This window comes from Schistocerca cancellata, chromosome 2 (genome assembly GCF_023864275.1).
Source record: "Schistocerca cancellata isolate TAMUIC-IGC-003103 chromosome 2, iqSchCanc2.1, whole genome shotgun sequence".
In the NCBI taxonomy this organism is placed as follows: Eukaryota; Metazoa; Arthropoda; class Insecta; order Orthoptera; family Acrididae; genus Schistocerca; species Schistocerca cancellata.
In genome coordinates this window covers 1,082,741,925-1,082,886,103 of record NC_064627.1, presented here as the reverse complement: position 1 = coordinate 1,082,886,103, position 144,179 = coordinate 1,082,741,925, and the positions used below count along the sequence as shown (strand labels likewise).

General features: G+C 43.8%; 1 protein-coding gene across 1 annotated transcript; it reads right to left on the bottom strand.

The window, feature by feature from the left end:
- Positions 1-59,616: 59,616 nt before the first annotated feature.
- Positions 59,617-130,465, bottom strand: LOC126149809 (uncharacterized). Its single transcript, XM_049915835.1, has 8 exons — positions 130,330-130,465; positions 114,268-114,393; positions 106,225-106,363; positions 92,681-92,805; positions 78,217-78,345; positions 70,046-70,177; positions 69,772-69,825; positions 59,617-60,114 (listed from the first exon to the last, which is right to left on the bottom strand). Exons 1-8 carry the CDS (start codon positions 130,409-130,411, stop codon positions 59,963-59,965), a joined length of 939 nt encoding a protein of 312 aa, XP_049771792.1. The 5' UTR covers positions 130,412-130,465; the 3' UTR covers positions 59,617-59,962.
- Between the last annotated feature and the right edge of the window lie 13,714 nt (positions 130,466-144,179).

The following is a 144,179-nucleotide window of genomic DNA, read 5'->3' as shown; positions in this document are numbered from 1 at the left end:
CACTCTTCTGCGGTTAAACACTTCCGCTGGCCACCAAACTCTCAAGACGTGAACAATTTTTAGAATGTATGGGATGCCTTGCAACTTGCTGTTTGGAAGAGATCTTCACCACCTCTGATTTATGGACAGCCGTGCAGGATTCTTGGTGTCAATTCCCTCCACCACTACTTCAGACGTTAGACGAGTCTATGCGACATCGTGTTGCGGGGGCTCTACACGATACTAGGCAGGTGTACCAGTTTCTTTTGCTCTGTAGTGTAGTTCTCTGTGGTGAAACCTTATGAAAGTCATTATATTATCTCGCTAGATGTCGTTAATCACATAAGAACGTGAATTTTCTAAGAAGCTGTTCTGAATCGCAAGATCAACATTTTGGTTTATGTGAGAAAACGACTTAATTGATTTATAGAATGTAATTCATTTCATTCTGAATTAAGATAAGCAGAAAAATGTAATTTTTTCTTAACGTAATCTTCTCAGTATAGAGATCGCGTCATTTCCTATAAAGTACTAGAGCTTTTTCCAGGTGTATCGTCCATAATCAGGTGTAAAAACTACTGACTGCTGTGACTGGCACGATGTTCCGGCTATATAGGCGCAGAAGCAGCATCTAGAAGTTTCCAGAGCAGGACTGGAAAGCGCAGTCACGGAAGACGAGTCAGGCAACTGCTGGCAGCACAATGCCCCGGAATATTTTAATAAATGTAAAAGTGAGACTTCTGTCAACCTTGAACAAACACAGGCACAAATTTCGTTAACTCTCTCTGCAGATAGTTTTGTTTACCCTTTCCCGATCTAACAGTATTAATGTTGAACACTGCATGTAAGTATATGTCTGAAAAGGCCTGTCATTAAAACAACTTACGGAGGCAATAACCTGTCATACAAGTAGAGGGAAATGCAAAATATAATGGTTGCTTTTCAAGAAACGGTAAATATCAGTGAAATAACATAACATTTTCAAAAATGAATACAGTTGTAGCACCAACAGACAAGGATATATTGCTGATTCAAATAGAATGTCACTTACAGTACTGCAGTAAAGCATTGCATGCCTGTGATTGTAATAATGTTCTTTTGTTCATTAAAATCTTCATGCAGAAATACAAATGCGTTTCTTTGTTGGCTTGCGACGATGCCTAGCAATAATTTGTTTTCATATTGCCGACTTTTACCGCAGAAAGCACTCTATGTTAACTGAGGTTTGGCTTCCACGAACTTGGTCTGAAAATACTGCTGGTTTCTTTAAATTTTCTTCCTACTGTGCGTGCGTGTGTATTTACTGTTATGATGAAAATTCATGAATTAAATCCTAAAAAGAAAAAGTGCATCAGAGTTGTACAGAACGAAGGCCTAAGTAACATTGAAATTGTGAAGAGATTAAGCTGCCCGAGGTCAGCTCAAAGTCGAAATCTGCAGAAGCTGATGGACAAATCAAATATGGAAAATTTACCAAGAAGCGGGCGTCCACGCATTTCTTCGCCAGTGGAAGGACAGAAAACTTCGTCCATTACACTGGAAAAACAAGAATACTACGTCAATTGAACTGGCAAAAGCAACAGCTCATCACTTGTTCTTTGTGCAATTGGAATGAAGGCTTGAATTGCCAAGAAGAAGCCATTTGTAACTGCTGCAGTGAGGAAAAAGAGGCCGATATGGGCCAGACTGCACGTAAACTGGAGGAAAGAGCATTGGAGAACTGTGATATTTTCATACGAAAGCCTATTTTCCACCATGAGCGACAGACAACACCTCGTCAGATGTGAACGCAATGAAAGGATGGATTCTGACTGCCTTGTGCGAAGCGTGAAACACGCTCCATGGGTAATCTTGTGGGGAGCAATGAGATATCAAAGTGTTGGAACGCTGCACTTTGTTCAGGGAATAATGAACAGTGACCAATAGGAAGCTGTGATTCAGCAACCTCTGATGTTCACTGCACGCGATGCTTTCCTGCATGTAGGCATACAATGGATTTTCCAACGGGATCCGGATCCACTCCACACACAAAAAAGAGTTTTGGTTATTTTATCTTTTTAATACAATTACAAGTTCTGCTGAATTTGGTATCAGAGAACTTTCGTGGCCGATAAATTCACCAGATCTTAATCCAGTTGATAATTTGTGGCAACTGGTTGGGAAAGGGGTCCAGAAGAAGAATTCTGGTTTGTTGAAGCTGATCTTGAAAGTGTGGAACTGTGAAATTGACATCGGTACCATTAGAGAACTTAAAGGTGCAATAAAATACTGAGATCATTTAAAGTATGGGTATTGAATAATGCACTAATGATACACAATATTTTACACTATGACCGAAAGAAACGGAAATTTCATGAAAATATCAAATGGTTCAAATGGCTCTGAGCACTATGGGACTTAACATCTGAGGTCATCAGTCTCCTAGGACTTAGAACTACTTAAACCTAACTAACCTAAGGACATCACGCACATCCATGCCCGAGGCAGGATTCGAACCTGCGACCGTAGCGGTCTCGCGGTTCCAGACTGGAGCGCCTAGAACCGTACGGCCACACCGGACGGCATGAAAATATCCATCAGCGACATGGCATTTTATTGTTCAGATATGTACCTACTGTTGACATGTTTCCTTGAATTAAAATATCAGAAACAATATTGTCCTTCATTATAATGTTTCTTCTCGCTTGCAGACTATTGTTCTTTAATAAATATTTGATATTTCAAAAAAAGAATGCGTTTTCAGGAGTTCTGTACAAAATTCTCAAAGTCGTATAGGGGTGTGCTTTAGCCCTGGAAACGAAACAGACTTAATTACTTTGGCAATTACAATAATAGTATGGAGGTATGGACTAAATACGTTGAGGATTGGTTGGGTTGGGTTGTTTAGGGTAGGAGACCAGACAGCGAGGTCATGGGTCTCATCGGATTAAGGGAGGATGGGGAAAGAAGTCGGCCGTGCCCTTTCAAAGGAACCATCCCGGCATTTGCCTGGAGCGATTTAGGGAAATAACGGGAAACCTAAATCAGGGTGGCCGGACGCGGGATTGAACCGTCGTCCTCCCGAATGCGAGTCCAGTGTGCTAGCCACTGCGCCACCTCTTTCGGTGAGGATTGAATAAGCATGTTATTCACTACGTTGAATTATGTTATGTAGAACATATCAAGCACTTTTTTTTTCTTTATTGTGATTTTGATCACCTTACACAAGGCGGACTGTCAGCAGCAGAGTACGCCGCTCTTCAGTCTTGAGTTTTACAATAAGTAATACATATAGGGGGCACAGAGAATACAATCAAAACAGCGGGCAAAAAAATGTAGACACTAAGAAACAAAAAACATGGAGCCGTTCACGCTGGACGAGAAACATCATTGACACTAGTTGACACGGCACACATAACATGGATGATGGCGACGGTACACGTGAAAAGTGGCGGTGTGACGGCGAACAAACACTAAACACAAACGAAGGCACACACACGAGACACCGATGGCGATGACCTCCGGCGCGCGAATGTTCACTGTGCGTGTGCGAGTCCGGGGACCTGCCAAGAGAGGAGGAGGAGGAAGGGGAGTGGGAGAGCGAGAGGGGAGAGCAGAGATGCCACGGGCAGGGGAGATAGGGGGAGGGAGGAGGGGAAGCCCGGGGGAAGAGGGGTGGAGGGAGGGGACGGGGGAAAAGGAAAGAAAATGGTTCAAATGGCTGTGAGCTCTATGGGACTTAACATCTATGGTCATCAGTTCAAATGGTTCAAATGGCTCTGAGCACTATGGGACTCAACATCTTAGGTCCCCCAGAACTTAGAACTACTTAAACCTAACTAACCTAAGGACATCACACACACCCATGCCCGGGGCAGGATTCGAACCTGCGACCGTAGCAGTCCCGCGGTTCCGGACTGCAGCGCCAGAACCGCTAGACCACTGCGGCCGGCTATGGTCATCAGTCCCCTAGAACTTAGAACTACTGAACCCTAACTAACCTAAGGACATCACACAATACCCAGTCATCACGAGGCAGAGAAAATCGCTGACCCCGCCGGGAATCGAACCCGGGAACCCGGGCGCGGGAAGCGAGAACGCTACCGCATGACCACGAGCTGCGGACAAGAGGAAAGAGAAGGGAAGGGAAGAGAAGGGAGGGAGGGTGCCTAAAGGAAAGGACACTGGAAATGAGGGGTGGGGCAGGGTCAAAGTTGATAGGAGGGGTAGATGGAGGGGAGGAGGACATCATCAGGGAGGGGGAACTGACGGAAGCCACCTTGGGAGAGGGTAAGGAGGGTGGAGAGATGGAGACCGGGTGGGACGTGGGAATACAGGCGCGGCAGTGGGCGGGGATGGGAGAGGATAGGTGAGACAAGCGGATGAGGAGGATCGAGTTTGCGGGAGGTGTACAGGATCCGTATCCTTTCAAGGAAAAGGAGGAGGTGGGGGAAGGGGATGAGATCATACAGGAACCGCGTGGGGGAGGGGAGACAAATGCGATAGGTGAGATGGAGAGCATGGCGTTCAAGGATTTGTAGGGATTTATGAAAGGTAGGGGAGGGGGCGGAGATCCAGGCCGGATGGGCGTAACAAAGGATAGGGCAGATGAGTTATTTATAGGTGTGGAGGATGGTGAATGGGTCCAGACCCCACGTACGGCCGGAAAGGAGCTTGAGGAGACGGAGTCGGGAGCGTGCCTTGGCTTGGATTGTCTGGAGATGGGGAATCCAGGAGAGGCGACGGTCGAGGGCGACGCCAAGGTACTTAAGGGTGGGAGTGAGGGCGATAGGACGGCCATAGATGGGGAGATAGAAATCAAGGAGGCGGAAGGAAGGGGTGGTTTTTCCCACAATGATCGCCTGGGTTATGGAGGTATTGACCTTGAGCAACCACAGGTTGCACCAAGCGGTGAACTGGTGAATGGGATTGGAGAAGGTGTTGGGAGCGCTGCGGGGTGGGGGCAAGGGCAAGGAAGGTGGTGTCATCGGCAAACTGGAGAAGGTGGATGGGGGGTGACGGCGGCGGCATGTCCGCCGTATACAAAAGGTACAGAAGGGGGAAGAGGACGGAGCCTTGGGGCACACCAAGGGGAAAAAGGTGTAGGAATCTGTGTTATGGATGGTGACGTAGGAAGGACGGCGGGAGAGAAAGGAGCCGATCAGACGGACGTAGTTAATGGGAAGAGCGAAGGTTTGGAGCTTGAAGAGGAGACCGGAATGCCATACGCGGTCATAAGCTCGTTCGAGGTCCAAGGAGAGGAAGATTGCGTAGTGACGGGAATTAAGCTGGTCGGAAAGGAGATGAGTGAGGTGAAGGAGAAGGTCATCGGAAGAGAAGGACTGTCGAAAGCCACACTGGGTAACGGGAAGGAGGCGGTGCTGGCAGAGATGCTGGTGGATGCATCAGATGAAGATAGATTCAAGGACCTTGCTGAAGACCGAGGTGAGGCTGATGGGACGGTAGGAGGAGACGTCGGACGGCAGTTTGCCAGGTTTATGGAACATCAGGATATGGGAGGTTTTCGACAGGTCGGGGTAGTAACCGGTGGACAGGACTACATTGTAGAGCCTGGCCAGGGTGGAGAGGAAAGAGACAGGAGCTTCACGAAGGTGACATTAGGTGACACGATCATGACCAGGAGCGGTGTTGCGTTTTGTGCGGAGCGTAGCAATGAGATCCTGTGTAGTGATAGGGGCATTGAGTTCCGTGTGTACAATGTTGTCCAAGTACTGGAAACCAGGTGTGAGGGGAGGGACAGGAGCGGTGTTGCGTTTTGTGCGGAGCGTAGCAATGAGATCCTGTGTAGTGATAGGAGCATTGAGTTCCATGTGTACAATGTTGTCCAAGTACTGGAAACCAGGTGCGAGGGGAGGGACAGAGGTGTCAGTTCGATCGCAGACATCCGGGAAGAGGGAGTAATCGAACTGGGGATCATCGGGGATGGAGAAAACATTGGAGAGGTAGGAGGCAAAGTGATTGGCCTTACTAAGGGAGTCAGGGAAGAGGTGATCATCATGGAGAAGTGGATAGTAGGGGGAGGGTTTAGTTCCGGTAAGGCGATGGAATGCAGACCAGAACTTGGACGAGTTGATAGGTAGGGTAGCATTTAAATGGGTGCAGGTCTGTCGCCAGTCCCGGCGTTTCTTAGCCACGAGCAAATTACGAATGTGTTGCTGGAGTTGCCAGTGGCATCGTAGTGTGTCCGGGTCACACGTGTGGAGGAAGGCATGGTAGAGACGGCGGGATTCATGGAGGAGCAGGACAGCCTGTGAGGGTAAGGTAGAACGGTGGACGTGGACAGCGACAGTAGGGACGTGGGCCTCCATGGCCTCAGACAAGGTCTGCTGGAGATAGGAGGCGGCAATGGTTACATCGTCAGGGTGGCGATAGGTGAAGGGGTGGCTATCGACCTGGGTGGAAAGGGTATCCCAGTAGGCATTCTAGTTGGCACAGGAATAGTCATGGATGTACTTAGGGGGAGGGTCATTACGAGGGTTGGGGTGGGGGCGACGACCGTCTGAAATGGTGAGGAGGACAGGGAGATGGTCGCTGCCAATAGGCTCCAGGACATCCACCGTAATACGGCCAAGGAGGTTGGGGGAGGAGAGGATAACATCGGAAGTGGAGTTGGATTCGGGACAGGTGTGCTGTGGAATGGGGATGAGGTCGCCTTGAAGGGAGGAGAGGAACCGATGCCACAGCCGAAACTGGGCGGCAGAACGACTATGGATGTTGAGGTCAGCGGCGATCATGTAGGAGGAGAAGGTACGGTCAATGTGGGAGAGGAAGTCGAAGGGAATAGGGGCGTTAGGGCGTACATAGATGGTGGCGCAGGTAACAATAAGGCCGGGGAAGAAGAGTCTGAGGATCAGGTGTTCGGTGGGGCTGGGAAGGAGAGGTTGGAGCCAAATGGGGATCTGGCGGTGGTGACCAATGGCAACTCCGCCACGCGCAATCAGGAGGGGATTATCGGAGCGGTGAAGGAGGTAGGACGAAGTGTGGACAGTGTGGTGGGGTTGGAGGAAGGTTTCATTGAGGAGGAAGGATTCCACGCGGTGGGTGGCAAGGGTGTGCAGAAAGAGGTTCATGTTGGTGGGAAGGGAGCGGATGTTGTTGAAAAGGATATGGTGCTGTCATGCCATGACAGGGATTTAAACGAGGGTGTCAAGATGGGAGAAGGTGAAATGGGCCTGGTTGTTGGAGTAGGTGGCGTACATTTTTAGTTGGAAAACAGAACGGGTGGCGAGGGATATCTGTTGGAGGGTGTGCGGGTGCTGAAAAGGATGAACATCCTGAAGGACGATGGTGAGGAGTCTGATGATGTCCTCAGCGGTAGGGGGCGGGCGAAGGGAATTGCCGGGAGGCGTGGGGGCGTCCGAGGGTGGACGATAACGATGAAGGTGAAGGGGAGAGTGGAACGTGGGCCGTAGCCTGTCGGGCGACCACCCTGGCGGGGTCCGCAGAAACGGAAGGAGCAGAGGGAGGGAGTGGAGGGAAGGGATCAGAGGAGGCGCGGGAGGGAGGAGCCAGGGATGGGGCGACAAATAGGGAGGGAGATGAGAGAGTGAGGAGTGGGGGGGATGGACTGAGGGGGGAGTGAAGTGGCACACCACGTGATAGTGGTGGCAGCAGCGGCAGGGGAGGTGTATATGATGGCAGTGGTGGTGGCTGTAGAAGAGGGGTTGACATTATGATAAGGGGGAAAAAAACACAGTACTAGACAAAGGAGCAAACGAGAGACGGGCAGGGCGACGAGAGACACTGGAGAAAGGGACAGAGAATGACGAAGGAGAATGGGGCCGAAGCCCCACTCTGCTGCCGCTGGCGGGGGGTATCCGGCTGGCTGGCTGGCCGGCCGGTGGGGACGCCTCTGCTGCTGCTGGCGGGTGGTGGGGGCAACTAGGACCACTACTGGCCGCTGGCTGCGACCGCTGGTGGCTGCGACCGCTGGCGAGGATCGCTGCTGGCCGCTGGCCGCTGGCTGCTGGCCGCTGGCTGCTGGCGGGGGCCGGTGCTGGCGAGGACCGCTGCGTGCTGCTGGCGGGGACCGCTGCTGGCTGGACTGCTGCACGCCGATGGGCTGGCTGGCTGGCTGGCTGGCTAGAACCTGCAACACCTATCGCTTCGATTGGTACCGGAATAGCACAATCGCAGGGCGGTATTCAACTGAATTACCGCCGGAGATACATATCAAGCACTTCCACAAATAAGTTTTAAAGTCAAAGATTAAATATCTTATTCTGAGAGTAAATATTTTTCCACCATTCGCGTAATATTTTTCAAATCAATAAATGTTTCGTACTACACGCGTTCTAAAGTAGCCTTTGTTCTTCCTCAGTAATAGTATTGATCCATAACTTACCTCTGGAGCAGTGTGTCGGCTCTCGCTCGTGTTCGATCGCCTATTTAGGCGTCCGCGCAACGACTCAAAGCAGGGGTCTGGACCCCACCACCATCCTCCACACCTATAAGTCCCTCATCCGCCCTATCCTCTGTTACGCCCATCCCGCCTGGATCTCCGCCCCCCCTTCCTTTTATAAATCCCTCCAAATCCTTGAACGCCATGCTCTCCGCCTTGCCTATCGCATCCGTCTCCCTTCCCCCACGCGGATCCTGTATGACCTTATCCCCTTCCCCCACCTCCTCCTCTTCCTCGAAAGGATACGAATCCTATACACCTCCCGTAAACTCGATCCTCCTCACCCGCTCGTCTCCCCGATCCTCTCCCACCCCCGCCCGCTGCCGCGCCTGTACTCCCATGTCCCACCTGGTCTCCATCTCTCCACCCTCCATACCCTCTCCCAAGGTGGCTTCCGCCAGCTCCCCCTCCCTGATGATGTCCTCCTCCCCTGCATCTACCCCTCCTATCAACTTTGATCCTTCCCCCCCCTCCTGTGTCCTTTCCTTTAGGCACTCTCCCTCCCCCCCTTTCCCTTCCCTTTTCTTTCCTTTCCCCCTCCCTCCTACCCTCTCCTCCGGGCTTCCCCTCCCCCTTCCTCCCTCCCCCTCTCTCCTTTGCCCGTGGCATCTCTGCTCTCCCCTCTCCCATCTCCCCTTCCTCCTCCTCCACCCCCCTCTAGGCAGGTCCCCGGACTCGTACACGCTCAGTGAACATTCGCGCGCCGGAGACCATCGCCACCAGTGTTCAGTGTGTGTGCATCGTTTTGTGTTTCGTGCAGTTCCGACTCAACTGTTCACTTGTGCCGTTGCCGTTCTCCGTGCTTTGTGCGCCATGTTTCCAAGTGTTCGTGTTTTTTTTCGTCCAACGTGAACGGCTTCTTGTTTTCTTGTATTTTTTGTATCTCCGTTTTTTTGCCCGCCGTTTTTTTGTATTGTATCTCTCACCTCTTTATCATGTTGTTTGTTCCACTTAAGGCTGAAGAGCGGCGAACCATGCTGCTGCCAGCCCACCTGTATAGGTGTTTAAAATTACAATAAAGAAAAAAAAAAAAAGACTCAAAGCAGGTCTGTTTCCAGCGAGGTTGGAGGGAGTTAGGAGCTCGTCTGGCAGAGGGCACTACTGTCGTATACTGAGCGTGGTACGGATACAGAGATCGCAGTGAGCAGTCAGCCCTGGAGCAGCGCGGGCCCGCTGTCGGTTCGAGGTCATGCAGAGGAGCGATGCAGCCGAGTGGGTCGGTGCGGCAAGGCGAGGCGGAACTGAGGTTAGCTGTATCTTCAGTGGAGGACGTTGCTGCCCGTTACCGATTGCCGTTGCTGTGTTCTGTCCTGTGGCATTACGCAGTATTTTCAACCTCGCTCTGCTCTTAACGACGGCTTCGTTTCTAGCTGGTGAGCGGTCATATCAAGTTGTTGGCGGTTATTTTTCTGGTGGAAACCCTACTGTGTTGTGACTGCACTACTTTGCTTTTTGGTTCAGCAGTGGCCGATATATGCTCCTTCCATACTGCTATTCAGTTTGTTGTAAATGTTCATGTGGACTGTGTTAACGGCTGTGCCTTAAAAATGAGTTTCTGTGATTGCACTAAGCACGTACCACTTAAAGTGTTTTAATGGGATGCTAGTGAAAAACGCTAAGCACCTGTAGTTCTGTTAGTGATCCTTAAACTATCTGCAAAGTATCATTATAAACACCGAAATTTAAAATCTTTTTGCTGAACATTACTGGTATTCGGTGGTACATGGGTTAGTTAAGCCTCTTAACAGCCCAGTGCTTCTTTAACTTGTGTTGCGTAATTAAATAATAATATGCTATCAGTTTGCACTGTGGTTATCTAAGAGGAATTCCAAACTCCTATTAGTCATAAATTTTCACCTCCCTGTCTGAAAGCTGGTCTATATGAGCCACAATACGAGCTGTGTGGTATTTATCGAAATAATTGATTCCTATGGTAGGGTAATTTAGTGTTTGCTATCTTAAATTAGTGCTGCGTGAAAGGCTCACGGATTGACGAGTTACAAGGCTTGGCTATGAAGGTATTGGTTTTTCAATATGTTGTAGAGTGCAAGCTGTTTGTCAGTGTCGTGTCCGAGGTTGCCTCAGGTGCTGGCACCGTCGGGAGCAGTCATCGAGGCATACGCTCTCTCAAGGGTGACGTAGTGCAGCAACACAATGTTGATGAAAAAGTGCTGTCTTATAAAAAAAAATTTAAAGTTGTAAATCATGTTATTTTAAGTAACAGGTAGTAGAGGATACTGATTCTACTGGGCTCATCTGGCTGCAGAACAGACAAACTAAAATTGCTGTCTGAAGGATATGTTTTTTTTCTATTTTTCTCTAAAGTAACTCTATTTAAGTGGCGTAAAATGGCTTAAAGTTCCCTTGACAAGGAATTGGTTGTATCCTTGTGATGATTAATTTTTTATGGAATTGCGATATTTGATCTGAAGTTCAAATTCAGTCGAGATATAATTTCACTAACCATGTCTAAGATTGTTTTTGTTGTGGCGTTGCAAGACAGCCACGCCACTCGGAAGTAGCCGAATTGCACGCGTTAACTCACGCCGGCTTGCGTGAGTCTGAAACAGGATACTTAATGAATGCTATAAAGAAAAGCACGGAGCTTCTGTTTACTTAACTTTAATTCATCCTTGTGGTACATCGCTCTTGATAATACAAGTGAGACTCTCTCCAGATATGGTTAATGGCGCCTTGCTAGGTCGTAGCCATGGACTTAGCTGAAGGCTATTCTAACTGTCTCTCGGCAAAAGAGAGAAAGGCTTCGCCAGTGTAGTCGCTAGCAAAGTCGTCGTACAACTGGGCCGAGTGCTCGTACGTCTCTCTAAACCTGCCGTGTGGTGGCGCTCGGTTTGCAATTACTGACAGTGGCGACAGGCGGGTCCGACATGTATTAATGGACCGCGGCCGATTTAAAGCTACCACCTAGCAAGTGTGGTGTCTGGCGGTGACATCACAGTTTTATTTTACATTGAGACATTCTTAGACAAACATTCAATTTTTTCATAAGAATTCGCGTTTTTAACTACTGTGTGTGTTATATTTCACGGGCTAATCGCCGGTGGCTCCAGTCTATGATGGTTCAAATGGCTCTGAGCACTATGGAAACTAACATTTGTGGTCATCAGTCCCCTAGAACTTGGAACTACTTAAACCTAACTAACCTAAGGACATCACACACATCCAAGCCCGAGGCAGGATTCGAACCTGCGACCGCAGCGGTCGTGCGGTTCCAGACTGAAGCGCCTAGAACCGCTCGGTCACTGCGGCCGGCTCCAGTCTATGAATTCAATATATTGTCTGTTTTAGTTTTTCATTTCATTGCTACATTTTATTTAAATAAAGTTTACCGGCTAAGAACAGGTTATTGTAGTCTGAATGTCTATGCTGATACATTAAAGAGCCAAAGAAACTGATACTCATGCCTCATGTCGCGTAGGGCCCCCGGGAGCACGCGGAAGTGCTGCAACACGACTAACGTCTGAAACAGACCTGGAGGGAATTGAAACCATGAACCCTGCAGCGCTGCCCATAAATCCGTAACAGTACAAGACGGTGGAGATCTCTTCTGAAAAGCACGTTTCCATGCATCACAGATATGCTCAATAATGTTGATGTCTGGGAGGTCTGGCGGCTGTGGAAGTCTTTAAACCCCTGAAGAGTGTTCCTGGAGCCACTCTGTAGCAGTTCTGGACCTGTGGGGTGTCGCATTGTCTTGCGGGAATTGCCCAAGTTCGTCAGAATGCACAATGGACATAAATGGATGCAGGTGATCAGACAGAATGATTACATACGTGTCACCTGTCAGAGTCGTATGTAGACGTACCAGGCGTCCCATATCACTCCAACCTCACACGACCCACACCATTACAGAGTCGCGACAAGCTTGAAAAGTCCACTGCTGACAAGAAGGTTCATGGATTCATGAGGTTGTCTCCATACCCGTACACGTCCATCCAACTCGATACAATTTGAAACGAGACTCGTCCGACCAGGCAAGTGTTTCCAGTAATCAACAGTCCAATGTCGGTGTTGATGGGCCCAGGTGAAGCACAAAGCTTAGTATCGTGCAGTCATCAAGGGTACACGAGTGGACCTTCGGCTCGAAAGCCCACATCCATGATGTTTCGTTGAATGGTTCGCACGCTGACACTTGTTGATGGCCCAACATTGAAATCTGCAGCAATTTGCGGAAGTGTTGCACTTCTGTCACATTGAACGATTCTCTTCAGTCGTTGATAGACCCGTTCTTGCAGGATCTTTTTCCGGCTGCAGCCATGTGAGAGATTTGATGTTTTACCGGATTCCTGATGTTCATGATACACTCGTGATATGGTCGTATGGGAAAACCCCCACTGCATCGCTACCTCGGTGACGCTGTGTCCCATCGCTCGTGCGCCGGCTGTAATACCAAGTTCAAAGTCGTTTAAATCTAGATAACCTTCGACTTTAGCAGCACCTAACCGGTCTAACAACTGCGCCAGGCACTTCTTGTCTTATAAAGGCGTTGCCGACCGCAGCGCCATATTCTGCCTGTTTACATAGCTCTTTATTTGAATACGCATGCCTATACCAGTTTCTTTGGCGCTTCAGTGTGTCAGTGTGCAGTGCTATTATCCTATTACGTTGTGGTATGTGAAGTATGTTGTTGCGAATCCTCTATGGACATGTCCTTTCACTCCCCGAAGTCTTGAGACCTGTTGACAACATATCAAATATGTGAGTGGCCTGCTGTGTTAATAACTACTCTACTGAGGTAAGTAGTTACCCAATAACCAGTTTTGTAACGCAGACTATCACATTAGGTCATACTCACAATTAAAAAAAAAAACAGCACGAGTGATGATTGGCAGGCGTAGGTTGTACAATGGAACAACGACCAGTACGAAGGTCAGTCGTAAAATGCAACCAAACTTACAAGGTGCACATGTGGTCAACTAAAGGCCAAAAGCAGCGCAAAGGTACGTTCCCCAGGCTTGTAATCACAATACCTGAATCTGAAAACAGTTGATTACTGTTAATACCTCTACAGAGCAATTGCAGAATGACGTGGTTCGAAAGAGGAACCTCAGTGTACCGGTACTGCTAACGACTGCAGATGGCTTTAATACCATGCTTTGTCCAAGTTATTTCGTGGAGATTTTTACACACATATATTACAAAAAATCTGTAATAGCAACACAGCAATCTGAAATCAGCGACAAAACTTACCTTTCACAGCCTGCGAACTGGGCATTCAAAATAACGGAATACTTATCAGAAATATTTTGCGAATATTTTACATTAACTGAGCTGTTTCATTTCCTGTATAACTGGCAATCATTCGTTACACAAAAGCCACTGCGCAAACCAGGCGTGGACAAGACGACGCCACACGAAGAATATGGTCCCACACAAAGAATATCACAATTACGTACGAAAAGTGATTTAGGGAAGCAGAAATGAGTAACGGAAAATTTGAATTGACGTTGTTGTTGTAGTCTTCAGTCCAGAGACTGGTTTGATGCACCTCTCCATGCTACTCTATCCTGTGCAAGGTGCTTCATCTCCCAGTACCTACTGAAACCTACATCCTTATGAATCTGCTTAGTGTATTCATCTCTTTGTCTCCCTCTACGATTTTTACCCTCCACGCTGCCCTCCAATACTAAATTGGTGATCCCTTGATGCCTCAGAACATGTCCTACCAACCGATCCCTTCTTCTAGCCAAGCCGTGCCACAAATCTCTCTTCTCACCGATTCTATTCAGTACCTCCTCATTAGTTATGTGATCTACCCATCTAATCTTCAGCATTCTTCTGTAGCACCACATTTCGAAAGCTTCCATTCTCTCCTTTTCCAAACTATTCATCGTCAATGTTTCACTTCCATACATGGCTACACTCCATACAAATACTTTCAGAAACGACTTCTTGATACCTAAATCTGTACTTGATGTTAACAAATTTCTCTTTTTTAGAAACGCTTTCCTTGCCATTGCCAGTCTACATTTTATATCCTCTCTACTTCGTCTATCATCAGTTATTTTGCTCCACAAATAGCAAAACACATCTACAAGTTAAAGGGTCTCATTTCCTAATCTAATTCCATAAGTATCACCCGATTTAATTCGACTACATTCCATTATCCTGGTTTTGCTTTTGTTGATGTTCATCTTATATCCTCCTTTCAAGACATTGGCAATTCCGTTCATCTGTTCTTCCATGTCCTTTATTGTCTCTGACAGAATTACAATGCCATCAGCAAAGCTCAAAGTTTTTATTTCTTCTCCATGGATTTTAATATTTACTCCGATTTTTTTGTTTCCTTTATTGGTTGCTCAATATACAGATTGAATAACATCTGGTATAGGCTGCAACACTGTCTCACTCCCTTCCCAACCACTGCTTCCCGTTCATGCCCCTCGACTCTTATAACTGGCATCTGGTTTCTGTACAAATTGTGTATAGCCTTTCGCTCCCTCTGTTTTACTCCTACCACCTTCAGAATTTGAAAGAGAGTATTCGAATCAACATTTTCAAAAGCTTTCTCTAAGTCTACAAACGCTACAAACGTAGGTTTGCCTTTCCTTAACGTATCTCCTAAGATAAATCGTAGGGTCAGTATTGCCTCACTTGTTCCAATATTTCTACGGGATCCAAATTGATCTTCCCCGAGGTTGGCTTCTACCAGTTTTTCCATTCGTCTGTAAAGAAGACGTGTTAGTATTTTGCAGCCGTGACTTACTAAACTGGTAGTTCGGTAATTTTCACATCTGTCAACACCTGCTTTCTTTGGGATTGGAATTATTATATTCTTCTTGAAGTCTGAGGGTATTTAGCCTGTCTCTTACGTCTTGCTCACCAGAAGGCAGAGTTTTGCCAAGGATTGCTCTCCAAAGGCTAGTAGTTCTAATGGAATGTTGTCCACTCCCAGGGCCTTGTTTCGACTTAGGTCTTTCACTGCCCTGTCAAACTCTTCACGCAATATCATATCTCCCATTTCATCTAAGTCCTCTTCCATATCCATAATATTGTCCTCAAGTACATCGCCCTTGTATGGACCCTCTATAGGCTCCTTTCACCTTTCTGCTTTCCCTTCTTTGCTTGGAACTGGGTTTCCATCAAAGCTCTTGATATTCATGCAAGTGGTTCTGTTTTCGCCAAAGGTCTCTTTAATTTTTCTGTAGGCAGTATCTATCTTACCCCTAGTGATATATGCTTCTACGTCCTTACAATTGTCCTCTAGCCATCCCTGCTTAGCCGTTTTGCACTTCCTGTTGATCTCATTTTTGTGACGTTTGTATTCTTTTTTGCCTGCTTCAGTTACTGCACTTTTATATTTTCTCCTTTCATCAATTAAATTCAATATTTCTTCTGTTATCGAAGGATTTCTACTAGCCCTCGTCTTTTTACTTACTTGATCCTCTGCTGCCTCCACTATTTGATCTCTCAAAGCTACCCATTCTTCTTTTACTGTATTCCTTTGTCAGTCGTTGCCTAATGCTCTCTCTGAAACTCCCTTCAGCGTTTGGTTCTTTCAGTTTATCCAGGTCCCATCTCCTTAAATTCCCACGTTTTTGCAGTTTATTCAGTTTTAATCTACAGTTCGTAACCAGTAGATTGTGGACAGAGTCCATATCTGCCCCTGGAAATGTCTTGCAATTTAAAACCTGGTTCCTAAATCTCTGTCTTACCATTATATAATCTATCTGAAACCTTCCAGTGTCTCCAGATCTCTTCCATGTACACAACCTTCTTTCATGATTCTTGAATCAAGTGTTAGAAAACTTTAGGCCCTCGTACTGGCACGTAATGTCGAAACTGATATCAAATAACAATTAACTCACAGCGGTGTAATTGACACTTTCAGTAGCGTGCACTGAAGTTATTGTTAGCAGCCGGCCGCGGTGGTCTAGCGGTTCTGGTGCTGCAGTCCGGAACCGCGGGACTGCTACGGTCGCAGGTTCGAATCCTGCCTCGGGCATGGGTGTGTGTGATGTCCTTAGGTTAGTTAGGTTTAAGTAGTTCTAAGTTCTAGGGGACTTATGACCTAAGATGTTGAGTCCCATAGTGCTCAGAGCCATTTGAACCATTTTTTTTATTGTTAGCATGATTTATTCTTTCCTTCCGCACTTGTTGCATTTAATAGCACAGGCTTTAAATAAAACAAATATTTAACTTCGCTATTCCCCATAAACTTATAAAATTTCTACGAATCCTGGAAATAACCATTTTGTATTTACTCAATCAGGCATTGTGGATGCTAAATTTACGTAGCGAATAACATTGTATTTCTCTACGTTGTACTGTTGCTCACACGCGAAGTTTCCTAATTTCGAATTTTATAAATTTCTGCCATAATTCTTAGCGAGTACTTGTAATTTATTTCAAACAGTAGAATGCATTATTATTTTAATAGCACTACGATATAGGCTATGTATACTTCTTTACGTTTTCCGTTTTCCTTGTGTTATTTTTCTGCGAATACTCGCCAACGTTACGTATCCTTATGTGGCACTTTCAAACAGTATTTAGTGGTATGTAGGAGTGTTAAGGGTATAAGTGCAGATTTTTTTTTGTTGGTGACTGAGAACAGGGTACTGACCAACACTACATCGATATTTACTTTATTTGCAGAATAATAATTGTTGCTATTAGGACTAGTATGTTTTTATGTTGGTTAGTACTCCAAGCTCATGTGGCAAGGGCAAGCCGTTAATTGTTATTTTCTCCTGGGCAGCAGGTCAAGTGTTGAAGTGTGGATGCGTGGATGCACAGCAGTTAGTTTATACTGACAGGCTTAGGCCACTTACAAGGAACTCCTTGCGTGGGAGATCACAAGTTCGATCTTCAGTAATGCTCATTTGGAAGTGTTGTGTTAACAATCATGACAGGACAAATACACACATCAAAAAAAGTTTTGCATCAACTCGGTTCCGAGAGTTCCGGAACATGTACAGAAAACTGGGATAGAGATCAACATAAACATCATTTCCATCATTTTTATTGTTCATGAAAACCATCCATTGCATGTTGTACCATCATACAGCGAGACCTTCAGAGGTGGTGGTCTTGATTGCTGTACACACCGGTACTTCTAATACTGTCCTCTTGCATTAATGCATACCTGATTTAGTCGTGGCATATTATCCACATGTTCATCAAGGTACTGTTGGTCCAGATTGTCCCACTCGTCCATGGCGATTCAGCGTAGATCCCTCAGAGTAGTTGGTGGGTCACGTCGCCCATAAACGGCCCTTTTCAATCTATCCCAGACATGTTTGATAGGGTTCATGTCTGGAGAACATACTGGCTACTTTACTCGAGCGATGTCGTTAACTTGAAGAAATTCATTCACAAGATGTGCACGGTAGGGGCGCGAATTGTCGTCCATGAAGACGAATGCCTCGCCAATATGCTGTCGATACGGTTGCACTATCGGTAGGAGGATGGCATTCACGTATCGTACAGGCGTTTACGGCGCCTTCCATGACCACCAGCGCCTTACGTTGGCCCTACATAATGCCACCCCAAAACAGCAGGGTACATCCATCTTGCTGCACTCGCTAGGCGGTGTGTCTAAGGCGTTCTGCCTGACCGGGTTGCCTCCAAACACGTCTCGGATGATTGTCTGGTTGAAGGCATATGCGAGACTCATCGGTGAAGAGAACGTGATGACAATTCTGAGCGGTCCATTCGGCATGTTGTTGGGCCCATCTGTACCGCGATGCATGGTGTCATGGTTGCAAATATGGACCTCGAGATGGACGTCTCAAGTTGCGCATCATGCAGCCTATTACGCACAGCTTGAGTAGTAACACGACGCCCTGTGGCTGCACGAAAAGCAACATGGTGATGTTGCTGTCAGGGTTCCTCCGAGCCATAATCCGTAGGTAGCTGTCATTCACTGCAGTAGTAGCTCTTGGACAGCCAGAGCGAGGCATGTCGTCGACAGTTCATGTCTCTCTGTATCTCCTCCATGTCCGAACAACATCGTTTTGGTTCACGTCGAGGTGCTTGGACACTTCCCTTGTTGAGAGCTCTTCCTGGCAAAAAGTAACGATGCGGACACGATCGAACCGCTCTATTGACCGTCTACGCATGGCTGAAGTACAGAAAACACTAGTCGTGTACCTCCTGCCTGGTGGAATGACTGGAACTGATCGGCTGTCGGGTCCCCTTCTGTCTAATAGGCGCTGCTCATGCACGGCTGTCGGGTCCCCTTCAGTCTAATAGGCGCTGCTCATGCACGGCTGTTTACATCTTTGGGCGGGTTTAGTGACATCTTCGAACGTCTATCTTCAGGAGTTCTGGGAACCTGGGTGATGCAAAACATTTTTTGATGTGTGTATAACTGCTAATGATCACGTACATCGGGAGACCGACAGAAATTGAATGTGTGGGACATGCAGAGATCAAAATTCTATGGGATGTGTTTATGAAACACAAAATAGACATAGTCGGCACTCAAGAAACGTACAAAACAAACCATCAACTTGCGCCACGAACACCGGATTAAACATGGACCGCCACAGTGACCTAAAGGTTCTCAACATCAAGATCGAAGGTGAATTCCTTGGAAATTATAAACCGTGCTGGACGTTCAGGTGGGTAAATGGAAATGAACACATGGCACCGTTGGTCGGGAGGCCCCGGCCGGGGAAGTTCGGCCGCCAAGTGCAAGTCTTACTGCAGTCGACGCCACATTGGACGACTGGCGCGCCGTTGATGAGGATGAAATGATAATGAGGACAACACAACACCCAGTCTCCGAGTGGAGAATATCTCCAGCCGACGGGAAATCGAACGCGGGATCGTTTGCACGGGAGGCGAGCACGTTACCAGCCTGCTAAGCAAGCGGACGTTCAGGTAGGTATCCACTCTTAAAGAATGCTTATTGAATCGCATGGTGTAACGGGGTGATGGGAAATGATGGAATGTGATGGCATGCACCCGAATGCGAAACAATCTGTCGTGGAGCTTATCATTATACTGGCTATCCTTTAAGGCGTAGTTTTATAGACACGGAAAAAACATACATAGAGAGACTGAATTAGTCCAGTGGCGTGAGTGAGCTGTACTGTCACACACTATCCAGGAAGGATAATTTGCTCTAAAGGAGTTTCATTTTTATATGCAGACCAGTAGCCGAACAAAAGAAAGTTATCTTGACTTTTTATTGGCCAAAAGCAGTGCTCGTACCACTTTTTCTGTTCTCTTTCTCCCAATTTCCAACTCTTGCTTGCTGTGACGTAAATATTCCATAGTGCCATTGCAAGATCACCTGTATGAGAAAGAATCGTATGGGGCAGAGCACCTACAACTTCTCACACCACACTAAATAACTTTCTAGCACATTTACTATCCAGATTAACAGTCGGCATAATTGAATACGAATGCGATAAGGTACTGATGTTCTTTGATCTTGATGCAACCCTCTTGGTATTATTGCCATGGTTCCTTTCTTATGCATTTCCTCTCCAAGTCCCTAGTTGGTTGCAAATTGCTACAGATTTCAGTGCTGGGCCATCAACAAATGTCAGCGTACGAACCGACCAAGGTTACATACAGATGATGCAGCGAGACCTTAGCTCCGATGTCGACCCATAGGCTGGCCCACACACCTTCACATTAATGTGGCGTAAGTCCGTCGCGCTGAACTATTATGAACAAAAACAGAGTTCAGTAGGCAAAATATCAGGGAATAATATGAGGTGTAGCCATCGTGAATAAAACTAACCTCGGCTGAGAAAAAAGTTTTGCATTACTTATTCAACACTTTTCGTAGTATTCAGCAAGCTACACAGTTCTATAGGAAGTAGTCAGTTTCAAAACACTGGTCCTCGATCCAGTGTATAAGCTCGTAAGAAAAGTAAGAAAATACGGGGCATCAATCTCTGTCAAGTATTTCGGTACTCATCCTAGACCCTAGTACCGCCTTTTTTTTAGCAAGCCAAGAGAAGACGTGTTAGCGTTCGTAGACAAACTTTTTACGTCCATAAAGCAGAGATGTTGATCAGAGAACAGCTTTTACATAACGTACATTTACGTACGCTGGGACACAGAAGGCATACACAACGTATCATGAGTAGTTAAGGAATGCATAGCCATTTGTAATGTTAGATACTGTCATCTTCTTCTTAATTGTAGCTTTGGCCTGGGAGACAGTATGCGTTCTCTATATTCCTTCACCAATCACTTCTGTCGCTGACTTTCGTGGTCCATTCTTCTTTTCTCAGGTCTCTTTTGTACCACATATTAGAATACCGTCGTCCGTGTATGCAAGCCGATTTATCGTGTTATTACTCAGTATTATTCCAAAAGGGTTTAATTTTTGCTGTTCTCTGGCTATCTTTTCTAAAATTAAATTAAAAAAAAATATTGGTGGCAATGTGTCTCCTTGTCTTTCAAGTGTTCATACTTGAAAATACACTGACATTCTTGTGGTGATTTTTATTCTGCAGAAAGGTTACCTCTAAATACATCGTACTAGATATATTAACTTTTGGGGAAACTAAAAATTTTTAAAAACATTAGTGATTGTGGCCGTATGTATGTTGCCATTAGCTTTCTTTGCAGTCAACAGGAACCATGCGAATTCCACGTCATATTTCCAATCAATATCGGTTACCTCTCTGACAATGAGCGTAAAAAGCTGATCTGTAGTTAGTAGTTCCTTCTGATAATGTAGTTGACAGTCGCTACAATCCTTCTGCAACTGGGATCATTCTCTTCAGTAGACACTGTGATAGAATTTTGTAGCTTGCATTAAGGAGTGCAATCCCTCTGTAATTATCACATACCAGAGGGTAGTTTTTAGTATAGTGTGTATTACAGCCATTTTCCAGTCTTCATGTGATCTCTCATACTACCAAACTTCCTTTGCGGTTTCGTAATTATTTGAACGAGTACAGTTCTTCCATTCTTTATTAGCTTTTCTGCTAATTTGATCTTCTCCGAAAGCTTTATTGTTTTTTTAAGGTTTTTAGTCATTTGTTGTTTCCTCTTCATTGGAAGGTCTCTACTTTGCTGTCTAGTCTGTCTGGTACCTCACATGGGAGAGACTCACTGTGGTCATCCCAGTTCAGTAATTCTACGAATTGATCTCCCTACCGCCTTTCTACTTCAGTGTCTCTCGTGAGGATCTTCACCTGTCTTTAACAAATATTTCTTTTTTCTTATACAGAACAATAAAGTCTCCCGCCAAGTATGAAGTGCCTTCTGAACGGTTCCATCTGATTTCACGCAGCCCGCACAACGTAACTGTGCTGCATTTCCTGCTTCGTGACAATTTCCCGGACGCACACAATAGATGCAACAACGAGCCGGATCGAGATTTTTGATTGGAAGTGTTTAATCATCCACGGTACAGTCCGCACTTAGTTCCCTCTGACTTTCTCCTTCTTGCTCACACAAACTGCTGGCTGTGAGGACAGCATTTTGGCACAGACCAGACCAGCGTAGAGAACTGGCGGAAAGTACAGGTGGCTGCCTTCTATGATGAGGGTAATGGAAAGTTGGTACTACGTTACGGTAAGTGCCTAAGTCGGAACTGTGACTACGTAGAGAAGTAGCTGTAAAGTGAAACAAAATATTACAAATAAAACATTTTAGATTTTCACTATGGTTTCCATTTCGCGACGAATCGGACATTGAAAACATACCCTCGTGATAATCGAGGCTGACGCCTTTCGATCCACCCACCAACCACAGAGAAAAGTGCCCCAGGTTGCGGTCGGCCGAGGGCCTTGCAGCTCAAATACAGTAAGTCACGCCTGCAGCAGCTGTTTCTGTATTTGTTGCCGTCACATGCTCCGGACACAGCGTTGCTCTCCGCAGCACTACCTGGCCTCCGCGACCCACCTGACATTTTCACAATTTTCTTATATTCTTCCGCCGGCGGCTGTGCAGGGTGAGTCGCTTAAATACGGACAAATTTCAATTTGAATTACCCGCCACGTCGTAGTTCCGCCGGAGGTTGCGATTGGCGTTCTTGAAAGCCATAGGCACCTTGCAAACAGTCAGAACTTCAAAACGGCCGAGATGTTACGGATAAGGGCAGAGAACAACCAAAGAGGCGTGATTATCGACAGTCGTCACGCTGCGCTCTCGCCCAATTACATAGTTCGATTCTTCGGGCACCCGAGATCAGCTGTTTACGATAATGTGGCCAAGTATAATGCTTCGGAGACGTCTGGGAAAGGTTCCGCCATCTCGGCTAGGAAACCTCATTCGAGGAAACGTGTGTCACGAACTGCGACAGTCATCGAAAATGCTCAGGCGCTGATTTCGGAGGACCAGGGGCAATCGCTGAGGAAATTACCGTTAGTATTGAATGTCAGCAAATGAACAATGCGTCGGACGGCAGAGGAGGACCTCATACGAGCCATTTAGTCCAAAACTGGCTCTCGGATAACGTCGACATGTTCTGGTCAAAGGAGTTCTGGCCCCTGAATAGCCCAAATTTGAAACTCCTCCACTACTATGTTCGGAGTGTAGTTAAGACGAGGCACCCTAATGTCGCATCTCTACGCACCGTTGTCGAAGCAGCATTCGAGAATATGGATAGCACTGTTTTAAAGAGTGCGTGCGATCGCTTCAGGACAAGACTGGAGGCGATCACTGCGGTTGAAGGGGGTTACATCGAGTAACGTTACTGTTGAAAGATTTCACTTTCATTTGCATTGTGTTTCAATAAATATGGTTTAAAAAAAAAGCTTCGTTTGTTCGGATTTAAGCGCCGTACCCTGTATAGGGGGTCGCCATCCGCTCGCCAGTCAGTCGACACCAAGAGTTCACAGCTACGGTTACCTGGGCCAAGAGCCATCTACGGATGCGGCCCCACAATCTGAGTTCATTCGCCGCAGGGCAGCGCACAGGAGTCGAAGCGTAACACCTCAGATACTGTGTCCAAAGTGCCGATTTTTTGCGAGTACTTCAGCCACGGACTTCATCTACATACTGATGTTTCTGAACTACATCAGTGCTGCCCAGTCTAGGACAGACAGTGCACTTAACTCAATAGACACGTTAGCGTGACGGCGTGGCTCATACACTCAAGAAACTGCCCCTGTGTTTGGTCTCAGCTACAACCAGATCGAGACACTTTTTTAGTGACTTTCAATTCGGAGGATGGTTTTTGTTTTAAGGTACTGTGTAATAAAATTCAGTTGTTCCTTTGGCTGCCAAGACACATTGTAGCGTGATCTTCCCACAAACGGGCTCAACAGGTGTAGTGTCCCTTTTGCAATATTCACCATTATGGAGGTGAAAAATAAATAAAAATGACTGTATGTGACTCAAAATGAATTGAAAACATTGATTTATCATTGATTTAACTGTAAAAATATACAATATATATCGATAAATGCAGAAAAGACATTATTTTTAGTGTATGGGATTATAATTTGTAAGTAATTAAAAGAAGTATTATCATCTCTGTAAGAGTATAAAACACAATGCAATGTTTATTCTTCGGTCTAGTCTGTTTTGTTCTGTTCGTTCTGGTGTTAGCTGGATTAAGGTACGCAAGCTATTGTGCTGCGCTAGCATTTGTTTCTGTCGTAGCGTAATTGCAAATATTTAATGGTGTAAACTGTGTCCTAGTAAGAATATATTAGTATAAAGTGATCTCTGTGTGTTATTTCAAGAACCTACGCCACATTTATCTTATGAAAAGAATATTTAATGAAAATTATTTAGCATGTTTCCAGCTGCTGCGGAGCGAGTAACAGTAATCTCTGACTGTTCACAATTAGCCGCCATTACGCGGTACATTTAAAAATATTTTTTCACAGCACTATGTCTAATAGCCGGAGCGGAAGAAATTAAGTAAAAATATTCTGTGAGATTAATTGAAGTAATCCAGTGAAATAATTTTATTAAAACTTGTCTATTTTCTGTGATAGTAATAATTTCAGAGCTGAGTACTACTTCGCTATTGCATTTACAGTAATTTGTAGGGAGCCTGGCGCTCGATAAAACCAGATATAATACGTAATTGGCAAACTACGAAATTCATTATTTTGCTTATTATATCTCTTTTGTACTTTTTTTGAAAGCTAAAAGTAAAAACTAACTCCACTAAAAATCAGTAACAGATCACGATAAATCAAAGGACAAACGAATTTTCTAGGAGAGTGTTTCCTCAAAATAAATAGTTACGTTACTTTTTTTAAGAGATATAATACAGGGAAACACAAGGTGCGCAAAGCCACTATCAGTTTGTCGCATAATGTACCACAAGTTAGGGGAAAACTATTTGGGTAATTGTAGAAACAAGTATACTGGTAAAAGTATTGCGTTTAGCAGAGTCACTAGAGGGAAATGATGAATTAGAATAAAGAGTCCTGTATGTGTACAGGTAGTGCCCCTCAGTGTAGATAGTCCTGGGACTGTGGACGTGGAAATTTCCAAGAGACTGCCAACTGATAATTGGCAGATTTTGCATGAAGAATACGGAGGCAGAGCAAATTAACACCCAACACTGAAGTAAGCTACCAGCTTAACAGCTTAGGAAGAAGGTAGCTCACTTGGAAGTAGCAGAGAAGATAGTGACAGAGCAGCTATTGTTAGAATATGAGGATCAGTTTACTTCTCATGGCTATTTTTCAGCGACCCCAGTGTCAGAGCACAGAATCCTAACTGGAAATGAACAGCCTGTTTACCGTAAACAGAGCTGTATACCACATCACCCGCAACCAGTAATGGAAAAATTTCTTATGGATGAATTTATCAACCTATGAGACGGTATTACTGAGGAAAGCACCAGTCCCAAAGGAGCACCAGTGGTAATCATTGCAAACAAAAGTGCAGATGTAAAGAAAGAGTGTTGCTTTTGTTGTAAGAATCAGTACATCCACAAGCATGTGGTTGCAGATGCCTATCTAATCCTTAATACAACAGAAATTTAGAATAATCTGAGGGATTGCAAATAATTCTTACTGTGGACATGCACAGTGGTTATCACCAGTTGGATCATTACAGTATTGCACAACGGGGGCATTTATGATCCTGTCAGGGCAGTATTAGTACTGGCGTACGCTGCTTGGACTGAAAAAACGCACTGCCCACATTTTAGTGTCTCGTGGACAGGTAATAGCAGGAAACACAGACAATGTATGATGAATTTAGATGTAGGTTCCACTTCTGCAGAGTGGTAGAAAGCACAAACAGCTGATGAAGACTACAGGCTATTTATAATGCAGCCCCAAGTAATTGTTCTTAATGGAGTGCTACGTAAACAGTCGAGACTCTGACTTCATTTTTGGTACCAATACATTGCGAAATAAAGAGTTATAATATGATCATATATTAGCAGGTTACGGAGCCATAGAGCGACAGAATGAGGGGTAGTCGAATAGTATTGGTGGTGAACAAGTAAACAGTCCGCAGCTCGTGGTCGTGCGGTAGCGTTCTCGCTTCCCACGCCCGGGTTCCCGGGTTCGATTCCCGGGGGGTCAGGGATTTTCTCTGCCTTGTGATGACTGGGTGTTGTGTGATGTCCTTAGGTTAGTTATGTTTAAGTAGTTCTAAGTTCTAGGGGACTGATGACCATAGATGTTAAGTCCCATAGTGCTCAGAGCCATTTGAACCATTTGAACAAGTAAACATAAGGTGCGACAACACGTAAAGACCTGACTACCATATGCACAAGAACCCGGATGAAGTCATTAGTGTGTTTGCTGCAGAGATTTCCTAAGGCCCATAAACAGTTTGAGATTATTTTTCTAGTATCTTAGGTACTTTTGTAAACACGTCAGCAGGAAATCATTATGTTAAAGTTTAAACAATTGCTTACTACGCTTCATAGAAGTGATAGCTTTTCCAAATCTGCAGTCGACACAGAGGTGAAAGACCATGGTTATTAATTGGTTATTAAGGTTTGGTACTCGAGAGACACTGATTATGGATCAGGGTACTTCCAACATGTCGGAACTAGTAAATCATTTCGTTCTGTGTTACAAATTCGTAAAATTAAGAGCAAGCACTTTGGCAGAACTGAGTCGTTTCAAAGCATGTGTCAGGGAAGATGTTGAGTTACTGTGTTAACACTCATGATGACTGGGATACGTTATTACATAATGTCACATTCCAATTTAAAATTTCACAAAAGTATGAGATCATTGACTTACTAGGTACCGTATCGATGGAAGATGCCATTACTCTTGTATACAGGGAAACCCAGAGTGGGTGTAAACAGTGTATCAGTGAAAGATTTGGTGATAAAATTACAAAATGCAAAAAGCGAATACCAATGCTGTAGAGTGGTAAGAGTGAATAACGCAGTGGAGTGCTGAAGGCAATGTGGCTGAGTCCTTACACTGTGAAGATAAAAACAGTAAAATTTTACACACCATATTTAGGTCTGTACCAAGTGGTAGATATGTCCTCACCGGTAAATGTGACGTTACAACTTCATACTTGGTATTAAAATCCATGGAGAAGAAATAAAAACTTTGAGGTTCGCGGTGACGTTGTAATTCTGTCAGAGACACCAAAGGACTTGGAAGAGCAGTTGAACGGAATGGACAGTGTCTTGAAAGGAGGATATAAGATGAACATCAACAAAAGCAAAACAAGGATAATGGAATGTAGTCGAATTAAGTCGGGTGATGCTGAGTGAATTAGATTAGGAAATGAGACACTTAAAGTAGTAAAGGAGTTTTGCTATTTGGGGAGCAAAATAACTGATGATGGTCGAAGTAGAGAGGATATAAAATGCAGACTGGCAATGGCAAGGAAAGCGTTTTTTAAGAAGAGAAATTTGTTAACATCGAGTATAGATTTAAGTGTCAGGAAGTCGTTTCTGAAAGTATTTGTATGGAGTGTAGCCATGTATGGAAGTGAAACATGGACGATAAATAGTTTGGACAGGAAGAGAATAGAAGCTTTCGAAATGTGGTGCTACAGAAGAATGCTGAAGATTAGATGGGTAGATCACATAACTAACGAGGAGGTATTGAATAGAATTGGGGAGAAGAGGAGTTTGTGGCACAACTTGACGAGATGAAGGGACCGGTTGGTAGGACATGTTCTGAGGCATCAAGGGATCACAAATTTAGCGATGGAGGGCAGCGTGGAGGGTAAAAATCGTAGAGGGAGACCAAGAGATGAATACACTAAGCAGATTCAGAAGGATGTAGGTTGCAGTAGGTACTGGGAGACGAAGAAACTTGCACAGGACAGGGTAGCATAGAGAGCTGCATCACACCAGTCTCAGGACTGAAGACCACAACAACAACAACATGGAAGACAGTCGTACGATTTCAGCCTATAGACCCCTTTAGATCCAAAAAACAGAGTTGTAAGGCATACTAAAGCATAGGAGAGAGGAAGCTGCTCCTACCCATTCTGCAGGTTCCCAAACCTGTCATAACGTACCTAAGCGCTGTCTATTGATGCCACTATACTTATTTCCCCTGAGCTGGGCAGAACGGGCGCTTTAGCGCAGAAAAATTGTTGCATCACGTTTAATAGTACCACAGTGACTGATGACCTCAGCAGTTAAGTCCCATAGTGCTCAGAGACATTTGAACCTCAGAGTACCACAACATATAACAGTACCGAGTCATCGTAATAGAAATTTTTGTCCTCGGGAACTTTCTTAATCCTGATCGGTGCTTGTGTGGCCTGTTTCTAATGCAAGCAGGGAGCACGCACCAGATATCCCACTTCATTGCCTGAAGAACCAATGGATTGACGACAAGATTTGACAGATGCAACAGAACATACTGGGAGTAGCAAAAGGTTCAAATGGCTCTAAGCACTATGGGACTTAACATCTGAGGTCATCAGTCCCCTAGACTTAGAGCTACTAACCTAAGGACATCACACACATCCATGTCCGAGGGAGGATTCGAACCTGCGACGGTAGCAGCAGCGCTGTTCCGGACTGAAGGGCCTAGAACCGCTCGGCCACAGCGGCTGGCTACTGGGAGTAGCATTTGCTGTACACCATTTGATGGAGTGTGTAGGGAAGAAGAACAGACAGTGCGTAAAGTGCACATAGCCGTTTGATAGTGTGTGCACTGCAGGGACAGAAGGAAAAATGCAGGCACATTAGTACCGTGTTGTTTCGGTAGTTCAAATTTTCAACAGCAGCCTGGGATTTGAAGGACCGAATTTTTCCAAGGTGGGAGGAAAAGTTGTGGCATTAGCTTCAGGCAGGCCTATGCAAGGGAGTAGTGTGCGGGCAAGCCAGCAATGTAATTTTGCAGTTTGGCATTGAAACAGCACTGGCGCAGCAACATGCTACTTGGCGTTCCGCCGCTCAGTGGTTCACTGGACTCCTACCTGCCACACCACAGTGGAGCGTTTCCACAGTTGACGAGGTGACGGACACCTCCAGTTACAGGACACGTGGCTGGAGTGAGTGTATATGACGCCAACTCAGCTGGCGTCGTCCATTCGACCGGTGGAGTCTCCATGCCAGTCATTGGCAGAATGAGTGCCGAAGCTACCACAAACACCTTCAGCAGTGTCACTAAGTAGGCGAAGTCGCTAGTGTACAAGACGTCAGCTAGACCTGGTCGTCGAAGACTTAAAACTGGATCCGCAGAGGCGAGGCCGCCCAGTGGGTGCCATCGTCTGATAACAAACCCACTCTCGGAGGATCCTGGGTTCACCTCAGGCCGCAAACGTTGTCCGCCAGTCCAGCCGTCTAACCTCGCTGCGTTGACACGCAACCCACGTCAGAGTGGACACTGCCTGCCACAGCATTCCATTAACTCGGCACATGTCACTTACTGCTTAGCAGCTGCGACCGGCTCTTCGACCACTTTCATCGCAGTGCTACATGAAAGGTAATTATAATCAAAAAGAATGTCGAGCAAGCAGCCTTGACATTATTGCCCTCCGCAGTTCCGGTGATCTCATCCCACAGCAGTCACAAGAGGCCGTCCTGCAACACTGTAACCTCCGAGCCGTTAGACCACTACAATAAGAGCTTGAAGTATCTCATTCAAATTACTTCCAGAGCAGAGCTGCTTGCCCAAATCGGCGATGCATTTTACGGTCTGACACAGAAATCTGCCAAGATCGACTGAATATAATGGCCATTGTTATTAAAGTATCAGGCACGTACTCTACATCTACATATTTACTCCGCAATCCACCATACGGTGCGTGGCGGAGGGTACCTCGTACCACAACTATCATCTTCTCTCCCTGTTCCACTCCCAAACAAACAGAACGAGGCAAAAATGACTGCCTATGTGCCTCTGTACGAGCCCTAATCTCTCTTATCTTATCTATGTGGTGTTTCCGCGAAATGTAAGTTGGCGGTAGTAAAATTGTACTGCAGTCAGCCTCAAACGCTGGTTCTCTAAATTTCCTCAGTGGCGATTCACGAAAAGAACGCCTCCTTTCCTCTAGAGACTCCCACCCGAGTACCTGATGCATTTCCGTAACACTCGCGTGATGATCAAACCTACCAGTAACAAATCTAGCAGCCCGCCTCTGAATTGCTTCTATGTCCTCCCTCAATCCGACCTGATAGGGATCCCAAACACTTGAGCAGTACTCAAGAATAGGTCGTATTAGTGTTTAATAAGCGGTCTCCTTTACAGATGAACCACATCTTCCCAAAATTCTACCAATGAACCGAAGACGACTATCCGCCTTCCCCACAACTGCCATTACATGCTTGTCCCACTTAACATCGCCCTGCAATGTTACGCCCAAATATTTAATCGACGTGACTGTGCCAAGCGCTACACTACTAATGGAGTACTCAAACATTACAGGACTCTTTTTCCTATTCATCCGCATTAATTTGCATTTATCTATATTTAGAGTTAGCTGCCATTCTTTACACCAGTCACAAATCCTGTCCAAGTCATCTTGTATCCTCCTACAGTCACTCAACGACGACACCTTCCCGTACACTACAGCATCATCAGCAAACAGCCGCACATTGACATCCACCATCTACGTAATAATGCTCTGGACGAAGTGTTCTCGATACTTATTATAAATTCAACAAAACCAGATTTTCACGAATGTGTAATTTATAAATTACACATGTTGTTGGAGTGATTTCTGTTTATATAAAATCCAAGCTCGTTTGATTTCGATACCTTTATTCCAATCCTAGTTTCGGGAGAATCGTGCCGTCATCTTCAGATTGGAATTACACTTATGTGTATCTTTACATACATGCGTCGTAGACATTCTGAGAATAAAGTGCAAATAAATTAGAAAATCCACGTGGTTTGTCATTTATAAAACAGAATGCTCCCCTGTGGGAAGACTTGCATGTGAACGTATACCCTAAGTTTAATGCCAATATGAAGATGACAGCACAATTCTGTCGAAACTCGTAATTGGAATAAAAATATTTAAATCAAGCTTTCTTGTCTTTTACAAAAATATATAAGGTGTAAATATTAGTTTTGAGAGCTTGATGTACCTCCACATGTGGGTAATGTTTAAACGCTAGTTGATTATAAATATGTTTCTTAAGAGGACATGAACCTCTAGTTGTGACGTCCATCCCCGAACGTTTGTCGCTGATGTCATGGAATACTGTATATTGCTGACATTGATGTTAGAGAAAATTTTATTTACACAGAGATTTCAGCTAACGTAAAGTATGTTTTAAAACAGAGTCTATCTGCAGTGCCTACTTCTGTGAACGGTCACCCAGTTTTGTGTGCTCTCACTGTTCACGGAAGCATTATTAGACCAATTATGTGCCCGAAGATAATTATACCAGAAAAGTCACATTTGCTGTTAATCTAAAGTGTTTTCGGAACCGTTTTCTTGCCTTGAGACATTTGACAACTGTCTGCCACAACTTCCTGTCATGCGCCAACGACTTACAGAGTAGCACATACACCCAATTAAACAGCAATTACTTAAATTAATTAAACAAAAATTTAAATTTTTTCTGATCTCCTACAGTCTTTATCCTCTTTTTTCTCTCTCTGGTACTATAAAAGTTATTCATTGATGTTCTGACACATGTCTCATTATCCTTTCCCTTCATCTACTACTAATTGTTACCGACATTTCTCGTCTTAACCATCAACTTCGTTTCCAACGTCCTTCTGTACCACATCTCAACTGCTTTCATTCTCTTCCTTTGCAGTTTCCGCACAGACCTGCACTGGCTTCTCTATAGTGGTCTGCTCCAAACGTATGCTCTCATACAATTCTTCCCTAAACCGAGGCCAATGTTTGACAACTGCGGACATCTTTCAGCGAGGAATACACAGTTTGCCTGTGCTAGTTTGTTCCTTATATTCTTCTTGCTTCGCCCGTCATTTGTTATTTTGCTTTCAATGTTTCAGAATTCCTTTTCCTCATTTATTGTCTGGTCCTCGATTTTGGTTTTAAGTTTATCGCTAATCTCTTTTCTGCTACTGATCATATCTTTTATTATTATTATTAGTGGTATTAGTGGCAGAAAGTGAGCGGACAGTGAATAACATGCTCGAAGATCTGAATGAAGCTTGTGTGGAATAAGGGATGCAAATAAACACAGCAAAAACAATTAGTATGATCATCAGTACAAGATGCAGACTGTCCAATATTAAAATAGGACAATCTACAATTAGCCAAGTAAGTGAATTTAAATATCTCGGAAGCACAACAACTGAAGACTTGAGATGTCACCAGGAGGTGAAAACTCGAATTGCCATAGCGAAGGAGGCATTCAACAGAAAGAGGAGACTCTTATGTGGCAAATTAGATGAAGGACTAAGGAAAAGGCTTGGCAAATGTTTTGTCGGGAGTGTGGCACTATATGGGGCAGAAACATGGACGCTGAGACGAGAGGGTGAAAAAAGGTTAGAAGCATTTGAGATTTGGATGTGGAGGAGAATGGAGAGAATAAGCTGGATGGAAAGAGTGAATAATGAAAGAGTATTGGAAAGGGTTGGTGAGAGAAGATGTCTGCTGAAGTTTGTAAGAGAAAGGAAAAAGAACTGGTTGGGACATTCATTGAGAAGGGAGTGCTTGCTAGTAGATGCTTTGGAAGGATTGGTTTGCGGGAGAAGACTGAGAGGAAGAAGGAGATACAAGGTGATAGACGACATAAAGGTAAGAGGAAATTATGCAGACCTGAAGAGGATGGCAGAAGACCGGACAGCCTGGAGAACTGCCATGTGAAAACCTGCCTTTAGGCAGAACACTGATGATGATGATCAAATCTTTGGTCTTCCTTTGCTTTACTCCCAATCCATGTTCTCATTAGACGGTTCATTCTGTTTATCTGGCAGGGGAGAATGTTTTACCTAGAGGACAGTGCACCTAGGAACACGTATCATTACTCGATCGGTACTCCAGCGTAGTGACTGATTTCAGAACCACATTAAGGAATGAGCACTAGGGACCGCTTTATACAGTTTCTGCCACTTTCTACAGTTTGTATATTTTTTGTGCGGCATTTCTAAATATTTCGAGCTCTACACGCTTCAGCGCTGTATGACCTACTCAAGCTATGTGGAATATATTGTTCATTCTTCACATACAGAGTTCTGTGGCAAGAAATATTCTATATATTTTTAAATCTGTTTATATAATATGTAGATGGTAAAGCCAAACTTCGTCGATCGTACGTCACCGAGTACGTTGAAACAGAAGGAGGTCTTTTTCCATGGAACATCGGATATTTGCTAATTAACTGAGTTCCGTTAGTGTCTTAACAATTCTGACTGTCTTGAAGATGGAAATTTCTGTTAGTTTCCAGTAGCTTCAGTTTTAAAATGTATTTAACTTGTAACTTGTTTTTGACAATACTTTTACTTCATATGATTTCACTTAATAAACACCGCTGCGAATTATATTAATAACGTAACCGATAGACGACTGAATATAGTACTGAAATAATGTTCTCTTTTAAATTTCAACAGAATATTTGCTTCTAGATACTTGAACATGTTGTACTTTGGAACATTTTCTTTCGTTTGGAGAAACCTTAATTTCTCGATAAATTTTTGTATTTCAAGAAAAGACTGCAGCGGTAAAATGTGAACGGCATAATATAAAAATAAAATAAGAAAATCTAAAAACTGTGTCAAGGTATAATACTCTCACCTATGGTTTTACCTGCGTGAAAAAGATGGAGAATTGGATTCAGTAACTTAAAAATAGTTTAGACGTTAAGTTTATAATAGATTGCCTTTTGTAAGCTAAAGCGTTGAATTTATTGGTGTATTTTATTATTTTCCCAGCGTCCATTGAACGTACTGTGGACTTCTACGAGGGGTGGTCAATAAGCAATACAACACTTTTTTTTCTGAAAGCAGGTTGGTTTATTCGGAATTAGAATACACCACGTTATTCCCCCACTCTTTTGGCTACAAGACCCTATTTTTCTACATAATCTCCGTTCATTGCGACTACCTTACGCCACCTAGAGGCCCGCAGGGTACAATTGTATTGGTCGATGTCTTGTTCCATCAATAACACCCCGTCATCTGCTTTCCGCCGAGCGCGTCCATCGTTGGGGTAATTGGGGTGATGTATAGGCGGCAAGGAAGCCACCGGGCACACAGTTTTCCGTTTCCCAACTGGAGGACGAGTGTGTGACAGCATTACAACAGAGACGTCCAGTTGTGCTGTGAGGAGTTTAGTTGAGATCCGTCCATCACCTCGAATGAGAGTGTCCGCACCTCCGGTACAGACGCAATTTGAAAGGTTACTTATAGAGCAGTCACGTATCGGAAATTCATGAAACTGTAGGGAATGAAGCGGGAAAATTACAAGGTGTTTCACAACAAATTCAGATTTTTTCCCATCGGAATTGTCCGAGAAATCTGTTGCATTAAGTTCTGGACGCCCCTCGTAAGTCTTCAACGGAGAATAAACGCCGGTTTCTAGAATATTCGATTTTAAGCTTTTAGAAAAACAAATAATGACGCTGACGCGGTAAACTATAAGCGCCGAGCGCGGCTGGAGCAGTAAATGGTCATGAACTGTGTGTGTGTGTGTGTGTGTGTGTGTGTGTGTGTGTGTGTGTGCTCACTGGCGGGGCCCGTGGCGACCAGCAGCAGTAGCAGCGAGCTGGCAGACACGTGCAGCAGCACCATGCTGGAAGTCGAGTTGCCACTGTGGCGTCCCACTACTGTAGTGATGGGGAGCTCGCGAATGAGTCGTTCAAATGAACGCTTCACTCCTGTGAAGTGTGAACTAACCATTCAATTTCAATGAACTGGTACTTCAAACTCTTCACAGATAGCACACTCCACACTTTTTTCTAGTTCACTCACTCTCTTCCCCTCTCCCTCACCCATGTCACTCCTCCTCCCATCACTTCACTCCTCCCTGTCCTGCCTGTCGACGAATCACGCGGTGTTAGTGGGGAACGATAGGTTTAGGACGGGTGGGGAGGTGAGGGGTGAGGAGAAGGCAGCGTCAGCTGCTACCTGCAGTGCTGACATCATTACCCGTGACTATTTGTGCAGTTAAACTTCGCGTCTACGGGTAGCCTACCGTTGGCAGCGCTTGAAGACAAATGAATATTAAAGATAGAAACGAAGAGGCTATCTGTGTGAGCACGCACAGCAAACATGAAAATAAAAGGTTTGTTAATAACACTGAAAGAGGGATTTTACCTGAAATCGTACCAATGACTACAGGTGACAGTTTACGTTTTGAATCTAGTGCGTTACTATTGTCAACAAAAATAAAATCTACAGGAAAACTTCTGAATAATTACTTAACGTAGGTATACAGACTTTGTGACAGTGTTAAACATACTCATTCTATTTTGGATTAAATTTTAAAAGGAACATAAAATTGGACTGTATTTCGTTGGTAGCCCTATTTTTCAGTTCATGAATACAACAAATAATGTTTCATTTGGCAGATAAAGACTTTTTTGGGCGCTTCATGAGAAAATGTCGAGCAAGATTAAATGTAGTACCTTCTTTATATGTGACAGCTTTCTCTGTTTATCTTTCCTTTGCCCCCTTTTTTTTCTTTATTGTCATTTTGCAACCTGTATACAGGCAGGCCTGCAGCAGCATACTACGCCGCTCTTTGGCCGCAGAGAAACACAAAAGATAGAAATGAAGACAATTAGAGAAAAAAGATGGTGGACATATAAACGGAGCCAAACACTTTTTAAAATACAAGGTGCCGTTCACGGGCGTAGAGTCCAAGATAAAATTGTTCAGACACTTGGACACAGACAGAAACGTCCTTTGTCCCCTTCGACCATGCTCTATTTAAGATAACTCAGACGCTGTAAGAGCGTAAAACGTTGCGTGCACGTTACTGCATAGTTCCGCCATCTGTTGGTAAAATTGTGAAGTATTACGAAGCTTTATTGTACGAACGAGGCGAAGCGAGCGTAGCAGCGGTTGAGCGGCGAACTGGGCAACTTCGCTAGGCTTCCGTACTTCACGAATGAACTACTTCATTTGAACGCTTCACGGCAAAGAGTGAAATGAATGAAGTAGTTCACGGGAATGAACGAGTTCGACCCACCTCTACACTACTGGCAGCGCTCGCTATATGCGGCACAGCTGCCAGAGACGATCTGGCGGTCAAGGCCGGCTGTTTAGCGAGCTGGAGGTCTCTGCTCCTCTGACGTCACTCACAACCGGACGGACCTCGAGGCAACAACTGTTTCCAGGAGCTGACTGCTGCCTTCGAGTGCAATTGCCTCTGGATGACGACAAATTCCATTTTTCCCCACGGGCAGACCACAAGAATCTACTATACGTATCGTCGTAAGCAAATTATTCTTTCACTGTACTCTCCCATGTGTAGCTCTGTATTACAAAACAAAGGTCGGGTTTAAAAAGCTGTCCACGTCAGCGTGTGTGTTGCTGGTTCTGTTTTGCGATGTGGTTGGGGTACCCATCATCGTCTGACCACCGGAAAATGACTGTAACATGGACAGTGTTCGATGACAGCTAGCGCCAGACACCCAGGTATATACCAGGCGATCAAACAGTCAGTATAAATTTGAAAACTTAATAAACCACGGAATAATGTAGATAGAGAGGTAAAAATTGACACACATGCTTGGAATGACATGGGATTTTATTAGAACCAAAAATAAAACAAAGTATTGCTAGACGCGTGAAAGATCTCTTGTGCGCGTCGTTTGGCGATGATCGTGTGCCAATTTCGTCATGCTTGGCCTCCAAGGTCCCCAGACCTCAGTCCGTGCGATTACTGGCTTTGGGGTTACCTGAAGTCGCAAGTGTATCGTGATCGACCGACAACTCCAGGGATGCTGAAAGACAACATCCGACGCCAATGCCTCACCATAACTCCGGACATGCTTTACAGTGCTGTTCACAACATTATTCCTCGACTACAGCTATTGTTGAGGAATGATGGTGGACATATTGAGCATGTCCTGTAAAGAACATAATCTTTGCTTTGTCTTACTTTGTTATGCTAATTATTGCTATTCTGATCTGATAAAGCGCCATCTGTCGGACAATTTGAACGTTTGTATTTTTTTGGTTACAATAAAACCCCATGTCATTCCAAGCATGTGTGTCAATTTGTACCTCTCTATCTACATTATCCCGTGATGTATTCAGTTTTCAAATTTATACTGGCTTTTTGATCACTCGGTATTTTTGCTCTGTGATACGGAAAGGACTCAGGACATTTCGTTGAGAAGCTGAAGAAACTGAAACTTGCACCAAACGACATCTTGGTCAGCTTTGATGTTGTTTCTTTGTTTACGAAAGTTCCACTCAGTGACGCCCTGGAGCACATAGCACATTGGTTCCATTTTCCCGCAAGACATTACAAAGCTCTTCCATGCATGTCTCACCAAGAGCTATTTCACGTGGAATGGCGATTTCTACGAACAGCTGGAAGGCGTCGCCATGGGTAGTCCTCTTAGTCCAGTGGTGGCCAGCTTCTTCATGGAACAATTCGAAGCACAGGCACTGGACTTGGTAACTTGCAAACCTAAGGTGTGGTATAGATACGTCGATGATACTTTCGTTGTGTGGAGCCATGGTGAAGAACAGCTAGCTGACTTGATAAGACAATTGAACAGCCTACATACAAACATAAAATTTACCATGGGATGGCGAAAACCTGGGACACAGCGTGTGTAGAAAACCGACATACACACAGATCGCTACCTGCACAAACTATCAAATCACCACCAGGGCCAGAAAAGAGGCATGATTAATACGCTCGTAACGCGAGCAGGACGAATATGTGAGCCGCAGCACCCCAGACGCGAAATGCAACACCTGGAAAGTGTTCTGAGGAGAAATGGGTACTCCACAAATTATATTAGAAGTGTAACAGAGACAAACACTCGGCGAAGTAAGGAATCAGAAAAAGAAATGTCGGATACGGCCTTTCTGGCATACATTCCCAGAGTGACGGACAGAATCGGCCATATATTGCGCAAACACGGCGTAAAGACGATTTTCAACCGACGAGGAAGATCAAAGAGTGTCTTAGATCGGCAAAGTAGAAAAGGGACCCACTTGCAATGTCGGGGATATACCGTAAACCACGCACACGCGGAAAAGTTTATGTCGGAATGACTGGACGATCAGTCAACACCAGGATCAAAGAACAGACAATGCAGGCTGGGACAGGTGGAGAAATCGGCCGTGGCAGGGCACGCACTGAGTGAGACCCACCACGTAATAACATTCGCGAACACGGAAGTTGTGGCTGTAGAGATGCACTATCACACGCGTTTGTTCAGAGAAGCAGCAGAAATACAAAAACACGCGAACAGTTTGAACAAGAAAGAGGAAAGCCTTAAGGTAAACGGATCCTGGCTTCCCGTACTGCAGCGTACCAGTGTCGCAGGTAGCAAGAGGAGAACCGCACCGGAAATGACAGCGGAGAAGCCCTCGGACGTTGGCGTGCCAGGTACATATAGTCTGCGGCCGCGAGCTCGGCTCCAGTTCACCACCGGCAATGGAGGGTGAAGCAATGACAATGCCAGCCACTCGTGCTGGCGAAACGTCAGTAAAATCATTAGATGAACGTCGACCGAAGACCCCGAGACAGAAGCTGGTTCAAATGGCTCTGAGTACTATGGGACTTAACATCTGAGGTCATCAGTCCCCTAGAACTTAGAACTACTTAAACCTAGCTAACCTAAGGACATCACACACATCCATGCCCGAGGCAGGATTCGAACCTGCGACCGTAGTGGTCGCGCGGTTCCAGACTGAAGCGCCTAGAACCGCTCGGCCACCAGAGGCCGGCGAGACAGAAGCCAATAGGCAGTTTGTCAAAAAGTGGCCACGAAAGCCTTAACAATTTTTTAACACAATTAATAGTGAAAGACGTGCGATTACCTTCCGGTTACTGTTTAATTCAACATCAAGAGACTACAATACAGTTACATAACTTTACAATACGCTGTCAACGATAGACACCAGCAAGGTGCTACAATTACCAGTCCAGTCACTTTCCCGCCAATACTAGAAAGGTCTCTGACGACATCACTCTTACAAATTTTACACTTCTCAGCAATTGCTTATAAGAAAGTACTTTGCTGCATAAAAAATCCAAAAATCCCAACTGTAAATGAGTTTCTTTAGTTGTACTACAGCCTAAGACGTACTCTAATAATATCTGATCCCGAGTTTATAAAGTGAGACATTAAGTCATGCGAATAAGCAAAAACAAGTGAGCGAACTTCTGGCTGGCGTGATAGAAAAACAATTAGAAAATAAGTTTGTTTGACTGTTTTTATTACATTCTCTCGCACATTTGCAAGCCTTCTCGGAGAAGAATATGATGATAAAATTATTGTTTTGCATTATGTCTATTTTCGTGGCAATCTGTCATTCATTTAAGCAGAATCAAGATGCAGAAAACTTTGAGGCTTTGGTTTAGTTTTGGTTTGAAAGGGTAGAGGCCTCACCGCCTAAGTCTAACCTGTGAAGAATTCGTCAATCATACCGGTATGACTAAGACGTTGATGGAAATTGCATACCAACTAAAAATACTTTGTTTCATCTGATCCTTATCGCGAAGAGAGCGTACGATATGTGGAAGCAGGAGAATACGGACGAAGCTTTACTGAAACATCAGAATGGTGAAACTGGATTTATTGAAGCATGTAGAAGATATAATATACCAAAGCCTATACTGTGCTGTCATCTGAAAAGTATAAATGAAACGTCAGTATTTGTAAGACGAAATGATACGATAGCAGAGACGGAAGATAGGTGAGCGCAGCATTTATTTAATTTAGAGTCAATTTTCTTCAGAGTAACGACGACTTAATTAAGGAAGCTTGCCTACCAACTTGCACCAAGTGAGGTGACACAGTGGTTAGGTGATCTGGGTTGTCCGTGATTTCCCTAAAATCGCTTCAGAAAAATGCCGGGATGATTCCTTTGAAAGGACACAGCTGATTTTATTCCTCATCCTTCCGTACTCCGAACTCGTGCTCTGTCTTTAGTGATCTCGTTGTCGACGGGAAGTTAAACACTTATCTCCTCCTCCTACCAACTTGCTGCGAAATATCGTCTAACGTATCGCTTCAACAAGGAAAAAAAGATAGTCGGTTGAAAATGGTATTACCGATTTATGAAAGATAATCTCACTTTGTGCTTGCAAGTTCTCGAAGAAATTGTATAGCACGAAGCACGTTAATGAACTTTTTTTATAAATATGAGGGAATACTAAATGAAAATATCTTACTGCTGACCAAATTTATAACGTAGATGAAACCACGTTATCCAGAATTCACAAACTGTCTTAGTAATTGCCCGAAAAGGCTAACACCAAGTGGGTGCAATCACAAGCAGAGAATGGGCCTTACAACAACATAAGTTTGTGCAATGAACACAGCAGGCGAATTTATAACTCCCCTGTTAATATTTAAAAGCAGCAGAATGAATGACGTCTTAAAAAAGGGAGCTCCACCAAAAACAGCATTTGGATACTCGAAAAGTGGATGGATAACATCAGAACTGTTTGTCCGACGGGTAGAACATTTCAAACAGCGCACAAAAGCAGGGAAAAGGGACCTGAAAAAAATTCTGTTTTTACTAGATAGACATAGCATACCCCCCCCCCCCACACACACACACCACACACACACACACACACTCACACACACACCTAAAATTCAGTGGCAGTTCAACTGATTATGCTATAATCTTACTATCACTTCCTCCTTACACGAATCATCGTTTACATCCATTGGACAGACCATTCTTTAAAACACTTAAAAACAGTTACAATGAAGCGGCTTCTTCATGGCTATGTTTAAATCATAGAAGAGTAAGTGTCATGAGACAAGCTAACATTGCAGAACTCCCGGGTAAGCCGTACCCCAGATCAGTTTGTATGGATGTAGCACTAAATGCTTTTAACGTACCAGGATTTTGGCCATGCGATACAAATGTCCTCCAAGAAGAAAACTTTGTAGCTACAACTGTGCATAATTGTCGATCAATCGATCAAGAATCGGCTGATGAAACTGAAATAACAACGCGAAAACCTGATGGGCTGCCGCCTACGTTGCAACACCACTCAAATAACGCCCTACTTAAACACTTTATCTTCCATCCTGTGTATAGCAACAGTTATGAAGAAAAATACGAAACGACCTAAACCGAAAATGAAATTAATATCCAGTCCGTACAGAGAAAAACGTAAGACAAAGATGTGGCAACTGTTGATGTCAGCTGTGTAAGGAAGATCGAGAAAAAGACAAGATTCAGTGTACGAAATGTAAACGTTAAGTATATAATCTATGTGCTGGCCTGGAAGGCAAAATTAAGTAATATTTCTGTGATATCTGTGTTCAGACTAACTGATTTTTGATATTTCAGTTTCAGCAATTTAGTTTTTTAAGAAAGTACACTAACGGCCATTAAAATTGCTACACCACGAACATGACGTGCTACAGACGCGAAATGTAACCGACAGGAAGAAGATGCTGTGATATGCAAATGATTAGCTTTTCAGAGCATTCACACAAGGTTGGCGCAGGTGGCGACACCTACAACGTGTTGACATGAGGAAGGTTTCCAACCGATGTCTCATACACAGACAGCAGTTGACCGGCGTTGCTTTGAAACGTTGTTGTGATGCCTTGTGTAAGGAGGAGAAATGCGTACCATCACGTTTCCGACTTTGATAAAGGTCGGATTGTAGCCTATCGCGATTGCGGTTTATCGTATCGCGACATTGCTGCTCTCGTTGGTCTAGATCCAATGACTGTTAGCAGAATATGGAATCGGTGGGTTCAGGAAGGTAATACGGAACGCCGTGCTGAATCCCAACGGCCTCATATCACTAGCAGTCGAGATGACAGGCATCTTATACGCATGGCTGTAACGGATCGTGCAGCCGCGTATCGATCCGTGAATCAACAGATGGTGACGTATGCAAGACAACAACCATCTGCACGAACAGCTCGACGACGTTTGCAGCAGCAAGGACTACCAGCTCAGAGACATGGCTGCGATTACCCTTGACGCTGCATCACAGACAGGAGCGCCTGCGATGGTGTACTCAACGACGAACCTGGGTGCACGATTGGCACAACGTCATTTTTTCGGATGAATCCAGGTTCTGTTTACAGCATCATGATGGTCACATCCGTGTTAGGTGACATCACGGTGAACGCACATTGGAAGCGTGTATTCGTCATCGCCATACAGGCCTATCGCCCGGCGTGATGGTATGGGGTGCCATTGGTTACACGTCTCGGTCACCTCTTGTTCGCATTGACGGCACATTGAACAGTGGACGTTACATTTCAGATGTGTTACGACCCGCGACTCCACCCTTCAAATGGTTCAAATGGCTCTGAGCACTACTGGACTTAATTTCTGAGGTCATCAGTCCCCTAGAACTTTGAACTACGGTTGTTTTCGTTTATGGAAGGTTCAGAAACTGTTTGGAAGTGCGTTCCTTGTCACACGTGTGCGGAAACGTCTTATTCTATTGCTGGTTTACGAGGTAGGTGTTGAGATCAGTGAACGTACTCGGACTATTAAGGAAGAGATCGCTTAACAGATTGTGGAACAAATGGCTAGCTGGAAGCGTTGTGCAACGAACGAGGCTGAGGAGCGGACGAGGTGGACTTCGCGGATTTTTTTCTAATTTTTATTTTATTTTATTTCAAAATGGTGCAAATGGCTCTAAGCACTATGGGACTTAACATCTGCGGTCATCAGTCCCCTAGACTTGAAACTACTAAAACCTAACTGACCTAAGGACATCACACACATCCATGCCCGAGGCAGGATTCGAACCAGCGACCGTAGCGGTCTCGCGGTTCCAGACGGGAGCGCCTAGAACCGCTCGGCCACCCCGGCTGGCCTCTGCCCTTTATTCGATCACTGCGAAACCCTACATTTCAGCAGGATAATGCACGACCGCATGTTGCAGGTCCTGTACGGGCCTTACTGGATACAGAAAATGTTCGACTGCTGCCCTGGCCAGCACATTGTCCAGATCTCTCACCAACTGAAAACTTCTCGTCAATGGTGGCCGAGCAACTGGCTCGTTACAATACGCCAGTCACTACTGTTAATGAACTGTGGTATCGTGTTAAAGCTGCATAGGCAGCTGTACCTGTACACGCCATCCAAGCTCTGTTTGACTCAATGCCCAGGCGTATCAAGGCCGTTATTACGGCCAGAGGTGGTTGTTCTGGGTACTGATTTCTCAGGATCTATGCACCCAAACTGCGTGAAAATGTAATCACATGTCAGTTCTAGTATACCCGTTTATCATCTGCATTTCTTCTTGGTGTAGCAATTTTAATGGCCAATAGTGTATATTTTGTGTTCTATGTGTAATTTCATTACTTGAAACAATGGAAGTAACGTTAGATCTATAATTCGTAATTTGTTTTTGTGACATTTTGATACAGTACTCCATCGCTTCACGAAGTCGTCGCTGACTTCTTCTTGTAAGTACGACATAGGCTTCAGGGGGTACGAATTAGGAAACAAGGCACCTTAATCTTACCGAAGGTACAGATCAGAAGAGGGTTGAAAACTCATTTGGTGATAAGATTTTTGTACTTGTACGGACGCTGGTTGATAACTAAACATAAAGATTCGGTGTACACAATATAAATTGTGTTATTTAAATTACGCTATCAAATACAGTAAGTCTTCGTTAAGGGTATATGACGTGATCAACCTTACTCTACTCGTTTAATAACTGGAAATGACTCCGTTCGAGCTCAGTGAAGTTCTTTTGTCTACTCACATAGGCGAACTGGACAGGAAATTCTGGGGAGCTATAGTATGTCTGCAAAATGAAAAAAGATCAGCGGTCGTGGTTTATGGAAACTGCCTTTCCCGCAAGAACACTACAGATGCCGTACAAGATGATTAAGAATCAAGTTCCCCGCTAGCAGCGTAGAACAGTGTGCAGAGATTTACGTAGATTCTGCCCATAGTTGTTTTTCTGCGTTAGTATTTTCAGTAACTTGTATCTGTATTCCATGTAATGCTAATGCACTTTGTAGAAAATAAACACTCCAGGCTTGTCGTCGCAGTGCGCCACTTGTGATTCCTAAAGCGCGCTACAGAAAGTCAGTGTAAGTATATGAAACTCACTATAGTTGTTTCTTGTGACATGGCAGGGTACACAGAGTTAGGAATCGCCTGCTCGCCCTTCAGTTGGTAAATCCATGAAGGAGGATGAACACAGTTCGGTGACCGAGCTTTTCTCACGCTTCTGCCCTTCCTCCCTGTCCTTCGATCTGTTACATCCGTAGAACGTAATTTAGCCTTTAGTACGACTCTACTGCACGTTGGCATGGTACAAAAATTTAATATTTATTCTTAACCCACTTCATTTAGTAGTTAATGTTAAACCATTGAAGAATTTGGTAGAATTTTGCCCAGAGCATAACTTAGTCATAGCTGACACTTGGTATAAGCATTATGAAACAAGGCTGTCTATGTGAAAGTTACCTGGAGACACCGGAATGTTTCAGATTGAGCACATAATGGTAAAACAAAGATTTAGGAGCCAGGTTGTAAGTTGTAAGGCATTCTCAGGGGAAGATGTGATCTCTGACCACAATTTATAGGTTATGAACTGTATATTAAAACTGCATAAACTGCAAGAAGGTAGGAACTTTAGGTGATGGGACCTGGATAAACAGAAAGAATCAGAGGTTGTAGAGAGTTTCAGAGGCGGCATTAGGGAACGATTGACAACAACGGGAGAAAGGAATACAGTGGAAGAAGACATATGGTACCAATGAGGGATGAAATAGTGAAGGCAGCAGAGGATCGAGTAGGTAATAAGACGAGGGCTAGTAGAAATCCTTGGGTAACAGAAGAGATACTGAATTTAATTGATGAAAGGACAACATATGAAAATGCAGTAAATTAAGCAGGCGAAAAGGAATACAAACATCTCAAAAATGCGATCGACAGGAAGTGCAAAATGGCTAAGCAGGGATTTCTAGAGGACTAAGGTAAGGATGTAGAAGCATATATCACCAGGAGTAAAATGAATGCCGTCTAAAGGAAAAGTAAAGAGACCTTTGTAAAAAAAGATAACCACCTGTATGAATATCAAGAGCTCAGATGGAAATCGAGTCCCAAACAGAGAAGGGATAGCGGAAACGTGGAAGGATTATATGGTGGGTCTGTGCAAGGGCGAAGTACTTGGGGGCAATATTATGGTAATGGAAGAGGACGTAGATGAAGATGAGAAGAAAGATGTGATGATGCGAGAAGAATTTGACAGAGCCCTGAAAGACCTAAATAGAACCAAGGGCGCGGGAGTAGATGACATTCAGTTAGAACTACTGGAAACCTTAGGAGCGCCAGAAATTACAAAACTCTTCCATTTGGAGAGCATGATGTGTGAGACAGGCGAAATACTCCTCAGACTTGAGAAGAATGTAATAATTCCAATTCCAAAGAAAGCAGGTGCTGACAGGCCTGAAAATTACCAAACTATCGGTTTAATAAATCACGGTTGCAAAATACTGACACGAATTCTTTACAGACGAATGGAAAAACTAGTAGAAGGCAACCTCGGGGAAGATCAGTTTGCATTGGGTAGAAACATAGGAATACGACAGGGAATGCTGACCCTACTATTCATCTTGGAAGATAGGTTAAGGAAAGACAAATCTACGTTTCTAGCATTTGTAGACTTAGAGAAAGCTTTCGGCTGGATTACTCTCTTCCAAATTCTGAAGGTGCAAGGGTAAAATATAGGGAGCGAAAGGCTATTTACAACTTGTACAGAAACCAAACTGCAGTTATAGGAGTCGATGGGCAAGAAAGGGAAGCGGTGGTTGAAAAGGTAGCGAAACAGAGTTGTAGCCTATCCCGATGTTATTCAATCTGTATATTGAGCAAGCAGTAAAGAAAACAAAAGAAAAATTTGGAGAAGGAATTAAAATCCACAGAGAAGAAATAAAAACCTTGACAATGACATCGTAATTCTGTTAGAGACAGCAAAGGACTTCGAATAGCAATTGAACGGAATGGACTGTGTCTTGAAAGAATGATGTAAGATGGACATCAACATAAACAAAACGAGGATAATAGAATCTAGTCGAATTACATCAGGTGATGCTGAGGAGATAGAGTTAGAAAATGACACACTTATAAAACGTAGACTGGCTGTGGCAAGAAAAGCATTTCTGAAGAAGAGAAATATGTTAACATCGAGTATAGATTTAAATGTGAGAAAGTCTTGTCTGAAAGTTATTGTATGGAGTGTAGCTATGTATGGAAGTGAAACATGGACGATAAATAGTTTAGACAAGAAGAGAACAGAAGCTTGCGAAATGGTGTCCTACAGCATAATGCTGAAGATTAGATGGGTAGATCACGTAACTAATACGGAGGTACTGAATAGAATGGTGGAGAAGAGAAATTTGTGACACAACTTGACTAGACGAAGTGATCGGTTACTTTCTGAGGCATCAAGCGATCACTATTTTAGCAGTACTGGAGGGAAGTGTGAAGGGTAAAATTCATAGAGAGAGACCAACAGATGAATACAGTAAGCAGAATCAGAAAGATACGAGGCGTGTTTGTTAAGTAAGTACCGTTTTGAAATTAAAAAAAAGACGTGCTAAGATGTCTCAATAATTTTATTTTTACATGAAAGCCTGTACCTTAATCTACGCACTGACGCGATAGTCGTGAGTCCCGCCGACTGTGAAGTACGGGCTGTTATAAGATTTCTTAGTGCTAAAGGCCTAAAAGCGATCTATATATCCACCGTGAGATCTGTGCAGTTTACGGAGAAAACATTACGAGTGATGGAAAGGTAAGAAAGTGGATAAGAGCATTCAAAGATGGCCGCACAAACGTGCATGATGAACAACGAAGTGGGCGTCCTTCGGTCGTTAATGAAAGTTTGGTACAGGAAGGTGAGAGACGCTTTACGATTTCCTCCTTGCGGGATGACTTTCCTAATGTTTCTCGGAGTGTTTTGTATGGCATTGTGACCGAGCACTTGAATTACCAAAAATTGTGCTCACGTTGGGTACCGAAAATGTTGAAGGATGTGCACAAAAACAAACGTTTAGATAGTGCATTGACTTTCCTTGAGCGGTACCACAATGACGGTGATGATTTCTTAAGCCAAATTGTTACAGGCGATGAAACATGGGTGGCTTACGTCACACCAGAATCAAAGCAACAGTCCATGGAAGTTGAGCAAGGGCATCGTCTTGCTGCAAGACAAAGCCCGTCGGCACGTGGCGAATCAGACCAAAGATCTCATCACATCTTTTCGATGGAAAACTGTAGATCATCCTCCATACAGCCCCGATCTTGCACCCAGTGACTACCATCTGTTTCTGCACTTGAAGAAACACCTGGGCTGTCAGCGTCTTCAAGACGATGACTAAGTGAAAGCAGTGGTGATGCAGTGGTTAACAAGACAGGCGGCAGACTTCTATGAGGAGTGTATTCAAAAACTGGTACAACGTTATGACAAATGCCTCAATATTGACGGAAATTATGTAGAAAAGTAGATTAAGGTACAGGCTTTCGTGTAAAAATAAAATTATTGAGATATGTTACCACGTTTTTTTTAATTTCAAAACGGTACTTACTTAAAAAACACGCTTCGTGTATGTTGCAGTAGTTACTCGGAGATGGAGAGGCTTGCACTGGATAATGTAGCATGGAGAGCTGCATCAAACCCGTCTTTGGACTGAGGACCACAACAACAACAACAACAACAACAACAACAAACCATATAAACACCATTTATAATAATCTCCGATTTCCTTATCCTCTGCAAAAAAAAAAAAAAAAAATGACCTTTCAACGGCCCCCAACTCCACGGTCCCATTCAACAGGTGGGGATTTTTAATCTGTTGCTCATGACACTCCCTCGTACCACGGTACAAAAAATAGCGACTACATAGTTTTTCCCCTAACTGTCCTTCATCAACTGTACTGTCAGAGATAAGCGGCGCTCCGGCAACCAGGTTGCTAGTGGAATTAATTGCAGAAAAATATTCGCTGTCAGATAGCATCTGCACAAATTTAAATAATAGGCAGCTTGCCTTACAGCAGTTTTTAGGGCAAATTAGCGTTTCTGCACACTGAAAGGTCAGGGCACTTAAACATCATTCAGTAGTTCCTGCCAGGATTAAATTGATAACGAAGAACAGGTGCGTTTCACCGTGATCGCCAAGTGTTCCTGCCATTTTATATGTGATTTACTGCCTGTTTCGCCTCTAAGAATAGTTTGTTAATGCAGAAAATGTCAATTTGCACAATGAATCTGAATCAGTGTTCAACGGTAGGCCCCCCTAAAAATGAGTGGGGAACCAGAATCAAATGTCAGAAGAAGACAATGGTGAATTACCTCCAATTGTACCATCTTTCACAAGTTAGTGCAGGGTTCAGACAAATCTCGTGGCAGATAATGCTTCATTTATTTGGCGAATAATTTATCGTACATTGTCGTCTGCATGTACAAAATGAATATCTTTGACACAATACTCTCCAAATACGAGGCTTATTAGAAAATTAAGGGCTGTTAGTTCGTATATAAAGAGTGTTTCAATGTTTTTGTGTCAAAATTTTTGGTGCGACAAGTCACTTCATGGTGAAGAACTTTCGTTGCAGACATAACGTTCGATCACGCTTCGCAGCAACGCTAGGCGCCTTCACCATTCGTCCTCCCTGGGACGACGAGATTTCACGGAACTAGTGGGACACACGTACTAGTTGCGATGCGTACTACTTACCGCAGTAAATTGAAAGAATGATTGCCGGCCGCGGTGGTCTAGTGCTTCTAGGCGCGCAGTCCTGAACCGCGGGACTGCTACGGTCGCAGGTTCGAATCCTGCCTCGGGCATGGATGTGTGTGATGTCCTTAGGTTAGTTAGGTTTAAGTAGTTCTAAGTTCTAGGGGACTGATGACCATAGAAGTTTAGTCCTGTAGTGCTCAGAGCCATTTGAACCATTTTTTTGAAAGAATGATTATCAACAGGAAAAGCTTACGAATGAGTGCCTCCAAGCGGAGAAAGGTAGTTTGGAAGAGAATCAACAACTTTAACGTTGCTGGATTACAGATGTCACCAAAGCTATACACACGCCGCAGCTTGCCTATCTCCTGCAGACTCTCAGGGGCATAAACAATACAAAACGACGCATATCGTTACTGGACAGCGTCAGCTACCAAACGTTGTTCCATGTGACTTAATCTGTCACCCTTAGACTTTGATGGAAAGACTTTGAAACGTCCTGTTTTAGAGTCACAGTCAAAATTAAAAGCATTCCCCCACCCCATTTTTTATACAAATCATTAAAGTCGTTATTAGAGCGTCATTTACACACGAAGTGAAATAATAAGTAGTGTATAAAAAGTTTATGGACTGTGAAAGATCAGTTTAAAGATAAGAAAGAGGACAAATACCCTCGAGTTACGTGTATTATACGGAGACGAGACAAAGGCGAAATCTGCCATTTTATTGCATCTCATGGTTACTGCTGTCTTGCTTCGCTACTAGCTTGTCCCCTCAAGTGATTTTGACTATTCATATGCGCTGTCGCACATTCTCGTGATTATCAGTCGTTTAAGTAATTAATTATTGGGTCATAAACATTCGTACAACAAGCAAGAGCTTCAGCAAATAAGGGCCTAACTTATGTACGAATTATTAGACCAGTTCTTAGGATAGTGAAACGTGACTACGCCGAAAGGTACCTTGTCACTCGAAAGTATGTTGGTCTGGTGAACCACTTAGCTTTATCAAGGAATAAAAAGCAGTGAGTCGTCCTAATGGTTATGCACTTTTTCAGGCATTTTGTGCCTAATTAGGTTTTGAATGGATCGTCATTGAATCTCACTGGGAGCAGAACAATGAGCATTCAACGCCATTCAGAAGGACTGAAGTAGGGCGAAGGTGTTTTACCACCTCATTTCAAAAAGCACTTTTTCTTAACTGGAAATGCTTCTTCTAAGAATACAACTTTGGGATTATATGCGTACATAAAAAAAAAAACTTTGCATCACCTCGGTTCTGAGGGTTTCAGAATCTGTATAGAAAACTGGAATGGAGATCAACATAAACATCATTTCCGCCATTTTTATTGCTCATGAAAACCACATATTGCATGTTCTACCACCATAAAGTGAGACCTTCAGAGGTGATGGTCCAGATTGCTGTACACATCGGTACCTCTAGTACCCAGTAGCTTGTCCTCTTGCATTGATGCATGCCTGTATTCGTCGTGGTATACTATCCACAAGTTCATCAAGGAACTGTTGGCCAAGATTGTCCCACTCCTCAACGGCGATTCGGCGTGGATCCCTCAGAGTGGTTGGTAGGTCACGTCGTCCATAAAAAGACTTTTTCAATCTATCTCAGGCATGAAACTTCCTGGCAGATTGAAACTGTGTGCCCGACCGAGACTTGGGACCTTTGCCTTTCGCGGGCAAGTGCTCTACCATCTGAGCTACCGAAGCACGACTCGGTTCGCAGGAGAGCTTCTGTAAAGTTTGGAAGGTAGGAGACGAGATACTGGCAGAAGTAAAGCTGTGAGGACCGGGCGTGAGTCGTGCTTCGGTAGCTCAGATGGTAGAGCACTTGCCCGCGAAAGGCAAAGGTCCCGAGTTCGAGTCTCGGTCGGGCACACAGTTTTAATCTGCCAGGAAGTTTCATATCAGCGCACACTCCGCTGCAGAGTGAAAATCTCGTTCTGGAAATATCTCAGGCATGTTGGATAGGGTTCATGTCTGGAGAACATTTTGGCCACTCTAGTCGAGCGATATTGTTATCCTGAAGGAAGTCATTCACAAGATGTGCACGATGGGGGCGCGAATTGTCGTTCATGAAGACGAATGCCTCGCCAATATGCTGCCGATATGGTTGCACTATTGGTCGGAGGATGGAATTCACGTATTGTACAGCCGTTATGGCGCCTTTCATGACTACCAGCGGCGTACATCGGCCCCACGTAATGCCACCCCAAAACAGCAACGAACCTCCACTTCGCTGCTCTCGCTGGACAGTGTGTCTAAGGCGTTCGTCCTGACCAGGATGGCTGCACGAAAAATATTATGCGTTGCTGTCAGCGTTCCTCCGAGCCACAATCCGTAGGTAGCGGTCATCCAATGCAGCAGTAGCCCTTGGGGGGGCCTGAGCGAGGCATGTCATCTACAGTTCCTGTCTCTCTGTATCTTCTCCATGTCCGAACAACATCACTTTGGTTCACTCCGAGACGCTTGGACATTTCCCTTGTTGAGAGCCCTTCCTGGCACAAAGTAACAATGCGGACGTGATCGAACCGCGGTATTGACCGTTTAGATATGGCTGAACTACAGACAACACGAGACGTGTACCTCTTTCCTGGTAGAATGACTGGAACTGATCGGCTGTTGGATCCCCTCTGTCAAACAGGTGCTGCTCATGCGCGGTTGTTTACGTCTTTGGGCGGGTTTAGTGACATCTCTGAACAGTAAAAGGGGCTGTTTCTATATTCAGGAGTTCAGGGAACTGGGGTGTTGCAAAACTTTTTTTGATGTGTGTATATTTATCGCTAGCACAACTAACACTTGTCGAATGGTCCACTGAAGGACATTTGTACCACGTTTTATATTGTTTCAAATTCGGGAAAATTGGTAGACAATGGTGATAAAGCTCAAAATATCCGAAAGTTGGAAGGCAATGGTGGTAGCTTGTATGATGTTAAAGAAAAATTGAAGGAAGGTGCAACTACTGCTCTCAATACCCATTCCTGCCTAAATGATGGAGTGTTGTTTGATTGTAATTATGATGGCAAGAGCCAACACTGCTGCAAAATCTTAAGGGAGCTAAATATGGTTTTGTGAACCTATTGTTCTAGGAAGTAAATAGTGTGATGTGAGAACTCACAACATTGTCGGATGATGATGAATGTGCTAAACTGTAGCTCTACAGTACTGTTACAGAATGAGCTTCTGTCTAGTAGGAATGAGACAAACTAGCGGCTGAAGCTGCTTCTCCATAGGGTCACAAAGTGGACACGCAGCAAGAAAAAATTATGCAGGCGCTGATTAATTTGACAGAAAGAGGTATTCAAAGAAAGTGGCACTTTGATAAGCATTTGCCCCAAGGCAGCGATTACAAGACTAGGGAATTTGCCCAACTAGTTTGCTAGTCACACAGTGTTATCTCCCCCTTGCCACTACATTATTTCTTTATTTGATGTGCACATATACTAGGATTTTGTACAGTGATTTTCCACCTTCCTGAAATCACTAACTCTGAGTGTAATCAGGCATTAGCTACAGGGCTATTACAAATGATTGAAGCGATTTCATAAATTCACTGTAGCTCCATTCATTGACATATGGTCACGACACACTACAGATACGTAGAAAAACTCATAAAGTTGTGTTCGGCTGAAGCCGCACTTCAGGTTTCTGCCGCCAGAGCGCTCAATTGAGACAAAATGGCGACAGGAGCCGAGAAAGCATATGTCGTGCTTGAAATGCACTCACATCAGTGAGTCATAACAGTGCAACGACACTTCAGGACGAAGTTCTACAAAGATCCACCAACTGCTAACTCCATTCGATGATGGTATGCGCAGTTTAAAGCTTCTGGATGCCTCTGTAAGGGGAAATCAAGGGGTCGGCCTGCAGTGAGCGAAGAAACGGTTGAACGCGTGCGGGCAAGTTTCACGCGTAGCCCGCGGAAGTCGACGAATAAAGCAAGCAGGGAGCTAAACGTACCACAGCCGACGGTTTGGAAAATCTTACGGAAAAGGCTAAAGCAGAAGCCTTACCGTTTACAATTGCTACAAGCCCTGACACCCGATGACAAAGTCAAACGCTTTGAATTTTGGGCGCGGTTGCAACAGCTCATGGAAAAGGATGCATTCAGTGCGAAACTTGTTTTCAGTGATGAAGCAACATTTTTTTCTTAATGGTGAAGAGAACAGACACAATGTGCGAATCTGGGCGGTAGAGAATCCTCACGCATTCCTGCAGCAAATTCGCAATTCACCAAAAGTTAACGTGTTTTGTGCAATCTCACGGTTTAAAGTTTACGGCCCCTTTTTCTTCTGCGAAAAAAACGTTACAGGACACGTGTATCTGGACATGCTGGAAAATTGGCTCATGCCACAACTGGAGACCGACAGCGCCGACTTCATGTTTCAACAGGATGGTGCTCCACCGCACTTCCATCATGATGTTCGGCATTTCTTAAACAGGAGATTGGAAAACCGATGGATCGGTCGTGGTGGAGATCTTGATCAGCAATTCATGTCATGGCCTCCACGCTCTCCCGACTTAACCCCATGCGATTTCTTTCTGTGGGGTTATGTGAAAGATTCAGTGTTTAAACCTCCTCTACCAAGAAACGTGCCAGAACTGCGAGCTCGCATCAACGATGCTTTTGAACTCATTGACGGGGACATGCTGCGCCGAGTGTGGGAGGAACTTGATTATCGGCTTGATGTCTGCCGAATCACTAAAGGGGCACATATCGAACATTTGTGAATGCCTAAAAAAACTTTTTAGAGTTTTTGTATGTGTGTGCAAAGCATTGTGAAAATATCTCAAATAATAAAGTTATTGTAGAGCCGTGAAATCGCTTCAATCATTTGTAATAACCCTGTACTTAACACCACCCCCGATCACTGCTACACTATGTAATCAAAAATATCTGGACACCCCGAAAAACATTAGTTTTTCATATTAGGTGCATTTTTATGCCACCTGCATCCAGGTACGCTACATCAACGATCTCAGTAGTCATTAGACGTCGTGAGAGAGCAGAAGGGGGCGCCCTGCGGGACTCATGGACTTCAGACATGGTCAGGTGACTGGGTGTCATTTGTGCCATACGTCTGTACTCGAGATTTCCACAGTCCTAAACATCCCTAGGTCCACTGTTTCCGATGAGATAGTGAAGTGGAAACTTGAAGGGACACGTACAGCACAAAAGAGTACATGCCTACCTCGTCTGTTGACTGACAGAGACCACCGACAGTTGAAGAGGGTCGTAATGTGTAATAGGCAGACATCTATCCCAACCATCACACAGGAATTCCAAACTGCATCAGGATCAACTGAAAGTACTATGACAGTTCGGCGGGAGGTGAGGAAACTTGGATTTCATGGTCGAGCGGCTGCTCATAAGCCACACATCACGACGGTCAATGCCGAACGACGCCTCGCTTGGACTAACGCGCGTAAACATAGGACGACTGAACAGTGGAAAAACGATGTGTGGAGTGACGAATCACGGTACACGATGTTGCGATCCAATGTCAGGGCGTGGGTATGGTAAATGCCCAGTGAACGTCATTTGCCAGCGTGTGTAGTGCCCACAGTAAAATCCGGAGGCGGTGGCATCAGCGTGTGGTTGTGTTTTCCAAGGAGGGGGCTTGCACCCCGCCGGCCGGTGTGGCCGTGCGGTTCTAGGCGCTTCAGTCTGGAACCGCGTGACCGCTACGGTCGCAGGTTCGAATCCTGCCTCGGGCATGGATGTGTGTGATGTACTTAGGTTAGTTAGGTTTAAGTAGTTCTAAGTTCTAGGGGACTGATGATCATAGATGTTAAGTCCCATAGTGCTCAGAGCCATTTGCTTGCACCCCTTGTTGTTTTGCGTGGCACTATCACAGCACAGGCCTACATTGATGTTTTAAACACCTACTTGCTTCCCAGTGTTGAAGGCCAATTCTGGGATGGCGATTGCATCTTTCAACACGATCGAGCATCTGTTTATAATGCGCGGCCTGCGGCGGAGTTGTTGCACAGCAATAACTTCCCTGTAATGGACTGACATGCACAGAGTCCTGACCTGAACCGTATAGAACACCTTTGGGATGTTTTGGAACGCCGATTTTGTGCAAGGTTTCACCGACAGACCCCGATACCTCTCCTCAGTGCAGCAAAGAATGGGCTGCCATTACCCAAGAAACATTTCAGCACCTGATTGAACGCATGCCTGTGAGAATGGAAGCTGTCATCAAGACTAAGGGTGTGCCAACACCATATTGAATTCCAGCAGTACCAATGGATGGGGGACGAACTTGCAACTCATTTTCAGCCAGATGTCCCGATACTTTAGGTCACATAATTTATCAACATTTGCATCAAACTAAACTTTAGAAAGCACTTTCTTTGAACATTTCTTATTTGGTTTCTGCAGGTGTTTTATTAAACCATGAACCAAAGAGTCAATGAGAAAATTTGTCCTGCTTATTTGTAACAACCATTTGTTTATAGAATGATCAAGCAATTCTAAGTGCATCACAAATGCTGCCTACAAGAAAGCTAGCTCTCTACATTTGTTGTCCTCAGCAACACTCATCTCTAGCAATACTTTCTTTGCATGCACACTGGACCCTAAATAAAAAACAACCAATTTAAAATGTGTGGACTATACTTGTTGCTGTAGTCTTCAGCCCAGAGACTGGTTTGATGCAGCTCTCCATGCTACCCTATCCTGTGCAAGATTCTTCATCTCCCTGTACCTACTGCAACCTACATCCTTCTGAATCTGCTTAGTGTATTCATCTCTTCGCCTCCCTCTACGATTTTTACCCTCCACGCTGCCATCCAATGCTAAATTTGTGATCCCTTGATGCCTCAGAACATGTCCTACCAAACGGTCCCTTTTTCATGTCAAGTTGTGTCACAAACTCCTCTTCTCCCCAATTATATTCAATACCTCCTCATTAATTATGTGATCTAACCATCTAATCTTCAGCATTCTTCGGTAGCACCACATTTCGAAAGCTTCTATTGTCTTCTTGTCCAAACTATTTATCGTCAATATTTCACTTCCATACAAATACTTTCAAAAACGACTTCCTGACACTTAAATCTATACTCGATGTTAACAAATTTCTCTTCTTCAGAAACGCTTTCCTTGCCATTGCCAGTCTACATTTTATATCTTCTCTACTTCGACCATCATCAGTTATTTTGCTCCCCAAATAGCAAAATTCCTTTACTATTTTAAGTGTCTCGTTTCCCAATCTAATTCCCTCAGCACCCCCTACTAAATTCGACTACATTCTATTATCCTCGTTTTGCTCTTGTTGACGTTCATCTTATATCCTCCTTGCAAGACATTGTCCATTCCGTTCAACTGCTCTTCCAAGTCCTTTGCTGTCTCTGACAGAATTACAATGTCATCGGTGAACCTCAAAGTTTTTATCTCCTCTCCATGGATTTTAATACTTACTCCGAATTCTTCATTTGTTTCCTTTACTGCTTGCCCAACATACAGATTGAATAACATTGGGGAGAGGCTACAACCCTGTCACACTCCCTTCCCAACCACTGCTTCCCTTTCATACCCCTCGACTCTTATAACTGCCATCTGGTTTCTGTAGAAATTGTAAATAGCCTTTCGCTCCCTGTATTTTACCCCTGCCACCTTTATAATTTGAAAGAGAGTATAACAGTCAACATTGTCAAAAGCTTTCTCTAAGTCTACAAATGCTAGAAACGTAGGTTTGCCTTTCCTTAATCTTTCTTCTAAGATAAGTCGGAAGGTCAGTATTGCCTCACGTGTTCCAATATTTCTACGGAATCCAAACTGATCTTTGCCGAGGTCGGCTCCTATCAGTTTTTCCATTCGTCTGTAAAGAATTCGCGTTAGTATTTTGCAGCTGTGACTTATGAAAATGATAGTTCGGTAATTTTCAAATCTGTCAACACCTGCTTCCTTTTGGATTGGAATTATTATATTCTTCTTGAAGTCTTAGGGAATTTCGCCTGTCTCATACATCTGCTCACCAGGTGGTAGAGTTTTGTCAAGACTGGCTCTCGCAAGGCCGTCAGTAGTTCTAATGGAATGTTGTCTACTCCTGGGGCCTTGTTTCTACTCAGGTCTTTCAGTGCTCTGTCAAAATCTTCACGCAGTATCATATGTCCCATTTCATCTTTATCTACATCCTCTTCCATTTCCGTAATATTGTCCTCAAGTACATCGTCATAGTATAGACCTTTTATTTACTCCTTCCACCTTTCTTCCTTCCCTTCTTTGCTTAGAACTGGGTTTCCATCTGAGCTCTTGATATTCATACAAGTGGATCTCTTTTCTCCAAAGGTCTCTTTAATTTTCCTGTAGGCAGTATCTATCTTACCCCTAGTGAGATAAGCCTCTACAACCTTACATTTGTCCTCTAGCCATCCCTGCTTAGCCATTTTTATTCCTTTTTGCCTGCTTCATTTACTGCATTTTTATATTTTCTACTTTCATCCATTAAATTCAATAATTCTTCTGTTACCCAAAGATTTCTACTAGCCCTCGTCTTTTTACCTACTTGATCCTCTGCTGCCTTCACTACTTCATCCCTCAGAGCTACCTATTCTTCTTCTACTGTATTTCTTTCCTCCCTTCCTGTCAATTGTTCCCTTATGCTCTCCCTGAAACTCTGTACAACCTTTGGTTTAGTCACTTTATCCAGGTCCCATCTCCTTAAACTCCCACCTGGTTCCTAAATCTCTGTCTTACCATTATACAATCTGTCTGAAACCTGTCAGTATCTCCAGGATTCCTCCATGTATACAACCTTCTTTTATGAATCTTGAACCAAGTGTTAGCTATGATTAAGTTATGCTCTGTGAAAAATCCTACCAGGCAGATTCATCTTTCATTTCTTACCCCCAATCCATATTCACCTACTATGTTTCCTTCTCTCCCTTTTCCTACTCTCGAATTCCAGTCACCCATGACTATTAAATTTTCGTCTCCCTTCACTATCTGAATAATTTCTTTTATCTCATCATACATTGCATCAATTTCTTCATCATCTGCAGAGCTAGTTGGCATATAAATTTGTACTACTGGAGTAGGCATGGGCTTCGTGTCTGCCTTGCCACAATAATGCGTTCGCTATGGTGTTTGTAGTACCTTATCCGCACTCCTATTTTTTTATTCATTATTAAACTGTCTTCTGCATTACCCCTATTTGATTTTGTATTTATAACCCTGTATTCACCTGACCAAAATTGTTGTTCTTCCTGCCACCGAACTTCACTATTTCCCACTATATCTAACTTTAACCTATACATTTCCCTTTTTAAATTTTCTAACCTACCTGCCCGATTAAGGGATCTGACATTCCACGCTCCGATACGACGTCGTCTTGAGTAGTCTAGTCCCCCCCCCCCCCCCCAGAGATCCGAATGGGGGACTATTTTACCTCTGGAATATTTTACCCAACAGGACACCATCATTATTTAACCATACAGTAAAGCTGCATACCTTCGGGAAAAATTACGGCTGTAGTTTCCCCTTGCTTTCAGTCGAACTTAGTGTTCGTAATTCACTTGACTGCTGGATTCCTTAATTCATAATTGGCAGAAATTTGAACACCTCACAATGCCAGTGCTTTTGTCTGAGCAATGTCATTATTAATAATAATAATAATAATAATAATAATAATAATAATAATACTGTGGAGACCATACAGCCATGTAGTAGCCATTACATTGTTATTTTTGAGATGTCAATTAGTTTGTTTATTATTGTGAAATGAATAACGAGGCAGTTTCTTGTCCATTGCGGGATCTACTTACAATTCATAGAAGGTATTTTTATAGATATTGTTGTACATGTGATGTATATGTCTTAATTTTAGTGTCATAGATGCATGGTACAAACTATAGGTGTAGAGGGTGCATTATAAGACGATGATGTTCAAACCCAAAATGTTTCACAAGCTGCAGTCTACACCAAATTATGTGGCATATCACACTAGTATTCCATAATGTAATTATTGAGAACTTGTTTAATTAGTATTATAGTCTTACAAAATAGTGATAATACTATTGGTCTTTTAAAAATAATGTAGTTTCGTGACTGAAATACAATTCAGCCCCTTTGTTTTTTACCGCTCAGAGAATTGCAGTTCACCCTTGAGGTTGGAAACCACATACTTCATCTTGTGTAAATTGAAAGAAAAATATACTGTATTGAACTTAATCTTGCCCATGTATTGACTATATTCTTATTATTTTATTTCCACTGAATTTTCATTGTTTTAATTTAAATGATTTTGTTATTCATTAGTCATCGCAATATTTTCCGTACTTGGTAAGTGTAATTAGTACGTGCACGAAAAAATCTGTTCCAGTCAGCTGGGGCCGTTATTAGTGCAGACGCACAGTGGTGGACCACCAACCCCTCAGTCTGTAAATCCACAACTTGTCTTCAGGTTCGAGGACTAGATCAGTCACCAATAAATCCTACAACCAATATGAAATCATTAATACAACACGTCAGGAGGAATTTCTCTGCTAAGGGAGAACAGGTCTGCTTGCAAACTCTGTACGAAATTCATCGTGTTTTGTAGCATGCATTAGTGCTCAAAGCAACATTATGATCACTTGAGGTGACAGTCATAGTAATTGACAAAGTTACGTTTTGCCTACGTTTGATAAAGTCGGACAACTTGTGGAAGCCCATCACCTAACTGTGGTATGCTAGTTTCTGGAATTGATATCTTATCATAATTTGATCACGTTCCAAACATGTTGTGTCTTTTATTCCTCCTCGAAGTTTCTTTTCAGTGCCAAAGGATTAGGGCACAGTTAAAAAAAATTGGTACCATGATAGGGCACTTGTAAGCAATAAAAATAACTTGCATACATCAGAAAATTAGAGAAAAATCACACTTCAGTATATTTACCCGTTCCATGTATGTTATCTATATTATGGGTGTCCATTCCAGGCTGTATTACCCTGTATAAATGTAACTAACTAGCAGCACAGAGACATTTTTACATTTTTGATTATGCTGTCTACACCTCTATTTATGTGGAGGTATGCTGTAGATTGGTGTGTATTAATGCCATATGATACGTTGTGGTTGTAGGAATAGGAAATTTTCTTATTTATTACACATTAAAAATATCTGCATTAATTTAACCGTTTCATTTCTAAAATATTATCTACAGATAATAAAAATACAAGTTGCCATTTCATTTTAAAATGTGCTGTAATGCGTACAGCATAGATTACTGCTGTAATCCTTTTTAGGATACCTTTGTACTGATTTTTATGTTAAATTTTTGAATACATGATATGGTTTGGGGGTAGCTAATAAAATCCATAACATTCGGGTGCAGATTTTTGAAACTTTACTTTCCATGTGATATTAATTACAAGCTGTTGTCACATTTTTTCTCCAACGATGTAAAGGCCTTGTCGCTTGTAATAAATATCCAATAGATTTGCCTCATGTATTTGTCTCATTTCTTGCCTACAGGACAATAGGCGACAGGAAGCTTCACACAGGTTATAAATGGTGGTGTATCGCATTTGCATTTGATACAGTCTCTCCCAGATGATAGAAAATAGTCGCCAATCTTCAGCGTGTGGTCTCCAAAGGTACACTGCCCACCTGCAATGTTTCAAAGTTGTAAGTACATCGTTATTTCTTGATTATAGATAAACAAATATGTAGTCTAAGCATAGGTATACTCGCGCAGAAAAAAAATATTAAGCTGAAAACTGTAACTCACCGAATTTTCATAGGCATACGCTGCACATAGTGAAGGCACAACGGATGCCATGCCCATTTCGAAACACAAAGAGAGAAAGAGAGAAAGAGAGAGAGAGAGACAGAGAGAGAGAGAGAGAGAAAGAGGGAGGGATAAAATTAATTCTGTAATTTCAATAACATAAAAGTGTTGTTTACTAAATTCTGAGTTGACTGCTACTAAGTACAAACTTGTCAGTTAATTAATTAAAAAGCTATAAAATTAAATTAATCGTTTTATGTACCAAGACTAATCATATCTGAGCAACAGATCCACCCGATGACTTCCCTGCTTAGAGGACTATCGGTGGAGGGGATACAATAATTTTTCCATTCTTCAGTTAATCTAATAAGTAGGCAAGATGGCGGATATTCTCAACGTTTAGAGCTTTTACATTAGAATGTAAGCAGCAGCCATGCTGAAGTGCGGGAACATCAACAGTATTCGGAGAACGGGTGCCCATGAAGATCTCCCAACTTGAATTTCAAATGGCCATACCATCCCGCCTTTCTGGGCACACAGCGACCATTACCTCCTCCACTCATGGTTAAGTTGGCTGTGGGAACCTTTTCATCACACATGGAAGCACACAATCGAATGTGCGACAAATAACAAAGAACCAGCCTCCGTCCGCGATTCGAGTGCTGTCAGTTGTATTTGTAACACATATCTCTTTGCTGACAGCAGCCTCTCGGAAGCTGCCACCACTTCATAACACTTCTCTTACTTTCATACTTGGGAGAAACCTGGTACGAAGACCGGCTAGTATTATACAACACGGTTCGTGGCAGGAAGCCAGTAGCAACTACAGTGGTTGCTAGCATGCAGTCACGCAGGCTGTATCGAATGCATTCGTTAGCGTGACTCCAACGGCAGTCATGTGATAAGATTCTGGTACTGCTCCTGGTCATGCAGTCGTTTCAGAACTCATGTCTTGCAACTCTAGATTTCGCCATTTATCTCTTATACAATGAGGCGACAAAAGTAATTGGATAGCGATATGAACATATACGGATGGCGGTAGCCGCGTGTAAGCAAGGTATAAAAGGTCAGTGCATTGGCGGAACTGTCTTTTTTGTACTCAGGTGCTGCGTGTGAAAAGGTGTCCAATGTGGTTATGGACGCACGACGGGAATTGACAGACTTTGAATGCGGACGGGTAGTTGGAGCTAGACACATGCGAAACTCCATATCTGTAATCGATAGGGAATTCAGTATTCCGTGATACACAGTTTCAAGAGTGTGCCGAGAATACCAAATTTCAGGCATTACCCTCACCACGGACAACACAGTGGCTGACGGCCTTCACTTAATGACCGAGAGCAGAGGCATTTGTAAGTGCTAACAGACAAGCAACACTACGTGAAATAACCGCAGAAATCAGTGTGGGGTGTACAACGAACGTATCCGTTAGGACAGACGGCGAAATTTGGCCTTAGTGGGCTATGGTATCAGACGACCGACGCGAGTGTCTTTGCTGTCAGTACGACATCGTCCACAGTGCCCCTCCTGGATTCGTAACCACATCGGTTCTAGACCACTGAAAAAACCGTGGCCTGGTCAGATGAGTTCCGATTTCAGTTGGTAAGAGTGTGGCACAGACAACACGAAGCCGTGGACCCAAGTTGTCAACAAGGCAGTGAACACAATGCTGTGGGCTGTGTTTACATGGAATGGGCTGCGTCCTCTGGTACAATTGGACCGATCATTGACTGGAAATCGTTATGTTCGGCTGCTTGGAGACCATTTACAGCCGTTCATGGACTTCATGTTCCCAGACAACGATGGCATTTTTCTGAATGACACTGTGCCACGTGACCGGGCCACAACTGTTCGCTATTGGTAGGAAGAACATTTTGGACAATTCGAGCGAATCATTTGAGCACCCAAATCGCCCGACATAAATCCCATCGAACATTGGTGGGACATAGTTGAGGGGATAGCCCATGCACAAACTCCTGCACCGGCAACACCTTCGCAATTATGGACGGCTATAGAGGCAGCATCGCTCAGTATTTCTGCAGGGCTTCCAGTGACTTGAATCCATGGCGCACTACACCGGGCGAACGGAGATCCGACACGATATTGGGAGGTATTCCATGACTTCTGTCACCTCATTATAATCGGTTCTCGCACTCTCTCGGGACGGGGCTACATTATTGTTAGCTTTCACTGTGCATTTAACGTACTTCTTCTCGTTGAATTTCCTGTCCTACATCAGGCCGGCATCTCCTTAAGGCACTCAAAATCGCGCCCGGGAAAACGTGTAACAGCGCTACCTCATATTTGTGTTTTTTTAAGTTTTTAGTTGTTGTTGTTGTGGTCTTCAGTCCTGAGACTGCTTTGATGCAGCTCTCCATGCTAATCTATCCTGTGCAAGCTTCTTCATCTCCCAGTATCTACTGCAACCTACATCCTTCTGAATCTGCTTAGTGTATTCATCTCTTGGTCTCCCTCTACGATTTTTACCCTCCACACTGCCCTCCAATGCTAAAGTTGTGATCCCTTGATGCCTCAAAACATGTCCTACCAACCGATCCCTTCTTCTAGTCAAGTTGTGCCACAAACTTCTCTTCTCCCCAATCCTATTCAGTACCTCCTCATTAGTTACGTGATCTACCCACCTTATCTTCAGCATTCTTCTGTAGCACCACATTTCGAAACCTTCTATTCTCTTCTTGTCCAAACTAGTTATCGTCCATGTTTCACTTCCATACATGGCTACACTCCATACAAATACTTTCAGAAACGACTTCCTGACACTTAAATCTATACTCGATGTTAACAAATTCCTCTTCTTGAGAAACGCTTTCCTTGCCATTGCCAGTCTACATTTTATATCCTCTCTACTTCGACCATCATCGGTTATTTTACTCCCTAAATAGCAAAACTCCTTTACTATTTTAAGTGTCTCATTTCCTAATCTAATTCCCTCAGCATCACCCGACTTAATTTGACTACATTCCATTATCCTCGTTTTGCTTTTGTTGATGTTCATCTTATATCCTCCTTTCAAGACACTGTCCATTCCGTTCAACTGCACTTCCAAGTCCTTTGCTGTCTCTGACAGAATTACAATGTCATCGGCGAACCTCAAAGTTTTTATTTCTTCTCCATGGATTTTAATACCTACTCCGAACTTTTCTTTTGTTTCCTTTACTACTTGCTCAATATACAGATCGAATAACATCGGGGATAGGCTACAGCCCTGTCTCACTCCCTTCCCAACCACTGCTTCCCTTTCATGCCCCTCAATTCTTCCATCTGCATTCTGGTTTCTGTACAAATTGTAAATAGCCTTTCGCTCCCTGTATCTTACCCCTGCCACCATCAGAATTTGAAAGAGATTATTCCAGTCAACATTGTCAAAAGCTTTCTCTAAGTCTACAAATGCTAGAAACATAGGTTTGCCCTTCCTTAATCTAGCTTCTAAGATGAGTCGTAGGGCCAGTATTGCCTCACGTGTTCCAACATTTCTACGGAATCCAAACTGATCTTCCCCGAGGTCGGCTTCTACCAGTTTTTCCATTCGTCTGTAAAGGATTCGCGTTAGTATTTTGCAGCTGTGACTTATTAAACTGATAGTTCGGTAATTTTCACATCTGTCAACACCTGCTGTCTTTGGGATTGGAATTATTATATTCTTCTTGAAGTCTGAGGTTATTTCGCCTGTCTCATACATCGTGCACAACAGATGGTAGAGTTTTGTCATGTCTGGCTCTCCCGAGGCCATCAGTAGTTCAAATGGAATGTTGTCTACTCCCGGGGCCTTGTTTCGACTCAGGTCTTTCAGTGCTCTGTCAAACTCTTCACGCAGTATCGTATCTCCCATTTCGTCTTCATCTACATCCTCTTCCATTTCCATAATATTGTCCTCAAGTACATCCCCTTGTATAAACCCTCTATATACTCCTTCCACCTTTCTGCCTTCCCTTCTGTGCTTAGAACTGGGTTGCCATCTGAGCTCTTGATATTCATACAAGTGGTTCTCTTCTCTCCAAAGGTCTCTTTAATTTTCCTGTAGGCAGTATCTATCTTACCCCTAGTGAGACAAGCCTCTACATCCTTACATTTGTCCTCTAGCCATCCCTGCTTAGCCATTTTGCACTTCCTGTCGATATCATTTTTGAGACGTTTGTATTCCTTTTTGCCTGCTTCATTTACTGCATTTTTATATTTTCTCCTTTCATCAATTAAATTCAATATTTCTTCTGTTACCCAAGGGTTTCTATTAGCCCTCGTCTTTATACCTACTTGATCCTCTGCTGCCTTCACTACTTCATCCCTCAGAGCTACCCATTCTTCTTCTACTGTATTTCTTTCCCCCATTCCTGTCAATTGTTCCCTTATGCTCTCCCTGAAACTATCTACAACCTCTGGTTCTTTCAGTTTATCCAGGTCCCATCTCCTTAAATTCCCACCTTTTTGCATTTTCTTCAGTTTCAATCTGCAGTTCATAACCAATAGATTGAGGTCAGAATCCACATCTGCCCCAGGAAATGTCTTACAATTTAAAACCTGGTTCCTAAATCTCTGTCTTACCATTATATAATCTATCTGATACCTTTGACTTCAAACATTACAATAATAAAACATTACATCACCCTGAACTTCACAATCATTACCTAAAGAACCTCCAGTCTTACACCATACATAAACATGTTGAGAACTCTCAATTTTACGACATACACGGCTCCTTAAAACTAACGGTTCATCACTTGAAAGGTAGCTCAGTTTTTAGTGTATTTTAATTAATGTTACTCACTGTCTTTCATTGAGTGCAAAATTGGCCCATGACCATTTGTCATTGATTATTTTATTGCTTCTGGGAGAAAGTCCTGCAGTAGGTGACGAGATAGTCTTCACATCCACCAGCAGCAAGATCAGCATGTGAGTAATCCTCTTTGCCCGATAGGGAATCAGTATTAGCACCGTAATTTCTTAGACTTTCCTGGCGATTTTGTGACATCTCGTGGAATCGGGTGTACTGCCGGTGGTATGAGTTTATCTAACACAATATGCAGGACCTATATCAGCAGAATACTGAAAAATCACAATATCAAGAGTGTGTTCTGCCCACCAAACAAGATCAGAGCGCTTCTTGGAACGGTGAAGGATGATCTGGGATTGAGAAAACCTGGTATTTACCATATACCAAGTGAATGTGGTATGTCTTACATTGGCCAGACCACCACCGTTGATAGAAGATGTAAAGAGCACCAAAGGCATACCAGACTACGACAAGCCACTAAATCGCGATTAGCAGAACATTGCTTGGAACTTGAGCACACCATGAATTATGGTAAAACGAGGATCTTATCTCATACCCCCAAATTTTGGGACAGCGTCATCATTGAAGCGATTGAAATCAAGATGACAGAGAACTTGATAAACCGGGAAGCTGGATACCAACTCAGCACGGCGTGGAACTCGGCTTCGGACCTATTACAAAAACAACGGAAGAAAACACAAGACCAGGAGAATGACAGGGGCGCTGGAGAAAGTCGGAACGGTCACCAACAGCAAACGCAGCCTGTCGACAGTGCGAGAAACGCGCCTGGCGGGCGCGGACCTTAGTAGGAAACGCCATGAAATGGCCGCCACTGGGGAAAACAGCGGAAGCGGGCGCGGACGCAAGACGGAACATCTGGCGACGAACCGAGACGGTCGCAGCGGGACCGGACGGCGTAGGGCACACCAGACACCGTCCAGACATAAATACGGGACACGGTCAGCCTGTCGTTCAGTCACAGGAAGCACCTGATGAAGACGCCGAGGTACGACGTCGAAATATTGTGTTAGGTAAACGCAGACCACTGACAGTATTGGGACTAAATCGTCCGTTTTATTCTCTGTCGCAGCAGTCGCGGTGACAGTTAGGGTCACTCATAGCACTTTACATTCTTCAGCCCCTACAAAATCAAACTAGGAATTAGAACTGCAACACATGCTAAAATTGACTAAAGGTGAAATCTCTTGGCATGTCTTTGAGTATGAGGATATGCAAAATATGTACAAAATGTACAAAAATAAGGGCACTGCTCTAATAACGTGAGCTTTATTTTTCGGTGCATTTTGTAAAATTGAAAATAATAATTCTTTTGTATGTGAAGTAAGTAATTACAGTACTGCCATTAGTACGAATGAGACATTTGTGTCACTCTTGCCTTACTGTTGACAGTAATTGTGGCAAGCACTCAGAACAGTCAATGTAGGATTACTCATTTTCCATTCATGTAGCTAATGTGTTTACATCAAATTATTGTCTATTCACAATATGTACCTGATAAAGGAATAACTGGTCCGCTTCGACAGAGATTTATGATTCTATGTTTGGAACTCATACGGTGCGTAAAATAATCTTTGCAGACGCAAATTCCCCAGACGTCCTTAAATATTTGCATGTTACTGAAGAGACATTGAGTAACAGCAATTGTGTACCGTTTGTTTCTACTCTTTGGATGAGTTGCAAATGAACCAGTAGTTCACAACTTATGCTGCTGGAAAGATGAAGCACAAATAGTCTCCGTAAGGTATTTGTTATTGTTAATTAACGCAATACGCTGCATTGTGTCCTCTTGCCTTTCACCAACACTGACAAAAAATATCTAGACGTTCCTATCTAGTGCGTAGATGACCATTACATGTCGCGAGAACGGGCCAGCCAGTGTTAGAGATGGGGAATATTATGTTTCCAATAAAGTAGCAGAAAAGCAGAATGAGTCTGGCAGGACAGCTCACTGTCTTCGAACGTTGACTAATCATTTCATGTCGCCTGAGTAACAAACCCATCAGGGGCATTTCAACCGTGCTGAAGCTGCATGCCGGCCAAGGTGGCCAAGCCGTTCTAGGCACTTCAGTCCGGAACCGCGCGACTGCTACGGTCGCAGGTTCGAATCCTGCCTCGGGCATGGATGTGTGTGATGTCCTTAGGTTAGTTAGGTTTAAGTAGTTCTACGTTCTAGGGGACTGATGACCTCAGAAGTTAAGTCCCACAGTGCTCAGAGCCATTTGAGCCAAAATAAGTCAAGCACTCCGATCTGTGAAGGATAAACGCCCTGTTCTGTCGACACGTGGTGTGTACGTGTGGTAAAGTTTATATTGCAGCCACCAAGAGGAGCGTAAATACATGGCTAAAAGAGCATAAAAATCTTTGCCGACTAGAAAAAATAGAGAAATCAGCTGCAGCAGAACATGCTCTTCAGACAGGAAACCACAAAGTGAAATTTTCTGAACAAATTTTATCTACAACGTCAAATTATTCTCTACGACTGTTTAGAGAAGCCATTGAAATTTATAAGTGTCAGGATAATTTTAATAGGAAAGAGGGGCCAATGAACTTAGCCACATATGGATGGTAGCTCTGCAGAAATGCTAGCCAGTTTTATCTTTGACAAGACGACAATCGATAGTTTTTATCTCTGACAAGGATTGTCTGTGCTCGTCACGTGTTACTTTGACCACGCCCCCTTTCCTACAGTATTTATGTCGCTTTCGGACGTCCGACCAGCCAGTCGGCAAGAGCCTCTGAGGATGTCCAGCGCAGTAGTCGACGAATCGTCAGGAACAGAAGAGTTTCTTGGACCACGACCTCAAAAAAACGGCTCTGAGCACTATGGGACTTAACATCTATGGTCATCAGTCCCCTAGAACTTAGAACTACTTAAACCTAACCAACCTAAGGACATCACACAACACCCAGTCATCACGAGGCAGAGAAAATCCCTGACCCCTCCGGGAGTCGAACCCGGGAACCCGGGCGCGGGAAGCGAGAACGCTACCGCACGACCACGAGCTGCGGACCCACGACCTCACATCCCGAAAGGTTTACCAGCAGCTATGTCATCCGGTCGTGAAAGCCTTCATTCTATAAGTCCTGAAGTACGCAGACTGCTGGTATGAAACCAGTGGACAACTTTGGGATTACTTAGAACATCGACTTTGCTTACCTTCTCTGATTTCGGATCACGAGCTGTAATTCCTTCACAGACATTCTGACTGAACACTGAAAGTGTCCCGAACATAGCTCAAGACGTCATAAAGATGTAGGGTAGACACATCCTATGTTATTACTCACTAATGAATGTCCTGATATTTTTGATCATATACTGTATCTCAACAGCCCCTCCTCCTATGTTCTATCCAACACTTCCTTCTTTTTATTAGTCCTCTTCTCGCAGTACCTACTCATTTTTCACCCTTTCCATCCAACTTACTCATTATATCCTCACAAGAGCTCCACCTTTGCTCTGTCTTTCTTCATCACTGCCTAAGTTTCAGTATCATACAGGAGGATACTAGGCAATATATTGTATACAGGAGGATGCTAGGGAATATTTTTCACACATGCTAAATATTGGTGAGGGAAAGCGAATGACAAAATACATGGTGACTTAGTGAACGAAACGCAATAACTTTTCAGATGGAGTAAAAAGTCAGTAACTTACGAACAACGTTGCACTGGTAGATACCGTTTCTGTAGTCCGATGCTAATGTCACAAAATGCTGGCCATCAAAGGACTCTTCGTATTTAATCAGAATACCAGTCGGAATAACCGCATTTCCACGAACGGTGTTCGGCTTGAATTTAATCCATGTAGGTATTTGTGGCGTGGACCCATTGCTGGTATATAAAATGGAACCTTAAATTGATTTTTCTTAGTTCACCAGAAATAATTCAGGTTTCTCCATAATCAATGTTTCCCAGATCCATATCGATATCTGTTTAAGCGTATGGAACATCAATGGAAGATAACTGTTCGAAGTTTAACGAATGTCTCGACGACTCTTTCTTTTGAATAGGAATTAAGTGTTTGGTGCGTTTAATTGTGGTAACTTTTGTTTTTTCCTACCGTTGATGACCTCATTTGCCTTCTTCTTCTTCTTCTTCTTCTTCTTCTTCTTACTACTACTTTGTTTTAATTTATCTTACTTCAGTTATCTTAGCCTCTGTCCAATACGGCATCTTAACAAACATCAGTATTTTATTTTTAATTCAAACAACATTCGAGGTAATTAGCTCATCGGAAAGCAAGAATGTGAATAAATAAAAGACACTTACTGCACAAGCGTCGATACGAAGTGACATGAAAAATTTATATACAATGGACTTCAAAACACACTTTTGCTCATTATCCACGTTACGAACAGCAGGGTCAAATGTCAAGCTTGGCACAGACAGATAATCGATGGAGGTCTGTTTTGATGTAAGTGCAAGTCTTTCATCCAGCATAGTCTGGATAAACTATCAAATTAGTTATCTTACCTCACTTTCCCCTACTTCATTTTGCTTTAAGGTAGGCTGTGATCTTTGTAGGATGTTGATATTGGATGCTGGGGAAAATACCTGAACTTCCTAGTTTCATTATGATTTGTCGACTTCGGATCCTGATCAATATAAACTCTTTACATTTGCTGCTGCACGAAAAGGCAGTTATTGTATTCTGGAGTGTTAAGGAGCGAAACATCGTCATTTCCGTTTTTCTAAATGCTTAAATTGAAATATTTTAGAGACTGACCTTCATTAGGTGTTGAAGACTCCGAGTGCTGCACTGCAATAGGATCAGTGGAAGCTGCGAAAATAATAAAACATATAAATGAATCGTTTGCTGTAAGATAGAAAACGGAATATTTTAGGGACTGCTTGACATATGAAGAGATTTGCAATCTGATTTAACTAAATACCTAATGTTGTTCATACAACTAAAACTGTACTTCTTGTGTTTTTTGTTTGTTTTTATAAATCGTAACTTACAACTGAAAACTGCCACAAGTTAATTTGCTGCTACTTACGGCAGAGGTAGTCATGAGCACAGCATGCGTCATCTTCGTCGAAAATTGGCGCACATTTTTGTAGTTCAGAAACCGTCCGCCACAGAATGTAGTCGCAGCTTTGTCGGCGACACCAGGGCTCTTTTAGACTCCCTGTAACATCAATTTGAAAAATATTTAATAACTACTGAGACGTGAATAAATTAATAACCTTCGTAAATAACATGTAACCACTGCAGTCACTTTGGGGGCCAGTTTCTACTGCAGTCTTCAGTCCAAAGAATGCACCGATGTTCTCCATGCTAGTGTAAGTACTGAAAGTCTCTTCATCCCCACATGAGTACTCGACATACCTCTGCTTCAACCTGCGTACTGCTTAGCCCCTACAGTCCCCCCCCCCCCTTCCACCCCCTCTCTCTGCCACCTCTTCCATTACCAAATTAACAATTGTTGGTATTAGTGCCCCAAGTTGTGTCCTATAAATTGATCCCTTCTTTTAGTCATGTTGTGCTACAAAGTTCTTTTCCTCCTGGTTGGATCCAGTTCCTATTCATCGGTTGCACATTCATCTGCAGAATCCCATTTCAAAACCATTGCAACTCGCGCCTACTCAGAGCTCGTCCTAAAGAGATAATGTTCACCCATCTTGCACTGATTGCTCCTTCTGCAGTCCGATCCACACGCCTTCCTTGTTAAAAATGAGTGAGGTTCTTCTGCTGAAAAAGTAGAACCGGTAGCAGTATACGAATGCCATGGGTGCAACAATTGTTTTCAGCTTCAGGTTAACTGAGCGATTGACTGAAAGGTAGTTCGTGAGTGAATGAAATGGAAATGAGCGTCTGGCGTCATTTACCGGGAGGCCCCTTCCGGGCAGGTCCGGCCTCCTTGGTGCAGGTCTTATTACATTCGATGCCACATTGGGCGACCTGCACGCCGGATGGGGATGAAATGACGATGAGGACAATACAACACCCAGTCCCTGAGCAGAGAAAATCCCCGACCCAGCCGAGAATCGAACCCGTAGGACGGCAATCCGTCACGCTGACCACTCAGCTATCGGGGCGGACAGTTTGTGAGCGAAAACTTAGATATATTGGCACTTGTTTGAAACAAAAAAACACTTCCAAGCCCATAGTAATCTTAAGTTCTAGTTTGAACACTCACTTGCAAATCACAATCACTCTAATAGCCAGCGTACGGTAACCAACAAAACCCGTTACCAAAAGAATTACGAAATGGATTATCTATGACAGAATGCTCGCTCAAATATTACTAAATTTGGCCCCTAAGAGTGTCCTGTTTGGTCACGCCTTGTACAACAGGCTACGAAAATTTTGGTTTCGGAAAAACCACAGTTTACATATTAGAATCGGAATTTTATGCGTTCCTTTTTCTCGCACGTTCGCATCCACTTTGGAACACTCCACGGACATGTTTTGATCGTTATTCTGTAAAATTATCATATATATTCAAAGCTCCTAAAACCTGCATCCAAACATGGTGATGTTGTGATGGATGAGGTGTGAACTGACTCTTTCGTCTTCACAAAGCAATTCGTTAGCGCACAAAATACGCACCGACTTACTGTCAACTGACTGGCTGATACACATCTTAGCCAACCCGATATTAGTATTAAACGGTTCAATGCCGCGTCTTTTACATTTAACGATCACAACTTTTATGAACAGTTTACCAAATGGACAAATTTAGAATCCCCACAAAAATCAAAATAACTCTCTCTTTAAACAAAATAACTATCGTAAAATTTTTCTTGTTTTTCCAATACCATAAATCGGCTAGTTGTACATTACAAAACTCCCCTGAGAGTATAATTCACTTTCTTGGTGTACAGTCATAGTTATCACGCTACCGTGTACTCAGTTAACAGACATAAAAATCTTCATTTAAAATTTTACTTTCTATTCACACCATCATTCACATTAATAAAGAAATTAGCAATAATTAATGACAGTAGTAATAATTTCAATACTACAGTTCCATTTCCAAAATATGCTTTAGCTATTTGATAATTTCGTAGTTCGTAAGAAGCTGACACCTTTCCCCCAGAGACGCAACTACCTGCAGATAGCTACTGGGTGATCAGAGCGCATCTGTAACGCGTGAACTGTGACTCACTGTCTGAAACTGTCTGCCCACTACCGTCTCTCACTTAACATAGGCGCGATATGAAGACTTCGCATCGCTTAGGTACACTGTTGCGGCTTAGCTTCAGAAAGACCTTCGCAACCAGCCAAGAAATGACTGGGCGGGCCACCAATGTAGTTCTGCAGCTGGGCGATGAAGCAGTACTGGATCGGCACCCAACAAAAGCCCAGTTTCACCGAACTGGTGCACCGGATTGCTGCGTACTATGGCACAACACGATGTTTCTATTGCCGACGACGTTTCATAAAACAAACGACTGGAGCGAGTATGAATTACAGACGGGGAAAAACCAGCCGGTTAGAACCGATACCGATATTTCAGTTCTGAATAAACTGCATTTTTCGGTATTTGTTCGGTCCCAGTTACAACAGGTGTTTTTTTTATATTTTGCTAATAATCGGACCAAAAACCGATATATCAATGAGCCAAAGTAGGAGCGCAACATTTTTGGTTTTTAAAATCTTTTAAAAACATGTAGTATTTATTCGTAACATTTCCATTGCTTTGAAATATTACGTTATTATAGAAAATGGGATAAGCGATCAGTGCTATTTTAATAACAATGCCGATAGAAACGTGCAAGAAACACATGGCGTAAGAACTGGTACAGCATTACTGAGACAATGATGTCACCACGTTGTGTGGCCTTTTGGATGGTACGCAAGTACATGCGGTGAGCGAGGCTTACCCTAAATAGTCCGTCTGGTAATTTCTCACTGTTGTCGTCAGGCATTAGATGTGCTACAGAATGCTGTCCTTAGTCTGGAAGTATTTTACGAAGAGCGGTATAAATGAAGTCCAATGCTCCACTTGGTTTATAAGATTAAAAATTGGTGAAGCCAAAACAAACCCGCGACACCTTATCAGCAGAAAAACTTAAAATTTAACAATCCATTCATAGTTTACAAGAAAAATAGAAAGTAGCTGGTCTGTTGCCTGTGCCTACATGATATGCATTTATCTACTTGTAAACCTCGAAAACGGCCAAATTGACACGAAAAAATAAAGTTTTCCATCTTCAGTTTTCACCGTTTAGCTGTCCGCCCCCGGTAGCTGAGTGGTCAGCGCGGCAGAATGTCAGTCCTAACGGACCGGGTTCGATTCCCGGCGGACTCGGAGGTTTTCTCCGCTCCGGGACTGGGTGTTGTGTTGTCGCAGTCATCATCATTTCATCCCCATCGACGCGCAAGTCGCCGAAGTGGCGTCAAATCGAAAGACTTGCACCCGGCGAACGGTCTACCCGATGGGAGGCCCTAGTCACACGACATTTACGTTTACCGTTTAGCTCTGACTATTCGTGACGCAAAAATGGTGGATTATTTATTTACTCGATCGGTATTTACAAGGCGAAATATTAAACCAGGACATTACAGAATTAAAACGACACATTCAGCATTACTTAATTACGTAATACAAAATACAGAATTTATTACAATATGACTTATTTTTTCCGGCATTTCAATGGCATTGTACGTGAGATTGTGTGTATCCTCCAGTTCGCCATTAAAACCATGCACAGTACACTCGATCAAGTAAAGTGGTCCATTGATTGGTGGAATCCACATTCGCTCTGAGGGTCGTTCGCGAGGTCCCATGTTGTCATCATCTCCCTGCATCTTCCGACACCCGTCCTCACACGATTCAGCGCTGTCCACGACCTTCTGGAAATCCTAAAGCCCTCTGTTGGTATGCTTGGGTCAGTAACCAGTTTTCAGTTCTTTACTGTGCTTCTACCTCATAAACTTTTCCATTCATTTTCTGGGTCGAAGGGAAACACCGTTTCCCCTGTTTACCACAGAGATGACCTTGATCTCAGGCGGTTTTTTGGTATCAAGTTCCTGGTGTATAGGAAGATTTGAGTTTGCCAGTATTTTCTTGATAGTAGCTGATTTGGTTCAAATGGCTCTGAGCACTATGGGACTCAACATCTGTGGTCATCAGTCCCCTAGAACTTAGAACTACTTAAATCTAACTAACCTAAGGACATCACACACATCCATGCCCGAGGCAGGATTCGAACCTGCGACCGTAGCGGTCACGCGGCTCCAGACTGAAGCGCCTAGAACCGCACGGGCACACCGGCCGGCGCAGTAGCTGATTTCTTCTGATTACATGTGGTGCTATGTTAGACAGTACGGGTAGCCAATCTATAGGTGTAGGTCTAAGTGCCCCCAATATTATTCTCATTGTTTCTCTTAGCTGGATATATACACTTCTGGCCCATACAGGTGCACAATACTCGGCCACGCTGTATAACAGTGCCAAGACCGAAGTTCTCAAGGTAGTTGCACTACATCCCCAAGTGTTTCCGGTGATTCTGGCAAGAATGGCATTTCTAGATTTCAGTTTTTGTTTTGTATCCTCTAGACGAGCTCTGAACGTCAGGGACCGGTCCAGCTTTACTCCAAGGTACCGAGGTTTATCTTCACGTTTAATGGTCTGGTTATTCATGCAGATGTTCAGCTTTGTCTTAGCTTCTATGTTATTGAGATGCATGTTTACACTTACTGTCTTGTCTGTCTGGTCCTGGATTACAGTATGATTTTTGAGCACATTTTCAAAAAGTTAGAATCTATAGGAGAATACCGGAGCTGGTTGTAGTATTCGGTCGCTTATCACTCTTCTGCGAACGGTGGTAGGACTAAGTGTCCTTTTATTTGTTTGCAGGACATTTCTATATTTACTATAGGAAGTAAAAGGAATAAAAAATCGAAAATGGTTATTTCAGAAACCGGATATTTTGAGCAGTTTTAAGACTCAGGTAATCTGGCACTGGAGAAACTCAATATAACAGAAAACATGTTGTCTCAGTGATAACCACCATGCCTAATATAAATACTCCCAGCTCAGCCAGTAACAACATTCCTTCAGTGCCGTGCATTCGAACAACCCGGTCTCTGCACCAGTCCCCAATCGAACCACAGGTGAAGCTACTGCAGCCTCATCGACCAGCTTCACCAAATAGATGAATCCGCTAATCTACGAGTCATCATCTAGCCCTGATAGTTCCGGTCTTCGAACAGGACCCTTCGAGGAAAGGTCACCCCCACTGTGCCATCGCCTGGTACTCAGATCAGTCTCCGAGAGTCCTGAGTTAAATTCTGGACACCTACACGTTCCTGCCAGCCTCCTCAGCAATGTTCAACAGTCCAGCTTTTAAAACTCGCTGCACCACCGAGCTGACACCTGACTTACGTCAGCAAATTCACTGTCTGTCGAAGCATTTCGCTGCCTCAACATACCTCACTTGCTGGTTAGTAGCTGCACCGAGCGAGATGGCATAGTGGTTAGCACACTGGTCTCGCATTCGGGAGGACGACCGTTCAAACCCGTGTCCAGCCGTCTTGATTAGGGTTTTCTGTGATTTCCCTGTCAGTTATGGCAAATGACTTAATGGTTCCTTTGAAAGACAGGGACGGCCTATTTTCTTCTCCATTCCTCCGTAATTCCAGCTTGTGCTCCATCTCTAATCACCTCACTGTCGACGGGACGTTAAACAGAAATCTCCTCCTCCTGCCCGCATCTCGTGGTCGTGCGGTAGCGTTCTCGCTTCCCACGCCCGGGTTCCCGGGTTCGATTCCCGGCGGGGTCAGGGATTTTCCCTGCCTCGTGATGGCTGGGTGTTGTGTGCTGTCCTTAGGTTAGTTAGGTTTAAGTAGTTCTAAGTTCTAGGGGACTGATGACCATAGATGTTAAGTCCCATAGTGCTCAGAGCCATTTGAACCATCTCCTGCTCCTCCTGCTTACTAGCTGCGACTGGTTCCTGACCTGCTTCCGTCAGAGTGCTGTAGGGAAAGCATAAAAAAAAGATAAGCAGACTGTTTGGTAAACATTCTTAGTTCTGTTGACAGCATTGTTAATATATAAAACGGTCCGACGTTTCGGCCACTATTCCAAGTGGCCATCCTCAGGGCTTTGTGCTTAGCTGACTGGCTCTGTGTTCGCGGTGCTGGTGAAACGATCCCGCAGCTTTCCGAACTCGCCTTTCTATAGTCCGAACACAACACAAGTCTCAGCTAGTTGTAACAATATACTCGATGTTAACGCATTGCACTTTTTCAACAAATACTGTGTTTGAAGATAGTAACTGTTCTCGAAAGAACAGATACCACTGATGAACCAGCAGCGTCTCTAGAATAAATGATAATTAATTGAAACCGTCAGCTGTCGACATGTGTTGTTGATATACCTCGATGGGGATATACCTCACGGGGAGCGTGCAAGGGATGAGTCCCTGCAGTCGCGCTATTCATCTGTGTCCTCGGTGGCTCAGATGCAGCCGGCACAGTAACTCAGCGTGTTCGGTCCAAGGGGTAGCTGCCCTCTGTAATAAAAAAAAAAACTGAGTTAATGGCTCAACGACGAACTGAAACGGGTGTCTTGCGACGTCCGCCCCGAGCAGATACAACGAACGAAAACGAACACAATGAGATTAAAAAAAAAAAACGGATGGATAGAGCGTCTGCCATGTAAGCACGCGATCCCGGGTTCGAGTCCCGGTCGGGGCACACATTTTCAACTGTCCCCGTTGACTTATATCAACGCCTGTATGCAGCTAGGTGTATCAACAACACCTGTAGCAGCTGATGGTTTCAATTAATTATCATTTAAATACTATGTTGCTCTTCTTAATATTTTATATCGTCACTACTTCATCCATCGGCAGCTCTTCTACTGACCAAATACGGCCTGTACTTGCAACAAATACTCATACCTACAAAATGATGTACCAATAAATAGGGTAGAAAGTTCCAAATTTATGGGTGTACGTATCGATGAAAACGTTAATTGGAGGAAACATATTACTGAGCTTCTCAAAAAATTTCGTTCAAATACTTCTGGTCTTCGTACAATTGCTGGTCTTGAAAACAAACGTATCAACTTCCTGACGCATTTTGCGTATTTCCACTCAATAATGTCTTAAGGAATTATATTTTTGTGGCAACTCAGTATGTGGAATGAAACTACTGATTTCAAAAACGCTAGCTCTGCGAATAATATGTGGTGTTCACTCACAGATATCATGGAGGAACCTCTTGAAAGAGCTAGGCGTTTTGATTGCGCCATCACGAAAGAGTGAATTTCGTCATAAATAATCCATCACTATTTGAGAAGAACTGTTATGTACATACGTGCAACACTAGAGTGAGAAAGACCTTTATTACAGATTGTTAAATCTGTCAGTGGCTCGGAGAGGAGTTCAATATGCAGCAATAAAATTTTTTGATCATTTGCCCAATAATATAAAATGCCTGACAGGTAGATAAGCAAGTAGTAGGAATAAAGTGATAATTTGATCATTAATGTTAACGCTAATCATGGGTACATGTCCTGTAAACTGGCTCGTTCCCCATAGCTTCGATGAAACAGTCGTTCAGATGATCTGTGGAACGTGTAACTAACTAACTAGGAAAACTCATTAAGCTTTAGCATCTCATTTCTCATTCAAATTCCCTCGGCGTAGCCTGACTTACACTATGCTCCATTAGCCGTGTACTTTTATCAATGTACCTCTTATACTATTTTACACAACACTCTATCAGTTACATTCTACTGATCTTTCTGGTCCTTTACCATAACTCACAGAAGTTCTACGTCATTAACACTCCCCACATTTTTTTATGCACCCTGAACTCCTAATTCCCACTCAAAATCTCTCCCTGGATTCTTTTACAGCAAGCTCTATGTACAGGCTGAATAACATCGGGGATCGACAATAAACCTTTTTCACTCTCATCTCAACTACACCTTCCCTTCGCGTCGTTTGACTTATATGTGCAGCAGAGCGTCTGCAAAAGTTGTAGATGACTCTCCGCTTCATGTATTTGATCCCAGTTTGATTCAGAAATTCAAATAATGCTTTCCTCCTATGCCGATAAAGGCTTTATCTAAATCTACAAATGCTGTAAATCTGGATCTTTCTTTGGCTCTGTGCCCTTATTCATATTTAGCAAATATTACCTTAAGTAAACCAACTTATTTTGACTATAAGTATCATGTTTATAGACGATAAAACGTTAACTTACCGTCATATCCCTTCTGGCACACACACCTCATGCACTCAGACTGTGTTCCTTCAATGAACTGGCCCTCCAGGTACGTCTTCCCTTTATAAGGACATTCGGCCACGTCTCGTGGGCTCTTGGTGTCATTCGCTGAAAAAATAAGTACATCTAATGTATCAAGACAGTGAGATAAATATAATCAAATAAAACTATGTTTCCAGAGACCTTCTCGAGTCTCAAACATCGAGGACGTATATATGTAGACTGAGGAGAAGAATGGAAATTTGTACGAAGGCCGGGATTCGAACCTGAGTATCCTGCTCATTAAGCGTAGCGGTTAGTGCATGTGCCTAGTAAGCAGGAGACACGGGTTCGAATCCTGGCCCTGGCAAAAATTTTCATTCGTCGCTTCAGTCTGCATATATACAGATACATAAAAGCCTAAACTTTAATATTCTCTGTACAGAATTCTAGTAGTGTCTTTGGATGGCAGTATTTTGCAGTAGCTCTTAGAAATCAATTATTCAATGGTAATGATAGTGGTTATTCTTGGAAAAATCTAGGTAATAGTGGAAAAAGTAAGAAATTAATGACGAATTGGTTATAAGCATCTTGAATGACAATTTGAAAATTACAAAGTTCGCCGCCCGCTGGTTTCCGCGTGTGCTCACATCAATCCAAAAACCCAACTGTACGCAGCAGCAGTCGCGATGTTGCAGCTGTATGCTCAACCCAGATGACTTCTTTTGCCACCTTATCACCACTGACGAGTGCTGGTTGCACCACTATGGGGCTGAGATAAAGGAGCAAAGGATGCAGTGGAAACGCGAGGATTCACCACCGCCGAAATGGGCCAAGACACAACTATCATCAGGCAGGGTAACGCAGAGTGCTTTTTGTGGACTGCTGTGGTGTGGTACTAACAGATTATACAAGTAAGGTGCAAAATGCCATAGGAGGATACTGCCGAAATATGCAGACGAGCTTAAAGGAGGCTCCCAATACTAAACGCCGTTGGAAGCTGTATAAAGACATGTTTGTACTCCACGACAACACACGAGCTCATTCTGCACACTACATTGTCACACGCAATTCTTCTTTGTGCTACCAAATAAGGCTCATATCGGTTAAACTCTCTGAGAAACACAACGAAATAGTAATTGTGAATGTTTCAGAATACAAACGTATTGTGGCCAAATAAAGATAATTAGTGTTGAAGCAGGTGTACCAACTACAAACGTTACCGCTGTCTTCGACATTGCAGTTGTGGTTCCGAAACGCTTTGGACGTCAACAGGAAAAAGTAAAATATTGTGGTCAACTATGGCGAACTATTGCTGAATATTCGCCGACCCTGACGTGACAAAATTTAAGGATTGGCGATATGCACGTTTGCGGATGGTGGTGGTATCGCATACGCAATGTATAACAGAGCAGTGCATTGACGGAGGTGTCATTTGTACTCCGATGACTCATGTGAAAAAGTGTCGCACGTGATTATGGCCGCTCAGCGGGAATTTACAAACTTTGAACGCGGAGTGGTAATTGAAGTTAGATGCATGGAACATTCCGTTTCGGAAATCGATAGGTAATTTAACATTCCGGTATCCAAAGTGTCAAGAGTGCGCTGAGAATACCATATTTCAGGCATTATCTCTCACCACGGACAACGGAGTGGCACACGGCCTTCACTTAACGACCGAGAGTAGGGGCCAGAAATAACCGCAGAAATCGATGTGGGACGTATGACGAACTTATCGGTTAGCACAGAGCGGCAGAATTTCCGAATTAATGGGTTATGGCAGAAGACGACTGTCATGAGTGCCATTACTAACAGCACGACCTCAACTCCATCACCTTTTGTGAGGTCTCCATCAAATCGATTGATCACTGTACTACAGGACCTGGTCAGATGAGTCCCGATTTCACTTAATAAGAGCTGATTGTAGGGTTCGAGTATGGCACAGACCCCACAAAACCATGGACCAAGGTTGTCAATAAGCCACTGTGCAAGGTGTTGGTGGCTTCGTTATAGTGTGGGCTGTGGTTACATGAAATGGGCTGGGTCCTCTGGTCAAAAGTACAGTTTACTCTGAATGCTTATGTTCGGCTACCCGGTAACCTTTTGCAGCCATTCATGGACTTCGTGTTCCTAAACAAAGATTGGATTTTTATGGATGAGAATCCGCCATGTCACTGGACCATAATTGTTCGTGATTGAAGAACATTCTGGGACAGTTCGAACAAATGATTTGGCCACCTGGAGCGCCCAACATGCATCGCATCGAACATTGATGGAACATAATCGAGAGGTCAGTTCGTGCAAAAAACCCTGCATCGGCAACGCTTTCGCAATTGTGGATTGCTATAGCAGTAGCTTAGCTCAGTATATCTGCGGGGGACTTCCAACAGTGCCACGTCACTTTGCCCCACTGATGCCGATCAAAAGGAGGTACGCCACGACTTTTGTCGCCTCAATATAGTGCTGACGGCCGATAGAGTTACCGCGTTAAGTTTTAGTCTCACACTCACCACTACCTTCCATAAAAAAATCATCCCATGCCTGGCCTCATCATGCAGCTATCATTCTGATGATCAGGGGCGCCATTTCGGCATCCGGTATTCAGTGGAAGCAAACTTTGTTCAGACCGGAGAGGAGGAATTGATTTGTCTGTAACTGGTCTGAGTGCTACGTGGGCAGAGTGTACCATGATGACTTAAGGGCTAAAGGTTTCCTATGAAGGTAGGTATTTATGGCACCTGCTGAAAATAAACTTAAGAAAATTAGTGGCAAGAAGTGGCACTTTTGCAGAGTAATGTTATTGCTGAGAGCAGAAAAGGACCGGTAGAAATGCTGACACTCAGTTCCTAACAGTAATAGTATGAAATGACTGAATGTTAAAACAAGGTTTTGGAGCTGCTTGGAGCTCACAAGGTAAGGGAGTCAGCTCGCAGCGCTCCTGAAAGTTGGAAACGGTCTGTTGGTCCTTTGTAGGTAGTTCAGAAAGTTGAATGTGTCCGAAAATCAGGATCGGCAGGAGGCTTTAAGGTGGCAGCACCAACAGCTCGGTTTCCCTAACGTAGTGTGGATACGTCCTTCTAGGGGAGTCTTAAAAATTAACGGCCTCCAAAGTGCACAAGCTGAATGGGAAAATATGACGAATAAAATATGGAAAGGGCAAGAGAAATAGAATTGCAGAAAGACACAATGTGGCCTCCTGGAATGGGGTAGGGGTTGGTTCTAAAGGAATAAATCTAGAAAAAATAGCTGAAAAAAAAAGAAATATACCAATTTCGCTCATCACGGAAACAACGGAGGAACATAAAAGTACGATAAAGCTCGATGATCAGGTAGTTGTACTGCACATGACATATGGACAAGCTGTATTTGTTCACAAAAGATGGAAATAGAGAATGACAATTGCAACTTCACTAAGAGAAGGAATATATCTGTGAGAGTAAAGGTAAGTAAGGCTACCTAAGTATACTCCTCAAAATGGTTCAAATGGCTCTGAGCACTATGGGACTTAACTGCTGTGGTCATCAGTCCCCTAGAACTTAGAACTACTTAAACCTAACTAACCTAAGGACATCACACACATCCATGCCCGAGGCAGGATTCGAACCTGCGACCGTAGCAGTCGCGCGGTTCCGGACTGAGCGCCTAGAACCGCTAGACCACCGCGGCCGGCATACTCCTCATGAAGACGAGCGGGGGAGGAAGGAGAAACCGAAATAAATCCTACAAGAGACTGAAACGGCAGATTACTAAAAGTAATAAAGATGAGCAACTAAAATTATTTGTATATTTTGACACGTCCGTTCCAGAAATAGTATGCTTATTTGGATAGAATAATTGCAATAATAATGAACTCAAAAACTTCGCATGCGTAAATCATTCATAAATCACAGGCATCTCTTTCAGACTGGCAACACGAATGTGCATTTCGTGGAACTGTTTCAGCGTCACGATCGGCCTCATCTTAATACAGCCGTCAGGCGTAATAACATGAGACTTGGGGGTGCGCTGATGACAGAAGGCATGAGTCACATTTCAGTGGTGTCGCTGGAGTCTATCAGCAGGACGGGTTTCACTAGACATGGCCTGCACCTCAACAGATATGGAAAGGGGAGGTTGGCAAAGCTTGTAGGTGGCAGCATAGGTGGGGGTGGTGGCATCACTCATGGGAAAATTCCTGTAGTAGTGGGTGTTAGAGCTGCACCTTTTTTTAGATTGAAGTCAGCTGATAGATATTCCTGCTTAAAGGAAAGTCCCTCTAACAAAGAAACCACTTTCGACAAAGCTTAGGTATCCGATTAATGAGGGAATTAGTATATTTCATCAAAGTACCCAAGGTACTAGAGATAAAGTTAGTGAACTACTTATAGATGTTGACTCTGAAATTATTGGTGTATCTGAACACTTCTTAAATAAGGAGATAATTCAGAGGCTTCCTTTACCAGGATACAGGTTGGCAGGCAGCTTTTCTAGGAGCTCTTTGCGGTGTGGGGGAGTAGCCACGTATGTGAAAAACGGGATCCTATTTGAGTCAATTGATGTTTCAAAGTACTGCACTGAAAAGGTGTTTGAATGTTGTGCAGGTGTGGTTAAATGTAGTAGAGCTAAGTTTCTAACTGTTGTTATTTATAGATCCCCAGACGCCGATTTCACAACATTTTTGCTAAAGCGAGAGGAGGTTCTTGGTTCACTTTATAGGAAATACCAAAAGTTTGTTATATGTGGTGACTTCAATATTAATTGTATAAGTGATTGTGCAAGGAAAAGGATGCTAGTAGACCTCCTTAATTCATATAATCTTATGCAAACCGTATTCTTTCCAACGAGAGTGCAAGGGAACAGTAGAACAACCATAGACAACATTTTTGTTCATTCCTGATTACTAGAAGGGCATTCTGTTAGCAAAAAGGAGAATGGCCTTTCAGATCATGATGCACAAATTTTAACTCTAAAAGATTTTTGTGCTGGAACACATGTTAAATATAGTTATCAACTTTTTAGGAAAGCTGATCCAGTTGCTGTAGAGACCTGTGTAAACCTTATCAAGGAACAAGAGTGGCAAGATGTTTATAGTGCTGATACAGTAGACGATAAATATGCTTTCCGCAAGACTTTTCTCGTGCTCTTTGAATGTTGCTTTCCGTTAGAACGTTCAAAACAGGGTACTAGCACAACAGGCAGCCTGGGTGGCTGACTAGAGGGATAAGAATATCCTGTAGAACAAAGTGGCAATTATATCAAAACGTTAGAAATAGTCAAAATCTAAATGCAGCAGCCCATTACAAACAGTATTGTACGGTGCTTAAAAAAGTTATTAGGAAGGCAAAAAGTATCTGGTATGTAGATAGAATAGCTAAGTCTCAGGATAAAATTAAAACCATATGGTCAGTCGTAAAGGAAGTGGCTGGTCTGCAGAGACAGGTCGAGGATATAGAATCAGTGCGTAGTGGGAATGTCCGTGTTACTGATAAGTCGCATATATGTACAGTATTTAATAATCACTTTCTGAATATAGCAGGTGAACTAAATAGAAACCTAGTCCGAACAGGGAATCATATAGCGCTCGTAGAAAAAAGTGTTCCGAAACTGTTACCTGAAATGCTCCTCCATGATACTGACAAGAGGGAGATTGAGTTAATAATTAAATCACTAAAGACCAAGAACTCTCATGGATATGACGGGGTATCTAGCAGAATACAGAAATATTGTTCTATGTATATTGGCCCAGTACTTAGCGCTATCTGTAACTTTTCCTTTAGGAGTGGTCGGTTTCCTGACCGATTAAAGTACTCGGTAGTGAAGCCACTTTATAAAATGGAAGACAGGGATAATGTTGACAATTATAGACCTATTTCTATGCCATCGGTGTTTGCTAAAGTTATCGAGAGGGTTGTATATACAAGATTACTGGAGCATTTAAATTCACATAATTTGCTGTCAAATGTACAGTTTAGTTTTAGAAATGGTTTAACAACTGAAAATGCTATATTCTCTTTTCTCTGTGAGGTTTTGGACGGATTAAATAAAAGGTTGCGAACGCTAGGTGTTTTCTTTGATTTAACGAAGGCTTTTGACTGTGTTGACCACAAAATATTACTGCAGAAGTTGGACCATTATGGAGTAAGGGGAGTAGCTTATAATTGGTTCGCCTCTTACTTTAAGAACAGAAAGCAGAATGTAATTCTCCGCAATATTGAGAGTGGTAGTGATGTTCAGTTCCAATGGGGCACTGTTAAGTGGGGCGTTCTCCAAGGGTCGGTGCTGGGGCCACTGCTGTTTCTTATTTATATAAATGATATGCCTTCTAGTATTACAGGTGATTCAAAAATATTTCTGTTTGCTGATGACATCAACTTGGTAGTGAATGATCTTGTGTGTAATATTGAAACAGTATCAAATAATGTAGTTCATGAAATAAGTTCGTGGTTTGTAGAAAATAATTAGATGCTACATCACAGTAAGACTCAGTTTTTACAATTTGTAACTCACAATTCAACAAGAACCGATATTTTGATCAGACAGAATGGGCATATAATAAGCGAGACGGAACAATTCAAGTTCCTAGGTGTTCGGATAGATAGTAAGGTGTTGTGGAAAGCCCATGTTCAGGATCTTGTTCAGAAACTAAATGCTGCTTTATTTACCATCAGAACAGTATCTGAAATAAGTGACACTTCAACACGAAAAGTAGTCTACTTCGCATATTTTCATACGCTTATGTCATATGGTATTAATTTTTGTGGTAATTCTTCTGATTCAAAAAGGGTATTTTTGGCTCAAAAACGGGCTGTTCGAGCTAAGTGTGTTGTAAGTTCGAGAACCTCTTGTCGACCCCAATTCAATAGTCTGGGAATTCTGACATTGCCATGTCGTTTGTTGTTAGCAATATTAGCTTATTCCCAAGAGTTAGCAGCTTTCACACAGTTAATACTAGGCAGAAATCAAATCTGCATGTGGAATGCACTTCCTTGACTCTTGCGCAGAAAGGAGTGCAGTATTCTGCTGCATCCATTTTCAATACGCTACCACAAGAACTCAAAACTCTTAGCAGTAGCCCAAACACTTTTAAGTCTAACCTGAAGAGTTTCCTCATGGCTCACTCCTTCTATTCTGTCGAGGAGCTCCTGGAAGAGCTGAAAAATTAAGCAAATTCCAGTGTTACATTGTTGATTTTCTTTATTTAAACTTACGAATTGTCGCCTGAATATATTACTTATATTTCATTTTATCTGTTTCTACTATCGTGTTATAATTTCATGTATTGACTCGTTCCATGACCATAGAGACTTCTCCTTAATTTGGTCCCACGGAACAATAAATAAATTTAAAAAAAAGATATAAGTCTAAACTGCTACATTCTCTGAGCCATTTGCAGACGCCTTATGGCTTAGGCAGGTGTATATATATATATATATATATATATATATATATATATATATATATATATATATATATATATATATATATTTGGACAGCAGTACTTTGCAGTAGCCGTTCTTTCATGTTAGCGACAGTGTTTATTCTATGAAGGTGCTATTAGTCATTCCAAACTTATTGGTGAATACTACCGAAGACAAAGAAAACGACGCACTACTACGGATTGTCCGAATGGGACGGAAATTCCATTGTGACGTGGTGTACATGTACAAACGACAAAATGATTAAAAATTCTGGAAAATTGGATGATTTATTTAAGAGAAAGAGATTCCAAATTGAGCAACTGAATACCGCGTTGGTTTACCTCTGGCCCTTATGCAAGCAGTTATTTGGCTTGGCATTGATTGACAGAGTTGTTGGATGTCCTCTAGAGCGATATCGTGCCAAATTCTCTCAAGTTCACTGGTCATTGGAGCTCAGTTCGAAACGACGTCATCACTGAAGACAATTTCACTCCAGTCAAAGAGATTCCAGGCCAAAGGCGGTTCTGGAGGCACCCCGGGCGGATTGGACACAGACCTAACTTCCGTCCGTCATACAGTTCAGCAACCAGGAGTGATGGTCTGGGCTGTCATTTCTTCTCATAGCAGGACCGCTTTGGTTGTCATCCAAGGCACCCTTACAGAATAGTGGTACGTCGACGATATTCTACGTCTCGTTTTGCTACCCTTCATGACAAGCCATCCTGGGCGTACATTTCAGCAAGATAATGCACTCCTGACATGGCGAAAATTTCTACTGCTTCTCCTCGTGCTTGTCAAACCGTAGCTTGACCTGTAAGGTCGCTGGATCGCTCCCCATTTGAGAACATTTGGAGCATTATGGGCAGGGCCTTCCAACAGTTCGGGACCTTACGATCTAACACGCTAGTTAGATAGTATTTCGCACGATGTCCCTCAGGAGGACATATATCGACTCTGTTGTCAGTGCCAAGCCGAATAACTGCTTCCATAAGGGCCAGAGGTGGACCAACACGTTATTGACTTTCTCAATTTGTGAAGCTCTTTCATCTGAGTAAATCATCAAATTTTTCCGAAATTTCAATAACTCGTTTATCTACACACGTGTATCAGTGAGTCTGGCACAGTCATTACGCACGGGAGTAGCTGGCGCTGTTTCGGCACCATATAATGGAGTGTTTATCTGAATGTGCTGGCTAGTCAAAGAGATGGTCTAATTGAGGACCGTAAATTACATTTGACTCCATGCAAACTTCAGGTGTGTTGCTTGCTGAGCTATTGATATTAAGTTTTCTGTACAGTTTAGTTTTTCTGAGGGTTAGGGGCGTAAATTTCACGAAATAAGCTGTCCCAGTTCAATGATTAGATCTCGGTATGTTGATAAATGCAGTTAGATTACAACAGGGCATTAATAATTGATTGTGGTTGAAACAGAAATTGACGACTTTGACGTAGACTAGTTTTAATGATGTAGTAGTGCAGGGAAATGATTCTGTTTCGCTAATAAACGTTTCCTAGCTAATTTTCAGAGCAGTAGATCTCATAATTGTCTCTAGCGCCGTATTTCGCCAAGAGTGCTCGGTTTGTGGTTATGGCCACGAGTGAGACTTCCCGTGACAAGAAAGATCTGAGGAAAAAACGGAAACAAACCGTGAAACTTCAACAACGATATCAGCACGGGAGCCGCAAGGTTGCGACAGGAACCCGAGGTCGCTTACAGTAGGCCGTAGAAGAAGTGTGGCGCATCCACACATAGCAGGAAATTCCGACTTCTGTTTTAATCTGCAGGAGAAGGTGGATACCACGAACTGTGGGCATTAGAACAGATGTTGTGGCATTATTGGTGCATTAAAGAAAGAATGTCACTATAGGGATGCCTTAGGGGCATAATCAGTGTACCATTTATTCGTTATTTTCCTACAACTACGAAGTTGAAAGGTTCCTATCATTTATGAATCAAAATCTGTGATTGAATCCCAGAAAAATCAAAACTGTCCCATATTGCTCTGAAATGCACTGTTTCACCGAGCAGTTTATTGCCAATGGCAGCTTTCTTTACGGACGAATGGAAAAATCCGACATCGAGGAAGATCAGTTTGGATTCCATAGAAATGTTGGAACGCATGAGGCAATGCTGACCCTACGGCTTATCTTAGAAAATATATTAAGGAAAGGCAAAACTACGTTTCTAGCATTTGTAGACTTATAGAAAGCTTTTGACAATATTGACCGGAATACTCTCTTTCAAATTCTGAAGATGGCAGGGCTGAAATACAAGGAGGGAAAGGCTATTTACAATTAGTACAGAAACCAGATGGCAGTTATGAGAGGGACATGAAAGGGAAGCAGTGGTTGGGAAGGGAGTGAGACAGGGTTGTAGCCTCTCCCCAGTGTTGTTCAATCTGTATATTGAGCAGGTAGTAAAGGGAAAAAAAAGAAAAATTCGGAGTAGGAATTAAAATCCAAGCAGAATAAATAAAAAAATTGAGGTTCACTGATGACATTGTAATTCTGTCAGATTCAGCAAAGGACCTGGAAGAGCAGTTGAACGGAATGGACAGTGTCTTGAAAGTAGGCTATAAGATGAACATCAACAACAGCAAAACGAAGATAATGGAATGTGGTCGAATTATGTCGGGTGATGCTGAGGGAATTAGATTAGGAAATGGTAGTAGATGAGTTTTGCTAATTGGGGAGCAAAATCAAATGGTTCAAATGGCTCTGAGCACTATGGGACTTAACAATTTAGGTCATCAGTCCCGTAGAACTTAGAACTACTTAAACCTAACTAACCTAAGGACATCACACACATCGATGCCCGAGGCTAGATTCGAACCTGCGACCGTAGCAGTCCCGCGGTTCCGTACTGAAGCGCCTAGAACCGCACGGCCACCGCGGCCGGCGGGGAGAAAAATAACTGATGATGGTAGAAGTAGGGAGGATATAAAATGTAGACCGGCAGTGGCAAGGAAAGCGCTTCTGAAGATGAGAAATTTGTTAACATCGAGTATAGATTTAAGTGTCAGGATGCCTTTTCTGAAAGTATTTGTATGGAGTGTAGCTATGTATGGAAGTGAAACATGGACAATAAATAGTTCAGACATGGTGTGGGTTCCTGTAGTCATGTCCTAGTTCATGAACCACGGGCAACGTATGAGTGGCCAAGTAAGTGGTCCTGACAGTCGGGATACCAGTTACTTTGGAATAAGGCTGGGCATCTCGGACATATTCTGAGTCGTGGTTACCTTTGTGCTCATACGGCAAAAACTACCAAATCCATCGGCTAGTCCCTCAGCCGTTAGGGGTAAAACCCAGTGGGACTCGGGGCAAGTAAGGCTAGCAACCTGCTTCCCTGGTACTTTAATAATGATGCTGGCAACAATCAGAGCAAAATGCCTCGGACCTTTGGAGGTGACGGAGTCCCACCTCTGACAAACCCGGGACTCCTAAGATACGACTTGGCAAACAAATGGTAATGAGATGGGTAGCTATTAATATCAATGGGGGCTACTCTGGGAAGAAGGTAGAGCTGGCAGAGGCTGCAAGTAAGATGGGGCTGGACGTTTTAGCTGTTAGTGACATTCGGGTAAAGGGTGATAAAGAAGAGGAAGTGGGAGAATACAAGGTCTACCTGTCAGGAGTCAAAGCAGGAATAGCACAATGGGGTGTAGGGCTTTACATCAGGAAAGAAATGGAACCAAGCGTAGTTACAATAAGGTATGTGAACGAACGACTGATGTGGATAGATTTGACAGTGTCTAGCAAGAAAATTAGGATTGTGTCAGTATATTCGCATTGTGAAGGGACAGATCAAGATAAGATGGATAGTTTTTATGAGGCACTCAGTGATGTAGTTGTTAGAGTAAAGGACAAGGACAGTGTTCTGCTCATGGGTGATTTTAACACCAGGATTGGAAATCGAACAGAAGGGTATGAAAAGGTTATGGGTAAATTTGGAGAGGATATGGAGGCCAACAGGAACGGGAAACAATTCTTGGATTTCTGTGCCAGTATGGGCTTAGTAAACACAAACTCCTTTCTTAAACATAAGAACATTCACCGGTATAGTTGGGAAGGCAGGGGAACCAGATCTGTCATTGACTATATAATAACAGATCAGGAATTCAGGAAGGCTGTGAGGGACACACGTGTATTCAGGGGATTCTTTGATGACACTGATCATTATTTAATCTGCAGTGAAATTGGGATTGTGAGGCCGAAAGTGCAGGAGGTCAGGTCCATATGTAGGAGGATAAGAGTGGAGAAACTTCAGGATAAGGAAATCAGGCACAAGTACATAACAGCGATATCAGAAAGGTACCAGTTAGTTGAATGTAGTCAATTACAGTCATTGGAAAAGGAATGGACAAGGTACAGGGACACAGTACTAGAAGTGGTTAAAGAATGTCTTGGAACAGTAGTGTCTAAAAGTAGGATGAAGCAAACAGCTTGGTGGAATGATACAGTCAAGGCAGCCTGTAAAAGCAAAAAGAAGGCGTATCAAAAATGGCTACATACTAGAACCCTGGTAGACAGAGAAAGTTATGTTGAAGAAAGAAACAAAGCCAAACAGATAATTGCAGCATCCAAGAAGAAATCTTGGGAAGACTTTGGAAACAGGTTGGAGACTATGGGTCAAGCAGCTGGAAAACCATTCTGGAGTGTAATTAGCAGTCTTCGAAAGGGAGGTAAGAAGGAAATGACAAGTATTTTGGACAGCTCAGGAAAACTGCTGGTGAATCCTGTGGATGCCTTGGGCAGATGGAGGGAATATTTTGAAGAGTTGCTCAATGTAGGTGAAAATGCGATCAGTAATGTTTCAGATTTCGAGGTAGAATGGGACAGGAATGATGATGGAAATAGGATCACATTTGAGGAAGTGGAGAAAATGGTCAATAGATTGTAGTGCAATAAAGCGGCTGGGGTGGATGAAATTAAGTCGGAACTCATCAAATACAGTGGAATGTCAGGTCTTAAATGGCTACACAGGATAATTGAAATGGCCTGGGAGTCGGGACAGGTTCCATCAGACTGGACAAAAGCAGTAATCACACCAATCTTTAAATATGGAAACAGAAAAGATTGTAACAACTACAGAGGCATCTCTTTAATCAGCGTTGTGGGTAAAATCTTCTCAGGTATTGTTGAAAGGAAAGTGCGAGTATTAGTTGAGGACCAATTGGATGAAAATCAGTGCGGGTTTAGGCCTCTTAGAGGTTGTCAGGACCAGATCTTTAGCTTACGGCAAATAATGGAGAAGTGTTATGAGTGGAACAGGGAATTGCATCTATGCTTTATAGATCTAGAAAAGGCATATGACCGGGTTCCTAGGAGGAAGTTATTGTCTGTTCTACAAGATTATGGAATAGGAGGCAAACTTTTGCAAGAAATTTAAGTTCTTTACATGGATAGTCAGGCAGCAGTTAGAATTGACGGTAAGTTGAGTTCATGGTTCAGAGTAGTTTCAGGGGTAAGACAAGGCTGCAACCTGTCTCCACTGTTGTTCATATTATTTATGGATCATATGTTGAAAGCAATAGACTGGCTGGGTGAGATTAAGATATGTGAACACAAAATAAGCAGTCTTGCATATGCAGATGACTTAGTTGTGATGGCAGATTCGATTGAAAGTTTGCAAAGTAATATTTCAGAGCTAGATCAGAAATGTAAGGACTATGGTATGAAGATTAGCATCTCCAAAACGAAAGTAATGTCAGTGGGAAAGAAATATAAACGGATTGAGTGCCAAATAGGAGGAACAAAGTTAGAACAGGTGGACGGTTTCAAGTACTTAGGATGCATATTCTCACAGGATGGCAACATAGTGAAAGAACTGGAAGCGAGGTGTAGCAAAGCTAATGCAGTGAGCGCTCAGCTACGATCCACTCTCTTCTGCAAGAAGGAAGTCAGTACCAAGACTAAGTTATCTGTGCACCGTTCAATCTTTCGGCCAACTTTGTTGTATGGGAGCGAAAGCTGGGTGGATTGAGGTTACCTTATCAACAAGGTTGAGGTTACGGATATGAAAGTAGCTAGGATGATTGCAGGTACTAGTAGATGGGAACAATTGCAGGAGGGTGTCCACAATGAGGAAATCAAAGAAAAACTGGGAATGAACTCTATAGATGTAGCAGTCAGGGCAAACAGGCTTAGATGCTGGGGTCATGTTACACGCATGGGAGAAGTAAGGTTACCCAAGAGACTCATGGATTCAGCAGTAGAGGGTAGGAGGAGTCGGGGCAGACCGAGGAGAAGGTACCTGGATTCGGTTAAGAATGATTTTGAAGTAATAGGTTTAACATCAGAAGAGGCACCAATGTTAGCACTGAGTAGGGGATCATGGAGGAATTGTATAAGGAGGGCAATGCTCCAGACTGAACGCTGAAAGGCATAATCAGTCTTAAATGATGATGATGGTGATGGTGATGATGATGATGAAGAAGAGAACAGAAGGTTTCGAAAAGTGGTGCTACAGAAGAATGTAGAAGATTAGATAGGTAGATCACGTCACTGATGAGGAGGTACGGAATAGAATTGGGGAGAAGAGGAATTTGAGGACAACTTGACTAGAAGAAGGGATCGGTTGGTAGGACATGTTCTGAAGCAGCAAGGGATCAGTAATTTAGTACTGTAGGTAAGTGCGGAATAACATAGCATGGCTTTAGTATATTCCGTTTTGATCGGTGGTTAGTCCTACGGAATGGTGCACAACGAATATGTGAGCAGTCTCTTCTCTAGATGTTTTTGATGCCATTCTTGAAAGAAATGATCTTGGGTGCCTCTCTCTCGGCGATAGCCACTTTATGATTCTTTGAATCTGTTTTAGATCTTTTCCCTCTGTTTAGATTCAATGATGCTTGATGGGTGTTCTGCAGGTAATGAAATACCTCTCATTTAATCCAGCATACATTACGCAACATTAAACAGTTAGTAAATGGTACTGTAAAAATTTTATTTTTAAGACTAATTATACATTTTTAGCCAGGCGTAACCCCTTTGATATTAAGATGAGGTAGACTTGAGGAAAAGTGACGTCTATCGAACCGTTCATACTGATTGTTCCTACTTACCACACTTAATACCAGTTCCACAGCACCGATCAACTTCGTAGGTGGGATAACAGAAAGACTCCTTTCCTTCTGGTACCCGATACCCAGCACAACCGCCAGATGCGCAGGAGAACCTCGCCTCTCCCCTGCGGGAAGGAAAGTAAACATATAGACAATCTTTGTTTACAGCTTCAGTTTCGAATAAACTGGGTTATTTCGCACAGTGTTAACACATATTATCTATACCGACGGAAATAAAACGCAACACGCTCAGACGCAATGTCATTTTATTGGAAAGTGAAAGTAGTGTACCATCATAGGGATGTATGATAACAAATTAAGACCAAATGAAATACACATGTCACAGCAAAGATATCCCAAACAGTCGCATCAATACGCTGTATACCGCACTCTATCGGCAACGCAGAGTGTATTCCCACACGTAAACGATCTTAAAAGTCAAGCAATTCAGCAATGGTTCTTGCAGGCTCTAGCGAACAAGTAAGTTACCGTTTCATCTCGTCCACACGTTTTCAAGAGGCGAGAGATCTAGTGATCTCCTGCTCAGAGCAGTTGCTGTATACCGCAAAGAGCACGTGGCGTCGCCGCATCCGTATGTAGACGTGTACTGTCCAGTTTATAAATCACATCAACTTCCTGTCGAAGAAATGACAGTAGCACGAGGATAATAACCTGTACAATGTTGCCGCCTCTGGTTAATTTACACTGCAGGAACACCAAATGTGGTCGCTAAACGTATCTTAGGCTCCGTACAGCCTGGCGTGTTACCGATGTGTCGTGAGCGAACGAACTCCGGAACACAATGCTCGCCAGCTCTACGCCGTACTCGTGTAGGTCCATCAGTCGCAGACAGACAGACCCTACTCTCATGACTGAAGACACCAGAGCGTCATTCCACTTCCCCGTTGCAGTCGACTCCTTAAGGGGCTCCGGAAATGCTCAAAATCATGAAAAGTTCAATTTTTACTTTATTGCGTTTTCTGAATCTGCAGACTATTACCTTTTAATAGATATATAATTTATTCAATTCCGAAGACTACAACTATTTTTAAATTTTTTTTGAAATGTGTTCTACATGGGCGTGACCCACTGTGGCGCTGTTAAACTGCTGTCAAATGGTGTTATTATTAACGTCCGTGTTTCATCAGGTACATTTTAGTGATGTGAGATAAAGTATGTGTTGTGGCTAACCTATTTTCAGAGACTTAGCAGCACCTGAACTGTTGAAAAAGTGTATTCACGGAAAAACTCAAAACCCCAATGAAAGTGTAAATAGTGTTATATGGTCGAGAATCCCCAAGACTGTATTTGTTGGAATAGAAACACTTCACTTTGGTGTGTATGATGCTGTTGCGACTTTCAATGATGGCAACATTGTAAGGTGCAAGGTATTTAGAAATATGGGAATGAAGATAGGTTCTAACATGGTACGAGCGATGCTTGCTTTAGACAACGAACGCCTTCGGGCTGCAGACAGGGCTATAAAGAGTCTAGAAATACAAGCAAGAGTAAACAGGAGGAGCAACAAGAGGAAGCTGGAGGAGGAGTTTGCAGAGGATGAAGATAATCCATCCTATGGACCTGGAATGCACTAAAAAGTTAATCCAATCTTTGTCGCTCGATTCCCAAAACTTTTATTTTCTCATACTAATTACATGTTTTCTAAGGATCTTCCAAACATATTTGTTTCAAACTTTCAGTAAATGTTACACAGTACCTTCTGCATAATTTAACACAGCCTTTTTCCAAAAAACTGTATATTTTTGAATATATAAATAAAAAATTGCAAAAAAATGTTGTGAATTTTCATTACAATTGAAAAAAATCATCTTTAATAACTGAACTAAAATTTTGTAAAATCCCTGTGTTAAGTTGTAGCCCATATTCCAATAAATAATCTGTAAAAATTTCAACTTCCTACCTCAAATACTTTGTGAGGAAAGATGTAATTTATAAGCGTTATTTTAACATTGCAAGTATAGGGCGTTCCGGAGCCCCTTAACGACGCCAGTGTAGCCGTGGTTGGCGGAGTCGTGGCGCCAGTGGTATCCTGGACAGAGGCGCACGTGATCTTATTCCTGCAAGCGGACGGTTGCCAGTGGACCTTGGTGACACAGCAGAAGCAACAGTGCCCAGATTTCTTCTTTGGCTGATGTTCCGTTAGCCATCGCTGCTCCCACAATCCATCTACCTTGACGTGCGTCTGTACCACGCCGACGTCCAGAACCTGGTCTTTGGCTGCCGAAAATGTTCTACACACCACTGCCGAAAGCAGCGCCGCAGTACCGATACTCTGTCGTCAATATTTGAAGCAATCCGTTGATATACCCACGCAGCTTCCCGCAGCCTCTCAAAACGACCTCATTCAAATGGCTGATGTTGTTCAACAAGAGTACGTACTCGTCGCCTGGTCATATTTGTGCCCCAGAATGAATTTTACAAACACTGTTCACCCATGAACTGAGCTCAGTTACTGTGACTATGTATACTTTCCCGGCGTATTGACAGATTAGATTCTTGTCGGGTCTTCAGCCGGATCAAGCTGTAATCTGCACACAATATTTGCACAGTCCACCCGCCCACCATAATCAGGTGAGGAAAGCCAGGTCGCTCTCGCCAATAACTTATTCAAACCATTTTTTTTTTAATTTTGTGGTGTGTTGAGGTACAGCGTAACCGTTGCATCTCGGTCTTACTGTCTTGGTGTAAAGGTAAATTTGTTCTATCCTACAATAATGTCATTCCAGTGACATCATTGGAGTGCACGTTGAAGGTGTGGCGGTGGGACTTGAAATCTCATACTGCCCTCCGACGGTGGAAGTTCAAACCGTGAACGACGGAACCCTTATATGCGGCGAAAATAAAAAAGCGCATGCGATAAGATGATGCGCAAGCGCTCAATCGTAGCTGTTGCCCCCTGGCGTACGAACAGCTGCAGCGCCTCCAGTGGTGAATACTGTCGAAAAACGATATATTGTTAAAATTATTCGTGCCGTCAATGACAGATGACTTGAACATAATACCATACGCGATTATTACAATCTGACAAATCTGCGGTGGCTGAGCACTGTCTTACAGAGGGCCATAGGAATGGTTCGAATGGCTCTGCGCACTATGGGACTTAACTTCTAAGGTCATCAGTCCCCTAGAACTTAGAACTACTTAAACCTAACTATCCTAAGGACATCACACACATCCATGCCCTAGGCAGGATTCGAACCTGCGACCGTAGCGGTCCCGTGGTTCCAGACTGTAGCGCCTTTAACCGCTTGGCCACCACAGCCGGCGGGACATAGGAGATTGTACAATGAGACACAAGTAGTTGCAAACGCCTCGCGTTTCTGCGATTGTGTTTTAAAAGAATCTGCCGAAATCAAACTGACAGATAACGTCATTAACCGTGATAACTGATATTCGCTAAGTAAAACTTTAAATCCTGTTTTGTCAGATATGAAGAAACAACGACATGTGAATCGGCCGGTTATGAGTAATAATTTTTAGCTGTATATTGTTTTTCAACAGTATTCACGATTGGAGGCACTGCAACGCTACTTGCGCCCGGGGCAGCAGATACGATTAGGCAAGCACTTGCGCATTTACCTTACCGCATGCGCTTTCGTATTTTCACTGCATATAAAGGTTGCGTCGTTCACGGTTTGAATCATTTATCGACGAGAGCGGCTGAGCTGTTCTCACCTGATGATGGCGACCAGGTGGACCTCGAAAATGTTGTGTAGAGGTGACAGTTTGATTGGCCTGAAGACTCGAAAGGAATTTTGATGAGCACAGTTACTGCCTGTTGAGTCAAAGCAGAGGGCATACAGGCACGCATCCTGGGCACCATCTGACGGCCGATAACTGTGGTGTCACCGCCAGACACCACACTTGCTAGGTGGTAGCCTTTAAATCGGCCGCGGTCCGTTAGTATAGGTCGGACCCGCGTGTCGCAACCGCCAGCCGCGGTGGTCTAGCGGTTCTGGCGCTGCAGTCCGGAACCGCGGGACTGCTACGGTCGCAGGTTCGAATCCTGCCTCGGGCATGGGTGTGTGTGATGTTCTTAGGTTAGTTAGGTTTAAGTAGTTCTAAGTTCTAGGGGACTTATGACCTAAGATGTTGAGTCCCATAGTGCTCAGAGCCATTTGAACCATTTGTCACAACTACCAGTGATTGCAGACTGAGCGCCACCACACGGCAGGCCTAGAGAGACTTCCTAGCACTCGCCCCAGTTGTACAACCGACTTTGCTAGCGATGGTTCACTGACAAAATACGCTCTCATTTGCCGAGATGATAGTTAGCATAGCCTTCAGCTACGTCATTTGCTACGACCTAGCAAGGCACCATATTCAGTTACTATTGATATTGTGAATCATGTACAGTCAAGAGCGACGTTCATCATTAATGGATTAAAGTTAAGTATTCCACCAGCTACGTCCGTTTTTCTAAATTCCAATTTCCTTGTCCTGTTCCAGACCTCACGCCAGCCTGCGTGAGCTAAAACGCGTGCCTTTCGGCCTCCTCTAGTAACACAGTGTTGGCTCTCCTGCCAACCACAACATTGGCGACGAGGCAACACTGCGTTCTTAACTATACTGCTCTGATTTACTTGTGTAATGGCTTCGCCACCATCTCCAGATGTACTGTCCGAATTTTATCGCTTACAGAATCAGCAGACGCAGGCCTTACTGGATGCCCTTGGACAGCTCGTCCAGGGTCAACATGTGATGCCAAACGATGCGGCAGCCAGCGCACCACCGCTAACGCAGCCACAACACGCAGTAGCACCAACTTTTCGTCGTTTTGATGCTGCACTGGAAAGCAGAACGGAGTGGTCACGCCAATTTGGATTCCATCTCGCCGCCTACAGAATTCAAGGTAATGAGCGGCAGCCATTTTTGTTGTCTTCGGTCGGCGTACAAACGTACCGTGCGATAGTTAAATTATTTCCCCGACGTGACGTAGCAACTCTGTCCTACGAAGAAACTTTGTCTGCATTAGATGCATTTTTCAAAGAATCAGTCAATGTAGTTGCGAAATGGTATGCCTTCTTTCGTACAAAACGTACGGCAGGTCAGACTACTCGGGAGTGGGTTGCAACCTTGCAAGGCCTTACTAGGGATTGTGCTTTTGAGTGTCAATGTGGACTCCCTTATTCAGATACTATGGTGCGTGACGCAATTGCACAGAACGTTTCTGATGTTCGTATACGGGAACAGATTTTGAAACTAGTCAATCCCTCCCTTCAAAAAGTGATGGAGATATTGGATCAACAGGACACACTTGACTTTGCTCAGGAATCATTTGAAACTTCGCCGCCCGTATGTCAGGTTAACCGGCCAGCCGGGCGAGCTGACGGAACAGTAAACAGCCCTCGCACCCGGCCGCGCCGCTGCCGCCAGTCTCTCAGCCACGTGTACCACACCAGAAGGCAAATGCAGTGCTAAAATCATGCCCATGGTGTGCTACTAGACATTCGCATGAGAATTGCCCGTCACGCCAAGCTATTTGCTTTTACTGTAATAAAAAAGGACATGTTCAAAGTCTTTGCCAGAAAAAGCTCAGATCGGATACTCAACATCATTCCAGGCCCTTTGCTTCGCGCCGGAATCAGAATCGAACCAAGGATACTCAGGCTCGCGAAACTTCGCCCATGGAAATTCATATAGTTCATTCCACTCCGCCCAGTGCCACTCTCTCCAGCAGTGACTGTGTTCATCCCACAAATAGTGTGCGTCGACATCGCTGGAACTCCCGTCAAGTCGCAAGTGATTTTGTACCAGTGTCAGTTCACGTTGCACGAGACAGTCGCTCTTGTCGTCAGCAGGACAATAAACTCTTTGTAGACTTGGACATTAACGGCAAAGTTATACCATTCCAGCTCGATACCGGACCTGCAGTTTCACTGATCAATCAAGACACGTACAAACAGCTGGGCATACCTCCATTGTGTGCCGCAAATGTTATCTAGTTATTCAGGTCAAGATATCCCTGTGTTAGGACAGTGCAGCCTTCTTGCAACATACAAAGGACAAGCAAAACTTGAGACATTTTACGTCCTTCGTTCTTCTTCTATAGTGAACTTGTTTGGTTTCGATTTACACTCCTGGAAATGGAAAAAAGAACACATTGACACCGGTGTGACAGACCCACCATACTTGCTCCGGACAGTGCGAGAGGGCTGTACAAGCAATGATCACACGCACGGCACAGCGGACACACCAGGAACCGCGGTGTTGGCCGTCGAATGGCGCTAGCTGCGCAGCATTTGTGAACCGCCGCCGTCAGTGTCAGCCAGTTTGCCGTGGCATACGGAGCTCCATCGCAGTCTTTAACACTGGTAGCATGCCGCGACAGCGTGGACGTGAACCGTATGTGCAGTTGACGGACTTTGAGCGAGGGCGTATCGTGGGCATGCGGGAGGCCGGGTGGACGTACCGCTGAATTGCTCTACACGTGGGGCGTGAGGTCTCCACAGTACATCGATGTTGTCGCCAGTGGTCAGCGGAAGGTGCACGTGCCCGTCGACCTGGGACCGGACCGCAGTGACGCACGGATGCACGCCAAGACCGTAGGATCCTACGCAGTGCCGTAAGGGACCGCACCGCCACTTCCCAGCAAATTAGGGACACTGTTGCTCCTGGGGTATCGGCGAGGACCATTCGCAACCGTCTCCATGAAGCTGGGCTACGGTCCCACACACCGTTAGGCCGTCTTCCGCTCACGCCCCAACATCGTGCAGCCCGCCTCCAGTGGTGTCGCGACAGGCGTGAATGGAGGGACGAATGGAGACGTGTCGTCTTCAGCGATGAGAGTCGCTTCTGCCTTGGTGCCAATGATGGTCGTATGCGTGTTTGGCGCCGTGCAGGTGAGCGCCACAATCAGGACTGCATACGACCGAGGCACACAGGGCCAACACCCGGCATCATGGTGTGGGGAGCGATCTCCTACACTGGCCGTACACCACTGGTGATCGTCGAGGGGACACTGAATAGTGCACGGTACATCCAAACCGTCATCGAACCCATCGTTCTACCATTCCTAGACCGGCAAGGGAACTTACTGTTCCAACAGGACAATGCACGTCCGCATGTATCCCGTGCCACCCAACGTGCTCTAGAAGGTGTAAGTCAACTACCCTGGCCAGCAAGATCTCCGGAAAAAACGCGTGCCTTTCGGCCTCCTCTAGTAACACGGTGTTGGCTCTCCTGCGAACCACAACAATAACAATACTAACAACATTACAACAATACTAACACTGCAACCTCTCAGTGTGCGCATATTGATGGCCTGGTACCACTGAATGCGATCCGTGATACAGTTGCATTTTTCATTACGGAAGGATGTTTACAAAGGAGTTATTTACCCACGAAACGAAATAGATAATATTGAGCACAAAGAACAGATTTAAAAACAACAGAATAACTGTAAACCCGAAATAACAGACTGCAGGACAGAATCAAGACAAAGCATAACAGGCGAACCTCCTTAGCTATGGATAAGACATATTCCCTGAATAGGTTACAAAGTTTCCCTAAATATGAACTCTGTAAATTTAGCAAACTATTGAGTTTCTCTGGTAAGTAGAATATGGCTGTTTGGCTGCCGCACTAGTAAGTGTCAGTTTCCAAAGATAATTCCTAGGTTCAAAGGCTGTAACAGCTTTCAGTCTCCAATGCAATGCACATTTGGGGTCCTTTGTAAACGGCGGATGAACGAGACTAAGTAGCAGAAAGAGAAGGGGAAGTCACTCTCAGCGTGGGAGTGTCTATTTGAACACTCACAGTTAACAGAAAGAGCGCGTAATTATTTAGAATATGTTTCACATTAGCGAACATGAAGATAATATACTAATAACAACTTCGGATTTTTCACAGATGGTGCAGTTATCTATAAGAACTCTGTCTCGTTAAGATTTAAGTGCGGTGCAAAGATTGTCAAATTGCCTTAAATGTCAAAAAAATGTGAAACAGTGCACTTCACAGAACGAAAGAACGGTATGTACATGATTACGAGTTATAATTGGTATCGGTCAACTCATACAATTATCTGGGTGTAGCACTTGGTTGGTTGGTTGGGGGAAGGAGACCAGACAGCGTGGTCATCGGTCTCATCGGATTAGGGAAGGATGGGGAAGGAATGCGGCCGTGCCCTTTCAGAGGAACCATCCCGGCATTTGCCTGGAGTGATTTAGGGAAATCACGGAAAACCTAAATCAGGATGGCCGGACGCGGGATTGAACCATCGTCCTCCCGAATACGAGTCCATTGTCTAACCACTGCGCCACCCCGCTCGGTTCGGTGTAGCACTTTGTAGGCGCATGAAATGGAGTGATCACAGAGGCTCGGTGGTTGGTAAAGCGGGTAGCAGACTTCGGGTAACTCTTAGAGTACTAAGGAAATGTAATCGATCTACCCAGGAGTATTCTTACAAAGCACTCGCGTGACACATCCTGGAATATTGATCAGGTGTGTGGAGTCCACGAAATAGAACTAACAGGCGATACTAAACGTGTACAGAGAAGGGCAACACGCATGGTCACAATTTTGTCCGATCCTTGGGAGTGTTTCACAGAGACGTTGAAAGAACTGAACTGGCAGACACTTGAAGACAGACGTAAATTTATCCGAGAAAGCCATCACAAAAAATATCATGAACCAGCTATGAACGATGAACCTATGAAAATATTACAACCCCCTAGGTATCGCTTTTATAGGGATCCCGAGCACAAGATTAGATTAATACCAGCACTCACGGAGGCATCTAAACAATCATTACTCCCGCGCTTGATTCGTGTATGGAGAGGGAAGAAGCCCTGATAACTGGTACAGGAGACGTACCCTCTGTCATGCACATCCCAGTGGTGTGCACATTATGGCCGTAGGTACACACGCGAAATCGCTAAAAGACGTTTTCCGAGACTAATGGAGAATTTTTTTGTGGGTTCGCACACTAGTATCTATATTTACAGTTAGATATACATATGCACTGATCACACAGAAGAATAATGCCGCCTTCCTAACAGCCGGTATGTCCACCTGTGTCACGGATAAGAGTGGCGAACCGTCGTGGCATGGAAGCAGTGAGGACTTGGTAGGTCACTGCAGCGGGGCGGCACCACATCTGCACACGCAAATCACCTAATTCCCGTAAATTCCGGGGAGGCGTACAATGAGCTCTGACCCCATGTTCAATCAGATCCCAGATGTGTTCGACCAGGTTCAGATCTGGGCAGTTGAGTGTCCAGAACATCAGCTGGATCTCGCAACTGTGTTCCTTAAACCATTCCATCATCCTCCTGCCCTTCTGACATGACACATTATCTTGTTAAAAATGCCACTGGAAGACGACGGATTCGCGGCCTCCCGTCGGCATGATGGAGGTATCGGGATTCATCAGGTCATGCAAGGCTCTGCCAATGCGCCAGCGTCTAGTGCTCATGATCTCGTGCCCATTTCAGTTATAGTTGCCGATGTAGTAGTGCAGTGGCACATGCATGTACCGTCGTTAGGAGTGTCCGGCGCACTGTATTTTCAGACTCTGCCCTGAATTAAAGTACACTCCTGGAAATTGAAATAAGAACACCGTGAATTCATTGTCCCAGGAAGGGGAAACTTTATTGACACATTCCTGGGGTCAGATACATCACATGATCACACTGACAGAACCACAGGCACATAGACACAGGCAACAGAGCATGCACAATGTCGGCACTAGTACAGTGTATATCCACCTTTCGCAGCAATGCAGGCTGCTATTCTCCCATGGAGACGATCGTAGAGATGCTGGATGTAGTCCTGTGGAACGGCTTGCCATGCCATTTCCACCTGGCGCCTCAGTTGGACCAGCGTTCGTGCTGGACGTGCAGACCGCGTGAGACGACGCTTCATCCAGTCCCAAACATGCTCAATGGGGGAAAGATCCGGAGATCTTGCTGGCCAGGGTAGTTGACTTACACCTTCTAGAGCACGTTGGGTGGCACGGGATACATGCGGACGTGCATTGTCCTGTTGGAACAGCAAGTTCCCTTGCCGGTCTAGGAATGGTAGAACGATGGGTTCGACGACGGTTTGGATGTACCGTGCACTATTCAGTGTCCCCTCGACGATCACCAGTGGTGTACGGCCAGTGTAGGAGATCGCTCCCCACACCATGATGCCGGGTATTGGCCCTGTGTGCCTCGGTCGTATGCAGTCCTGATTGTGGCGCTCACCTGCACGGCGCCAAACGCGCATACGACCATCATTGGCACCAAGGCAGAAGCGACTCTCATCGCTGAAGACGACATGTCTCCATTCGTCCCTCCATTCACGCCTGTCGCGACACCACTGGAGGCGGGCTGCACGATGTTGGGGCGTGAGCGGAAGACGGCCTAACGGTGTGCGGGACCGTATCCCAGCTTCATGGAGACGGTTGCGAATGGTCCTCGCCGATACCCCAGGAGCAACAGTGTCCCTAATTTGCTGGGAAGTGGCGGTGCGGTCCCCTACGGCACTGCGTAGGATCCTACGGTCTTGGCGTGCATCCGTGCGTCGCTGCGGTCCGGTCCCAGGTCGACGGGCACGTGCACCTTCCGCCGACCACTGGCGACAACATCGATGTACTGTGGAGACCTCACGCCCCACGTGTTGAGCAATTCGGCGGTACGTCCACCCGGCCTCCCGCATGCCCACTATACGCCCTCGCTCAAAGTCCGTCAACTGCACATACGGTTCACGTCCACGCTGTCGCAGCATGCTACCAGTGTTAAAGACTGCGATGGAGCTCCGTATGCCACGGCAAACTGGCTGACACTGACGGCGGCGGTGCACAAATGCTGCGCAGCTAGCGCCATTCGACGGCCAACACCGCGGTTCCTGGTGTGTCCGCTGTGCCGTGCGTGTGATCATTGCTTGTACAGCCCTCTCGCAGTGTCCGGAGCAAGTATGGTGGGTCTGACACACCGGTGTCAATGTGTTCTTTTTTCCATTTCCAGGAGTGTATGTTGTTAGATCCGCTACAATTTGCCGCTTGTCCTGTTTTACCTGTTTGCCCAACCTACGACGTCTGACATCAGTAAGGAGGGGTGGCCGCCAACCATATGACGCCTGGACGTTGTTTCACCTTGGTTTCGCCACGTATTGAAGGAACTTGCAAAAGAACTCCTCGAACACCCGGCAAGTCGTGCAGTTTCCGAAAGGCTCGTGCCGAGCCTCCAGGCCATCACAATCTGCCTTTAATATCTTTTATGTGGGATCTAAAATTTAAAAACCTCTCTCACACCGGCCTGATTTAGCTTCACTCTCTGGATAGTAAAAACATGCGTATATTAAGGGAATTTTCATTGACAAAGGAGGCTTATCACATTCACACAGTTCAATACTGTTCTATCCTGATTAAATTGAGCTTAACTTAAATTCCATAAGGCAGTGAAGCAATTTCGAAGTCTCGGTGCGACGAAAATTGTCAGTCGATCTCCTGGAAACATTTGTAACAATTATTAACTTTCGGTGATCACATGGGGAAGACCGGAGATCTGCTGGTAAGACCGTGTTAGCCTATTTATTTGAAGTAACTGGATATCTTGAGCATACAAAACGGCAGGTTCGTCCAGTGTAAATCAGACGTTTCCCACTGATCCCGTGCAACACAGCGTAGTAAGCAGACACTGTCAATAATAATCAGTTAAATAATACGCGAACACACTTACTTTAGTTTAGTTCATGTATTAAATTCATTCTCATACAGAATCTCATCAAGATGGCGACTAGCTCAACAATACATACATATACCTCCTTCTTTCACGACTAATCGGCAAGAAGTCCCCTATTCTTTTCATAAGAGAAAACATAGATAGCAGAGAAGCTATTCCATGGAGTAAATGGACGCTACAAGGAATAATTGGGCTTGAAACTACTTTGCATTGATAATCGGTAAGATAAGAAGAGATATTTCGAAATATGTACTGAGTTATATAATTTATAAAATTTCTGAAAATATCGCGGAGAGACCGCTGCAAGAGACATTACATGCCCTCGGTCAAACTCAGATAGATTGCGCACCTTATCCATTCCACACACGGACAGCACACTTACGATGCTACATGCACCGTGCGTGTGTCTGATTGGCAGTCATTCCTCGCCATGTGATGCTGCTATCGCCTGAACGGGTTTATATCGATAGCAGGTCGGTGGTCAAAATGTTCTGGCAGGTCAGTGTATTCGGTAAAGTGTGGTAGCTACGTCTACTTTACCGTTGCTGGTCCATATGTATATGAGTGAAAGAAAAGTGGTGGCGGAACAAAACTATATTGCACAAGGGAGCCGAAGAATTCAAAACGTAGGGACAGTTACGTAACTATATTTGTCCACCTGAAGACGAGTTAATTCCTAGAATGTGTCTTCGCATGAATAAGGTGCCACTTGTTACTGTAATTTTTCAAGTCATTATACGTATGGTTCGGAGCTCAAGCATCACTTTATTAAAAACAGTAATACCAACAGGAAACTCGCAAACGTTAATGTTATTGTGGTGTTCAGCCCTCAGACTGGTTCATGAAATTCTCAATGCTAGTCTGTCCGTACCAGGCCCACTATCTGTATGATTACTGCATCCTACAGCAGTTTGAACCTGCTGACTAGAGACAGTCAGGCCTTGGCTTTTCTGAACAATTCTTACTCCCACCCTCAGTAAAGTTAACTATTCCTTGACACGATTTGGGACCTTTACATTGGTTATCATATTAACGCCATTAAACTTCAGCATTCATCTGTAATACAACGTTCCAAATGCTTCTATGGTCAAATTGTCTGTACTGTTTATCGGCAATGTTTCATTCCATATTAGGCTGTATTCCAGACAGGAAAATATTTCCCGGTATTTAAATTTATATTCGTGGTTAGAATATTTTTGTCTTTGAGTATAGTTTTTCTTGCTACCTCCAGTCTGTAATTTATACCCCGTTACTGCTTCGTCAGTTATTTTGCAGCCCAAATAGCAAAACTCGATTATCACCTTCAGTGTCTTCATTCCTAATCTAATTCTCTCAGCATGACTAATACTTAAGTTCGATTACATTCCATCACCACAGGCTTACTTTAAAAAAAAGTAAACGTTTTTTCAAATCAAAATACGTTTCATTAGATTGGCCTACTAAGGTCTTCATTGTGTCTGTCAAAACGTACAGTGTGATCGGAAAATCTTAAAAATCTTATTCGTCTCTCTGGACTTCAATTCCATTCCAAAATTAATATTCAGGTAATTGATCGTTTGCCTAATGCCTTCCGTAATCGAAGCACAGAAAAACATTTTATGCCTTTATTTACCATCGAATGTACTACGTTGTATTTGATTCTCCCAGACATAATTGCGTCTCAATTAGTATTCATTGTTTTCGTGGAGCAGTGACAATGATATACTTGATTTTCTCTTTTCCTTTTGAGTCTTCCGTTGTCAAAGGAATTAAGACGTTTGTACCAAATGTCTGTTCTGCTCTGCTGCAAGTGCTGACGCAGTTACTGCTTAGAGTGACTACATTGCTACAACGTGTATTCTGAATGCCTTTACTAACCTCGAGGGTCCTTCGGTGAGACTGTAACAGCTACACACTGGGGTGCACACAGACTTGATTACGTCCGAGATCTCTGCGCCAGGTTCGTACGTCTTCCCCTCGTAGTGGCATTTTGTCCTGTCCAGCGACAGAAGGAAACCTGAAAGGAAACAATAAACTTACATGTGAAGCATCAGTTGCTTGTATGATATATCTGGCTAATCCAGTACTAATACAGTAATACGTTTTGCAATAATACGGCAACGTAATATACAACTCATTTGCTGAAATACTTAAACAACAAATTGTAATACGATATTGCATTGTCCGTGTTGTTCAGAAGTAAGATGCAATGTTCTTTCGGACGTTCATTCAGGTACGAAACGACAGGCACTGCAGCGAATACAGCCGTTACGAAATCATGAAATGTATTCACAGCTGAGAATGTGGACAAACATCAGCTGTATAATGGAATGAAGACAATGAAAATTTGTGCCGGACCAGTACTCGAACCCTGATTTCCCGTTTATCGCGAGCGGTCGCCTTACCATTTGGCTATCCGAGCACACTTCAGAACGAGACCCAAACTACCGTATGTCGTCAGCCCTGTGCCTACAACCTGCAATCGTACATCAATTACGTATATTCCGTTCAGGGCAGACATTTGATAAGGCGACAGCTTGCTGTAAGCGGGAAATCCGGTTTCGAGTCCCGATCTAGCACAAATTTTCATTGTTGTCATTCCGTTACACAGCTGATGGTTGTCCATATTCGCAACCGCGACTGCATTTCATGTACTAATTACAACTGTTGTAGGCCCGTGAGTGATCGAAAGAGAATGCAGGAGAAACCAGACACGCTTTCTAGGCCATGCAGTACTTTCGGTAGACAACATACTGAAATCATTCTAGAGGTATGGTGTTCGTTAGAAAAGCGGAAACAATTACATGGTGATAATTATTAAACTTTCGCTGCTTGAGACGGCCCCATAAAAAACGAATGATCGTAGGACAACGAAATTTGTGGAAGTATTTGTATGGGCAATAACGAATGAACCATTAAAGGAAACACTTTTTAATTTACACGTGAGAGGGTAACATTTGTTACTCCGCAGCATGTTGACGTTTCAGGTTACAACCGTTGCTCAGTGTGAGGACTATCTGCGCCCATGCCCGTCTGGAAACGCACTAGAGATTCCATTTCACAACCGTTCGTAGCAATTTGCGAACGGTGGACCATGGCATGTTCAGTTGTCGTGACAGAGCTCGTGCACCGCCTGAAGCTCGCACATTGCGTCCAGAATTCTCAGCCATGAGAACAGTAACATTTTCAACGATATGTGTGCTCTCCCAGGAGTAACTCCCAAGTCGCTACTTAATTCGAATTTCCGAGTCATGTTTTTCAATCCCGGAGCGGGAAGAGGACCTCTCCGTATCCCTTTAATGTGTCGATACTTGCAAAGAGCAACACCACTATTGCTGTTGCTTTGATAGAACATCTTTACCGAATAAGGCTCTGCTCGCCTTGTCCAGACCCATGTTGACTGTCTGCAACAGTAATTCACACTCATGCTTGTGCTTCAACCCTACGTCGCCGTGCCACTACCGGCGCCTAACGCCTAGCCGAACACTAACTTCACTAACAGCGCAAGTCCTGCACCACACAGCCCGAATGTCATTACTAGGAAGTTTTCTACCCATACGGTTAACAGTTTTCCATCTACAGTGCCTCACGCACCAAAAGTTTAATTATAGCAACGATTTACTTTTATTTTCCATCTTCTTTGCAACGGCCATGTTTTGATTTTGTCTTTCTTTTCTATATATTTATTTCATAATTATTAGGACTCTATAGTACTTTATTTACTATTAAATTAGCTAAGAATTAACAAAGAAAATTAACATAATCAATTTTAATCTTCGAGTAAATCGGTTAACGGCTCAATAGGGAAACATTTAACTTAACCGTGTAACTAAACGTGAACACAATTCTTTAATTTCTTACAAGCTGCTTGATGTTCAGGGTAGAGGTGCAACATTTATGAACTAACCTGTGCAGTATAACACGAGAACACTTGAAATGGTACGGCAGAACAAGACTGATCAGTGTGCGTGCTGCAGTTTGTGTGGGCAGGGATCAGGCGTGCAGTTTTTCCCCATTGAGTACTATGTACAGCCGACACAGAGCATTCGAGTCAGAAGGAAGCCAGACGGCACATCCAACTTCGGCATATTAAACGTCCTGACAGGGCTAAACTGTGTGACGGATTAGGATTCGAACACAGAACCTGAGCTATCGACGGAAGACCTTACTTCAGTAGCACTCCTGGAGAGAGAGGATGGTCATCTTGCGATAACTAGTTCATGCTAATATTAATAAGAAACATCACAGCCGTATTAACAAGGGAAACTCCCCATCGCAATCCCCTCAGACTTAGAGGTAAGAGGGCCCAGTGGACAGCCCGTCAAAAACTGAACACAGATCAAGCATGAAAACAGGAAGATGGTGTACTGAACTGTGAAAAAAGGAACAAAATAGAAACAGGAACAGTTGAAGCTAAGGATTTTCAACATCTAGTGCACTACAAGCACCATCGCGTCTTGGTTGTGTAGTCCCCGTGTTGAACGGTGAAAGAGCAGATTCGTGTTCGGAACTCCCTCGTGACGAAAACAGGAAGAAAGTATACTGAACTGTGAAAAAAGGAACAAAATAAAAACAGGAACAGTTGAAGCTAATGATTTTCAACATCTAGTGCACCAGAAGGACCATCGCGTCTTGGTTGTGTAGTCACCGTGTTGAACGGTGAAGGAGCAGATTCGTGTTCGGAAATCCCTCGTGACCTACAATTTTTTTGCGACCGAATAACAGGAGGCCTAAGGACAACGATAGAACACAGTGATGGAAGAACACGGTTTCTTTACCCTTCATCAAAGAAGTAACGGATCAAATCGGCAAGATTTTAAGGAAACATGAGAATCGACCGATTTTCAGACCAACAAAGAAAATAGGCCAAGCACGTCGTTCCGTTAACTATAAACGACCCCCTCTGTCTGCAAGTGGTGTATACAGGATTCCGTGTACATGTGGTAGGGTCTACATTGGAACTACAAAGAGAAGGGTGAACGCACGGTTGAAGGAACATGAAAGTCTTTGCCCACTAGGGAAAACGGACAAGTCAGCCGTGGCGGAGCATGCTCTTCAGTCGGGTGATCACGTAGAGAAATTTTCGGAAACTGAAGTTTTATGTACTATGACGAACAATTATCCACGGCTATATAGAGAAGCCATCGAACTATATAAACATAGGGATTATTTTAACAGAAAGGAAGAAGCTATGAAACTCAGTGATATATGGACAGTGGCGTTACAGAGTCGATGAGAAGTTTTTACCTTTGACGTACTATGATCGATAGTTATATTTTATCCTTGACAAGGTTTATCTCTATCACGTTAAATCCAGACTACGCCCACTTTCCACTCGTCAGTCGGCAAGACTCAGCACAACCAAGAGCACCTACGAAGATGTCCAACGTAGCTTTGGACGAGACTCAGGGAAGGAAGAATTCCATGGACTACGGCCATACAACCCTTAAGGATTCTCGGCAGGTGAAACATCCGGTCGTAAAAGCCTTCATTGTACATCTTTTTTTTTTCACAAAATTACGAGCTGACCGTCCTGTAATTGACGTGTCTGTGCGCTGTATTCAAATTTGTGTCTGTTTCGTGATGTAACGTTCGTTTGCACCAGTGAAGTGTAAGGAAGGGACTGCCAGACGTGCAAAAGTACCACATGTTATGATTCCTGCGTTCTGTTTTGGAAGCTTTGAATCTTGAATTCCTTTGCTGCAACATAGTTCACGTCCGGCCTTTTTTTTCTTTTTTTCTTTTTTCTTTTTTTTTATAGAGGTCTATGCGGCATCTCACCTGCTCTCACAATTCACCACATTTACCTGCGACGGTAATATATATTTACCACATGGCTCATATTCTATAACCAACGTAAAGTATGACAATTGCCAGAACTACAGAAGGAGAAGAGACGCGTCAGTGACAGGGCGGAAAGTTCATAAATTTGTGAAAAGAAATAGAGATACGTGGGAGGTTTGAACACGAGGTTTGAACACGATACTCGCGATTTATAATCCAACGCCATGGTTCTTGCTGTTGGATCTTTATCTTGGACTGTTCACTGTTTCTATTTTGCTTCTTTTTCACAGCTCAGTACAATTTCTTCCTGTTTTTTATGCTTGATCTTGTAACCTCCCCCTCACTTATCGACCTTAATGACAGTGAAAAATTAAACCGCGTGTACCTAATAGAAATTTGGGTAAAGCAATCGTCACCGAGGTTAATTTGTCGGTAAAGAGGGAGGAAAGGGTTACATCTAAATGAAAGGAAAAATGCTAATGAAACTGGTGGAAATTAATTTTGAAATTGGGGTAAAGTTAATAAAGAAAGTAGATGTGCGGCCGTTACGTTAACAATCAACTAGCGGTAATTAGATATTTGAGATTTGGGGGAAATTACGGTCGCCAGCCCTAACACAATTACTATAGTAACTGAAAAAGAAAGATTATTACACATATAATTAGCACTAGAAGCGTGGCAACTGAAGGTTGACACGTGCAGTGTGAAAACTGAAAGTTTGTCAGAAGTAATAAATTTCGCTACACTCTGACTTAATTTAGCAAAAGAATTAATAAAACAGGAAAATCGAAAGTTAATTTAATGACTGAAGTTAATAGTGAGCTTTCTTTCTGAAGCACATTGAAATTCAGTAAAATATGTTTAGTCTTGGACTACCTCAACAATCATTTCAAAAGCTACTTGAATCTACGCAATTTAGAAATAAGAGATTTAACTTTGAACTTGATTTAAATGATTCTGAACAATTAACAATAGTAAAATTTAGTACGTACCAAGCTGAGCTGCAGTCACAGGTAAGCTAAAATACGGTAACAAAACTCGCACTCTTAATTTGTGCTTGTGCAATCTAAATACTGTAGCCATCTATGAATACCTTAACTGAACTTTGAAATTAAAGCAGTGAAATAAAATGATGCTGGCGTTTGAATTTCAACGACACTCAGGTTCATTCCGGAAAAGGAAGGGACCCTGCTTGGTAATGCAACTGGGACAATGAGCAACAAAGGTTCATGCTAAGTTGCTGTAATTTTCTGATGCAACAATTTTAAAAGTTTGAAAAGCTGAGGTCTGCCATACAGTTCTAAAACTTTACGTGCTTCCAGTCTTCCTTGTTGGTTGATTGAAGGTTTGAAGCCTTCGATCGAGGATGTGGCGACAGTCACTCATTGTCGGCCGTCGCTGTTGCAGAAGCTGGATGTTGGCGCGCCTTCTTCTCGACACGGTCACCAGACGAAACGGGCTCTTGATGTGCGCCAGATAATGCTTCCCGTCCGCGACACCATGTCAGAAACTATCATCGCAAGTCGAGCGCAATTACATGCTGCCAAACCCAGAAAGCGCGGCAACTCGCGGGAGCGTCACACAACACACCTGCTCCACTCGCTACTCCAGCCAGACTCTCTCTCTGCCCGCGCTCCACGCGACAGAGTTAACATTACCAAAGATCCTACACACTTTGATTCTTCACACGACCTATCGATGTAATCGTTCGATAGCAGTTTTCCCTAGGAAAGACCCAGCGTAAAAATACAAATAATATTTACGAAACAAATCAATTATACATCGACATAAATGCATAAATATATATATACAAATAGTAAAACAATTACGATATACGAAGACACAGAAATGTTATATATTCAGGTAACAAAAATAAGGAAAACAAATTTATAGTACAATAGATGGAAATAGGAAGATATGCATTTCCGGCGTTACAATCTGTTTTCAGTTGTTGACGGGCTATCCACCGGGCCATTTTACCACTAAATCTGAGGGGGTGCGATGGGAAGTTTCCTCTGCAAGGTACACTTATGTCACGACCGCTTTTTGTTCAATAAACATCACTGTTAACAGTCTTCGTAACTAATTTTCACACGGGACTGTCCATAAATCCGCAAGAGTACGAGGGGGTGGAGATCTCTTCAGAAGAGCACGTTGCAAGGCATCCCAGATATGCTCAATAATGTTCGTGTCTGGCTAGTTTGGTGGCCACCGGAAGTGTTTAAACTCAGAATAGTGTTCCTGGAACCACTCTGCAGCAATTCTGGACGCGTGGGATGTCGCATTCTCCTTTTCGAATTGCCCAAGTCCGTCGGAATGCACAATGGACGTGAATGGATGCAGGTTATCAGACAGGATGCTTACGTACGTGTCACATGTCAGAGTCGTATCTAGGAGTATCAGGAGTACCACATCACTCCAACTGCACAAGCCCCACACCATTACAGAGTTCCACCAGCTTGAGCAGTCCTCTGCTGACGTACAGCGTCCATGGTTTCATGAGGTCGTCTCCACACCAGTACACGTCCATCCGCTCGATACAATTTGAAACGAGACTCGTCCGACCAGGCAACATGTTTCCAGTCATCAACAGTCCAATGTAATTGCTGATGACCCCAGGCGAGGCGTAAAGCTTTGTGTCCTGCAGTTATAAAGGGTACACGAGTGGGCCTTCGCTCCGAAGCCCCATACCGACGATGTTTCGTTGAATGGTTCGCATGCTGACACTTGTTGACGGCCCAGCATTGAAATCTGCAGCAATTTTCGGAAGGGTTGCGCTTCTCTTCAGTTTTCGTTGGTCCCGTTCTATTTCCGGCCACAGCGATGCCGCAGATTTGATTCTTTACGAGAGTCCTGATATTTACGGTACACTCTGAAACGTCCCCTTTGAAAAATTATACAAGACTGTGCTTAAACTGACACACAATATTTTTAGCGCAACGCAATCTGACTTTCAGAAATCCCTACAAAAGAATGGCCCTGACCAACATTAACCTATGCGTTTCACAAATCGCTTACCTCACAAAAATCTTGGTTACTCGAACTACTGCAATACAGCGAGCGCCACTACTGCCAGCTAAATAAAAGATTGAAACTACGGAAGGCACTAACTACTGATAGGCATAGTTATCAAATGAAAGATTTTGATAGAGAACAAACAATGTATTTACCTTAATAGTGTTGAAAAATCATAATATACATAGCAATTCATAATATCCAGTATTACAAAATGGCTCTGAGCACTATGCGACTTAACTTCTGAGGTCATCAGTCGCCTAGAACTTAGAACTAATTAAACCTAACTAACCTAAGGACATCACACACATCCGTGCCCGCGGCGGGATTCGAATCTGCGACCGTAGCGGTCACGCGGTTCCAGACTTAAGCGCCTTTAACCGCACGGCCACACCGGCCGGCTATCCAGTATTACAAATTTCAAAACTTCGCCATCTCTCTCCCCACATCCACCACTGCTGGCGGCTCACCTCCAACTGCGCAACGCTACGCGCTGTTCACGTCCAGCTGCCCAACACTACAATGGCAGACAACAATGCAAACTAGCCACAGACTGCACACAGCACAGCCAGTGATTTTCATACAGAACGCTGCGTAACGTTGCCAATAAGAAAACATAAACAGCCTACTTACAACTCGTGAAATGTTCGTACGGAAAAATCCCCATTTCACCGCCACCTCGGAGATGCTGTCTCCCATCGCTCGTGCGCCAACTATAACATCAATTTCAAACTCACTTAAATCTTGATAGCGTGCCATTGTAGCAGAAGTAACCGACCTAACAATTACGCCAGACACTTGCCTCGTATAGGCGTTGTCGACTGCAGCACCGTATTCTGCCTGTTTAGATGACTGTGTATTTGAATGCGTATATCAGTTTCTTTTGCGCTTCAGTGTATATCCTCGACTGCTCCTGCTGCCATCTGGCGTCTGTGAGTGGTTACTGCACTTTGACGTCGAACATAGGCATGGGTAATTAATGTGACTCTACCGTCTATAAGCTGTTAGTGATCTAGTGTTCAGCCGCGGCTGGCCGATAAACTGCAGCCTTTGCCCGTGTTATGTGTTGCTATCCTGCAGCTGCATTTATGAGGTGTTCCCAGTATATTATATGGTACTCACTGCAGTCGAAGTGCGTTGGACAGCAGTTGCCGGCGGTAGCACTGGGAACGCAGCCCACCTCCTCGTAGTATCGTATGGTTCTGTAGTTGGGGCAGTCCTGTACTCTGCATGATGACGCCTGGGAACCTGAAACAGAAATGTAAGAAACCTCTGTTAGAGTGCTTCACTTGTTGTTCACCTCCGCATAAGAGACATATTGTTCGGTGCTACAGGTTCTATGGCGGTCGTATTGAACATACGGTTTTACGGGTTTGTCGTCTATTTGTATTGTTTCAGTTCTACAGTTTTGACATCGCTGAGGTTAGGACAACAGCAATTACAAAGTACTACGTGTCAGCTGCAACCACTTGACGATACCAGAAGTTGTCGCGAGGGAATGTTGTGGAATTTACATACCGTGATATGGCGGCATAATCGTGAACTGTATATTCAAAATTCGCGATTGCAGTGTCACAAAAAAGTGTTCCAAATTTCCGTCAGCTCGGAGCGAAAGGATAACTGCGTGCCTAAAGCCTCTCTAGCATTACACCGAAGTGGTGAAATCGACGAAAGCCGCCATTTCCAGGAGCTGTGTTTTTGCCGCTCAGTGTGACAGAGGTTATCCGATATTATGTTATTTCTTTCAATAGTGGATGATGGCTGGTGTGGTATTTTTGTATAGAAGTGAATGATGTTCCGTCGTAGCAATTTCATCATGGTTGTCGTCCAATTGGGGGTCCTGTGGATGAGCGTGTATTTTTTCGAATAAATTGGCGGAATATTTCAGCTTTCTCCAATTCGTCCACCGTCATGTGGTTATCAATTTGTAAAGTGGGCTCTTCGGTGACAGTTTCGCTCATTGTTCTCTCGAATTTATTCCAAAAGAGAACGGGGTTACGTGGGTCAAGTCCTTGTGACTCAAGTTCCTATACACTTGCTCTGGGTTAGCGAATCTCTGATCTAACTTGATTGTTAAGATGGTTTCATTCCGTTTTAGTTCTTCGATTAGGTTGTCGTTTAATTTATCTACATATTTTTCTTTTTCCTTTGATTGGATTAAGAATACGTGTAGGAAGTCTGTATTTGTGTTCTGTTATGGTTTTCTTTGATGCGTTCTTAGTGATATCAGATGGTGTCGTTTGGACGATTAGGTGGCAATATTTGTCAATGCCTCCAGTAGTATTAATATCTGTTAGGCTTTTTGCTTAAAATTTCTGTTCTGAAGACTTCTGTATTAAGATTTTTGTAGTGGATGAAACTTTAGTCTTCCATTGTGGATGTCGTTTTTGGCGTGGGTAATAGCCGTTGTTTTTATAATGATGGGGAGATGGTCACTGGAGATGGTGTACCATATTTTAACTTCACTGCAATGACTAGCAATTTGCTCTGTGCAAATAATATGGTCAATTATGGAGGTTCCAGTGTGGCTGATAAAAAAAGTGAATTACTTTGTAGGTGGATTAGGTTGTTGCCAAGCTGTCTCGTGTACGGTCAAGTAAGATAACAGGGATATGTTTTATGCTCTCCACACCCGCACACTGAGCGATATAATACGGGACAACAGCTTTACCAGCGCATTTATCTCGAACATCACAGGCCAGCCAACTGGTCCAGCTAACCTGCAGTGACGCGAGTGGTTGCAGATAAGACGTAAAAAGAGACGAGCAAAGAAACAATATAGATTCGAATATCATTTACTTTTTAAAGAGAATAAAACAATATTTTGCAAAACTCCAGCAATACCGTGTGATTCGGAGAAAACAAAAGCGTAAAATACTCTCGTCCTCAGTTAACATACTACTGTAATTAAAGAGAGAGTAATGGAAATTTGTAACGTAAGCACGGAGTAAAAATCCGAAGAAATTCTGGTCGTATGTAAAGTACACAAGCGGTAAGACGCAGCCAATACCTTCGCTGCACAGTGCCGATGGTACTGTTACCGACGACTGTGCCGCTAAAGCAGAGTTATTGAACGCAGTTTTCCGAAATTCCTTCACCAGGGAAGACGAATGGAATATTCCAGAATTCGAAACACGAACAGCTGCTAGCATGAGTTTCTTAGAAGTAGATACCTTAGGGGTTGCGAAGCAACTCAAATCGCTTGATACGGGCAAGTCTTCAGGTCCAGATTGTATACCGATTAGGTTCCTTTCAGATTAATCTGATACAATAGCTCCCTACTTATTAATCATATACAACCGCTCACTCACCGATAGATCTGTACCTACATATTGGAAAATTGCGCAGGTCGCATCAGTGTTTAAGAAGGGTAGTAGGAGTAATCCATCGAACTACAGACCTATATCATTGACGTCGGTTTGCAGTAGGGTTTTGATGCATATACTGTATCCAAACATTATGAATCACCTCTAAGGGAACGATATATTGATACGTAATCAGCATGGTTTCAGAAAACATCGTTCTTGTGCAACGCAGCTAGCTCTTTATTCGCACGAAGTAATGGCCGCTATCGACAGGGGATCTCAAGTTGATTCCGTATTTCTAGATTTCCGGAAAGCTTTTGACACCGTTCTTCACAAGCGACTTCTAATCAAGCTGTGGGCCTATGTGGTATCGTCGCAGTTGTGCGACTGGATTCGTGATTTCATGTCAGGAAGGTAGCAGTTCGTAGTAATAGACGGCAAATCATCGGGTAAAACTGAAGTGTGAGGTGATCCACATGAGTTCCAAAAGAAATCCGTTGGAATTCGATTACTCGATAAATAGTACAATTCTCAAGGCTGTCAATTCAGCTAAGTACCTGGGTGTAAAAATTATGAAGAATTTCAGTTGGAAAGACCACATAGATAAGGCGAGCCAAAGGTTGCGTTTCATTGGCAGGACACTTAGAAGATGCAACAAGTCCACTAAAGAGACGACTTACGCTACACTCGTTCGTCCTCTGTTAGAATATTGCTGCGCGGTGTGGGATCCTTACCAGGTGGGATTGACGGAGGACATCGAAAGGGTGCAAAAAAGGGCAGCTCGTTTTGTATTATCACGTAATAGGGGAGAGAGTGTGGCAGATATGATACGCGAGTTGGGATGGAAGTCATTAAAGCAAAGACGTTTCTTGTCGCGGCGAGATCTATTTACGAAATTTCAGTCACCAACTTTCTCTTCCGAATGCGAAAATATTTTGTTGAGCCCAACCTACATAGGTAAGATTGATCATCAAAATAAAATAAGAGAAATCAGAGCTCGAACAGAAAGGTTTACGTGTTCGTTTTTCCCGCGCGCTGTTCGGGAGTGGAATGATAGGGAGATAGTATGATTGTGGTTCGATGAACCCTCTGCCAAGCACTTAAATGTGAATTGCAGAGTAATCATGTAGATGTAGATGTAGATGAGTAATTTCTTTGAGTGAGCTATGTGATGCAAAACTGAATTGCAGGGATTCCACCGTGTATTTAATCATTGACGCCACTGAAGGTATTACTCACAGATAGTCGTCTGGGATACTCTCTGAACTCCTTCCACATCCGAGTCCGAGAAATACATTTCGGTACTGGACCTGTTATCTGCTGCGTTTATAACGAGTCTATCAACAGCACAGCCCACGAAGTCGCCAAGTGCCACGTTTTCTTGTCTTCTCTTACGACGTGCCGTCCTGTATCCCACCTGCATTCGGCAGTGACGTGAGACAAAGCTTCGTGCGTTAGTTCCAGTACGTCTGACAGTTTAAATGCCTTGTTATTTCTCGCGACAGAATTTACCTTGGTACCAGATCAGTTCTGTTGGAGTAATAATGCAGTGGTACGGTAAAAAAGCAGTATTTGTATGGCGTGGTCGATGCTGCGAAACTTGTTGCTTTTGTGTTTCTACGACGCTTATCGCTCTGGCTCGCATGAGACCACGTCTGTGGTGCAAAAGAATGGGCGTAGCGCAAATAAAGAAAAATTTAGATTTTTCATTTTTGTCCTAAAATTTAATTTGTTATGTTTTATTAACATAAACAACATTTATTAATAATCTTTTACAAAATATCGAATAATTCGGAATTTATATTTGCAATGGAAACCGGAAATTTGCATTCAATTTGAAACTAAAAAGAAGACGATGTGTATTTTTCATATGATGATTAGATATGTGTTAATTAGCATAAATTTGATGAATTTTACAGGTGTAAGTGCTCAAAGTAAAATGGAAAAAGGAAGATCATAACGAGATTTAAATGATCGCTCCGTGAACTGTATTAGATTACCATTCTGCAACGCTATGTATGCCGTTTTATAAAATGCTTTAACTATAAAAAATACAGCTTCTAGTACACCTTCAGGGCTTTTTTAGCTTTAGACTTGTGAAAAAAGATTAAGAACAACTTGCCTCTCGCCTCTATTTAACGATTTCCCACGCACTTTTTTCATTACAGAATAGGAAGCATCCTCAGCCTTTTTCACACTGCGTATTAACAGCGCGACATCGGAGCCCAACAGTACAGAGACTGCGACTGTACACAATTGTTGAAATAAAAACTACATAGCTAAAGCATGATTAAGAAAAACGTTGATGACTGTTAATACATTAGAATATCTTAAATCTTCATTTACCGTAACTTAGTACCATGATATCTAACATACAAGTAGGGCCTACTTATAAGAGCGCAACAACGCCAGTGTACGTGTGCCACTGGTGCTGACCAATTATCGCGTTTGTGTTTCTTTACATCAGGTTTATTCTTATGATGAAGAAAGTATACACCACTCACGTACGTGTGATTCGGTTACTGACTTCGAAAGTCAGTTGTTCGGATTTAGGTTATGACATGTTCAATATGCCTGTCATCATTGCCGTTGATGTGGCGCAGTCGAATAGCGAAATTCTGATTGACCCGTTGAAGTGTCGGAACATCGATGCTGTCTGTGACCTCCTGAATGGCTGTTTTCAGCTCAGTAATGGTTTTGGGGCTATTGCTGTACACCTTGTCTTTAACACACCCCTACAAAAGGAGTCGCATGTGTTCAGATCCGGAGAATATGGCGGCCAATCGAGGCCAATGCCAGTAGCTTCTGTGTACAAAACGGTCCCTAAAATGCTCTTCCAGAACATAAAACACGCTTCTGCTTCGGTGGAGTCGAGCTCCGTCTTGCGTTAACCACTTCTTGTAGTAATCAGGGTCACATTGGATAATGGGGATGAAATCCTCTTCCAAAACCTTCACATACCGTTAGGTAGTCCCCGTGCCATCAAGGAATATCGCACTGATTATTCCATGACTGTACTTTGCACACCACACTGTCACCTGTTCAGGGTGAACAGACTTCTCGATCGCGAAATGCGGATTCTCAGTCCCCAAAATGCTTCAATTTTGCTTATTGATGAACCAATCTAAATTAAAATGTGCTTGGACGCTAAACCAAACCATATTCACATCAAAGTCCTATTCGTCAATTCTGTGGACAATAGTGTTGCGAAACACAACCAGTGTTCCATAGCCCTGGGAATTATTGGCTGATGGGTTTGAATTTTGTTATGAGAAGAGATGGCGCTCTTCAACAATTTGTCGCAGTGACTCCCGGTTGATTTCCACGTATTGTGCACCTCGTCTGCTCGATTTCCTGGGTCTGGTTTGAAACACAGCGCGTGTATTTTTGATGTTTTCAGACGTTTTCACCTTTTTTGGACGACAAAAAACGCCAACACAGTCATCACGAACACTACCCGTTTTCGCAAACTTGCGAATCAAATTCTTGAGTTTTAGCACACTTGGACCGGTTGTCTTCAGCTTGAACTCGGTCGCAAACTTCCTTTAAGCAGCAATTGGGCTGTTATTGCTCTCATAGTAGGCCTTCACAAACGTTATACTCTCAGGCCCACGTGACAACAAGGCACGTACTAATTCCCATCATGCCCTGCATCAAATCGAGCAGTTTGAACGTCCTGACTCAAACAGTTTAGAAGTTGTGACGAGTTTATTTCATGTAGCTCAATAATTGCCACGCTGTATGTACCCAGTTGAACAATTCAACTGGTCATATGTAACTGTTGTTTGTGCCACCAAAGTTAGTGTCTAGTTGAGGTGTAGCGCCTGACATCGTGCCTACTTATATGGGACATTACAGGCAGATAACATGCATGCAAATATGCTCGAGACCGAGAGTGTGCAGTTTCTATGCGATCTGGTAGAGCTCACCAGCTGACGCACAATCTTTGAGCTGCAGTCAAAATACTGGAGGTCTGTTTGTTTCATTTTCTATTTATTAATTACTACTATAATTGTACATAGTTATGAGACTAAATGAAGGTGTGAATGTGACATAATGTTTTATGTGAAGTTTTTATACTATACAATGAAGGAACGTGCGAGGATAACGTGTGTGTTAATCATCCGTACCGGGGAATTTGTTATAAACTATTTAGTCAGTTTATGGTACTGGGCAAATGAAATTATGATTTCTGTAAAATAGTTCTGTTAAGAGGGATTTAATTTTATTTTTGTCGGTTTTCAGAATTTCTTTATGCTAATTTACTGCTCTGATTCAGTGATAAATTTCTATTGGTTCTGTATACATGCGCGGGATTGACAGTGGTTGATGCTGCTTTCCGATTGACTGTGATGTTTGTCTACACATTCTCGCGTATTGTGGGAACTAGAATCTTCTTTTGTGCAGAGAGAAGAGTAGAGGCGGGACTGGGATCTCATAGTGACCAGACCTATGGATGTGTGCTCCGCTGAAAATGATTAATATTGTAATATTTCGCTACCAAAATCTTTGAGAAGTGCCGTAAAGTGTGGGAGAGAGTTAGATTTAATGCACGGTGTGAATTCCAGAGCTTTTGGTGCTGTTATGAACAGCTTAACTTCCGCGTGGCGTGTTGCTTAATCGCGAACGTGAACATTTTGTTAAGTGAGGCTGATTATACTAACGTTTGAGTGAGCTATTCTGAAAGAAACTATCCGTTTGTAAACTTCCGGTGAAAAGATAGTTAATAATTACCATAAACTGGCTACGGTTATGAATGAGGTGTGCGTGTGGAGTAAGACTTGGTAGTAACTGGTGTATGCAAGCATACCGCAACAGAGCGAAATTTTACGCACATAGATGCTTTAATTTAACCATTCCTTCGACCGACAACACAATTTTTAATGCGACTTGGGGCTACGAGGTGTCCAGCTGTTTTTCTGTAGCTTATTCCGGCTGAGAACTGCATTTCAGTGACTTCAAGGACGCATGCTCGTGAGAAGAGATTTTCCACGAGGTGAGTGGAAATTTTCCAACGTACCACTTCGCCACACAGTCTCTAGCGAATGAGACAGGCACTGAAACGGAGGATACGAAAGCAAATGCTTAGCTCTCAAATGTTCCTTTACAAAGGTGAACGCCCGCATCTCGTGGTCGTGCGGTAGCGTTTTCGCTTCCCACGCCCGGGTTCCCGGGTTCGATTCCCGGCGGGGTCAGGGATTTTCTCTGCCTCGTGAAGGCTGGGTGTTGTGTGCTGTCCTTAGGTTAGTTAGGTTTAAGTAGTTCTAAGTTCTAGGGGACTTATGACCACAGCAGTTGAGTCCCATAGTGCTCAGAGCCATTTGAACCATTTTGAACAAAGGTAAACTCAGGATAATTGCCCCAATTTAATCTCCGTACCGCAGTAAACATGAATAAAATAAATATTAGCATCAGTCGTGTTGAGAAACCACTGAAATCGCTATTGTAACACTAAGCTGCAAGGCCCGATGGAATTCCTGTCAGATTCTATACTGAAGTTTTGGCTGAATTAGCCCTTCTTCTACCTATAATCTGTCGTAGATCCATCGAACAAAAAGCCGTGACCTGTTCTTGGGAAAAAAAAAAACACTGGCCACACCCGACTACAAGAAGGGTAGTAAAAGTCACCCACATAACTACCTTCCAATATACATCGATTCGTTGTAGAATCTTAGAACACATTTGGAGCTCAAACATAATGAGGTATCTTGAACAGAATGTCCTCCTCAATGCCAGCCAATAAGGATTTCGAAAACATCGATCATGCGAAACCAAACTCACGTAATATACTGAAAGCTTTGGGTCAAGGCAAACATGTAGGTGCTGTATTTCTCGATTTCCGAAAAGCATTTGCCTCAGTATCACACGTACGCTTATTGCCAATGTATGGGGTATCAAGTGAAATTTGTGACTGTATTGATGACTTTTTGGTAGGGAGGACACAGCGTGTTGTCTTGGATGGCGATACATCGTCAGTGTAGAACCAACTTGAGGTGTGCTCCAGGGAAGTGTATTGACTCCCTTGCTGTTCATGTTATATATTAATGACCTTACAGACAATATTAACAGTACCCTCAAACGTTTTGTAGATGATATCGTTATCTGTAATCAAGTACTAGCCGAAGAAGGAAGCTGCATAAATATTGCCAGATCTCGATAAAATTTCAAAGTGGTGTTAAGACTGGCAACTTGCTTTACATGTTCAGAGATGTAAAATTGTGCATGTCACAAAAGAATCGTATTAAAGCAGGTACTAGATTTCGGTTTGTTGGTAGAATACTGGGGAAGTGCAGTCAGTCTACAAAAAAGATTGCTTACAAATCACTCATGCGACCTGTTCTATAATATTGCTGTAAAGTATCACATAGGGCTGACAGAGGGTATTGGACGTATACAGAGGAGGGCAGCACGAACGGTGACAGGTTTATTTGATCCGTGAGAGAGTGTCACAACGATACTGAAGGAACTGAACTGGAAAACTCTTGAAGACAGACGTAAATAAATTCTGTTAAGGTCTCGAAAACCGGCTTTAAATGATGGTTCTAGGAAGACACTACAATATCCTACGTATCATGCACATAGAGATCGTGAGGATAAGATTAGAATAATTACTGCGAGCACAAGGCATTCAAACAATCATTCTTTCCGCGATCCATACGTGGTCCTCAATAACTGTTACAGTGGGACCTACCCTCTGCCATATACCTCTCGACGGTTTGCAGAGTATAAATGTAGATGCAGAGTTCCAAGGCCCGCACCAAACCCTGTCAGGAACGGAGTGTCGTTCGCCATGGCTACACGCCCTGGAGGAGCGGAGCAGCCCGCGGAACCTCTGCGCCCAGCACACGCACCTAACACAACCGCTGCGACAACAACACAGTCGTCCCAGCCAACACACGACACTGCAACCACATTGGTACCAACACCAGCCCCCAAAAACAAGACAACCCCACCCCCTGAAGCCACTGCCTGCGAACCTACACATGACACACAAGAAAACACACTCACACAAGGAACCCCAGAACCAAAAAACCAGAGAAGGCGTAGGCGAACACGAGGAAACAGGAGCGGGAACACGCGTGCACTACAACAAAATACCCAGAGACAACAAAACAATGACACACAGACACACAGTCAGCAAGCCAGCGACACCTGCACACACACACTACTCCACCCCCCCGCCCCCCACCCCACCACGTCTGACACACAGGCACCTCAAAATGTTGCACATAACAACAACACAAGCGCCAGCCCACACAACGCCAACACCCGCACCAGGGGCCGCCAACACCACGACCGAGCCACAGGCCGACACACACAACACCAACACAACATTTGAGGGCATATTGGAAACAATATTCCCCCATCACACGACCGCTCAGATCTTGGCGGTCGTCGCCACACTCTTCACACGGCTCATGACTGCTCAACCTGGGCAGTACTGGGCCGCCATACAAACAGCGTTCACCACACTGTTTACACCCATACATGGATAACACGCCACACCCCGCCCCCATCGCAAACAACCAGACACTGACACGGATCCTGTTCTGGAATGCAGACGGGATCAACAACAAAAGGGTGGGATTTGCCGCGCTCATGGAGCGTAAGGGTATCCTTATCGCCCTGCTGAGCGAAACTAAGCTCAAACCACGCAACCAACTAAACTTCTCCGGCTACTGCGTCTATCGTACCTACCGACCGGACGGCTCCGGTCACGGCGGAACAGCCATCATCATACACAATGACATAGAACACACAAACATAGTGCTCCCTGAACTTGAAAAACTAGAGGCAACCGCCGTCAGGGTCAAGTTCAACGGAGCCTACACTACACTGGTGTCAGTATACAACAGCCCTCAAAACATTAAAACACGCGACATCAGCACAATACTCAACATATCACCGCGCGTAATAGCCGCTGGAGATCTTAACGCAAAACACCCGGACTGGAACTCACGAATACGAAACTCCAACGGCAAGAAACTATACGAACACGCACTAGGACGAAACTACATCACACTAGCGCCGACCGAACCGATGCACATTCCCTACCGGAGGGGCCACAGGCCAGACGTGTTAGACATGGCCCTCATCAAGGGCATAACAACGACACTCAACGTTGCCGTTGAAAACGATCTGCCCTCAAATCACCAACCCGCTATACTGTACATAGAAGAAACACTGCAGCACATGGAACAACGCAGGATGTTAGACTACAGGCGAGCGAATTGGACCCAGTTCAAGGAGACGCTTGGCAGTCGCATCCCACCCACCCACGCGATTAACGAGACAGCCCAAATTGACGAGGCAGTTGAAACCCTCACCGGCGCCGTCCAGGACGCAATAGCCGAAACCATACCAATCCGCACACCACAACAACACAGTGCTGCCCTGCCCCAGGAGATCCTGGGCCTAATCTCAATGAGGAACCGCCTCAGGAGACATTGGCAGCGTACCAGGCGCCAGCACTTCAAACAGCACATTAACAGGCTCCAGGGTATAATCCGGGAAAAAATACAAACATTCAAGACACAACAGTGGGACCAGAAACTCGAAGGGCTGGACACCACGCCACCTGGCGTGTGGCAGCTAGTCCGACACTTCACCTGGGAGAAACTGTACACCCCCATGTTACAAGGGCCCGACGGACCAGCATATTCTGCGGAAGAAAAAGCGGAAATGTTGGCCCTCACACTCGCAGCGTCATTCACACCGAACCTGGATCCCTCAGACCCAGCGTTCACACTTGCTACGGACCAGGAGGTCACACGCATCTTGGCCCAACCGGCGCGCAACAACATCCGACAAGCTAGTACAGCAGAAGTCAAATGGGCCATCATGCATACCACCGCTAGGAAGGCCCCTGGTCACGATGGCATTCAAAACCGTGTCCTCCAGGAGTTCACGGACAAAGCTGTAGACTACCTAACACACATCACGAATGCCATACTCAAGCACCAACACTTCCCCGCCTTTTGGAAGACGGCCAAGGTCCTGATGTTCAGGAAGCCGGGGAAAGACCACTCCCTCCCACAAAATTACCGACCCATCAGTCTGCTGAGCGCGCTCAGCAAGATCGTCGAGAAGGTAATATTAAAACGACTCACCAGGCACTGCATCACAAACGACACCCTGAGACCGGAGCAATTCGGTTTCAGGAATCACCACTCAACAATACAACAACTCCTCCGCGTCGTTGAATACATAACACACGGATACAACACAAGCAAGGCAACTGGGGCGGTGTTCCTGGACATCGAAAAGGCTTTCGATCGTCTACGGCACAACGGCCTAATACGCGAACTTAGCGACGCAGGGTTCTCCGACGGGCTCGTACGTCTCATACACTCATATCTCACGGACAGGAGTTTCAACACCGAGGTGCAGGGCAAACAATCGACACGACATGGTATACAGGCAGGAGTACCCCAAGGAAGTATCCTAGGGCCCTTACTGTTTAACCTCTACATTAACGACCTCCCAGCTACACATAACACGACGGTAGCAATCTACGCGGATGACACTGCCATCCTTGCGCAAGATTGGAAGCCGTCTAACATTAACTCCCGACTACAGACTGCATTCAGAACGGCGGAGCCTTGGTTGGTGAAATGGCGTGTTAAACGTCGACAAGTGCGAGGCCGTTCTGTTCACTAGACGACCGAAGCAACTGCGCAAACATCAGCACTGCAACCCAATAACACTACACACACGCCCAATATGTTTCCGCGAGAAGGTCAAATACCTCGGTGTCTGGCTGGACAGGAAACTACTCTGGGGGGACCACATTCAACACGTGACCAACAAAGCTAACGCGAGGCTCAAACAACTCTACCCTATGCTTAACAGGCGTAGCACACTGAACAGGAGGGTGTCTAGGTCCATGTACATGACACTTATTAGACCCCTGATGACGTACGCAGCCCCTGCCTGGGGACACGCTGCGCCAACTCGCCTGTGCCGTCTGCAGCTCATACAGAACAAAGTACTCAAAATCATAAGCAACGCTCCGCGCTACACACGCATCGCGGACCTTCACCGGGAATACCGGCTAGATACTATCTTGCAGGTATTCCAAAAACTCTCCACACGACTGTACAATAACACGAGACACTCGCGCAACCCGTTTATCCTTTCTCTGGGTAACTACGACCACAACCATAGATGGAAGCATAACAGACCAAAGACATTACTGGCTAGGAACTAAATATCTATGGTCCATAGAACGCTAACACGACAGTACTGGCGAGCCCCGGCAACATAGTTACTACTGGAAACCCAGATGTGCGACCAGCCGAAAAACAGGCAACCGCAGGGAAACCGTACTGTACACAGCACGCAAACCAGCCACACACACCCCCTACACCGTCCGTGAGCCGATTTATGACCGATCGCCCACTAATCTACAACGACCTTGAACTGTTTCAGGGACGCAGCAAGCGCCGCAACAAGCTCCAGCAACGACAAAGGTAACGATGCACGATACCTCGAACTAACATAACCGCACCTTGCATGGACTGTCGCAGATAGCAAGCCGCTACTGCCCTTACTACCCGCCCTACTGCCGCAGAGGTTTTTTCCCTTGGCTCTTGCCTTGGCGCTTTTTTTCCTCTGCCCTTACAACCGCTACCCTTCAATCGTTTTCGACCACTTCTATCTCCTGATGGACCATGTTAATGAGTAATCTTACCCAGACGCATGGACAACATCACAGCCCGCATCCTGTGACGCCTGACTCAAAAACTAACATGTTTACGGAGGTGACAGTAGAACTTTCAGTTTAGTCACCACGTTGGTGTGGGCGTGGAGGGGCCCCATCCTTTGTGAAAAAAAACGAGTTCCAGATGCAGATGGACGGTCATGAATAGGACAAACAGAGATCGCCTAACCGTTGAGAGGCGCATATCTGATGTAGACTTCGAGGTACAGCTTAGTGACTTGAATTAATGCTTGGTCTCAGGGTGATATGGCTTAATAAAAGCTTCTCAGCCTAGCACGCGCGTAAAGTGGTAATACATACACGAACTTTCGGCTGAGTAATCTCGGTCATAGCCAAGTAGTGACTGGCTAGTGGATACGTAACCACTTGAAGCGGTTGGTGGTTATATTAACCACTTGGTGCGACTATAAATTCGAGACAATTTTAGTTAGCTATCTTACTTTTGTGATAACTATTCAGTGCGGAACTGTCTTTTCTGTCTACAAAAATCACGAAAGTCGTAACGACGTCCCCAGAATCATGCCTGGCGCTACCTGGCAAGTGTAGACTGCGTCATAACAGCACACCAATGTGAATTTGTGAGTCACGAAGCGTCTGAGTTAACATTTGACTGGAAATCCCGAAGACTTGCTTATACTTCGCTGCTTAATGTGAGGCTTGACCTGGTGGTGAATCGTGAATACTGTGATGTTGCCCCTCAGAAGTATCTAATAATCACAAAACTTTAATACTTTTGACTCACTAGGATTAGTCACAAGTTTCGCCCCTGGAACTAGAAATTCTAACTGTTATCGGCAATTGAGACCGGACTAATCCATCGGGTCTTCTTCAGCCTTCATAGTAGTGGCCGAACGAGGACCCTGCGGGGGACAGGGGAGGGCTGCTGCGCTACTACCCCCACCATTGTGCGATTTGCAAAGGGGGGAGACGGGTTCCCCCCCTTCCCGTATCAAACCATTAGACCATCCCATCCTCTTATTTCAAATCAGCCATACCAGCCAGGCGGTTCTAAGCCCTTCAGTCTGGAACCGCGCGACCGCTGCGTCGCAGGTTCGAATCCTGCCTCGGGTTAGTTAGGTTTAAGTACTTCTAAGTTCTACGGGTCTGATGAACTCATAGTGCTCAGAGCCATTTGAACCATTTTGAACCAGTGGTATTTGCTTCATGTTCACTGGGTATGTAAAACTTAACATTTAATTTAAATTTATGGAGTCATACTGAGAATGTATTAATACACTGTCACTATTTTAAAGTCAACACGTTTGATAATTAATTCTGGAAGAAGCGTTATACGTTTAAACGTTTCAAACTAAATCGTCATTCTCGTGTTGCCATTGTTGCATTAATCTATGCTCCGACATCCGTTACTTGTGAGGTAGCGTGGTAAGTAGCATTATTGGTGAGTTGAGTGCCTCCGAGATCTACGGCATAGCAGCACAACAGCGGTGCGTTTCCGGATATATATGCAAACGTTGGTGGTCAGGATACTAGCAGCCGTGGTAAAACAGTTAGAATAGTCAGAGAATTAAAAAAATAACGTTAACGATGGTACTAACAAAGACAAAGATGTTGACTCTTTGAGGACTCAAAACTGTAAGAAGTCTCAACATAGGATTGGGAGTAATAGAAGGCTTGACATTATAGTAGGAAATTGTGTTCCTTTACCACGTTTTCAAAACTGGTGAAAGACTAAGTTATGGCTGTCTGTCGATGACAGAAATTTGGTAATATGCACAATGTGTTCAGAAGTTCGTGAACTTTAAGTGTCAACAAGGAAATGCATGGTAGTTACGTTGTTTGGGCTGACAAAAATCAGGGGAAATCTCACAGCAGGCACTCACCCTTGGCGGGAGACATTATTTCCCAGGCATCTTTATGTGCTCACTGTGCGCTGAGAACTGAGAATGAGTGACGTGATGCGATCGACGGGCATACTAGAGACACTGTCCAACACATTTACACAAAGTTTATCGGATATATCACTGTTATTTCCATTCCGCGATCGATTGCACCTTACTTTCTTTACACGCCTTTGTATACTACACCGTTCCTGGTTGACACATTAGACATCGACAGCCCAACAGATCAGAGAACGATATAATTACGGGTATGCCTAAACAAAACGATCCATTTCTTCCATACTGTCACGTCTCAGCTTCGATCCTTCTGATTGTATCCAACCGATTGTCGCATACACGCCACTCACTGCCGTCATTGGTGTCGGTGGTCACTTGATTGTCTGGTAGGAGTTACACACCATCTATCGTGTTTCAAACATATCTGTGCGCTACGTTAACAAGTAACTAACATTTTGTTCAGTGTGGTTATATACGGGGTGTCACATGTGTAAGTGCAGATATATCTATTGGTGACTGAGTACGGTATATCGAATAATATTACATCAGTATTTATGTCATTTGCAGACTAATAATTGTAGCTGTTACCTGACATATGTTTTTAGGTTGGTTAGTATCTTTAAGTACGTGTGACAGAGCAATCCATTAGTTTCCCTGGGCAGCAGGTCAGGTGTTCAAGTGCGGACACAGGGACGCAAAACAAATAGTCTATATTGATAGCCGTAGTCCACTTAGTGGTGCAGTTACGACAGCGCAGAAAACATCAGGTAGTAAAGAAAGTGACGAGTTTGCGGGAATACAGTTAGGTGCAAAGGAAAAACAAGTAACACACTGTAGTGGGTACTTATTAAGATACAACGATCACAGTATCTGCAGTCAGAACGCTAACACATTCTGTATACACAAGCTTCAGTTAAGATTCTTCATGGAAGAAGTGTTGCGAGTGAATTAGCAAAACCTTAGTCTCCGCACGTACCAGATTCAGCCATGTGAATATATCCAGTCTTTCTCGCTACTTTCCTCCAGATTCTGTAGATGTGTTGCTCATATAACTCGCGTGCGATTTTCGTAGTTGCTCGTTGTTACAATCTGTTAGAAGGCTGATCTCTAAAACAGTCTTTCCAATCCACTGGTTCTTGTAGCATGCAATGGTGTGAGACTTCACTATTACATTGACACAAAGAACGACAATATCGGCTGTAACAGCCAAAAGGCCAGGAATGCTGATATGTGCGTGTGCGTGCATATGTGATTGTGTGTGTGTGTGTGTGTGTGTGTGTGTGTGTGTGTGTGTACTCACTCGCAGGCCCCGTGGCGACCAGCAGCAGCAGCAGCAGAAGCAGCGAGGCAGCAGACACGTCGAGCACCCAGCGGCCGTCCATGCTGAAAGTCGGGTTCCCACTGCGGCGTTAACCGGCGGCGCTCGCTATTTACGGCACGGCTGCCAGAGGGGAACCGGCACTCAAGGTCGGCGGTTACACGAGCTCGCGGCCTCTCATCTCCTAGCGTCACTCACAACCTTATGGGTCCGACCTTCTGCGAACCCCTCATTCCTGGAACTGATCTCAGCTTTCGACCATAATTGTCTCTGGATACAGATAATTAGCATTATTTTTCCATAAACAGACCTCAAGGGCATAATGGCTGATACTTCTTACTGAAATTATAGGCTACTGGCCATTAAAATTGCTACGCCACGAAGATGACGTGCTACAGACGCGAAATTTAACCGACAGGAGGAAGATGCTGTGATATGCAAATGATTAGCTTTTCAGAGCATTCACACAATGTTGGCGCCGGTGGAGACACCTACAACGTGGTGACATGAGGAAAGTTTCTAACCGATTTCTCATGCACAAACAGCAATTGACCGGCGTTGCCTGGTGAAACGTTGTTGTCATGCCTCGTGTAAGGAGGGGAAATGCGTACCAGCACGTTTCCGACTTTGATAAAGGTCGGATTGTAGCCTATCGCGATTGCGGTTTGTCGTATCGCGACATTGCTGCTCGCGTTGGTCGAGATCCAATGACTGTTAGCAGAATATGGAATCGGTGGGGTCAGGAGGGTAATACGGAACTCGTATCACTAGCAGTCGAGATGACAGGCATCTTACCCGCACGGCTGTAACGGATCGTGCAGCCACGTCTCGATCCCTGAGTCAACAGGTGGGGACATTTGCAAGACAACAACCATCTGCACGAACAGTTCGAAGACGTTTGCAGCATCATGGCTGCGGTTACCCTTGACGCTGCATCACAGGCAGGAGCGCCTGGGATGGTGTACTCAACGACGAACCTGGGTGCACGAATGGCAAAACGTCATTTTTTCGGATGACTCCAGGTTCTGTTTACAGCATCAGATGGTTGCATCCGTGTTTGGCGACATCGCGGTAAACGCACATCGGAAGTGTGTATTCGTCATCGCCATGCTGGCGTATCACGCAGCGTGATGGTATGGGCTGCCATTGGTTACACGTCTCGGTCAACTCTTGTTCGCATTGACGGCACTTTGAACAGTGGACGTTACATTTCAGATGTGTTACGACCCGTGGCTCTACCCTTCATTCGATCCCTGCGAAACCCTACATTTCAGCAGGATAATGCACGACCGCATGTTGCAGGTCCTGTACGGGCCTTCTTAGGTACAGAAAATGTTCGACTGCTGCCCTGGCCAGCACATTCTCCAGATCCCTCACGAACTGAAAACGTCTGGTCAATGGTGGCAGAGCAACAGGCTCGTCACAATTCGCCAGTCACTACTCTTGATGAACTGTGGTATCGTGTTGAAGCTAAATGGGCAACTGCACCTGTACACGCCATCCACGCTCTGTCTGACTCAAAGCCCAGGCGTATCAAGGCCGTTATTACGGCCAGAGGTGTTTGTTCTGGGTACTGATTTCTCAGGATCTATGCATCCAAATTGCGTGAAAATGTAATCACATGTCAGTTCTAGTATAATATATATGTCCAATGAATACCCGTTTATCATTTGCATTTCTTCTTGGTGTAGCAATTTTAATGGCCAGTAGTGTACGTTTGAGAGATCGTTAAAAAAGCTTTAACAGCACCTCGAAAAAATAAATTTATACAATCAAAGGAGAGACTTGGGAAACGACTAAGTACGAGAGATCAATCATCACTTAATAATTTTTTTTTTTAAGTGATCAGTCTTCTGACTGTTTGGATGCGCCACAAATTCCTCCCTTATTTTAACCCGTTTGCTTTTCTGACAATATTTTCAGCAGTTAGTCTATCAGTGTTACTAGTTTCGAATATATTTTATACCTAGTATTCAGCAGAGTGGCGCCCCTATAATTTCCGCTGTTACTTCTGTATCTTTTTTTGTAAATAGGTTAGTCCTCTGGAATATTGTTTGTCCAGCATCGATTAAGAGGTCTGCGAAATTTGGGTTTCAGTGTGGGAGATATATATTTAATCAATTCTGTTTTAATTCCACTGCTGCCCGGAATCTATGTGTATCTTGTCATTCCTTCATTTCTATTCGATCAGCTGTTGTCGATTCCTGCACATCTAGTATTTTACGTCGTCTCTTGCTTCGAAAGTTTGTTATAGTAGTCCAACCATTGCATCTTATTTATCAATTTATTCTCACATAATCCTTTATACATTTATTCAAATTCTTCATCATTGTATAAACAGATTCCTCCTTTTTCTTTCTGTCAGTCTATCTGTACAATCGTTATTTTGTTCTTCATTTCTTTTGCGTTGTCATAAAGCCTATGGAGTTGCCTACTCTGTTACAGTTTTGATATATTTCTAATTCTGCTCTAGATTTTGACGTTCTTCTACTTTATTACAGAATTTATTCAGTCTCTCCCCATACAGTTTCTTGACGGAATTTTGTTTTTGCTAACATGTCTTCAATTTTTTATTCTCATGGTTTTCAGAAGCCTTGTTTATCGTCCATCGTGCTCTAGCCTGTATCTCTGCCATTAACAAATAATGATCAGTATTCAGTTCAGCCACCTCCATAAATATGTAAAGGTTACAGTCCTTTTCGATTGTCGATTGCTGTCCTTTTCCGGTCTAGGTCAATCTTCGTATCTCCTTGTATCGCAAAAATGTAATCGCTATTCGGAAGTCATCAAAATATGAATACTGTCATCTTGTGTATTTCCAAAAATAGTTCAAATGGCCCTGAGCACTATGGGACTTAACATCTGAGATCATCAGTCCCCTAGAACTTAGAACTACTTACACCTGACTAACCTAAAGACGTCACACACATCCATGCCCGAGGCAGGATTCGAACCTGCGACCGTAGCAGTCGCGCGGTTCCGGGCTGAAGCGCCTGGAACCGCTCGGCCACCGCGGCCGGCGTGTATTTCCAACCCGAGCAGTGACGTCTCCTCCAATTAGGGCTAAGTCGTTTTATGGAAGGTGCCCTCAGTCTCTCACAAGAGTCCATAGAAGATTTCTGAATCCTCCTCATTTCCATTTTCTGGCGACTACGTACACAAGAGATTTAAATATCCAGTTTCTGCTGTAAATCTGTTACGAACCTTTCATTCAGCAACGAGTATGAGTGTATCTTCTTTTTCGATTTGTTCTTTTTGAAAATTGATACTGTTGCTGAATAAATCGTAGCGTATTCTCCGAAATCTTTTGAGCCCTTTAGTTTTCTTTTTGTCCACATTGTTAAGCCATATCTGTTTCCTTCAAAGTAAATTCGATTTTGTTAGGCATAATTCCTGTATATTCTAGTAGTATTTCTAAGAGAATCTAATCCTTCATTCAAAATCTCTAATGATTTTTTTTCAATTCCAGTCGTCATAGTTGTTCAGTCCTTCCACAGAATCTTTTTCTGCGTGTTATCAGGGATAAACTGTCCACCCGTCCGCAGTACAGGCGCCGTGCGGAGTAAGTCACACGAGGGTGGGCTACCGCCTCTAGGTATCGCATCGTGCCTGATTTTTCGTCGGGGTTGTCTGCCTCAGTCGGAAAGCCCCGGTTCGGAGCTCCCTCCCTACTGCTGTTCTTCTATGGGTTGCATTGCCTAGGGACAACGCACCCTTCGCCTTCGTGGATATAGGTGGAATTTGCTGGTAAAACTGCTACGAGATCGCAGAGGCATTCCTCAAGGATTTATTGTTCTGACTCACACTGCACGGGTCAAGTCACTTGGGAACATACCAGCCTTTAGTTCCCTCCATCATCTTGTGAGTGTTTTCCATATATTCCTTTATTCAGCGATTTTGCGGAGAACCTCATTCCTTATCTTATCGCGCCCTTTGGGCGGGCTGAGCGAGGTATGTCACTGACATCGATAGTTTCTGTCTCTCTGTCTCTCCTCCACGACGCTATGGTTCACTCCAAGACGCCTGGACACTTCCGTTCCTGCGAGCCCTTCCTGGCACAAATTAACAATGCGGACACATTCGAACCATGGTATTGACCGTCTAGGCATGTTGAACTACAAACAACACGAAGCGTGTACCTCTTTCTTGGTGGAATGACTGGAACTGATCGGCTGTCGGAGCCCCTCCGTCTAATAGGCGCTGCTCATGCATGGTTGTTTACATCTTTGGGCGGGATTAGTAACATCTCTGAACAGTCAAAGGGACTATGTCTGTGATACAGTATCAGCAGTCAACGTCTATCTTCCCGAGTTCTGGGAACCGGGGTGATGCAAAACTTTTTTGATGTGTGTATTTTGGATATTGTCATGTGTAATGATCATCTGGGGTAACTCATCTTTAAGAAACAATGTATTAACTGCTCAAAAATTTTATGTAAGAATAATACGTGGTGCTCACCCACGATCATTTTCTAGACATCTCTTTATAGAGTTGGACATTCTGACGACTGCTTCGCTGTATATTTATACCCTCATGAAGTTTGTTGTAAATAATCCACTTCAGTCCAAAAGGAAAAATATGTACATAATTACAATACCAGAAATAAAAATGACAGTTATTACTCAACGTGAAGGTTATCTTTAACACAAAAGGGGTACACAATGCTCAACTATAATTTTTGATCACTTACTTAGTGATACAAAATGTCTTACAGGCAGCAAAGTAAAATTTGGAAACAAACTGGAAAAGTTTCACCTCGACAACTCTTTGTGCTCCATTGACAATTTTGTATTATTGTACGTGTAAAAGATGATGGGTAGGAATTACTAAGTCACATCTACACATTTGAAACAAAAACCTTTAATTAATTTCCTGTGTGAATGTAAAATGCCTCGTTCCACATCATTACGATTTATCGTGCAATATGATCCGTGAAACACGAAACTAACTCCCACTTGGTTATGGTATATATTGTACCTCATCCATCTTTCTCTAAACCTTCTATTTTTGTCAGTATTTCGATCATCTAGAACCATTCTATGTCAATGAATCCAATGAAAGTGTTGTGTTTTTCGCAAGTGTTGCTTCCATCTTCAAATGCAACGTCACAACTACCTCTTACTTTTCGCAAAGCCAAGTTGATAGCCTTCTATCAGCTCTTCGATTTTCATACTACTTTCCCGCGTGTTATTCCTGTCAGCAACTTAGAAGCGTGAGAGGTTAAGCTGAATGCGAGTAAATTCTTGTACATACCTGGCCTTAGTGTCTTCAGGATTGCGTAGATGATATTTTTCCTAGAGTCTGTTATTACGTCTCCACTTTCATACATTTTATTTACCAACATTAATGGTAGGGTGATTGGTACTGCCCCCCAATGATCTTAGAAATTCCAAAGGAATGTCATCTATTACTTTCGCCTTATTTGATCACAAGTCTCTCAAACCTCTGTTAAACATTGCCTCTGAAGCTGGATATCCTGTGTCCTTTATAGGGACCTTATTTCTCGGCGAGACGATCTCCTCGTAGAGGCCTTCGAAATACACTTCTTTCCTGTTCTCTCCTGTGCGTTGCACAGTGGAATTTCCCATGCGTTCTTAAAGCTTCCACCTTTGCTATTAATTTCACGAAGAGTGGCTTTGACTTTTCTATACGCTGACTCAATCCTTCCGACGACCATTTGTTTTTCTAGTTCTTCACATTATTCCCTAAATTTTCTACTTCTTCCATTCCCAAGCCGGTTCTATGACTGTATTCTTGTTTTTCCTTGATTATTTTTGTATTTCTCTCTTTCGTCTATCAGTTGAAGCATTTCTTCTATGAGCCAACGTTTCTTCGGCCTTACCTTTCTTTTATACATGTTTATCCATCCAACATCTTTTTATTGCCCCTTTTTTAGGCACGTCCACTCCGCATCAACTGAACTAACTACGGTGGTATTCATTATCACAGTGTCTACACCCTTAGATAACTTTGAACACGTCTGTTCTCAGTACAACAGAATCCCAGTTTTTCCACATTCGTTCTTCAGGATAATTTTCGTAAACTTCAGTCTACACGTCATCAATACTAAATTGTGATCCAAATCTATATCTACTACCGGGTACCCCTTATAATCTAATACCTGATTTCAATATTGTGTACTGACACAAGGAAAGCATCTCAGTTCATTTTATAATTGGTTGTAGTGTTGACATACATTGAAATCCCGGTGCCATCGTACCGCAGCACGCCGCTAGGAGAGCGAAGTCCAAATGGCGCAGACCATTGGTAAAGTACAGCTGTGGTAATCCACCATGCTTTGCTCCCCTATCGGCGAGCTACTGTGCTGGGGCGGGGTATTTAGTATACACCACGACTGCTGAAGTGCAGCAGTAAGCAAGTAAAAATAGATAGTTTCTTAACTTTATTTTTTTGACATGTTAATTAAAACTGGTATGATAGGAGATGTGAAGGAGTGGTAAGGTATCGGGCTAACATCGATTCAGATATCCTTTAAAACAAATTCATTAACAGACAATTCTCTCTCAACATTTATAAAAAACATATTGTCCTACCCCTTTTGTTTTTTCTTCTTTTCAGGGTAGCCATTACAATGCTTACAATATTTGTACTGATCCAATATCAAGGGTAAAATACGGGTGACACAGCAGTGTCAAATTTGAGCCCAAAGCAATTATAACATCAGTTAAAGGTTTCAACTCAAGCTCGAGAATTAGTTGTGACAAATAATTTATAATCTCCAATGCTATCTTAAAACTACATGTTCCAACCCTTAAACAAATTTATAATAATGAACTGAGAGCAAATCAAACCTAAAAACAATATTCAGACAAATCCACTTTAGCAAAAGCACTTGAAATACACAACTACAAATTGCAGCGGGACCCTCTTAGTACAAGTATTGTACACACTAATTTTTCTCGTGCCACAGTTTAAAATATGCTCATTTACTGTACAGAAGAACTGAACAATTTCAAAATAAGTTTACATGCAAAACCTCTTCAGATGAACGCCAAATTAAGAGACGTGAATTGTTCTATTACAAAAGGTAATTACTGAATTCAAGAACAAATCTGCAGCATTAGAATTAATTCGCTGCTACCTCAGTGGGCTTACAGAAACGTAGTCTTGCAATCTCATTTTATTTCACACGTCAGTCTTGGGCAAACTTCCTGGCAGTACAATTACACAAATCATGAAATTGGCGTGATAAGAGCTAAAACATAAATCAGGTGTAGCTGGCCCCACACAAACATACAAAATAATGGTTCCCACCAGGGAAAACTGAATGACAACCTTGTTACAAGTACACTTAAAACAAACAAATGACTACTCATGTGGGACTAATGGTGCCCCACACCGGGCAGACACAATTACGATTTTCCAAGACTTAACAACTAAAACACACAGGTAGGCAAGCACTCAATAATGAAGCTACTCAGCTTCACGTGAAGTTATCCAGTAGATGTGTGTAAATGCAACCAGGGCGCAGCGACAGTATAGTGTCGGCTGTACATACAGGGTGTTTCAAAAATGACCGGTATATTGGAAACGGCAATAAAAACTAAACGAGCAGCGATAGAAATACACCGTTTATTGCAATATGCTTGGGACAACAGTACATTTTCAGGCGGACAAACTTTCGAAATTACAGTAGTTACAATTTTCAACAACAGATGGCGCTGCAAGTGATGTGAAAGATATAGAAGACAACGCAGTCTGTGGGTGCGCCATTCTGTACGTCGTCTTTCTGCTGTAAGCGTGTGCTGTTCACAACGTGCAAGTGTGCTGTAGACAACATGGTTTATTCCTTAGAACAGAGGATTTTTCTGGTGTTGGGATTCCACCGCCTAGAACACAGAGTTGTTGCAACAAGACGAAGTTTTCAGCGGAAGTTTAATGTAACCAAAGGACCGAAAAGCGATACAATAAAGGATCTGTTTGAAAAATTTCAACGGACTGGGAACGTGACGGATGAACGTGCTGGAAAGGTAGGGCGACCGCGTACGGCAACCACAGAGGGCAACGCGCAGCTAGTGCAGCCGGTGATCCGACAGCGGCCTCGGGTTTCCGTTCGCCGTGTTGCAGCTGCGGTCCAAATGACGCCAACGTCCACGTATCGTCTCATGCGCCAGAGTTTACACCTCTATCCATACAAAATTCAAACGTGGCAACCCCTCAGCGCCACTACCATTGCTGCACGAGAGACATTCGCTAACGATGTAGTGCACAGGATTGATGACGGCGATATGCATGTGGGCAGCATTTGGTTTACTGACGAAGCTTATTTTTACCTGGACGGCTTCGTCAATAAACAGAAATGGCGCATATGGGGAACCGAAAAGCCCCATGTTGCAGTCCCATCGTCCCTGCATCCTCAAAAAGTACTGGTCTGGGCCGCCATTTCTTCCAAAGGAATCATTGGCCCATTTTTCAGATCCGAAACGATTACTGCATCACGCTATCTGGACATTCTTCGTGAATTTGTGGCGGTAGAAACTGCCTTAGACGACACTGTGAACACCTCGTGGTTTATGCAAGATGGTGCCCGGCCACATCGCACGGCCGACGTCTTTAATTTCCTGAATGAATATTTCGATGATCGTGTGATTGATTTGGGCTATCCGAAACATACAGGAGGCGGCGTGGATTGACCTCCCTATTCGCCAGACATGAACCCCTGTGACTTCTTTCTGTGGGGACACTTGAAAGACCAGGTGTACCGCCAGAATCCAGAAACAATTGAACAGCTGAAGCAGTACATCTCATCTGCATGTGAAGCCATTCCGCCAGACACGTTGTCAAAGGTTTCGGGTAATTTCATTCAGAGACGACGCCATATTATTGCTCGCATGGTGGATATGTGGAAAATATCATACTATAGAGTTTCCCAGACCGCAGCGCCATCTGTTGTTGAAAATTGTAACTACTGTAATTTGGAAAGTTTGTCTGCCTGAAAATGTACTGTTGTCCCAAGCATATTGCAACAAACGGTGTATTTCTATCGCTGCTCGTTTAGTTTTTATTGCCGTTTCAAATATACCGGTCATTTTTGAAACACCCTGTAGCTGCAACCGTTGCTTAACCGCAGATCTCCTCCGGGCAACACCAGTATTGTGCAACCGAAGCGCTCTTGCAAGCAAAAGCCGAGCTCCTTTCCAAATTACAGCTTTCCAAACAACTAAAACTGGGCCTCGCTATCACTCCAATTGCGGCCAAGTCATTTTCCGGCACATACACGGGGTGCTCCCAGCACAGGGCCCCACTCGCCGCCTCCCTCGCGCTGCTGCTAACTCAAGACTCCCGTCGCTGCCCGATACGCACCGCCTCGCGCACCACATTCACATCATAAGCCTCTCTGCTAAAGAGGTTCTACACAACCAGCGATTCTACCAAGGAGGCACTCAGTCGAAAAATAGCAAAACTTTGAGGAAGGTTTCGACGCACGGAACAAAAACCACAAGACTTATAGCCATAAATGAGTATTATTTTAATAATTAAGTAAGTTTTCTGCATGTCTGACTCGGTGAATGTGTGAAAATAAAAAAATTGAAGGGTTCGATTTTCAAACTTCCGATGGCCCTAAGACTTTATTTGTGACTAACTGTTCATTTCACTTTTGACAATGGCTTGATAATGCAGAAAATGTTAAGTTACACCTTGGATCAGGGTCCATTTCAACCTATTGGTTAACCTAAAAATCACTGGGAAAATCAAATCAAAGGTCACCTTCAGTAGTACGTTGCATAGTAAGGCAATGCACTGTTAAACTCAACTTTGGGCTCACGCCTCTTCAATTATTTCAAAAATAATTTTGCAGCATATGATTGAGCCATGCTGTGGCTCGCGTTGGTGCTGTTTGCATGTTTCCGCCCTCTATTGGAGGCCAGACCGTATCGTTTAGTTTGTATGGTTGCGGTTGTTTGTCTTCTTCTCGTCTTGACTGGCGCCACTCATTTCGCAAGCGTTGCCTGTCCGCTAGTGACGGCAGCGGTAGGTATCGATATATAGTAACTGTTGCCATATCTTTCTGGCGACGTCGTTGTTTTTCCGTGTCGTGTGAGTCTGGCAGTTGGGTTGGGGACTTTGGAGCCAGGTCTGCGCAGTGCGAAAACACGCTGGGACCGCTGGTGGTGCGCACGGACTGCCAGATGGAAGGGCTGTGGCCACGAGGGTGCACGACCTCGTCGTAAACCGGATCCTGCAGGCCTAAGGCCTAAGTGCATTTCAATTCAAGTAGAGAATCTTCCACCATTGTGATATCTCGCGATTCTCCAGTGCCTTGGGTTCGCGTTGCTGCTCGTAATGTCGCTGAGGTGAAGAGCAGCGAGTGGAGTGCTTGGGGAAGGCGGATCTGATTAGCTTTCCTCTACTGCTTATTACTATTTACTGCGTTAAGCTTGTAACAATTTGTTAAGTTCAGCCAGCGGTATTTTGCCTGCCTGTTGGCCGCTAATGCCCCAGTTACCTGCCATGGGGGCTAGTGTATGTAACGGTGGTGTACGTTTCCTCGCCTTGCCACTGCTGTCTGGTAAGGCGTGTAGTTTTGACAGGTTTCTTGATTGTAGGCCGTTTGTGGTTCTTCTACCCTGGTGGTAGTGATTCCTTTGTCGTTCCGGGCGCTCTAAGCACAGTATTCTGGGGGCCTAGTACAGGTGCGCCGGTTCCGGCTTTGGCGTGTTGTTCCATTCTTGTATTTGGTTTACTGGACGTCAGGTAGCTTCAGCAAGATTATCATTAGTCATTCGTTAGACTGCAGCTAGTCTGAGTTACCATCTTGTGAAGTGTATGCAACTTTTGGGTGCCTATCACATCGCTCCCGAAAGTGTTTGTTGCCGGGCCTTTTCAGAGGTCGATTCCTGGAGCACCGTCTGTCATTGTTCCTTGTGTTTTATTATTGTATTATTTATTACCATTCCTTGTAATGCCTACATTAAAGGCTATGTATGTCTAGTTAATAGCTCTGGTCACCTTCTGGAATAAATCTAGCAGTATAAGGGTGGTGTTACAAGGTTACCATCATATTATTTCACCTGTTTGGTGGTCAGTTCCTTGTTTCTTTTAATTAACCTTTCTTGTATTTGCTGTTTTGCAGCAGGTTTCTAAATTTTTTATATAATTCCCGTTCCGGGAGTGTAAGGCCTTCAGCCGTGATTGTGGTCATTTGCTTTGAAAAAAAAATCCGATATTTGTATTTTAGCAGTAAGCCTTAAAACCTTATTTACTGCCATTCCTGGCCTCTGAGACCTTTTACTGCATGTGTGGCCACTTACTTTTAATATTTTAATGCCTGTGAATTGTAATTGCAGCGAGTAATTCTTAATTTATTGCCATTCTTGGCGCGTAAGGCCTTTAGCCGAGATCACAGTGACTAGTATTTTTTTAACATTATCTGTATCTGTATTTTATGGTGATTTGCTAAATTGTAACTCACTGAAAACGCTATTATTTACACAGTTGTTTATTTCTTCATCAATATCGTGTGGTATTTTTTAATTTATTGTTGAGTCTGGAATTACTGTTTTAAAAATATATGTTTCTAACTGTAAGAGGCAAAAAATAGTAACTGATTACGGCCCCGTCCACAATCGTAAGCGAATCCTGCCTTCACTTGACTATCAGGTTTCAACGATAAAGCTCCAGTTATGCTCTGCCTTATACGCATACATGATTGACTGCTAATTAAAAATTAACAACTGATGAACTTCTAGCAACTGGAATGTCTCCGATATTAGTCGGTGTAAATACAAGACGTATTGGAGAGGTAAGAGTTGTTAGCTCATACATTGTGCCACGTGCGGCACTACTACCTAGATTTGACTGTACCTGACCTCAGTTTACTGTTGGATACACTTGTTTTCTGGTCTGCACTCTCCAGTCAGTCGGTACATGAAACCACGACGAAAGGTAGTTACTCATTGCTCTCGACGGGCCTTACCATAAGTTGCGAATGCGATCTTTTATGGAGCCAGCTACACACGCTGAACGATCGCGAGTCTGCTGTACTGTGGATACTTACAGCAGTAATTATGGTGTGGCTCACCAAGTACCACAAACAGGTGATTTGCTGTGACCATTTTTTAATTACCACTCCCCGATCGTGTGCCGACAGGGTCTATTTAAACTGCCTTCGTGGATTTAGCCATACGCCCTGTTCACGTGATCCCATATGGAGGCTGAATTTGTATCGGTGTACATCGTTAGTAGGCATTTGTTTGTTTCCTTTACGCTGTTTCTATGAATCTCAGTGCTCACTGCATTTTAATGTTCTTCAATAGCGACAGCACTCTCTTGACGCACAGCCGGCTTGTTAGACATGTATTCAGTACTGCTATGCTGTGTGACTGCATTAATAAATGGTTTCCTTTTACCAATGCTAAGTTGTTTTAAGGTATTGTGTGACATTTCTTTATGTTTGTATGCGTTTTAGTGGACGTTCATAAGCTGAAGTACTTTTTACTGCAAAATGACCACTGGTTCCAGTGGACTACGCCAGGAAGATAACCATTGTCCTCATGGTCCCATGTAAATCAAGTTTTGGTACCGACCTGTTTGTAACTTATTGGAAAGGGCACGTGTTTTCCTAAAATTCAGTTACAAAGAAACTCAATCGGAATTTAAAGAAAACTGGTGGTCGTCATTTTAAGGAATTCGATCAGAGAGTGTTTTTCTAAATATTCAGTTTTTAAATCTGAGTAAAAATTGAAAGTACTTTTCCACTTGTCGTAATGATTATACTTAATGTCTCGTGATACTGTGTAGAATCTTAATGTGTCAGACGGTTTAAAACATTTTGGTGTCCTCAGTCTGATTGCACTTATTAGGACAGGTTTTTTTGTTCAAGTAAATCTGCACTTTTCAAAAATAGTTCAGATGGCTCTGACACTATGGAACTTAACATATGAGGTCGTCAGTCCCCTAAAACTTAGAACTACTTAAACAGTTAACCTAAGGACATCACCCACATCCATGCCCGAGGCAGGATTCGAACCTGCGACCGTAGTGGTCGCGCGGTTCCAGACTGTAGCGCCTAGAACCGCTCGGCCACACTGGGCGGCTCTGCACTTTTGTTTGATGTTTGGGTTATATTATTAATACATGAATAAGAGTTCAGATGTTAACCTTAACTTTATCAGTCGGTTCCACCCTTTTTGTCCACTGAAACCAGCATTTATTTTCAGCCATTGAGAAAAGCGTTCTTTTATTGACCGTGTAGCATCAGGCTGCTGCCTTACGATCCAGTCACACGCGATGCAAAGGAGTGCTGCGGGTTGTCGCCATGTCAAGACACCTGCAGCTCGACTAAGCTCTTCTTGCTTGCACCATCATTGCAATATTGTAAATAAACTGGAAACAGTCTTGATAGCATAAATTTTTAATGTGGTGACCGGTTTCAATCTTATTATAAGATCATCTTCAGACATAGATGTGAGTAAACCACCAGCCACAAGCAAGAGGGTTGCCATGTGGCACCGCCTCTGGCAGACATCTATGGTCTGAAAATGATCTTATAATAAGATCGAAACCGGTTACACATTAAAAATTTATGCTATCAAGACCGTTTCCAGTTTATTTACAATAATTATAGATCGCTGTTTCCTGTAATAAGAACTATGTTCTTTAAGATGTTAACTGCAATATTGAGTGCGCCACATACACAGGATACAGCCAGCGCTAGCCCCAGTCACGTGACGATCGACAACATCCTGGTATTCCTCCGGTGGGCGGCGTGTAAAGGACAACACCCCAGGAACTCGCTAGACTGTGCGAATTCCATTTCCGACTTGGACTGCCGTTAGTTTACTCGTCCGAATGCAGCACTCGCCAATGAA

Excerpts from the sequence above, each read along its gene's own strand:
- LOC126149809 (XM_049915835.1), bottom strand. The coding sequence starts at position 130,411 with ATGGACGGCCGCTGGGTGCTCGACGTGTCTGCTGCCTCGCTGCTTCTG. Across the intron at positions 106,364-114,267 it reads TCCAACGCACTTCGACTGCA|GTTTCCTTCTGTCGCTGGAC; the intron begins GTGAGTACCATA and ends GTTTCCTTTCAG. Across the intron at positions 70,178-78,216 it reads GTGCCAGAAGGGATATGACG|GGAGTCTAAAAGAGCCCTGG; the intron begins GTAAGTTAACGT and ends TTGATGTTACAG.